General features: G+C 31.2%; 11 protein-coding genes, 1 long non-coding RNA gene, 1 other non-coding gene and 1 pseudogene across 19 annotated transcripts; 8 read left to right on the top strand and 6 right to left on the bottom strand.

The window, feature by feature from the left end:
• Positions 1–1645: 1645 nt before the first annotated feature.
• LOC148201814 (uncharacterized) lies at positions 1646–5366 on the bottom strand. Its single transcript, XM_088108640.1, has 7 exons — positions 5241–5366; positions 4096–4209; positions 3880–3934; positions 3643–3797; positions 2761–2838; positions 2216–2341; positions 1646–1901 (listed from the first exon to the last, which is right to left on the bottom strand). Exons 1-7 carry the CDS (start codon positions 5334–5336, stop codon positions 1821–1823), a joined length of 705 nt encoding a protein of 234 aa, XP_087964766.1. The 5' UTR covers positions 5337–5366; the 3' UTR covers positions 1646–1820.
• Positions 5367–5472: 106 nt separating this feature from the next.
• On the bottom strand, positions 5473–6153 carry LOC148201813 (uncharacterized). The gene is made up of 3 exons (XR_015784760.1): positions 6044–6153; positions 5848–5931; positions 5473–5527 (listed from the first exon to the last, which is right to left on the bottom strand). It is a non-coding gene; the product is annotated as an uncharacterized LOC148201813 (long non-coding RNA).
• A 7625-nt stretch (positions 6154–13778) lies between these two features.
• On the top strand, positions 13779–15544 carry LOC124819660 (putative NAD(P)H dehydrogenase (quinone) FQR1-like 2). The gene is made up of 2 exons (XM_047291216.2): positions 13779–14649; positions 15040–15544. Exons 1-2 carry the CDS (start codon positions 14093–14095, stop codon positions 15263–15265), a joined length of 783 nt encoding a protein of 260 aa, XP_047147172.1. The 5' UTR covers positions 13779–14092; the 3' UTR covers positions 15266–15544.
• Positions 15545–18089: 2545 nt separating this feature from the next.
• On the top strand, positions 18090–22537 carry DGL1 (dolichyl-diphosphooligosaccharide-protein glycosyltransferase 48kDa subunit family protein). Its single transcript, XM_047322299.2, has 13 exons — positions 18090–18402; positions 18579–18715; positions 19302–19427; positions 19645–19698; positions 19799–19912; positions 20275–20330; positions 20425–20466; positions 20700–20775; positions 20898–20969; positions 21070–21195; positions 21284–21388; positions 21798–21881; positions 22265–22537. Exons 1-13 carry the CDS (start codon positions 18141–18143, stop codon positions 22310–22312), a joined length of 1302 nt encoding a protein of 433 aa, XP_047178255.1. The 5' UTR covers positions 18090–18140; the 3' UTR covers positions 22313–22537.
• A 1808-nt stretch (positions 22538–24345) lies between these two features.
• Positions 24346–24482, bottom strand: LOC148201812 (small nucleolar RNA snoR83). The gene has a single exon (XR_015785385.1). It is a non-coding gene; the product is annotated as a small nucleolar RNA snoR83 (small nucleolar RNA).
• Positions 24483–26314: 1832 nt separating this feature from the next.
• LOC148201811 (putative lipid-transfer protein DIR1 pseudogene) lies at positions 26315–26826 on the bottom strand (annotated as a pseudogene).
• A 6970-nt stretch (positions 26827–33796) lies between these two features.
• LOC124820317 (UPF0496 protein At4g34320-like) lies at positions 33797–35858 on the top strand. The gene is made up of 2 exons (XM_047291983.2): positions 33797–34282; positions 34499–35858. The coding sequence occupies exon 2, from the start codon at positions 34519–34521 to the stop codon at positions 35638–35640; it is 1122 nt and encodes a 373-aa protein (XP_047147939.1). The 5' UTR covers positions 33797–34282; positions 34499–34518; the 3' UTR covers positions 35641–35858.
• Positions 35859–37378: 1520 nt separating this feature from the next.
• Positions 37379–40969, bottom strand: LPAT5 (lysophosphatidyl acyltransferase 5). Of its 3 annotated transcripts, none has more exons than XM_088110006.1 (5): positions 40721–40969; positions 40182–40279; positions 38762–39591; positions 38326–38456; positions 37379–37952 (listed from the first exon to the last, which is right to left on the bottom strand). In XM_088110006.1, exons 3-5 carry the CDS (start codon positions 39331–39333, stop codon positions 37510–37512), a joined length of 1146 nt encoding a protein of 381 aa, XP_087966132.1. In that variant the 5' UTR covers positions 39334–39591; positions 40182–40279; positions 40721–40969; the 3' UTR covers positions 37379–37509. The 3 variants fall into 3 exon arrangements, with proteins under 3 accessions (XP_087966132.1, XP_087966133.1, XP_047147943.2); XM_088110007.1 differs by having other exon boundaries at positions 40182–40260; XM_047291987.2 differs by lacking the exon at positions 40182–40279.
• A 3626-nt stretch (positions 40970–44595) lies between these two features.
• LOC124820319 (transducin family protein / WD-40 repeat family protein) lies at positions 44596–56070 on the top strand. 2 transcript variants are annotated; one of them, XM_088109290.1, is made up of 23 exons: positions 44596–44754; positions 44868–45193; positions 45346–45449; positions 45662–45730; positions 46152–46212; positions 46316–46455; positions 47015–47204; positions 47497–47558; positions 47999–48087; positions 48218–48287; positions 48374–48433; positions 49528–49674; positions 49780–49818; positions 49936–49973; positions 50777–50863; positions 51288–51453; positions 51634–51711; positions 52272–52408; positions 52800–52876; positions 53519–53588; positions 54209–54274; positions 55018–55184; positions 55729–56070. In XM_088109290.1, the coding sequence occupies exons 1-22, from the start codon at positions 44695–44697 to the stop codon at positions 55150–55152; spliced, it is 2271 nt and encodes a 756-aa protein (XP_087965416.1). In that variant the 5' UTR covers positions 44596–44694; the 3' UTR covers positions 55153–55184; positions 55729–56070. The 2 variants fall into 2 exon arrangements, with proteins under 2 accessions (XP_087965416.1, XP_087965415.1); XM_088109289.1 differs by lacking the exon at positions 55729–56070 and having other exon boundaries at positions 55018–55464.
• A 1098-nt stretch (positions 56071–57168) lies between these two features.
• Positions 57169–62737, top strand: LOC124821791 (cytochrome c biogenesis protein family). The gene is made up of 8 exons (XM_047293732.2): positions 57169–57716; positions 59737–59956; positions 60037–60148; positions 60760–61032; positions 61112–61377; positions 61467–61623; positions 61693–61776; positions 62027–62737. Exons 1-8 carry the CDS (start codon positions 57197–57199, stop codon positions 62180–62182), a joined length of 1788 nt encoding a protein of 595 aa, XP_047149688.2. The 5' UTR covers positions 57169–57196; the 3' UTR covers positions 62183–62737.
• A 283-nt stretch (positions 62738–63020) lies between these two features.
• Positions 63021–66028, bottom strand: HDR (4-hydroxy-3-methylbut-2-enyl diphosphate reductase). The gene is made up of 10 exons (XM_088108971.1): positions 65691–66028; positions 65160–65356; positions 64803–64982; positions 64559–64690; positions 64392–64466; positions 64197–64302; positions 64007–64101; positions 63676–63861; positions 63499–63585; positions 63021–63230 (listed from the first exon to the last, which is right to left on the bottom strand). The coding sequence occupies exons 1-10, from the start codon at positions 65953–65955 to the stop codon at positions 63165–63167; spliced, it is 1389 nt and encodes a 462-aa protein (XP_087965097.1). The 5' UTR covers positions 65956–66028; the 3' UTR covers positions 63021–63164.
• Positions 66029–94909: 28881 nt separating this feature from the next.
• TIC62 (NAD(P)-binding Rossmann-fold superfamily protein) lies at positions 94910–99726 on the top strand. Of its 2 annotated transcripts, none has more exons than XM_088109213.1 (14): positions 94910–95218; positions 95439–95556; positions 95644–95716; positions 95805–95856; positions 95949–96125; positions 96405–96486; positions 96624–96696; positions 96776–96886; positions 97691–97843; positions 97937–98070; positions 98222–98410; positions 98526–98720; positions 99187–99269; positions 99493–99726. In XM_088109213.1, the coding sequence occupies exons 1-13, from the start codon at positions 95059–95061 to the stop codon at positions 99239–99241; spliced, it is 1572 nt and encodes a 523-aa protein (XP_087965339.1). In that variant the 5' UTR covers positions 94910–95058; the 3' UTR covers positions 99242–99269; positions 99493–99726. The 2 variants fall into 2 exon arrangements, with proteins under 2 accessions (XP_087965339.1, XP_047174386.2); XM_047318430.2 differs by having other exon boundaries at positions 94911–95218; positions 99517–99726.
• A 2508-nt stretch (positions 99727–102234) lies between these two features.
• Positions 102235–104786, top strand: LOC124842031 (S-adenosyl-L-methionine-dependent methyltransferases superfamily protein). The gene is made up of 7 exons (XM_047318447.2): positions 102235–102393; positions 102481–102577; positions 102645–102783; positions 103087–103169; positions 103296–103430; positions 103514–103618; positions 104445–104786. The coding sequence occupies exons 1-7, from the start codon at positions 102338–102340 to the stop codon at positions 104574–104576; spliced, it is 747 nt and encodes a 248-aa protein (XP_047174403.1). The 5' UTR covers positions 102235–102337; the 3' UTR covers positions 104577–104786.
• A 4726-nt stretch (positions 104787–109512) lies between these two features.
• LOC124829007 (putative E3 ubiquitin-protein ligase ARI2) lies at positions 109513–113284 on the top strand. 3 transcript variants are annotated; one of them, XM_088110279.1, is made up of 7 exons: positions 109513–109858; positions 110343–110375; positions 110470–110746; positions 110850–111330; positions 111511–112056; positions 112142–112272; positions 112698–112846. In XM_088110279.1, exons 1-7 carry the CDS (start codon positions 109730–109732, stop codon positions 112700–112702), a joined length of 1602 nt encoding a protein of 533 aa, XP_087966405.1. In that variant the 5' UTR covers positions 109513–109729; the 3' UTR covers positions 112703–112846. The 3 variants fall into 3 exon arrangements, with proteins under 3 accessions (XP_087966405.1, XP_047158382.2, XP_087966406.1); XM_047302426.2 differs by having other exon boundaries at positions 109515–109858; positions 112769–113284; XM_088110280.1 differs by lacking the exon at positions 109513–109858 and adding an exon at positions 110192–110214 and having other exon boundaries at positions 112769–113284.
• Positions 113285–119091: the final 5807 nt, after the last annotated feature.

The raw sequence follows: 119091 nt of genomic DNA, 5'->3' as shown, positions 1-119091 counted from the left end.
TTCTGTTTTCAAGGGAATTGCCAGATTACCAAATATGTCATTTTTGGTTCTCCGCATCCTCGGGTTACTACTAACTATAGTTAATTGTGTTTCTGTCACATTAAATAATTTTTTGCTTAGCTTAATTATGTTTAAACTCTTTCATAAATTTGAAAAATTTTATTTACATTTCTAATAAATTTTTATGGTCTAATGAATATTTAATAAATTTAAATTTTTCAATTGAATCTCCACTCTTAAACTTAGTGATGCCACTTTTCTGGTTACGATCTTGTCATATATTTTGTTGAGTTGTTGTAATATGTAATTTTATTATTTTAAAATTTTATAAATTATTATTTTATAATTTTATAATCTTATAATTTTAAAAAACAATGCCAGTTATCATAAAAATCATAAAAACCAAAATACTCAAGGCCAGAATCTTACTCGTGAGTAATTAGGCTTCCACTTTTTATTGTGGTTCATGTTCTTGTTGTCTTTATAGGTTGTCATGAGTATTATGTCTTTCATTATAAATAGATTAAAATAGTCACTTTTAGTGAAATTTTATATTTTTCAATCTTTTTGTTTTTGCATAAATTAATTTCACAATACAACTTTATTTATGAATATATAAAAATACGGTAAAAAAAAAACTTCTTATAAAATTGCAAGAGATCCTAATCACCAGTATCTCCTTCCAACATTTGTTACTAATGCATAGTCACATATTTTTTTAAGTTATAAAAGAGATTGGTACCACTTAATAGTCACATCACTAATTTAATAGACAAGTTGACATTCAGAATTCAATTAAAAAATAAAAATTTATTAAATACTCAATAGACCATAAAAATCTATTAAAAACATAATTGAAAGTTTTTAAATTTATTAAAAATTTAAAACAAAATTAAGCCATATTTTTTTATGATGTTAATTACTTAGCTTGATAGATTTTATTTATCATAAATACATCTTCAGAATATTTGCATTAAAATAAATCATTTGGCAGAAGAAGTTTCGCAAATACTGGTTAACATTAAACAAGGTATTTTGCTCATGTCGATTAAAAAACTGAAACGCTAGAAACACAGTCTCTCGTATGTTTTCTAAAAATATTTTTATTTAAAAAAAACGTGTTTACCAATATAAAACTACATCTTTTCTTCCTACAAATCCACCTATAATTTTTTGCATTTTGTTAATAAACTTTAGCTACATAAAAAATATGTCAAGATAAATATATCAACAAATGCTATAAAAATACCCCTTTCAAAAATAGTCAAATGCTACTTATATATAATAATGTGAATGGGCACAGTTAAGAGAAAAAGGTAGACAACTTAAGATCGTATCTTCAATACTGTTATTTAATTATAACTAAAGTATCATCTGATACTTTTTTTTTTTGTAATATTTTAATATAAATATTTATTACACAGTAACATTTACAGTTTTAAGTATTGAATTTAAGTTTTATCCTATTATCTATTACTGGTAAAAAAAAAAGCCGTGGATAAGAAAAACATAGAAAGGGGAGAAAAGCACAATCACAAAACTTCATAACAAAATCTCATATCTAAAAAAATAATCTAATGTCTACCAAAAAAATTGGATAGCACTATGAAATTAAGGAAAATGCTAGCCATTGAAGAAAGGACCATAAATTATCATGCAGATGTTTTGAAAGCTGACCGATAAAAGCATTATAGTACGTCTGTCATCTGTTTAGACTTTAGTTATTTCTATAAGGAAAGCCAATTATGGCTTGTAATGTGAAAATGATAGAATTTAGATAAGTTGAAATTTGAATCTCATCTGTCATTATAGAGTTTTGATCAGCATTGGCCCGAGTCAGCATACTGCATACTCAAAACTTCCATTACTTTTTCTTTACCATACATCTCATTGAGTTCATCCTGTCCCCATAACACACCAGATCAGATGCTAAAGTTTGAGGCAAAAAATAAAACACAACAAAGCAACCGAAGAATGTAACATGAGACCATTCATTTTTATCAAGTTTCCTAGTTTAGATAAATCATGTTTATGTTTCATTTTGTTTCTATATAAATAGCTAAATCTCTTAAAATTTCAAATTGCTTCAAAGCAAGAATGTAACATGAGACCATTAATGTTTTTCTTTTATAGGAATACAAGTACTTAGTCATTCAACTTAAAAATCTACAGAAACAGTTATATAGCTTGACAAGTAAGGATTCAAATGGCATACCAGTATGGAATTGTTATTTTCTATGAGCTTATCACACTCGTGAAGAAGGTCATGAAGCTTTTCTCTGAGCGCAGCATTTTCGACACCTAGATTTTCAATGGAAGCATTTAACCTTTCACGTTCCATCTGCCAAGGTGAAACGCACAAGTTATGGAAAAGATTATGACTTTAAGGAAATGAAAGAGCTGTCAAGAAGGATTGTGAATGGTATGATAATTGCGCACTGCATTTATCATTTATACTTTAAATTGACCTAATTTCTAATGGACGTGAGATTTCCAACAAGTTCGACACACCTACTTAATGTTGTTTATGACAAGGTGCATACACAGAACATGTGCAGAGCACTTCTGTTATTCAACCTTTATTAGAAAGGTGCATGCTGTATTTGTATTTATATGTACAGCAGCAGGTTACACAAACAAGGAAAAAACAGAAACAGAATTTTAATAGACAGAAACTGTCAAACTCACTTTGACTTTAAAACACCTAACACTTAAGTGCCAGTATATATACATATGATATACGATAAATATGTTGTGTACCTTCATCTTCATCCTTGATCTCTTGGATGATTTCTTCTTTGATTGCCTTCTTCTTTGTTCTTTTTCTTCCTCACTTTCCTGTCAAAGTAAATGCAGTGGGCATCAGTAACAATTAAAAGCAAAACTATAACTATGACAGGTATTTACCAAAGAAATTCATTTTCACTGTAGTACACATCTACATAGGCTGTATATATAACAATAACTACAATTGTGGTAGCTTTTCATCCAAAATGGCCTTAAGTGACTAGCAATGAGGTGCAAGAAGAACAAAACCAATGCAAAAATTGAACAAAAACATGTCCAAAATCACTTACAATGCAAGCAGGAAATCGTAAAAAGAGTATTAATACTGCAGAAGCCCCTCCAACAAGCCACACAGGGTGGTATGCTGATATGATGATACTTATACTTAAATAAACTAGATTATATAGATGGTGTAGCTATTAGGGTATTTAACAAATTTAAACATGAAAGAAATCAATGAGGTGAATCCAAGCAATGTATCTTTGGGCCATTACAACACCAATAGTAAACCAGTAACAGTTGAATATCATAATTAGATTCTCCTTTTTTATACAGTTAAACTGGTACATATAAATTTCCTTCCAAGGTAATACTATAAACTTCCTATGCAAAAGATTTCTCTTGTTGGGAGCATAAAATAATACTTTTTTAGATTTTAAGGAATTTATAAGCATGATTAGCATGAAAAGATCAACGTTAGATATTCGTATATGTTCAGTATATTAATCCAATAAAAGTTTTAAAGTTCAGTTAGCTTATGTATTAATTTCACTTTCCCTTTATCAAGTTCCCTTTTCTAATATAGAAAGGTAACCAGAAAGATAATATGTGATATAACACTCAAAAATTCAGTACCTCCTTTGTAAGTTGAGGATTAGTGGCAGAGAGTTTTGTACTCAAGTTCCTGTTCCTCTCAGTTGGATTTGCTCCAAAATGATTCGACCCAATATTTGTTTTGTCTTGAATAGAATTAGAATTTTCAATACTAGTCACATTGTTTGCACCTCCCCCTGATCAATTCTCATAGATCATAAGACAGTGATTTTTCTTCTTTTATACAATAAATCACAAATTGATGAACTCAGAACATACCATTTCTGACTGTCATGCTGGATTGTTCATGCTTAGCTGAAAAGATATCCACCAGCTGAAAGGAACCATGATTATAAGCATTATGAACTATGAAGGTGAAAACATTGGCTAATAAGATGGTTGAATTTTTATTTATAATCAATTCAGAAGTTCGAGACACATGCTTAACGGGCCAGTGTATATCTACTGTACAATAAATATGCATGTATAGTATACCTTCATGATCTTCTTTGGTCTCTTAAATGATTTATTCATCGCCTTCCTTTTTCTTTGTTCTTTTGTATCATCGCTTGCCTGTTGAAGTAAAAGGAGCGCAGCAGTAGGCCATCCCTAAGAATTAAAATGAAAAACCATTGGCAAGTATTTATCTAAGAAATTCGTGTTCACTGTAGTGCACATTTCCATACTCTACAGAATGAAATAACGATAATGGTGGCATATCTTCATCAGAATGGCCTTAAGTGACAAGGAATGATATGTTGAAAAAGCAAAGCCAGTGCAAAACTGAACGCTAATTTAGAAAGTATAAACATTCAATAAGAAAATCATAATATTCCCATGCAACAAGCCACACTGGATGGCATGTAGATTTGATGATACTTGAATAAACCAGATCATATAAATGGTGTAGCTTTAAAGGAATTTAACAAATCTAAATATGGAATAAATCATAGCATGCAATTGTAAAATAATGGTAAGATTCTCCTTTCTGATTCAGTACAGTTGAATTGGTAAGTACAGATTTCCTGTAATATTATAAACGTTGTGTGTGAAAGTTTTTTCTTTTTGGGAGAATATTAGAAAGAACTTTATAGATTTTAACGAATTTATGATATATATATATATATATATATATATATATATATATATATATATATATATATATGATTGCAAAGCTCTAAGGATCATGTTACTAAAAAGTGGTTTTTTAAGCCTAACTCAACCTTACAAACCAGCTTGTGAGGTTTGCACCTCACTTATATATTATAAATTAACCTTATCTTTAGTCGATGTGAGATTTCCAACACACCCCCTTCACGCCGAGGTATAAACATCTCATGCGTGATAGTAAAAATTGGGTGGTCTGGCCCGACAACGGGTGAAATAGAAATGCCCAAAAAACAAGAAATATCACTAGCATAGGTTTTAATCTGACTCTAATACTATCGCTAGGACAGACTCTAACCATGGCTTAAATCCACTTCTTAATACATATTGCAAAGGTCTAACGAATTTATGATATATTAAATTTATTTTCCCTTTATCTTAGGCATTCATTCAGAACATTGATTCCCTTTCCTAATATAGAAAGGCTAACCTTAAAGCTCACATGTGACATATAACGCAGAAAATTTTAGTACCTCTTCAAGTACAGGATTAGCGGAAGATGCATTGAGGTCTATATGCAAATTCTGATTCGGATCACTTGGATTTGCTTCAAAGTTTTCTGTTTCCATATTTGTATTTTCATCATCAGCATTGATATTTTCAGTATGAGTCACACTCTTGGCACCTCCCACTGATCAAATCTCAGTTCATCAAACTTGAATTTTCTTCATTATTAAATGACAAATTGTTTAACTTCAAACATACCAGTTCCAGACATCATCCTGGATTGTTGTTGCTTAGTTGAACGAATATCCTGCCGCTGAAAGGACCAAATATCATAAGCATCTTGAACCATTCGGCTGAAGGTTACATGTTTGTAATGTCTCATTAAATTACTGGTGTTTATGAGTTCTAAATATAAACGGTGACAAAATGGATATTGCATTAAAAAAACAAGGTTATCTCGAGTCTAGAATTAAATCATGAGTCTCCTAATGTTGAATCATATTTTATATCTGATTGTAATATTCAAACACAGTGAAAATAATTTTAAAATATATCATGCAGAAAATATACGGTAGTGTTCAATGTAAAAAATTTAAACCAGAAACAGATGAAACAACTTAATCATATTGTCACCTCATATATGCTTTTTATACTTAAGATCTTGGATGATGTCTGCTCTGCCTTTCTTTTTCTTTGTTCTTTTGTATTGTTACTTGCCTGTCAAGGTAAATGCAGTTCAGCAGGAAATAGCAGACATCACTAAGAATTCAATGGAGCAACCGTAAGAAAAGTATTATCAAAGAAATTCATCTTCTCTAATTCTTCTTACATTGCAAAGACGTATATGCACCTTTGTTGATCCACCGTCATTCTTTTTATCATTGACTACAGCAGTTCTTTGCTTGCTTTCACTGGTCACACTGTCCACAAACTTTGAAAACGGTTGGAAAAATGTAATGGAGATATTCACCAGCAGAACAAACGTACCTCCTTGTTGATCCTTTCAAGTTGGTTCCTTGGATTGGAGGCCTTCTTTCATTTTCTTTAGCTTTGGGAGTTACGTTACTTGTAGGTTGTGAGATCTTGTAAGAATGGTTCTTGAAACCCATGTTGTTTTCAGCAGAAGTCCTTTGTAGTGTATTCGCAGAAGCTAATAGAGAACTCTGACCAACCTGCAAAATGTTGAATATACAAACACATTCATCGTGGAAGGGAAGAACCATGCATTGAATACATTAACAATTGCTAACTGTACCCCAATCTCATCCTCCATAAAAGAACATGTACATTCCATAAAATCTGAAGCAACTGGCCAATTCAATTTAACAGAAATCATGTAGCTAAATAAACTTATCAAATGACTGAGGAATTGTAGGTACCCTTGCTGCCATCATAGGATATTTGGAGAACGAACTACTTTGGTATAGAGAACCATATTGAGTTGGCCTATTCCACATCTTGATCAAACAAGATATAAGAAGAAAACAAGACAGTGAGTAGTCCCTTCATCATAATCAAAGCACAGAATCAGCTATAATATGCATGAATACATATATCACTACCTGACTTCCGAACCATGGGGAATAAAAGTGAGGACTAGCTGGAGTTAAACTGGCAGTTGGACTGGACCCATAATTATGAAAAACGGAAGCCTAATTAAAAATTATGAGTGTGTCAACTGTTTGTTTCCAATAAGTATAAAATGTCTCAAAAACATAAAACACTGATACCTGAGAAGTAGACCAAGGAGTTCGGCTTTTGGGAAGGTTTGGTGTTTCCTGTTAGCAAAAGAAAATTGGTTTAAAACAAGAGAATATCAGAAGATTGCAGAAACAAGAATTCAGTAGAGATGGTAAATATCATGTCTGCTTACATTCATACGGGCAGAACTTTTGTGATCACGCTTGGCAACTGTCTTGTTTTTCTCTAGATAAGTCTTCATAGATCCTATCACTGAAATAAGGAGGGAGACTAAGTAGAAGTCGTTAAGAAGTGGAATTTAAGTTTTCATGCTGGATTCATTTATATACTTTAAATTGGTCGGATAAAATAATATGTTCAACAAACGACAAACCCCACACTGAGATACATACATTTGTCTATGGGACTAGACATAGTCTCAAAACAACTCGACAGGAGTGGAATAATATGTCCAACAAATAATAAATATTGCTAAGATAAACTCTAATATCATGTTAAGAAGTGGACTTTAAATCTAACTTAACTTTATATATACATGTCATGTATGAGACTAGACATTAATGGATGGTTTAACAGTGACCCAATAGGAGTGAAATAATATGTTCAATAACATAAATATTGCAAGGATAGACTCTAATAATGTCTCTAATAACATGTTCATAACTGAATTTTGTTTAACTCAATCCCATAAAACCGACTTGTAAAGTGAGACTTACGTTTATATATTCTAAATTGGTTTTATCTCTAGTTGATAGGAGACTTCTAATCGAAGAGATAAAAAGTTCAAAGTGAACGATCCAAACTTATGTGTCTGAGTTTAATTTGTTCGGAAGACTTGAGAACCGTAAACCATGTAAGCACAAACAATGCTCCTCAAAAGCAACTATAAATTCACTGATACATCATTGATTCCAAAACCATTTGATGTAGAGGAAAATACTGGATTAACAAGGCACAAACACGTTTAAGAAGAAAAGAAAAAGATCTTTCAACATCCTAAGTCAATCCCCGTCAAGAGTAAGACCAAAAAGAATGAATCTTGCACAAACACACTTTTCACCAAAAACAAAAACCGAGTTTACACAGTTTAAGAATAAAAGGAAAAGATCTTTCAACGTCATAAGCCAGCCAAATTAGAAGTATGATAAATTTGACCAGAAACAGAAATTCAGTTTACACAATTTGCTTTGAGTGCTTTTGTTTTTATCTTGGTCCATCTGCTATGAGGACGTGAAAACACAAATGATAAACCAAAAACTAACATCCAGAAAACATAACTGAAAGAAGAACGTTGAAAACAGATTTCATGTTTAAACCAAAATGAATAAACATGTCCTGTGTCATCAAAATCAGAGAGAAAAAGAAGATGGCAAACCTGTGTATGTGGCGCCAAAGCAAGTGCTTAGGAAACTTTATGAACTTGTTGTCTATTGAATATGCATGCTTCTTCTTATATTCATCCAAAATACGTTACATTAATATATATATAAATAAACCATCACATTTAATGCACAACATTGCTGTATTTTATCAAAAACTCTTTTTTCTGTTTGCAAAAATTGATAGGCATGTCCTATTTTGGTTTCCACCAAAGTGTATGAACATTCATATTTAAGGAATGAAATAATTTACTTCCTTTATGAAACTTTTGAACTGTATGAATATAAACAAATTTTAAAACCTTGTTGAATTCGTATTTTAATATTTACTTTTTATATTTGCTCTGATATATATATATATATATATATATACACCTCCCTGTCCATAAAGATATATGTGAAAATAATAGAATAACTGAGAATGAATGTGTTTTCTAAACCTGTCAAACAAGAAGAAATTTATGCTTGTTAAAATTCGATTTCATTCTTAAACTACAAAAAAAAACGTCACAATAAATATTTTTTCCAATAACATTAAATACAATAAATATAAAGTATTTAATAAGCATTAAATAATTTATCTTCTTTCTTATAATTTCTTTTATTTCTTTAATTGCATAATACAATGACTATTTAATGAAAAACAGAACAACGTATAATATATTTATGATTTAAGTTATTTTAAACTAGGAAAAACACATTAGGAATGTGCGTTCACTTTTTTCTATAATAACAATAAAATATTAAAATTATTATTATTATTATTGTAATTACGAAATTAAAATATTTTTTGTAATTTTATAATAAAACATTTTTATTTATTTTGTAGGCAGTTTTATAATTAAAAAATTAATTAAATTTAAAAAATGTCAAATAAATATAAATAAACACTTGAAAAATAAAATTGATAAAATAATTTTTTTATTTTAAAAATCATTTATTTAAAGGATAAATTTTGAAAATAAATGTGGATACTAAAAAGGATGAATCTCTTTATATATAAGTATAAATACAGTTATACATGATAAAAGTTAATTTATTTAGAATATTGTATTTTATTTTCAATAATTATTAATAAAATATTCATTAATCAACTTAAAATTGTATATATCCTAGTTATTTTCCTTTTTAATTACACAAAAAATGATTATTTATTGAAAAAAATATATTAAGCAATAAAGTAGGCTTAAAACTTTAAACAAAAATGTTTAAAGGATAATTTTTTTAAGATAATAATAACTATAATTCTACCCTTTGCAAAGCAGGAAATAAATGTTTACTTGCATAACTAAATCTATTTAAGATTTATAATTATAAAAAGGATTTTAACTTCATAAAAATTTCAAAGAACAACTGTGAGAAGTATTGAAATTGATTTTACCATCCTTATACTCACTTGATTATATATATGTTCATCCACATGAAAGTTTAAGAATCCTTCTAAATCAATTGTCTGAATTTAGAAAATCTAAGAATTTAATCATAACTGATTTTGTAAATCATTATAATAAAATCTCCATGTTAAGCTTAAAACTTAATCCAATTAATACGCTCAAATCCATTCCTAGTATTTAAACATTTTGGATGATTTGATTTAATATCAACCACAGTTTTAGTGAATTTTTTCACTTAACAAAGTGTGATCACGTCTATTATTGTTTGACACTAATTTTAATTAAATTTAATCTTTATACTCTATTTTATTTTAAGTTTGAAATTAAAGTAAATTTAAACTGTTTTTTTCTCTCTTAAACCACTTCAAAGGAGTAACTATAAAGAGTTCTTCATAAAATCTTTAACAACATTCTTATATGTATACACCAATTTAAATTGCATAATCTTAGTCATAATAAACAAAATATAAACGATAAAATAAATTTAGTATTAAATCATTAAAATAAAGTATTCTTTATATGTAAAAAGTTAAAAGCCTGTGAATAGATAAATTATTAAGTAATCTTATACCACTTATTTATGGTTCAGTCAATCTTTATCTAAGCTATAATTAAATATTTAATATAAATTTTTAAATAAATTACTTAATGAACTTAATATTCTATGTCAAAACAAGTTAATGGAAGCTTTCTTCATCTCATTCATGTGGCCACATCAGTGGTAATGTAAAATGGGCACATGTAGATCTTATTGGGTTTTGCATCTGCAACCCCAAGATTTCTAACTGCACCACCAACTCATTATTTATATTATTTGTTTTTTTTTCTCTTATTTCCACCCACTCCACTTAAAAAGGAGTGTTGCTCCCTCCACCATCACCAAATACTTTCGGCACCACTCAATGCCTAATTTGTCCCTCCAGTAAGGATGTCAACATTTGTTTCACTTTTAACGGATGTTGATATCCGTGAACAGATTTTCACATCCGTAAAAGATTACGTCTTTTAATTTTTTTCTTATTTTAATTTATTGTTTTTATTTTATATTTTATATTAATAATGCTTTTTATTTGTATATATAAAAAAACAAAAAAATTTAAATACTCTATAAATTAATTTAAAATATAATAAATTAATAAACTAAAAACTAAAAAAACAAACTTGAACGGATGTCGCCACATCTGTCGGATGTAGCATATCCGTTTAACTAATCAAATAAACAATATTTAAATAATTAATTAAATAATAATATGTAATTAAAGTAAAAAAATTAATTTAATTAAATTAATTATTATTATTTTATTAAATAAAATAAAATTAATTTACATATAATTATGTAATATATTATAAAAAACAAAAAAAATAAAAATTCTATAAATTAATTTAAAATATAATACTTTATAAACTAAAAACAAAAAAATATACTTGAACGGACGTAGCCACATCCGTGTGGCATATCCATTTAGCATAATTAATTAAAAAATAATACAATTTAATTAAATTAATTATAATTATTTCATTGAATAAAATAAAATTAATTTATATAGAATTACGTAAAAAAATTTAAATTTTTTAAATAATATCTATATATTAATTTAAAATAAAATAAATTAATAAACTAAAAACTAAAAAAAACATAAACCTTGAACGGATGTGCATATCCGTTGAAGATTTTTTTCTTCAACAAATGTCGACATCCATTGAAAAAAAGAAGTGGAAGTGTAGGATTTTTTAGAATGTAAATGATAATTTTGAAAGTTTATAAAAATGTGATGGTGCAGGGAGTAACGTGAGGTGGTGTAGGGAGTAACCCTTATAAGTGTAGACATTGATAGTTTTTCCTTTTCTCTAATTTACACAAAAAATATATATATTATATAAGAAATATAAATTATTTTCGATACTGATTAATGAAAGCATGATATTGATAAAATATGTTTGTACGAATATCAAAATAAAGTGTGTTTAAATATTTTTTTTTACAAAAGAAATCACCAAATCAAATGAAGTACAATTATTTTCATATGGGCATGTAGGAATTGAAAAGTAAAATGATATTCAATACAAGAAAAATAATAAAAAAGATAAAATATAACAATCAAATTTAACTTTATTATAACTAGAGCTATCTAGTTAAAGCTATAAAATTAAATGTATTCATAAACATTCGCACGTAATTACTTCTAATTCATGTCATTCCCTTTGTTTGACCTTATGAGAACCTCTCATTTCTCAGTTTTTTCTATTATACTTTATAAACAAAACCAGGTACACGCACTTGATAACAATTAATTTGTGTTATAATTAATTTATTTGTTAATTTTAATGATTAAATAACAAGCACATGATAACAATTAATAAAAATATTATATTAAATTTAATATTTACATTAATGATCATTAAGAGATAAATTAATTGGTCAAATTTTTATAAACTTTATAAATAAGAGTTTAATTTCGAGGTAAACTAACTTTTACTCACTATTAAATTACTAAAAAGGTCTACAGAAGAAAAATTCTCACTTGTGTATTCAGATCATCTCCTACACATGTCGGTTACCAAATTAAGGAGTAAAGTGACTTTTGGCATTCAAAACTTTCATACAGACAGGATTATTCTCACCCTATTTCAGCAGGAACATTAACAAAATAGATAAAGTAACAAAACAAATAAATTTAACTCATTTAAGTTTAGTAAAAAATTTGCTAAAAGCAATTGAGCTAGATTCGTTTATTTATTAATGGATTGACTTTTATAAAATGTAGTTTGTCAAGATGTTGGATGACAGGTAATCGATTTTTTTTTTTCAATCACCGAAAATGTAATTTCTCATAACAAATAGATGGACTCACACATGTTTATGCCATGTTGTCGAACTGTCGGACAAACTGTCAAAGCGAGCTATATTTGAATTTCCTAAGAACACTTGTAAAGTGATAGTGATATTAATAATTTTACCCATTAAATAATGAGTGATGCCGGATTGGCATGCCAGGATGGATTGGAACGAGCTCACAGGTTAAAAACGTCGTCCTAGCCATTTTTTTTTACCAAATTAGCATACTTACTGATCCGTGGGGCTTGACTATTTTGCCATCCCAATATTACATTAATGTCACACGGTGATCATAAATCATTGAAGATTCTTTTTGCTTCTAAATTTCATCTCTTAAAAGGAGCTAAAACCGGTTATGAACATAATCTAGTTATGGAATCTGAATGATTAATCATTGTGTTTTGGAGATCATTATTCGTGTAACATCATAGGCAAACTGCAACAAAAGTCATACTTGTCACTTAGTTGTGAAGGTATGCAGCCTTTTTTTGTGGAAACATTTGTCACAATCTTACAGAGAATTTAACACCGAAATGGATTGATCCATTTGAATGAATATGTAGGTATAAATTGCATCAATATCCAGCGTTAAACACATAAAAAGAACAGTGTAAAATTACTAAACTGATTGAAGTATATGCGTGAAAGTTTGGATAAGTTATTATGAATTATGTTTGAAAATGATGATGATGTTTGAAAAAAGAAGTCTTTGTTGACTTAAAATTTGAAAGCTTGTGCACTTGCATTTGTGCAAGGAATAATCCCAACTCCGAGTTAGGTAGAACTTACTAACAATTGCTTAAAAATAATGGCTTGTTACACATCATTGAGGAAACTAATATATTATTTTCATAGAAATTAATTGCTATCTGTCAAGGAAAAGAATAATCAGAGTTTCAGTTTCTACCTCCCGACCACTAAAAAAGAAATATTATCCTTTAAGAAATAGCACTTTGAAACTGTCAATGAAAAGGAAGTTTTCATTTACTAATATGTTCTTAGAGACTCCAACTAACTTCTTGTGAGTCCACACTTATCATTTGATTCTTTTCCATTTTGTCTAATTAGGCTGCTATAGTTTTATTAAGATTCCACACTGCACTCTTTCACCAACAAATAAATCAGAAAAAACAATGTGTTTAAGCTATTTTTATGAAATGTTGTAATTATTTGGTAAATTAAATATACCCTTTTACAATTACTTGAAGAGTGATTATTGACTTAATAATTCAAGAAGTAGCATGCCAGCCAATAGCCAATTTATAATTCATCTTATTTTAATAATTAAAGCAGTTCGTAGGTAAAGTCAAATCCAATCTTCTTCACGTTACACGTTTTCTCTCTTCCTTTTTCTGCTCTTTTCTTTTTGTTTTGTTATTGCAGTTTAGGCAGACTTATGATGCAAAGTTAACCAACATTTTATTCCATTCTATCTGTTTCCTTCTTCTTCTTCTTCTTCCAATATCTGTCTCTGTATCTTGTTTGGCAAGTAAGACAAGAGTAGCCTTATACTTTAGAATCTTCATCAACGAATATATCTGACAGTATTCTCACAGACTTGAATTTCAATGGGGAAAGGAGGTGGTTGCTTTCCAAGCAAGACAAAGGCACCGGTTTCTGTATCAGAAAGAGATCCAGTTAGTGTTGAAAGTCCAATCCCAGCAAATGATCTAATTTCCACAAACCAAGAGGGGGCAGCAACAGCAACAGCACCTGCAACAGCACCAGCAACAGCAACAGTGAAAAAGCTGAAAGTTTTCATTGTGTTCTACTCTACTTATGGTCATGTGGAGTCATTGGCAAGGTCCTTGAAGAAAGGGGTTGATTCAATTGAAGGAGTTGAAGGGGTGTTGTACCGTGTGGTGGAGACGCTTCCTGAGGAGGTCTTGCAACTCATGAAGGCACCTGAGAAGGATGACTCGGTGCCACTCATATCTGCTGAAAACTTGGTGGAGGCTGATGGCTTGCTGTTTGGATTTCCAACAAGGTATGGAAGCATGGCAGCACAGATGAAGGCGTTTTTCGATTCAACAGGTCAGTTGTGGAGAGAGCAGAAGCTGGCAGGGGTCCCTGCTGGCTTCTTTGTCAGCACTGGCACACAGGGTGGAGGTCAAGAAACCACCGCGTAAGAAAAAAAAAACCTTTATTTCAGCCTTGATTGATGCATGTTACAAATAGTCAATATCAACTAGAAAATATAAATTACATTATATGGTATAAATCTCAGTTTAGAAGCTAGTTTTGTGAGATTTAATTAAATTTAAAATACCTGGCATAAAAGCTGGTTTTGAACTACTTTGAATTTAGAAAACCTTGTTTGAAAATGTTCAATATCCTGTTAGAGACAATTGAGCGAATAAGTTGTGTGCAATACCATATGCACTGTTGTGTAGTGTGAACCAATGAAACATAGCAATTATAGTTATGTAGTACTGTTGGTATTTTAATGGTAAACATCATGATTGGGAGACAGACGAACAATGATTAAGATTGCTTTTCATGACTATTATTATAGATGGACAGCAATCACACAGTTAGTCCACCATGGAATGCTCTATGTTCCTATTGGTTATACCTTTGGTGCTGGAATGTTCGAAATGGACTCAATCAGAGGTGGGTCACCATATGGAGCTGGAGTTTTTGCTGGCGATGGCTCAAGGCAAGCTAGTCAAACAGAACATGCCCTTGCCGAGTATCAAGGAAAACACATGGCCACAGTGGTCAAGAAGTTAAGCCACTGAACTTGGCTTTTCAAATTCTCATTCAGTCTTCAGGGATTTTCAATTGTTGTGTTTATTATTTCTACAAGATTAATCATCACAAGACAAAAGTTAAGAACAACATAGTTTCTGTTGTTTTTAACACATTGTCTGATATTCATGAATTGTACACATTGTAAACTTCATGTTCGTCATTCTGTTATGTTTCATACATTTATAATTGAGGTATTCTTGGTGGGGATTCAGAAATTGTCAATGTTTTTTTTTTTCAGAAATAGATGTTTTAACGAATCGCAGAAAGTGCTCCCATTATTTCTTGAAGAATGGAGGAATAGGATGTGACATTCAAAATCTATGTCAGAGTCCAAATTTCTAAGTTAGATAAAAGTAGAAATTAAAATATTATATAAAAATGAAAGATTATTGTCTTGAAGTTTTAGGCAAGAAATAATATTAATTTCTTATATGGTTAAACCTGTATGTCTTCTTGATAAATCTTCTTCTCGATAAATTAAAAAAAAAAGTTTCTGATCAGTTTTCTTGAAAAAATTAAGGTTTTTTGATAATTTTTATTGATTTTAATGTTTCAAAGTATTGTTAATATATTAAATTCAGTATAATTTAAAGTCTCAGTATAATTTAAAGTCCCACTCAATAAGCAAGAGATCAATCTTATAAAGATTGCTAAATATTAGAGAGAGTATATATTTTTTTTTCTAAAAAAAACAAAAATGTATGTTTTTTTATCATTTGGAAGCAGAAATCCATTTTTGTTTAATCCGCAAAATTTTAAAAATAATTTTTTTTTACCACTTCTACTTATTCTGAAATGAAAATTATATAATTAGGAAAAATAATTCTAAAATAAATGAGAAGTGGATCCAAATTTACAAGGGAATCCTTCTTATTCTAGTAATTTTTAGAACTACTTTTTTTTTCATAATGATAGCTTTCTCATTTTTCAACTGGAAAGATGACATACCAGGTAAATTATATTATTACCCGTCTAAACTGTCGACACCTGTCTAAAAAGAGGGGCTTTTTAGTCTTTTAGTTCCTATCTAAATATTTGACACACGTTCGATTTGACACTGTGCTTCTTTTTTTTTGGCGCCAAAAGTGTAGATGGCTGTTTCCCTCGACCACGTGTATATGGAATGCTTATAAACAGATACATATATTATAGGGTTAAATATGTTTTTAGTCCCTAAACTATTGGTCGTTTCTGGTTTTCGTCCCTCTTTCAAAATAAGGTATAATTTGATCTCATTCTTTTCGAAACTTTGGTTTTAGTCCTCGAAAACTAACACAGTTAAAAATGTGCTGACGTGGCTAACGGTAGACTGACACAATTTTTTTTTTGTCAGAGTTTATCAACTTTTCTTCCTCTCTCTCTCTCCCTCGTCTCTTCCTTTCCTTAATTACACAGTATCCGCCCACATTTTCCAGTGGTGGCATAGGCGGAAGTGGTGGCAAAAGCTTCTTGTTGTCATCATTCTCCTCTGGCTTTTCAGCAATTGAATTTGAATCACCTGAAAACAGTTGCTTCGGTTAGAATAGTTGCAGATCCCTGAAGAAATAATAAAATTCACGTTTAGCACCAAAGAGTACAGAGATAGTAGGCAATGAAAGCTTAACAGTTATGGTGGTAATAACATCTTTGAGCTCAACTTCACAACATATCCACAACCTCCTAACCTTAAATACTCCAAGAATCATATAAAAAAATGTAGCTTACAGTGACAAAGGTAAAATGTTTTGATAATTTTTTTTATAACTTTTAATTAATTTTTTTCTTGCAGTAAATAAATATAAGTATTTTTATTCAATAATATACGTTAGGCATACTTTATTCATATATATATATATATATATATAGATTACTACTTAAATTAAAATATATATTGGCCAAAGCCATTTGTTTATGTTAGTTTAAAATTAAAAAAAATTACAATATTTGATTTAACAATATTTTTAAGATTTTATTAAACTAAACAAATATATATTCTTTTATTATGAAATATATATTTTTATTATACTAATGTCATTTTCTGAAATATGTTTTGGTATTTTAAAAACTGAAGTCCAAAGAAAACCAATCTGAAACCATACAATATTCTGGGTGGAAGATGGATCCAAGAGAGAGAAGGGGAGAAAAGGTGAGAAACACTTGAAAAAAAAGTCGTGTGTCAGTCTACCGTTAGCCATGTCAGCACATTTTTAACGGTGTTAGTTTTCGAGGACTAAAACCAAAGTTTCGAAAAGAATGAGGACCAAATTGTACCTTATTTTGAAAGAGGGACGAAAACCAGAAACGACCAATAGTTTAGGGACTAAAAACATATTTAACCCTATATTATATTTAAGTAAATAACTATAAGTTCCTACTAAGAAACATTTATAATTATTTACTTAAATATAATAATTATTCCATTATTTTTTGTTAAAAAAAATAAAGAAATTAAAAAACAACTACAAACTTTACTCAACAAAAAGATAACTACATCTTAAAATTATAATGATTTGATGTAACAATATTTCGTATATATACAATAATACAATACAATGGAAAAACTTAATCTAACACAGTACATTCTGGGTAGTTTCTTCCTATAATCTATATAAATAAATTTAAATTGTACAATTATTTTTTGCACAATAAAAAAGGACAAAATTAAAAGTTTTCTTTATATGGGAGTGCAGGAAAAAACTTATGGGGGTGGAGGCAGAATTGGGCTGTAGCGGCCCGAGTCCATTAACTATGGGGAAAATTATAATTTTGATTAATTGAGGGGCTGAAAAGGTAATTTGTGAAAGATGACGGTAGAAGAAGAGGACTGTGAGAAAGTCTGATTGACTCGCAGTGGAGAGAGGTGTGGCAGTGTTGTTGGTAGCAATGTCGAAGCTCATCTTCATCTTCTTCGCTTTCATTCCTCTTCTTTGCACTTCCTTCACCCCAGAGCGGCCCTCAGATCGGCGCGTCCTCGTTTTGCTCGATGACTTCGCCGTCAAATCCTCACACTCTCTCTTCTTCAACTCCCTCAAATCTCGAGGCTTCGATCTCCATTTCCATCTTGCTGATGACCCCAAAATTGCGCTTCAGAGATACGGCCAGTATCTCTACGATGCCCTAATTCTCTTTTCCCCCACCGTTGAACGTGAGTTTTCCATTCCCCACCCCTCGTTGCCTGATTTTTCCTTTTTTTCTGAACGTTTTTGAGATCTTGATTTGTGTTGCCATTTTGCTAGTGGGTCTCGAGGATGTGCGGGTTTTTTCTTGTCTGTGTTTCGAAGTCTTTATGTTTAGCTAGCTGAAACGAAGGTGTTTTAATAGGTTTTGGAGGATCCATTGATGCTGCAGCAATTTTGGATTTTGTTGATTCGGGTCATGATTTGATTGTTGCTGCTGATAGCAATGCTTCTGATTTAATCAGGGAAATCGCCACCGAGTGTGGAGTGGACTTCGATGAGGTGCTTGCGATCTTATTAGCTGAATTGATTTTGTGTAGATGGTTTTTCTTCCTGTAAGGGTGTCGTGTTCCAGTACTACGGTCCTGTAATTTGCTTAGTTGTTGTTATTTTTGTGTTTTCAACTCAAACGATAAGGAAGGGAATCCAAAATGAAATTAAGTAGAAATTTTCTGAGTTTGAAGCCTGGAGGAACCTATAGAAATGCGTAGGAGAATAATAGGTTTTCTAAAGATTTTTTGCCTGCAACCTTCTTACAATCCATTAACATATATGCCAAACTACACCCACACAAACATAACGGTTTCTGACAGAATAACAAAATTACAAACATAATGAAATAGGAGAAAAGAGAAAAATTACAATGCATTAATTGATGGGCAAACCATCGCAACCATGAGGGCGCATAATCGTTATCTTAGGCCTCTGATCCTCAGTAAGATCAGTAGCCCCACTCCCCGCCCATGTACCTTGACCAATTGAGCGTGATTTGCTACTAGTGGTGCTGTAATTTCCTTAGGTGTTATTTGTATGTTATGTTAGCGCATTCAACTTTCAAGCCCTACAGTTTGCTAGTATTTTTTTCTAGGATCTGGCTGCCATGGTTGTGGATCATTCAGGATATGCCGTATCTGCTACTGAAGGGGATCATACGTTGATTGCTAGTGATGATTTTATCAAGTCTGACGTGATATTGGGAAGCAAAAAGATTGAGGCAAGTGATTTGTTAAATTTGTTAAGAACTGTGTTTTGCGCACTGAGTGTTTGAAGCACGTATACTTGCACTATTGTTTGAGGTCATAAAGTTTATGTTTTTTATTCCTTTGCCGTTTTTGCCCTTTTTCTAAATGGGGTGAGGTTTGTATGTTAGCGGCAAATGCTTCTTGCACATTGCAGTGTTCTTTTCTGAATTTTCTCACTACGTATGACAGGCTCCAGTACTTTTCCAAGGGATTGGGCATTCACTAAATCCTACCAATAGGCTGGTAATATTTATTTATCACAGTTCACATGTTGGCATTAGCCATATTGCATTTATAAGTTTACATTTTGTTTGGTTACACTTTTTCTTGTGTTTCAATCCAGGTGTTGAAAGCTCTCTCTGCATCTCCTTCAGCCTTTTCTGCTAACCCAAAATCTAAACTGACAAGTCCTCCATCACTCACTGGATCTTCGATCTCTTTAGTTTCAGTTATACAGGTATATTATTTCATCCTCCACTTTTATTGCTTGTGTGTGTTATTTACTTCCCTCATTTGTTCATTTTTGGTTGTCTTTTAACATACCCTACCTCTTATGGATTTGAAATACACAAGCAAGGCCTGATTCTTGATGTTATTTTCATTCTTTTAATTGCTATTACCCTTTTGGTAGTACAATTTACAGTAGTTATAAATAAAAAGGTAGTTTCAAAATATCCGTTGTTAAGTTTACAGAATACAATAACCGATTTCATTTAATGTGCTAAAAACATTTTGCTGTTCATTGCATGTTTTTGTGGACTTTGATTGGGAACCTTTGCAGTAATTCCTCACGTACTCTCCTCTTTTTCTTTTTGGTAGGCAAGAAATAATGCCCGGATATTGGTATCTGGCTCATTGAGCATGTTCAGCAACCGGTAGGGAAGCTGACTAGTCTATCAGGGTTGTTTTGTACTTACTAATATGTAAGATCCGAAGCTCATTTTACTGTAAACTGGAATTTTTCTGCAGATTTTTCAGGTCAGGTGTGCAGAAGGCTGGGAGTCCAACCAAGTGAGTAAAGAATTAAGCCTTTTCTTACTCTCTGTTTTCTGTCAATTTTTCACTGCTTTATTAGCTGCCTTCTCTCTTAATATTATCAATATATGATTTCTATCAGCGATATTGCACAATTCTTGCCCTATGCCCAACATACTGTGGACTGTCTTTCCCACCTAAAATTTGATTTTAGTGAAATATTTTCTGCAAAGAAATACTTGCTAACTCTTTTTTTTTTTGAATAACAGACATGAAAAGTCAGGTAATGAGCAGTTCTTTACTGAACTTAGCAAATGGGTTTTCCATGAAAGAGGTCACCTCAAGGTAAGAAAAAAGATCTGGAAGACAATTTTATTGTCATTGTTCATTTATTGGATATTTGACATCTCATTTAGCATCATTACTACTAATTAATATGTTTACGCTTCATGTTTTGATATATATAGGCATTGCAGTTGCAACATCACAAAGTTGGGGAAGCTAGTGAACCAGCCATCTATAGGATCAATGATGATTTGGTGATCAAAATGTTCCAAATTTGATATATTGTTCGTCACGTTTTCTCTAATCATTACATTTATTTCTGTTGTCACTCATTTGTCCAATCTTGTTGTAAAGGAATTCTCTGTTGAAATTTTCGAGTGGTCTGGGACATCTTGGGAGCCTTACGTAGCTGATGATGTTCAAGTGCAATTTTACATGATGAGCCCCTATGTCTTGAAGACTTTATCAACTAATGGGAAGGTGCTTTTAAATTTCCTAATGGCCATACTCATATTTTTCTCTAATAAACCCTTATGTAAAGTTCACTGGATTGTCTGATCTCTTTCAGGGCCGTTATTTCACATCATTTAAGGTTCCAGATGTCTATGGTGTTTTCCAATTTAAAGTTGAGTACGAAAAACTAGGATATACAAGCTTATCTCTATCAAAGCAGGTAATTGCTGGTGCTCTAAATTATTTTTTTGTATTTCTAAGTGCCATTTTACCAAAACCCCCCTTTTCTTCATCATATAGATTCACTTGTGTTTTACATCTTTGCATGCATCCGTATATAAAAACTTTACAAACACAGTAACACCTGCACCGTTGTGTTTAAGAATATCTCTTTCTGATGACTATCTCTATCTCTTTAAAGTTGACTTTATGGTACGTAGTTTTTCCAAGCGTATACAGTTCAAGCAGTTGTATTTCAGAATTAATTGCCAAATTAGAGTTCCTTCCAACTAATTAGCTTGAATGCTAATCTTTGGCATCAGTTGTGAAACTTCTTCGTGGGAGTAAATACATTGTAATAAAGAGTCTTGTAAACAGTATTTATAAAGAATGTTGAATTTTCCATGTAGATTCCTGTTCGCCCCTTCAGACACAATGAATATGAAAGATTTATACCAGCAGCTTATCCCTATTACGGAGCAGCATTTTCGATGGTAAGGATCTCTCTCCCATTATTTCATTCTCGTTGGATTAAGTTAATCTACAAATTGGGACATGATCTCTGTACACGATTTGGAAAAATAGTTCAACCAAGCAGCTAACTTGAAGCTTGTGTGGTAACTGAGGTGGTTCGGAGTTCTAAACCGCCTAATATTTCCCTTCAAAATAGAAATGGGAGAGTTCACCTTTTTCTTCTAATGACTGAACTGCTTTAAACAGTTTTGACGAAATATTGTTGGCCCTTCTGTTAATGTCCCTGTTTTCCTTGCATGGAGGTTCTGTAATTTTCAGTTGTGAAGTTGGTATTGTGTCTATGTATGTTCTGTTCTATCTCTAAATGGCTTTTGGGTAATGTAACCTTTTGATTGTGATGCAGATGGCAGGTTTCTTCATCTTCACTGCCGTTCATCTATACAACAAGTAGATGTGAACCTTTGCTTGAAGATACACTTTAGTCTGTAGTACGGACCTATTTTGAGTTCGAAAATTTTGATTAGGCATATAAACATATGGTTTCTAATTTATGATAGATGCGTTACTTTCTTAAATCCTCTTAGTTGGCCTTGCATTCTAACATCATAATACTATTTTTATTTTACAGTAAGCATCATTTGTGATATTTAACTGTAAAGATCTGCCCATTCGTCTAGCCGTCTTTTTTATGAGATCTAAGAATTAGCTTTAAAATAATCATTTACACTGTTTGAAAGGATGATATAACCAAGTTAAATTTATGGATTTTGACATTGGTTTATGTTTGGAGTAATCAACACCACTGGCTAGTGAAGGAGGCAATATGAGTTATCATGGTTATCAAACTAGCGAGTCAAGTTGAACCGTCTTACTTTACGTTCTCACACTCATCTCTCAAATTAATTTGGGAGTAAACTTGTTTGTTTTTTAGGAGACTTGTTAAATTTGTCATGAATTTAATGAACTCGACTAAATTTGTGATGTAATAAACTAGTTGTTGAGTCATATGACTTTTCTTCAAATCTAAAAAAAAAAGATTATAATTTCCTTATGTGAAATTAGCTTGACGTTCTTTTCCATTGTCACTGCGATTAGGGTTCCAAGTTTTCTGCAATTGTCACTCTTACGACTGTTGCAATGTTGCGATCTTCCTGTGTTGGTGTTGTGTTATTGTCATGCTCATGTTGTTCTGCTATGGATAAGAGTAAAGTTTGGTGAGAGATGAAACTTAGGGTTTCCTTTAGTCTGTTGAGTTTATGGGCCTTGATTCAACATAGTTTTGTTGTTTTATATAATAAAGTGTGATAGTAGCACTAAGAAAACAATATGAATTTAAAAGTTAAATTTGATCTTTTCTGTGACTAATATTTCTTTGGTCACTTTTCTTCATGTTTTAAAGATTTGAGAGATGTTATTAATAACTAATTAAAAGTATGTTAAAAGGTGTTGCCAACATTCTTCTCTTGTAATTGAAAGAATTGTAGGTTAAAATATCTTTCCAAATTTAAAAGAAGAAATTTGTATTTTCTGTTCATGTCCGTTTGTGGTTTATTTTTTTAGGATGTTTTGAAGGAACAAAGAAATATTTTTTGTTCTAATAAATAGTTATGTTATTATTTCTTATTTATTATGTAATAAATGAATGAGTAAAATATCTCAAAAATATTACACATAAGGGTATGTAATAAGAAAAAAATTATTATATATGTATTTCAAAATTTAAAAAAAAAGAATATAAAGAAATATTTTTTTCCCAGTGAAGAAAACTAAAACAGCACGAACTAATAAAATTCAAATTCAAATTACAGTATAAAATTCAAATTCTGTCACACAGTTGTATTTATTTATATACTAAAGTAACTATTACTATCTTTTACCCTGATAGAATTTATTTATTATAATTGATTAAAACAAGATAAATTTTAAAGATAAATTGGAAACAACTTTCCATAAACTCACTATTCATATACATTTTTTTTTCAATTATAAAAGAAACTTTTATAAGATGCCTATTTTATTACTATCCTTTTTTTCTCTTAATCACATTATAAATGTTATATTGTTATTAATAAATTTACAAATTATTAATAAGAAATGCTTATTTAATTTTTCAAAACATTATTATGTATTTCTTGAATAAATGATTAAGAAATAAAGTTCACAAGTCCATCAGCTCCAACTCAAACTATATCTTATCGAAAAAGAAGAATTTTATAGCTAAACAAAAAGTGTACTGAAAATAGTATAGTGTTGGTAAACAAAAACTTTATGCAGAAACTAAAAACAAAAAAGAATCTGTCATTTGATCCTATGCACATATTCAAATAAAATCATCGCCAATTTCTGAAACAGACAGAGCAACGAGCAAAAATGCAATTTGGTAAACCAGTTCAAAAACTCTGAAATGGTGTATGAAAAAGTTGAAGAAAAATTTGGAATTGAAATGATGAATAATGGTATTTGAATGTGAATGATTTCAGTGGAAAGTGTATGGTAAAGTTACTAGTAAACGCCTTGATGTAAGAATCAGAAATAGGCATTTATCAGCGAAACTTCCAGGATTTGATTTCGGCCTCCCATGAATCAGAATAAGCACTTCACACTGAAAGCTTATCTGGGATTATGAAGGCCTATGCCAGATATAAAACCAAATCAGAATCTCAAACAACAATGTAAAGGAAAACGAAACGCTGCTACAGAGTTTTAGGAGCGAAAAAGAAAGATACATTAGGGTTTGTCTGCAACTTAGGCTTCTATCATAGACATATATAGAGTTGCCAAGCTGAGCTCATTATCGTTGGGCCCAAGAAAGCAAAAGCACAGAGGAAACCCGGCCCAAAGTATTTGTTTTATTAAGAGAAAAGAAAAGAAAAATAACATTATAGTTATTTTTTCATGTTTTAAAAAATAAAGAAAACGAAAGGATTTTTTTTAAATGATTCTTTTATTTATTTAATTATGTATTTAATTCCAAATAATTACTAAATATTACTTTTTTTTCTAAAACTTTTCAAATAATTTTTAGTTTCAAAAGCGCTATTTAAATTATTTTATTTAAATGCTAAAATAAAAAATAAATAAATTAAAAGAATCATCAAAGGATTTTTTTAAAATAATTATTGAATTGAACATAAAATTTGATAATTTGTTAGATCTAAAAAAATATATTCAAATCCTAATTTAAATTATATTTTTTTCTCTTTTCTTTCCTTTTATATTTATTTAAATGGCTATTATTGTATTTCAGTATTTGGAACCTTCTAGTATTCCCACGTTTTCACCCAACTTGTGATATTTTTTAAGTGAAACTCTAAGCCCAATTGTTAGACAAATTACTATGTATCTTCCAAATTACTAGGTATATGTGTCACATTATATAATAAATTATTTTAAAACATGTATAGGATTTGGGTACAAATGTACTTTATCATAATTAGTTTTAAAAGCAGTGTTCAACTAAATGTTAAAATAAATAATTAAAAAATCAATAAATATAACTATTTATAATGGTCGTTCATAAAATAAATGTATATCACGTGACATATACAATAAATATAAACATGTATTTACTTTTCCATTATTTTTTATTTTCTTTCCATTTTTCATTGTTTTTTTTATATCAATTATTTATGCCAAGTTATTTGAACATCTTATTATACTGAAAAATGATTCTCCCAATTATGTTTGCAACATAAATTATTTTTCGTGTAATCTTTTGTAAACCAATATAATAAGTTATAACTTACTATTTCAATTATTTATAATCGGCCCAAAAAGTTTGCATAAATAGTAAGCAGAACTTATTTTATGAATTATTTAGTAATCAACCAAAAAAGTTAAGTGAATTTAGTGATAGAACCGATAAGAAAAACCTTATTTAACAAGTATAGAGATTTTATTCGATTGAGAGATCTGAGAGTTGAGACACTAATTTTATGTTTTTTGTTTAATTATTTTATGCAACTGACTTGTCCAATAAGGTACTTTTATGGTCACTTGTTGATTGTTGTACACGGTCGGGAATGTTTTCAACTGAATCCTTTTCATTCCTTTATTTAACAGTGTCATAATATTGTCTAGCATGTATTTTTCAACAACTTTAACTAATAATTTTGTTTTGTTTATTTTGGTTATAGGTCGAGTATTTTCAAACGGTTGGTTTATTGAAGAAGAGGTTCATCGGAGATATAAATATTGACATGTATCTTTATCCAAAAACATAAAACAATAAATTAATGGGTCTTTCAGATCAACTTTTTTATTTTTATCTAAGATTATAACTATAATGTATTTCCAACCATCCTTAACGAGTCCGTATAATAAATTTTTGTATACTATTTTTATGGTCTGTTTTTGTTGTATTGTTAATATAAGTATGTGGTTGAAGTTATTTGGCATAAAAAAACGAAAAGCTCTTGGAAAGAAAACGACAAAGTACATTAACAAGAACAAACCAAAATAAGATAAGATGTACACAGAAAGTAGGAACTAGTAGTGAAAGAAGCAAATGGCATCATTACAACAACATGAACAGCAAACAAACATAAGATTAGAAAGCATAAAAAAGATAATTAAAGAGCAGATAAGAAATGGTCTAGCAGTGGAAGGACTCGACAACCTTGCACTTAACAGGGAGTTGCATGCATTTGTTGGGATCAACGCCATAGAGAGAGAGCAATCCCGAATCCTTGTAGCGACAGAAGCACTGAAGATTTGCCTTTGCAATGGCTGAGCAACAATCAGAGTTTGGATCGACAGGGTTGTCCCCACTCACACTCGCCATGCATGCCTTCAACCCATCTTTCGGCATGTGGCAAAACGATTGCGCATTCACTTCGATCATCACCATGCCCAACACCATCGTCACCACAATCAAAACCTTCTTCTTCCATGCCTCCATCACTCTCGATATGCTATTTAACTTCTCTGCTCAATCTCATTCACATTCACTCTCATTGCAAGTCTCAGAGTTATTATATAGAGAGAGTATACAAGTCCGTGACAAAGTGCGTGCTGGCTGATTCGCAATACCATGGGAGTATATGGGGCCACCTATCACGGGCATGCAAGTGTTTGTTTCTTGCTTTCATGGAATAACTCCATGTTCGCAGTATTCTAGGTGGTTTTTGCTTTTTTAATGTACAGTTTCAATATGATATTTTAACAATTTTTTTTAACAATATTTTAACAATAAATGATATGTCACTATTTTATTGACCATTTGAAACAGACTAATTACACACTACCACATAAATAATTGTTAAAAAATTGTCAAAAAAAATTATTAAAAAGACATTTTCCTAATATTAATAAGTAACATAGTCACATGTCAAGTTCCATGGGAGAAGAAGCTTCACAATGGACAGTAAAGGACAAAGCGTATTCCTAAATATTATCTCCAACGTTAGTGAAAGTTTTGCATCCACAGATAAATAAAATATAAACTCTGTCTAACACAATAGATCTATAAAATTAAATTAAATTTAAAATTTATTTCTTAATATTATATCAAAATTATATTTCGATTATTATTCCATATATATATATATATATATATATACATATACATTCGTGTTAGAAATAATATAAAAATAGTCAAACTTTATTCGTAGTGGAACATAAATATATAAATATAATTTAATTTAATTTCCATAATGGACTCTACCTTTTATATTACGTTATCCCTTTCCTTGTAAGGATTATAGTGAGTTTTCCTCCAAACAAAAACATAAATGAAGAAAAGATAATTTATCCGTAAATAATCAAGAGATCAACAATATCAAGTAATAAGATAATTTCAAAACTACATTAATAATAAATAAATAAATAAAGATAATAGATGGAATGTAATTTAAATTGACCAACCAACCTTATAATTAACCTTATAATTAACTCAACGAAATGATCCACGTGTTTGGAATGTGAGTGCCTAACTTACATTATTTTTTGAGGTAGTATGGTTTTGATAATTAGAGTGATTATTGCTTTGCTTTCCATAAATAATAATGATGAATGGATCAGTTCATTCCGTTACACTACCAAAGCGAAACGTCACGAGTTTAGATTGACGTGACCACTTATATAACACATGCAATTATGACAACTATCAACATCCATAATCATATCAGTTAATTTAAAATATTCCAACATGTAATATTTAATTATCTCCAAATTTATCAGATAATCTTAATGGATTACGGACCCTCGTACTATGACCCATTCTTCAAATCCTTACTTATACTTCCCCGTTCTTCCGTAATTGAAATTAGTTAGCTCTAATTATGCAAGTGCAATCACAACGATTTAAATGCGTAACATGCAAAAAATGTCCAAAACAAATAATCATGTATAGCTTTTATTCCGTGTTATTTTATAATGATTTTCTATTGTAAAAAAATTGCACAGGTAGATATGCGAATGAGTGTAGTATTTGTATTCAAATATCTTATAGCAAATCAGATAATAGATTTACGAGATTATCCTCTCACATTGAGATGAGGAGATTTGTAGGTGAGAAATAATAATTTTTTATAATATTATTCTTAATTTTTTTTCATTTGTAGTGAAAGAGACTTTAATTAAAATCGGTTTTAGAATTGATTTTGAAAATTGAAAAATTAATTATGCGGATCAATTTCATTAATATATATATATGTATAATTATTATTATTAATATATTTTATTTTATTCTATCATACATCAATTTTTTCACAAATTTCATCATTTCATTTTTAAATTTTTTAAAAAAAAATACAAAAACTTTATTTTTAAATTCATCCATTCATTTTTTTTTCAAATCTATGTTCACAAGAAATCACACTTTTAATATTGGTAGATATTAGATTAATTATGTGGCAAAAATGAAGACTAAGAATTAGTTAAAACAAAAGGGAAAGTCCGAAACGAAAAGAAGAAGAGCATTGGATTAGATAAATTGGGTGAATTAATGGATGACCATCTCCATCGACTTCATGTGCATTGTTTAATATATTATGTTTCTTGGTCATTGGGATTTATTATTTGATGAAAATAAGGTTGGAAAATGTAAGAAGGTGGCAAGTGAGGGGAGATGATAGAAAAGAATATAAAGTTATGAAGAAAATGCGTTGCTTCAAAGCATTTAGATTAAGATGTATAGTTTTAGATCCCTTACACATATTTTTCTATGTTTTAAGGCCACATACAAAGCATCTAGTGCATATTTCAAAACATAGGGTCATAGTCAGCAAATAGAATTAGTAAAGTCAGCAACATACCATCCAGTTCAATCAGTTTCAACTCGTGGAAAGTGAAAACCAATGAATTGGCAACACGTTTCACAAGAACGACGAGGTCTCAGATTTCATGTTTACGTTAAAAAACACCCAGTTGGTCGGAGCACGCGGATATGCCTTGCCACACGACGATGTTATCCATGATCATCTTGTCATTATAGCTTGGTTGGAAGTTGTTGATTAGAAATAAAATTAATTTAAAATATATATATATATATATATATATATATATATATATATATATATATATATATATATATCATATAAAATTTATGTTATAAGTCAATTTTATAATATTGAATTAAGTTTAAAGTTTATTTTTTAATATAATATTAAAGTTAAGTTAAAAATGAGATTTATATTTATTGGACATATATAATATTATTTAATTCGTTATAGAGTCATTATCAAAGTTAATTCTACATTGATTAAAGGAAAGACAAATTTAAATTATATAAATATAAATTTTATTTTATAAATTGATTTTGTGTTATTAGATTAAACTTATTCAATTTCTAAGCTTTATTGTTAACTCACAAACAAAATTATATAGTTCAATGGATACATCGGATTATTCTTCAATTCACCAACCTTGATCAAGAAAGAAATTATATTTGATAAGTTCAGTGATAGCGGTAGATTGTGAATATCTTATAATTATCTTACAAAAATTAATTAAGTTTGGATCAGTTTGATTTTGGAACCAAAATATGTATTCGATTTGTGTTTTGTAAACTGTTAAATTAATACATACAATAATAATGATGATGAAGAAAATAATATTTTAGTGATGATAATCAAGGTGATTAGTTGAAGCAAATTATTTTAAATTATCAAATCACTTTTCTATTAGGATAAAGATTACGTATGAATTTTATTTTATTGAATGAATATCTAATACTTAACACTTTCTGACAGAGAAAGTGAAAGGAACGTGGTGGATATATAATAACAATGGTATGTGTTTGTATTCGAATTGGTTTTCTGTTTTAGGTGAAAACAATAATTTCTCCCATCATGTTTTTGCTTGGAAAAGTACATAATTGAAAATATGATGTCGTAAATAAGAATAGAAAAATAGAAAAAAAAATACTATTATCTGTTCAATGTTTTGTGTATTATCACAACTAATTATTGCGTTTATTATCAGTAAATTCGTGTGGAGAAAAAAAAACATTATTGGAATTTTATTATGTAAAGACGAATGCAGAAATGGTGTTATGTTTTTGCGGGCGCTACGTAAAGTGGTAACGTTTTTGGAGGAACTCATAGGTTGGTTTATATATGTGTATACTCTTCTACAACTACAACTTTAAAGCTATGTTCATAATTATAGTATTTTTGTTTTCTAGTTAATGCAAAATTATTCAAATTTCTTCCACAAGCCCTAGGAAATCATGTTTACAAGACTTACAAGTATAATCAATTAATTCTGCCAAATATCAAACTAAATGAACTTTTTTTTAATCTCATACACACTTATTAGCCACCTTATATAATTAAATGCTTATAAAATATTTGTAGTTCGGAACTCCATTAAAACTTTTACAAAACTGGTTAGAAATAACTCACTTTAGTTGAAAAAAAAAGTAACCGGAATATTTAAAAAAAAAATTATAACAAGATAGAAGTTAATATTTTTTTAAAAATAAATAAATAAAAACTACTTCAAATAGCGTTAAAAGTTATCATGAAAAATTGTTAAACAGTTCTAGTCAGATTAAACAAGCTTCTTAAATAATAAAAATAAGTTAAAAACTAACCAAATAACCTGATAATAATATTATATCTAAATTTATTTCCCATTTTTTTCATATTTCAACGTAAATGGAAGTAACGCTGTTTTAACTAAACTTATCCTATAATCTTAAAAAAAAAGTAAACAATAATAAGTACGAAATAATACGAAATAAAAATAATAGAAATATTGTGAAAATTATTTGATGAAAATGTCGTCATTCTGGATAATTAAATTTGATGAACGCTTTCATTCTAATTATCTCTTAAACAGGCAGAGAGTAATATATTCTATTATTTTAAATTATCAATGTCTACCATTTTTCACTATATTTTCTCATCGTATTATATATGTTGCGTATCATATTTATTTGGATGTTTCTTTAAATAATATATATCTAGATGTGATATTTAGAAACTTATAAATTATAAGACTTAAGTAAAAAGAGGATTTTTTTTGTTTATCTTTTCTCCTTTTTATTTTTCTGGCGATGTAGAGATGTCCAATAATAATTTCCCCTACATTTTTTTCCTTTTAAACATTTATACACAATTTTATTTTCTTGGATAGTGTTTGGATTGGAAAATGAATGTAAGGGAGAGTGAATGGATGTGTTTTAGGAGATGAAGAGGGGATTGTGGTATTGTTTTGATTAAGAGATTTGAAGGATTGATGGAGAGATTTGAAGGAAAAATTGTAAGAGTTTGTGAATGATATGATGAGTGTGATAAATTTAAAAAATAATAATTGATAAAAATAAATTTAAAAATTTACCCTTGTTTAAAAATTTGATATAAATTTAAATTTAAGTAGCGAGAATTATATTAAAATGAAATTGAAATCATATTGATAAAAAATTAAAATTGCAAAAATAAAATTAAAATTTTTAAAAGGAATTTATAGAAATAAATTTTAAATATATTTTCTTACATAATTTATATATTATTATTTAAATTATTGTTACCTAAAAATATATTAAATTTGACATAGTAAATAAAAACTGTTTACATAACTGTAAATTGAGATAAGTTTTAAACACAAAATATAATTCATTAATAAAAATCCAAGAAATTAAACTTAACAAATGTAAAAAGTTATTTAATACAAGATATCAATTCAATCTTCCAAAATTTGCAATATTGGATAGGTGTTGTTGAATTATTGTTCATAACCAATGACAAATTGGAAAGGCTATTATGTATGTCATCAATTTTGTCCATAATTTGCATAAACTTGTCATCTTCATTATAGATTTCATCTCGTTGTATTACTTGTTATTGAATTTGGACTTGTGGTCCAATGTCAACAACATCTTCTGCAATATTTGGAACGTCATTATCATCATCATCACCTGTCCTTCCATGTTGCTAAATGTCATCGACATTAACAACGTCCAATTTGGACAATGTTTTTGTACCAAAGTAGTGATTTCGATCCAATCCAATGTGACTTTCATAACTCAGTATAGAAAAGACATGATGTTCTTTCATTTTACATGTGTTGCATTTCATAACTCAATTTGTGTAAAATACTTCAACGAGTCTAGCATAGTAAATGAGACTATGAAACTGCACAAAAAAATGTTAAACCTTGAAACAATAGAGGTTGTATGAAATCCAACATCGATTTGTCAATGAACCATGACACTATGATTTTAGGTGACAATACATTTTGTACAAAGAAGTGGACATTATATTTTTTCATCTGGGTTGAGAATGTGAACCACTTTTTCTACTGTAGTCGATCTACGTATTGTTGTTGTTTAGGTAAGTCATCAACAAAAATTGCATGTAACTTTTTCTTACATATTTTACCACTTTTTATCTTTTACTTGAAAAAGACGAAGTCATATCTCATAATAAATTATTTGTGTTATAGTAGATATAAGAAATGGTATCAAGTCATTAAACGTGTAATTCATTCATAAAATCATTACAACATCCTAATCATTACATAAAAGTAAAATAATACATACTAAAGGCCAATAAAACATTTCAATTTAGTTACCCACAAAATATGAGTTATAACGTATCATATCAAAGATAAGTCAAATCTCAAACCATAACCATAGAATATTACATATAACTAATTGTTAGAAAAACTAATTTAAAGAATCACCACCCAAACTACCACTATCTTCTGTCATTATCTTATACAACTTATTTCAACATACGAGGGGGACATTCCCATAAGTCATTTAACACATAAATGAGTTTGAAAAACGATCACATTGATGGCGTTTTATTTCAACCATTTACCCCTCATTTTTTGTTAAAGGTTGTGATGTACAAAAGAATCTCCTTGTTCAGCAGGAAATCTTACTATTCATACCACGAGAGTCATCTCTTCACGTACGTTAGACAATATAGTTTCAAATAAAATACAAAGTTATTTTTATCTTTGAATGCATCCTTCGTAATACATCTTACCAGAAAATCTCTTCCAATACGTACGGATGGATAAAAGTCATCTCCTACAACTCTTCTAAATCACACTCCAAACAAAAGTATTACTTAATCATAGAACACGTACATAAATAGTAAATCTACAACAAACAAAGTGGTTTATTCCTATCAATAAAAAACACATGAAAAAATAAAATAAAATATTAATAAAGGGTGTGTATGTTTTTGTGTGACTTTTCCTTTCTAAATGAAATATGGAGAAAAAAGGTTGGAGTCCAACTATATTTAACGCCCAATAAATTTTTACACATATTTTATATCTATTATTATTTTTGTATATACCAAAGATAACTTTTGTAATAATTAAAATACTCTGTAAGTGGTGCTTGTAAAGTGGTGCTGTAAGAAACTTTTTCCTTAAACTAATTTGAGCAGAGAAATTTGGGCGCCCCCACCGCGTTTTGAGACAGCCATTGGGACTTGTTGAGCAAACAACCTTAGTCGGTTGTTCAGTAAATGTGTGGTGTTAAGGTGAAGCTAGCTCTTCTGGTTCTCGAGCTTCGTTAAGTTGCTTCTGACGCCTTCTCTCGTCGCCAACTTGGTTGCTTTGCGCGTTAAAATTGTGCACTCTGTGGTGTAAACGGGAAGAAGGGGGACACAGAACAATAAGGGTCCAGTTTCAAGAGAGAGAAGAAGGGCCATTTCGTTGCTTGCAGCGTTTTCCATCTTTTAACACCTCATTTTCCTCATGCGTGCAAGCCATTCTATAATTTCAACCCACCCACATTTCTTGGTTCTTAATCGCTTTAATTGCCTTTAAGATTCTGCATACCCTCCTCCATCTCAACTTCATTGCTTCATCCTCTTCCTTTCCTCTCTCCCCACACACAACACAAAAATCAAAAACCAACCTTTTGCTCCTTCGCCTTTCATTGTCCTTGTCCCGGATTCCTTTTCTTCAATCGTTTTCAAAGGCCTCAACTTTTTTCTATATCTCCATTTGGGTCTGTTTCAATTTTCTTATTCACTTTTTATAGTCTTTTTGGAGTGACTGGAATGATATTTATGTTTCTGATGGCAGTTCTTTTAAATCATATTTCTTTTCTGTGAAATCTGGACCGAAAATAGTAAATTTGGTTATCATTCTCTTGATTGCTTGGGTAAGGAATTAATCGCACATGATTCTGACTTCTGAGTTCTGGCTTATTTTTGGTTATTAGATCATTTGAATTATAGCGGAATGGGGAGTCACATGAGCAAGAAGATGCCTGAAACTTCTACTGTTGGCCTCGGCACCGAATTGTTGCACTACAAAACTGAGCTGAGTTCTTATGAGGCTGCTTGCAAGCTTGATTCTGATTTGCAGTTCTTTGACATCACACTTCAAGCTAGAACAAATGAGGTTATCAATACTCTTGCTGCTGGTGTTGAAGTTCGTTCCCTTTCATTTGAGTCTCTAAAACAAGTCACAGAGTGCCTTCTGGAGATGAACCAGGAAATTGTGAAGGTAATCTTGGACTGCAAGAAAGACATATGGAAAAGTCAAGAACTGTTTGAACTGGTTGAGGAATACTTTGAGAACAGTCTGCAAACTTTGGACTTCTGCACTGCATTGGAAAAGTGTCTCAAACGTTCTCGTGACAGTCAGCTGCTAATCCTTGTGGCTCTTCAACAGTTTGAGGAGGAAACAGGATTGGGTGACAACCGGTACGTGAGGACATTGCAAGAATTTAAGAATTTCAAGGCAGCTGGTGACCCTTTCACTGAAGAATTCTTCCAGATATTTCAATCTGTTTACAAGCACCACATACTCATGTTTGAGAAGTTGCAACTCAGGAAGAACAAGCTTGATAAGAAGCTCAAATACATCAAGTCTTGGAGGAAGGTTTCCAGTATGATCTTTGTGGCTACTTTTGCTGCAGTCTTGATCTGCTCCGTTGTTGCAGCAGCTATAGCAGCACCACCTGTTGCAGCTGCAATAGCTGCAGCTACATCGATCCCGATAGGATCAATGGGAAAGTGGATGGACTCCCTCTGGAAGAACTATGAAAATGCATTGAAGGGGCAGAAGGAAGTGATTGGCTCAATGCAGGCTGGAACCTATGTTGCTATAAAGGACTTGGACAGCATTAGGGTTCTCATTGACAGGCTAGAAATTGAGATTGAATCTCTATTGCGTAATGTGAATTTTGCCATTGAAGAAGGAGCTGTGAAAGTTGCAATAGAAGAAATCAAAAAAAAGCTTGGAGTGTTCATGAAGAATGTTGAAGACTTGGGAGTTCAAGCTGATATGTGCAGCCGTGACATTAGGAGGGCAAGGACAGTGGTCCTGCAGAGGATCATAAAGCATCCCCACAACTAAAGACAGTCTCGTGTCATGTCTAATCTGCCAGTAGAAACTCTTAGAGGAGAATACACCTTCTCCTATAATAAATTTTCTAGATTCATAGGTTCATATTAAAGGAATAATTACCTGGCATATTTGATATGCCTCATTCTTGCATCTATTCTTTAATTCATGTCATAATAGTGCACTAATGTACATATTTATTCTTTGCTCATTTTATGACTTGATTTGGATCTTTGCTGAAATGTGAAACTAAATTGCCAGTCTTTATATATATATATATATATATATATATATATATATATATATATATATATATATATATATATATATATATATCTCGAAATACATTCTCAAATCAATTCAACAACCGAGTTGATAATGCAATCAACGTTGAGCTGCAAACAAACAAATACTTGCATGCTAAGTTTGACGTGAGATTGACCGAACCTGTGATAATTTTCTTTCAGAGAGCTTGTTCTTGGAATAATCTCCCAAACGGTATCTTTTCATTATCACTGTGATATACTTGTTTTCTTTTTGTCCTTTACTTAAGGTAATCTTGCTAGAGTATGGTAAGAACGCCATGTTTACAGTTTTTAAGAACAATAAACTCTCTTCCCAAATATTTAGCACAATTATATATATCTTAGAATTGCGAGTTAAATCGAAACTTGTGTTAGTCTATTCATGCATTACGTGATGCATGGATTCTTGTTACATGCAATATATAATTAAGTTGATGTAAAAACGTCTTTATGTATTTATTTTTTTCAAATGCACTTTCACTCTGAAAAAAAAATATAACTGGTTGTTTACCATTGTAAAATTTATTCTTTGACCTTTTTTTATTAACATTTATTGTCTTACCTTTTTTTCTGTGAATGATGAATTCCCTCAGGGATAAGTCCTAAAATATTTAGCAAATAATATACAATTATACATATCTTCTTAAATGGGAAAAAAAGTTATTATATATTTTTCAAGATAATGGGACCCCCCTAATTTATAACAATATGTCTTATAAAGATCGGTTGAGTTTCTCCTTAAAGGGAATAATTATTGCCAAATGCGAGTAAACTTTGCCCCGAAGGAACTCTTGGAACGTGATTTTGGGGCGGTATCTTATAAGTTATAACTTCCTTTAATTCTCCTTCGTAAAAATAATATACTAAGTTGGAACTAACACGGAAGTGCTGATTGATAAATGTTAAAGGTGATAGAGCATAAGGATTACAGAAACTGAAAATGGCTACCAAATTTGGTTTGCATCGTTTTTTATTTTTTAATTTGTTGCGTTTCACTTTGTTACTTTAATATAAGAAAATGGTGGTTTCCACTAACTTTATCCGAAATTCCCTTAAATAGTTCTTAACGTTAGGCCAATGACGTTGCAAATGTTCAACGTCGTCAGCTTTGGAGATGGAGCTTTCGTATGTACAACTCAAGTTGAAATCAACGTAAGATGTGAAAAACAATTAATGTTTACCTGTGTTTTTGAAGCACATGCACCTTTTTATGGGCACCCAAAGAAGGAGAAGGCACAAGCACTCATTTTGATGTCATAACATTTATCAAAACTGTACCTTTGCTTGCTTAGTATAGTTACTACTTTTACTTCTCATACTTGTAACTGCACAACCACTTATTTTATTGCTTTGACACGCGAAGATCTTGTTCAGATAAAACCACTGGCACCGAAATATTAATTGTGACAAGAACTTGTTACATATGAAACAGGAAATGGGTGGTATAAAAAACGTAAGACCTGTGAAGTTGCAAATTATGCTTGAGCAACAATAAGCCAAAACGTGGTAATATCAAGTTTCATACTTGTATACTATAACAGCAGTCATACAACAAAAGACAGTACCTTCCACCTATTCATGTATTTGAAAGGTGGTAATTTGATCTCATCTTCAAAAGGGTATGAATGGGCTGTGGCCGAATATTGAAATAGGTGGCTGGAACCAAATAAGCACATACTAGAGACACGTAAAGTTTAAACCAGACAGAGGAAAAACTGTAGTACATGCATGTGCCTGTCACGGCAACAATTGTCATACAATTTAAAATACTCTTCACACCAGAGAGGTCCCTTTGTGTTGCTGGATCAGGAAACTGACCTTGGATTTGAAAATTGGAAAGCAACTGATCCTTCAACTGGAATCTATTTATCAACCAAGTAGACATTTCACTTTCAGATACTGGGATAGTATCGATGGGGATGCAACGAATATGCATATGAACTTCAGAAGGATCCACCCCAAAGACATTGTCCAAGAAAGATGGGCAGCGGTTTTTGTAGCCAATGGTAACATCATAAACTGAATGAAAAGTTACAAGAATTTTAGTGGCAGGATGATATGATTTACAACTGTTACACTTTCAACTTTCTATTGATTGATATCATTGCAAATAACATTATATATGTCATTTTATACAAAAGGAAAAAAAAAGGCTTATTTAATATCTCCTACATTTATCAGGTGGCTTCTACACAAGTTTATTTTCTTGCAAATGCCAAAAGATATAGACAAATGACAATGCTGCAGATTTTGCATTATAGTATCAAAAGGGAAGAGCAAAGTAGCCCATGAACAATTCTTGAAAGAGTACACGGGCTAACTATGAATAAAACTAGTGTTAAACACTTTACCAATAATTATATAGACAGGAAATAAGGACAAACAAGATAACCTGCAGTGAGAGATTCCCTCAGTTCTTGCAAACAGGCGCAGAAGCCCTTTGTCTTTGGAAGTAGAACATTTTTCAGAACTGGTAACCCATGTTCAGCAGCATACTTTTGACTCCGAAGGCACTTTTGGTCACTGCAAGAAAAAAAATTTAACAGAACACACATACAGAGTTACATATGCTACATCAACTCAAACTGGGAGAGAAGATTGTTTAGTTTGAAAGTAACCATTTGAAGAGTGGTGACAGCATATTTTTTTCCTAACTTGTTTTATGGATGTTTCAAGAGAAAAATAGCAAGATTATCAACTTAAATAAACCTGACTTTTTATGCCAGAATAGCAATGATCATGATCAAAGATATTTAACAGTGTATCAACAAAGATTTAGCTGATGATTGCCATTAGGTAAAAAGAAAAGGCATTGGCAAGTTTCTTACGTAAAATCAGTGCCTTCTGGGAAAAGAGCAAGCCAGAGAGGATCTTGTGGATCATTGAATGTTGAAAGCATACGGCGCATGATTGACTCATCTGCCTCCCACTTTCTTTCCACTGGGATGAACTCTAGTATGTGAAATGACCAACCAAAAACTGGAAGTCTCATCAAGCTGCTCTTAAGTATATATTTTATATATCCAAGGCATCCCTTCCTCAAGGCAAGGTCCCATAAATACATCCAATCAACCTCAGTTCTATGATTTGCGATCAGTAAGATCCGTTCTCTCGAAGGAACATCATCTCCAGAAAACACAACTTTAGTCTTGTTGATCTTTTCAAACAGAAAGGGCCACAAGGCAAGCCAGGCACCAAAGAAAAAGGAAGTTGCTCTCCTGCTGTAACGGACACTAAAAAGTCGAACTATAACAGCACTTATAAAGCCAAAGAACACTAACATTATAAATGCTGTTGAAAGCAGAACCAGTAGACACACCAGACCCCTTAAAATTCTCAATGGTGCTAGAGCCTGATACTTTGCTCCAAAACATGAACTTGCAGGTGTATGAACAGCCATATCCTATATCAAAAGCAATCACAGAATACAAGAGGAAAATACTGCACTGCCTCTTCCAGAATTGCCTCCTCAATCAATAGACCAAATATAAGATATCAATGATCCTGGATTGGCAAAACAGAAAGAATTGCTCTGGCAACTGGGTTTCTGGTAGTGACGCTGACCAAAACAGCTGGACTCTGCCAGCTGTTTTGACCTTGTAGTTGATGACTCAATAAGAGAATGATCTTTGACAATTTTGGTACAAAATGAATGCACCTGAAAGAAAGTCCAGCATATCTTTACCATGAAGGACATCGAGTATCATGAAGCATGAAAGTGGAGAACAAAAGAAATCAAAAAAAGAAAGCCTACACATTACTAATAGAGAACAATTTCAGCATATGCAAAATAAAAAATGGTAAGGTATTACTACTTGTAATAACTTGACTAAAAGAAGATCAAGGAGTAAATAAACAGTGATCTTAAGAAAAATCAACCTTTCCATAAAGCCCATGTATGAGGGAAACATATGCAACGAATAGAAAGGATGCCAGAGTAACATTCTTTTCCAGCTGGGCCAAAATAATTCAATTGTTTGACAACACTATATACTATACTATAGGAAAGACAATCAAAGCATCCAGCATGTGTGATGTGTTAGAGTAGCAACGAGATAAGTAGCTTATGATGCAAAAGGGGTTTGCTGTGGGGAAAATCAACCAACTTTGTTATCACAATAATAACACCACTGTTTGGATAAGTTATAAGAGGAGAGTGTGGGAGCATGAGAGAAACATTTGTTCTATATCATAAAGACATGATGCACTAAAATCGGGATTTTACCACCAACTAAGACACAAACTCACATCCAAATGTATGACTAGACGGCATCTTTCCTTGTCCTTTATTTCTGGTGATCCTTGCAACAAGGCGCCATGGAAACCCCTATGTAGGTCAAGTCAAACTTCACCCAAATAAAGACACAATCTCCCTCAATCTCAACATACGGTAACATCAGATAGGGAACAAAAACATAAACATGATTAAAACAGATAAAAATGGCATGCATCCAGCATCCTAGAAATACATAACATTATGATACCAAGAATGATCACAGCTAAAAAAAACACGACCACTTGGGACACTGTTGACGACCTTGTGTATAAAACAAAACCACATTATGCAGAAAGGATATTTTCTTCTTTTTTGCCATTTTAGAAAATAAGGGACAAGATGGATGAAGCCCCATTTCCAAAAACCTTACATTTGCACACACTGTTATACAAGCTCGGATCTTTTTTAATTAAAAGCTTATAATTTTGGAAAAGAACACTGATCTCTTGCAAAGTTGGAAAACAGCAAAACCTCTGAGGTGTAATGATGCAATGAGGCTGAACATCCTCACCTTTGATCAATGTTGTGGCACTTTTTCGGCCCCAGAAAGACACTGAGTGATATCAACAAAACACAAGGTGAAAAGTGAGGTTGCAGCTGGTTTGGTTGAACGGTGAGATTGGATAGAAGTTAGAAGCAAGGTGTAGAATGTGGGTAGGGGAGTGTTCTTCCTGCAATAATAGTACCCTCATCTCCACTATTGATGTTTCGAGTTTAACAAAATACACAGTACTGGTGAAAGAAAAGCCTCCAAAATCTAGGAAACTACAAAGCGTGCCACCTGCTTTCACGGTACGTTTTAATGTTCTAAAGAAGTTTCATTTTTTTCAATACACTGCTAACTAAAATCTGTACGTTGTTATTATTTGAAATAAGCTTTTTATTAAATAATCTTTTCACCACTAATCTCATATATTCAATTAGAATAAAATAATATTATTATGAAATATGTATTGCTTCTTTTAACGTTTTAAATATCTTAAATACGTTTTGTAAAAAATGTTTTTTCCTCTAAAATTTAAACACATTTTTCTAGATTTATTATGCGGATGATTTTGACAATTTTTTTTCTTGTTTGTAATTGATGTCGAATGTGTTTATGATTGTCTTAACAATAGAAAATGATAGTTAGGAGTTGAAGGATTAACAGAGACTTGGTAACAGATATGATGATGTTCGTTTGCAGTGGTAAAAGCGATTTTGGGAAATGTTAAAAGCTTTTTTCTTTGTTAACATGTTAACTCATTGTTTTGAAGAGTCTAGTTGGTTCTGGATAATGAAGTGAGACAAGTAAGTTTTACATTTTTCTGAATTTTAAAGAGTAGAAAAAGAAAGAAAAAGACTCCTAATATATGTGTTTTATATTTAGTTATGAAATAATTTATTTGATTCTCGTAATATCAATTTTTTTTAATCTTTTTATTAATATGAGATACATATAAAAATAACACATCTTTTTATATTTATATATTTGTTATATTTATTGTACATACTCGCCTTAATTTATAAATTTAAAAATAATAATATAGTTGTCTTAAAATATTGAAAATAATGATAAATATATTTTCATTACTATTTATAATATATGTCAACATAATTTATTAATATTTTATTTATAAGTTGAATAAATAGTTAATTTCATAATATATATATATATATATATATATAAATTATTTTTATTTGATATTATTTATTATTGTCATATTATCCACCTATTTTTATTAACTTAAACATTATAAAGTTTTTATATGTGAATTTTTCTTCCACTTCTATTATCAAACTTGAATTAACGTCGATCTAAACTAGAAATCAGACTATTAAAATCTTTCATTTTACCTTTAAGACTATTCAACGAATTGATATATGAACATTTAGCATTTACTTTCTTAAAATTACTACTACAAAAATCACGTAGAACAATCAACGTCGAATTTTCTCAATATAACGACGTTAAACAAGTTCAATCAAATATCAACAAACAAGTTCAACCAAACAACAACAAACAAGTTCAACAAAAACAAAAAAAAAAATAAGCACGTAAGTTCTTCAAAACGAAAACTAACATTCAAAAGGTGAGTTCATCGGAATAAAGTTTCGTCACCAGTGAGAGAGAAAGCAGAATGCGCCTATGAAGGACAAGAGCACAAAAATAATCAATTAAAACAAACAAAAATCATTCACAAAGTAGTTAATTGACATGCATTTGTATCAAATGAAAGAAAGATTACATGTGATGCTCGGTAAACTTCGTACGAGAAAAGTTTGAGAAGAGAAGAGGGCATCGCGCGCTAAGATAAAGTGAATGAATTTTCAATCTCCTGCTCAATTTTTTATTGAATTCACTAACATTTTGATGTCGAATTTAAAGGGCATTCGACATTTTATATCCTTTTACGTTAAATTACAATTCTAAACGATGTTTAGTAATTGCATTTATTTACAAAAATGCTACTGCTCATTTTTAACGCTGGCTATTATGTTGACACTGAACGCGTGACGTTATACATTGTTTTTGTACAAGTGAATCAAGTAAAATTTTTCCCACCATATTATGTATAATGGATAGTCATAAACTATTTATAATGTATGGTATCCAACCAAACATGCTTTTGAAATTGTAATACTCACTTAGCATCATGCTCAGATTGCTTTCCTAACCTTAAAGGAATTACTTCACTCTCTTAATTGGTCCACAATTGTGTGCATCACATCATTCATCAATGCTTTTTCCACATCTATCATATCCAAATACTCATCCTTTAATGACAATGACAAAACTTTATTAGTCGTCTCCTCAAATCCTTTGATTAACTAATTCATTATCTTTGACCTAAACCTTTTAGCTAATTTTTTAACATTTGTATCATCATAGGAACTTCTGCTAAACCTAATTCTAGTGAGTCATGACAAAGTTACTCCTTCCTCTTGGTTTTGGCTATGATCATGACTATGGTAAACTAATGTCTTTTTTTGTTATTGCAATATTGTGAAGTGAAATGTGTAGTTGTGATGTCATTCATAAATTGCACGAGGTGAATCATGTTGTCATCATTGAAGATGATGTCCAATGATGAGATAATAGAGAAAATTCATATTATCGTGCTTATACATATTATTGAGTTTACCAATAGCTTCATCTATACAAATAACATATCTTAAACTAATATCACATATAAAACAAGGTGTTGGATTTAATCAACACACATCAACAAGACAACTTTAAACGAGTAAATGAACCTCGATAACATTTGAAACACGACTCCAAACAAGAGACAAAGTCCTAATACAAACTCAAGTTGAAAGATAACTAAATGTCAAAATGTTTAAAAATACTAAGATTTAAAAAATATATGAGGATTAAACTATGTTCGAATTGAAAAATATATCTCAATACAAAGACGTCTAAAAGCGCCTAAAAGCACTCAAGTTGAGATACATCTTAATATAAAAGTCTCATGTCGAAACACATCAAAATTTAAAAGCGTCTCAGGTCGAAAGACGTTAAAATTCAAAATGTGTAACAATACTACAATTTAATATAACAGCATAACTGGTTAAATTTGGCTTTATTTCATTGTTTTTAAGAAACACAATTTATTGCATACAAGTCAAAAGAAATACTTTTACATTTTCATTATATAATTATAAGTTATTAATACCAATCTAATGCTAGATTATTAATTCGTCGATTGTAAACTTGTTACATATCATAAAACATATTATAAAGTTTGTTCACCTATAAACACATTCAGTTTTCACCTTATTTTTATTTTTCGAGTTTTGAGAGCTCATGTACATATAAAGCATATTATAATTAAATTTCATTCATAACTATTGTAAAGGAATTTTTCCTTTTTGATGCACATGTTTTTCTTTTTTTTTTCTTTCACTCTTTAAATTAATTTTCTTTAAATTAAAATAATTATTTTATCTATTTTACTATTTTGTATTATTTTTATAAAATTTAATCATTATTTTATTTGAATATTTTTTAAACTAAAATAACTACTTTTAATACTTTTATGTAAATAATAATAAAAACAGTTATTATTATTTTTATCATAAAAGCGAACACCCATGATTTTACTAATATTTTTTAATTACAGTAAATTATCATTTAAGATTACTTTTAACTATTAACTATTGAAAACATATTTCTACAAATATTAAAAGTGAACTTATTTACAATGATAAAAATATACATTGATAATGACTGTTAAAATAATTATCGATTAACAAAAAAAATAAATATAAACCAATGCATTTTAAAAAATAATTCTATTTGATCTCAAAATAACCTCCTAAAATAAAACTTTTTATTTTATCTCTCCGTGGACTCAAAGAAGTGAACTCTGTAGCCCAAAACACGAAAAAGAAAAAGAAAAACTGAAATAAAAAGGAAGTAAAACAAGAGAAGCAAGGAAGCATTTTTCTGTGTTATGTGTAGCGATCCTCAAACCTTCTCTCTTCTTTCATAACATTCAAATGGACATTGATTTCAAAGACTACCAATTGCGCTGCGAGCTTCGGGGCCACGAAGACGATGTAAGATTTATCTTTCAAATCTTCACGTAAAATCCTCAAACATCCAAAACTCAAACACCGTCGTTTTCTCTTTTCCCTTTTCATTTCAATTTGCATTGATTGGTTGAATTCAGGTTCGCGGAATATGCGTTTGCGGCAGCGAGGCCATTGCGACCTCGTCGAGGGACCGGTCGGTTAGGTTGTGGTCTCTGGACAGCAACCGCAAGTTCGTAAGTTCCAAGATTCTTTTGGGGCACACGAGCTTTGTGGGACCCTTGGCATGGATTCCCTCGAATTCGGAGTTTCCGCTTGGTGGGATTGTGTCTGGCGGCATGGACACTCTGGTCTTTGTCTGGGACTTGAACACTGGTGAGAAGGTTCATACTCTCAAAGGCCATCAGTTGCAGGTCACTGGCATTGTGTTTGATGAAGGGGATGTTGTGTCCTCTTCTGTTGATTGGTAGGGTTTTCGTTTTTTTTTAACAATATCAATTCTTTTTATTCTAGTTCGTTTTCAGTTTGCTTGGATTCCTTGTTTCAAAGTCTTCTAAAAGTTGAAACTGATTTTGCTTCAATTTTGATCCATTTTTTGCACTCTTCACTGCTGCGTAGTACCTTAAGGCGGTGGAGAAATGGGCAAACTGTAGAGACGTGGGAAGCTCACAAGGCACCAGTCCAAGCAGTTATAAAGTTGCCATCAGGAGAGTTTGTTACTGGTAGGCATAGTATAGTATAGCTACTCGTTAATTCATTTGGCAGGAATTTTTTTTATTACCCTTTGTCAGTTTATAGTAATGTTCGAAAGCGAGAATTTATACTTGGGTTTTTGCCTACGTGTAGTGAGATCTTGTTACCTATAAGGCTTTTATTTTATGGGAATGATATGGAGTGAATTAAGTTTGTTAAACTTATGGTCTCACAATTTTAGGTTCAAGTGACAGTACTTTAAAGCTTTGGAGAGGAAAAACTTGCGTACATACCTTTGAAGGACATTCAGGTTTGTTTTCCTGTGTTTCGACATGCATGTTGTATTTTAATCTTTTATCTTTTTTAAGAAATTTAATTTGTTTCTTTATGCATGTTCGTTGTAATTTTTAGATCTTCCTTATACATTTCTTTGGGCGGTGAGGAATTTATAATTTGATGTTGAAGTTTAATATATTGCTTGTCATATTTGTGAGTGGATTTTATCTTGTAAACGTATTATCTTATCAAATTGGTCGTTTTCTGCCAATTTGGCTTGTGTTTTCGAAATAAATGAACGTCCGAGAGGTTGTAAGCTTGTAGCAATCATGCTACCTTGGTAACATGTTTTAGCAGTCATACTATATTCTTTTATGTCTTTAGGGACTACATTCCCTTCCACCTGTTGTTGTTAATGTATCTGCTAATGCTGATGACCTTTGAGGAGTGTACAGATACAGTTCGTGGCTTGTCTGTGATGTCTGGTCTTGGAATCCTATCTGCATCCCATGACGGGTAGGTTCATGTCTACACAAACTCCTCTTGATCTAATTAGTGAATCCCTGGTTGTGCTTCAGAAAATATACGTGCCTTGCCTTTCTTGTTTTTGTTGTTACAGTTCTCTTAGATTATGGGCAGTAAGTGGTGAAGTGTTAATGGAGATGGTTGGTCATACTGCTATTGTTTATTCAGTTGATTCACATGCATCGGGACTTATTGTCAGTGGTAGCGAAGATCGTTTTGCCAAAGTTTGGAAAGGTAATACCTTTTTATCGCTTCTCATGAATCGTGACAGAGATCATATGGAATATTATCAGCATACATTACTTCAGTGACAATAATAAAAACTTACGAGTTTAATGGCCCTGGTTCAGTTTTGGGAGTTCTAAGTGAGCTACAAAATTAATGTCGGTGTTTGGTCTTCAGGAAGTTTAAGGGAAGGCATTTTTGGAGGGGGCGTGTGTCTTCTATTGTTTCTTATGTTTAGAAAACTATAATCAGTTATATTATATTTCATTTGCCATAAATTTTACAATTCACAGGTTTGGGTTTAGGTCAATATCCACAATTTCGCAACTGTTTTTTCAAATATAAATTATTTTTTACAAGAGTACAAGTTTTATTTTGTACTGTCATATGAAGAGACCTTTCTCTTTCATTTTCACCATTCAACTTGCCATGTACATGAATCTTCCAAGGTTGTAAGAAGCTCAAAGGCATCAATTTTACTTCACCGGGCTATTATTTCGGTTTTTTGCCTTAAGTTATGTATCTCTGGTTTGAAATTACAGACTTTTTTCTCTTGAAACTTTTCCAGATGGAGTTTGTGTTCAGAGCATAGAACATCCTGGTTGTGTTTGGGATGCAAAGTTTATGGAAAATGGGGATATTGTGACAGCATGTTCAGATGGAGTCGTACGCATTTGGACTGTAGATCAGAATAATGTTGCTGAACAGCATGAGCTTGATTTATACACTTCACAACTTTCTCTATACAAATCTAGTAGGTATGTTTATTTTATTTGGTCGTCAGAATGTGCTGGCTACTCCTTTGTAACATCAGTTTTTCCTTTTCTTGTCTATCCATATTGATAATTTCTTAACCAAGATTTTCACTTGACCATGGTAATATATGGTTCATTTCTCCTTGGTGAATAAATGACTTCCGTTTCATGTGAACATTTTACAACTTGAAAATCCATTTTTTTTAATTTTAATCTATATATATTATGTTATGCTTGGATTAGCTATGTCTTGCTATTATTGATGAACTCAGCTTGATCTGTTTAATTTTGCTAGGAAGAGGGTTGGAGGATTGAAATTAGAAGAGTTACCAGGCTTGGAGGCACTAAAGATCCCGGGTATACTTTTAACTGTTTTTCTCTTTAAATTCCATTTAGCATGAGCATTACCCCTTACCCCCACCATTTGTTTCTTCTTTTGGAGTGTTGGAATCGGGGTTGGGGAGACAGATATAATTTGCAAGAAATGGCATCACATTGGTTGAAGATTGCTCATCTTTGTAAATCAGATGCTATTTTCAGCTTTGAATGTCTTTTCAGATAGGAGAGCCAAGCTTGATTGAATGAAATTGTAGCATTAAATGAGTCATAACTTATAGGTTTTCCACAGTTCTGTTATACCTGTTGGCTAATGACATTCTGTAATTTATACATTTGCATGATACGTGGTTAGAGAATGAACATCCCCTCCTCTTTTTAACTGTGTTATAACTTTCTTGCATTTCGAGCACTCGTCTTTGACATGGTTTCTGTTTTAAGCATCTTCTGGTTCTTAACAGGAACAACTGATGGCCAGACAAAAATAGTGAGAGAGGGGGATAATGGGGTGGCATATGGATGGAACAAGAGAGAACAGAAGTGGGATAAAGTAATTCCCTCTGTTCTATATTTTGTATTTCACTTAAACTATCTCTGTTGCCTAATTGAAATCCAAGTTACAGTGGCAAATATAGATGATATTATAAGATTTTTTATTAACAACTCTCGTTTACTTAAAGATCGGTGAAGTTGTTGATGGACCTGAGGAATCAAATCGCCAACTGTTTGATGGTATTCAGTATGATTATGGTCAGTTTTCTTTGCTTCCCTGAACACTTAATTAGCTTTGCCTTCTGCAGATTCATTTCTTATAAACTTTGCCTGTGTTTATTCAGTGTTTGATGTGGATATTGGTGATGGTATGCCTATCCGTAAGCTTCCATACAATCGATCAGGTACATGTTTTTACCTACAGGCAGCATGTTTAATCCTGATTTAATAATGAACAGACTCACTTTCTTGTGCCACATCAGGAGAAGTTATCTTGTTGTTCTATGAATGTTTTGGAATAGTGACTTTAACTGACTTAATAGGGTCAGTAGAAACGTATTAATTATTATTTCATTAATTTCTTATATGTGTATAATTCAACTATGAAAACTTGGAGAAGTAGATGGATTTATTCATATTCCACTAGAAAATCTGGATTGTGTAGCATGAACTACTCTGGTCCAAGTTATCAAAACTGTTACGGTAGATTGCATCAGTTTCTAGAATGTATGCGCGTGTGTGCATACTTGGTCAATGTACTAATGAAAATAAAGCAGTTGTTTTGCCCTGTCCTGTATAGAAAAAAATGAGGTGTGGTAGTAAAATAGCACTCAAATATTTTTGTTTTCCTTGCATTTGATTTTCGCTTATGCTCTGAAGTATGGAGTCACAGTACTTAAGATAGTAGAGAGATATTTATGAAGAAGAGAATGTGTCAATCTTTTCAAAATATTTGTCCCTTTGTCTGATGTGAATATACCATCCTCTTTTATGAGTGGTTTAATTATTAGGACCTTGAAAGATTAATGTGGTTTCTACAACATCATTTTGATGTACTTATCCATTAAGCTTTATAGGACACTTTCTTGCCCATTTTATGCTTTAAGCCTTCTTGTCACTTGCAATTGTTTGTTTTATTTGACCCATGCAAGATGGTAAGAATTTTATGCTTGTGAATGAAAATTGCCGACTAATAAATAAAACTTTATTATTGTCAATCTTTTCAAAATATTTGTCCCTTTGTCTGATGTGAATATACCATCCTCTTTTATGAGTGGTTTAATTATTAGGACCTTGAAAGATTAATGTGGTTTCTACAACATCATTTTGATGTACTTATCCATTAAGCTTTATAGGACACTTTCTTGCCCATTTTATGCTTTAAGCCTTCTTGTCACTTGCAATTGTTTGTCTTATTTGACCCATGCAAGATGGTAAGAATTTTATGCCTGTGAATGAAAATTGCTGACTAATAAATAAAACTTTAATATGTCTCCAGATAATCCATATGATGTTGCTGATAAATGGCTACTCAAGGAGAATCTTCCACTTTCTTTTCGTGAACAAGTTGTACAGTTCATTCTTCAAAATACCGGACAAAACAATGTTACTTTTGATGCCTCATTTCGTGATCCCTATACTGGCTGTAAGAATAGTGTTTGTTAAATAACAGAATTGATGGTGGTTAATGACGTCCATTATCCTTGTAGTCCTCCTTTTTTACTTAATTGCTTTTTACTTTCTGTTTCAGCCCATGCTTACGTACCAGGACAACCTTCTCATTTGTCTGGTAATGAAAATTCAGCTTTATGTTGCCATTCATGAGTTTCATCATGTTCATCTTGTAGTTATCTCATCCTTGTATGACTCATCCAATTTTTTATTTTTTTTTAATATTTAATGACAGATATTTCTGCAAAACCCACTTTCAAGCATATTCCTAAGGTGTGCTTTCATACCCTTTGTATTGGAGGTGGTTGACATATTTTGTCTTGGGGAAATACATTTCAACCTGGGAGTTCTTAAGTCTGGAAAATGCAAATGATCTGTTTTATCTTTTACTTAGTAGTACTTTTTTTTTTCCTTTTTATTAAAATAAAAAAATGCATTTTTAATTTTTAGCTTGGGTTACATGTTCTGTGGGCAGTTAAAGTCCAGCTATGTAGCAAAGTCCTTGATCCCAGCATGTTATATTTTGTGTGCCCTAACCTAAGTGTAAATTTATGTATAATATTAGCATCTGATCTGGTATGTTGTGGCATAAGCAATTTGTAAATTTTTTACTTTGATGTAATTGTGGTCTATGTATCCTACTGTTTCTTTGTATTAAAGATAGGGATCCCTTGAATTGGTACATGGAGAATATTGCTCTAAATGGAGCTCAATAGGAAGAAATGACTATTAATGTTTCTTGATGATGCCCTTGTTTATTAGTTCCAAATGGGGCTTCACTTTAGAAAATTGGTGTCAAGTAACTCCAAAGTTTTGATTTCATCGTTATTTGGCCTTTATGGTCTTGCTATTATTAGCTCATTTTTACTGCTACTATTACAAGAAGGCCAGCATATCATCTTTATAGAATGTTGCTCAATGGACGAGTAATTTGATTCCATTTGGAAGTGGATGGTACTAAAAGTAGTGTAATAGTTCTTTTAACACAATTTCTGTGAGGAACTTTGTACTTTTTCCCTCTTTGACTTATTATGTAATTTTTTAGCTCATACCCTGTTATTAAATTCTGTTGTCAGAAAGGGATGCTTGTTTTTGATGCTGCTCAGTTTGACGGGATTCTTAAAAAGATTATTGAGTTCAATAATGCATTACAATCTGACCAGGTAGATATGGTAGATGTTTTATTCTTCTTTGGTTATTAATTTGTTATAGATACGGTTAAAATCATATACTTTTGGCCAAAGGAACTTCAAAGTTGCCATGTTCAGGATTGGGGAATGTTTTAATCTTCCATGTCTGCTTTACCCATGATCATTTCGAACTCCAATGTGCTTGTTGATGATGATAACTTAAACTGCCTTTTGATTAAAGACTTGAAATCTGAAGTTTATGATGTCCTTTAATACAACGGACTTAAACATGATTTCCAACTACCTATGAGAAACTCTGCATATGAACTATGTATAAGAATTAATAACAATAAAGCTGCACATTTTAGCAAGTGGGCTTCAACTTTTACGGAGCATACATGAATTCAAAAATAAAGTGTGCTGTGTAAATTGGTTATATTTTTTGAATCTCATGCAGGAAAAGCAGAACTTGTCTTTGACTGAGCTCAATGTTTCCAGACTGGGTGCCATTGTTAAAATTCTGAAAGATACTTCACATTATCATTCTAGTAAATTTGCAGACTCTGATATAGACTTGTTACTGAATCTGCTTCGATCATGGCCTATTGCAATGATATTTCCTGGTTAGTTATTGTCTCTTGTGTTGCTCCTTTTTGTTGTACTTCAAGAAGCTTTTGTTGCTAATTTGAGAAAATCATTGGAATTTCTTTTTTTTTTTCAATTTTTTGTCCTCATTTATATCAGTGAACTTCTCCAGTCTTTAGGAAAATGGTCTCCTTACTTATTGTGCTTTTTCTATGCAGTCATTGATATCATAAGGATGATAGTTCTTCATCCAGATGGGGCTATTTTACTTAACAAGCATTTTGAAGCAGAAAACGGTATCAATGTTAACCATAATTTTGTTTTCTGACATTAAATTATGATAGCAATCAATAGAATCCCATTTTTTTTTATGTGAAATTGGTCTGAAAATTGAGAGAAGTGAGAACCACTCTAGACTCCCATGCTTGTAGTGTGAGACTCCCGTCCCATACCTTGTAATTGAATCCTAGCATAGTAGCATCTCATCATGCTTCCCCTGCACCAGTGATCACGTGGGCTGTCTGTACACTAACTCTTTGACTAGTCACACGTAAGCATTGTTATGTAAGTGGTACCACCCCACACTGGTTGTTTGCAGTTGACGGAGAAAAGATTTATACCAGTTACTATATATGCTTTCAGAAGTTACCTTAGTAGTTAGTTATCTTTTCTCTCCCTTAGTTTTGTTCCTCCACATTGTGCCCCTTTTGACCCCTTGATTATACACTTTGGTTATCCTTGTCTTTCTACCAGAAATATGACAAGTTCTGATACTCCTTGATCTTGTAGAATATTTTTTTCTCTACCTTCTGCTGGTGTGTAATCTTTCATTGATTTTCTCGTGTGTTATATCCAGACATTATAGTGGAAGTGATTAAGAAAGTCACTGTAAGTCCGACAATTCCTGCGAATCTGTTGACCAGCATTCGTGCTGTGACTAATCTCTTCAGGAATTCATGCTACTACAATTGGTTGCAGAAACATCGTAGTGAGGTTAGCACCTCTTAATTGTAATTTTCTTGGAATTTTGAAGAATTTGAAGTGCTTGGTAGACTATCATTATTATAGAATTTTTTTCTTACGCAACATTGCTGTAAAAAAAAAATTCAATTACAGTTAAGTTAAGAAAAAAAGTTCATAAATGCGTACCTTCTGTGATGAGTTTAGAGTTTTTTATTTTTCCTGTGTTCATGTGTTTTTAGTGATATTCATTAATTTGAAGATATACTTCTCAATGTCTTTTGATAATTTTTCACAATTCATCTCTACTGACAGGTGTCAATTCATTAATTCAATGACCAGGGCTATCTTATATTGTTATTTTTGCTTTACAAAATTCATTTCTGAAGGACTACAATTCTTTGTTCATCTTTTACTTGGGCAGATACTTGACGCTTTCTCAAGTTGTAGTTCATCTCCAAACAAAAATTTGCAGTTGTCATACTCTACCTTGTTACTAAAGTAAGTCCTTTGTTTGGGACAAATGATCTAGTCTTATCTTGACTATAAGTTAGTGAACATTGTTTTGGAAAAAAAATTTATATGATCAATTATTATTATTTGGCTGACATAATTCCACTATTATTTTTTCATCTAGATTTAATTTCTTTTGTAATTTTAGTTTACCTTTTGGAAGTTCACTCTCTTTCTCTCTCTCTCTCTCTCTCTCTCTCTCTCTCTCTCTCTCTCTCTCTCTCTCTGTGTGTGTGTGTGTGTGTCTGTCTTTTGGTTGTGTTAATTCCAAATAGAAGATACTGTCTCTATGTTCAGGTGCTGAAGTGCTTTAGTGCTTTCTGGTTCTTTTCTTACCTCTTCCCACTCCAAGAAAATAAAAGAAAGATCAAATGAATTCTATTATCTTTGTGGGTGAAAAAAATGGAAGCGAGGGTAATTGGCATATGATTTCTTTTTTGCTTGGTTTGTCACTCTACTTCACCATCCTGCTGCATGAACAAAAGTATAGATACGAAAAGTGGTGGTGGCTTTTATGTATTTAGATCTCAGTTCACATTTTATCATTGCAGCTATTTTCCCTTTAGAAATGCAATATTAATAGTCCAAAATTTAAGTATGCAGTAACTTTTTCTTATGTGGTCCTCGCAGTTATGCTGTGCTGTTGATTGAATCAAATGATCAAGAAGGTCAATCTCAAGTTCTATCAGCAGCTCTTGAGGTATTGCTTATACTGTTTTTACCTAGCTATGACAATTGCCACTACATCCCCAAACCTTCTACTAGGTTAATTTGACTTTATCAATTCCATTAGTCTCTGTCAAAAAACAAGATTTCAATAAAATCATTTAGGACAAGGTCTTTTAAATTATTCCTCCTTTTTCTTCAGTATTCCTTCTAGGCTTCTACTCTTGTTAATTAGATTATCTTGGACTCTCTCCCTCCTCTTACTGTTGGCTCTATTGTTCCTTTCACATGATCAAACCGCTTGTAGGACAATCTTTGGGTCTATTATACTTGTCTTGTAGAATTTCAAAATCAAGGCTTGAGGGACGTCGCAACTACAATGACATCTAAAAAATTTGTTAATGTCATCTAATTAGTGCAAATTTCTAGCCCTAAACAATGTTAATTTTTGTTATAATAAACCTGCATTTCTCATGCACTGCCATATTCCCCATAAATGGAAAACCTCCAAATTGAAAGCTTCTTTCTCCACACTTGATTAAAAAGGACCTAGTCAGTGTTGATTTACATTTTGTACGCGTCTGGATTATTCAAAATCAAATATCCTACCTTCAGATGTTATTATTTCTAAACTACGCATTTTGTTTTTTGTAGCTTGCCGAGGATGAAAATGTGGAAGTTGATTCCAAATTTCGTGCTTTGGTTGCTGTTGGATCTCTGGTAATTTTTAGTTTTCATCTGATGTCTTGTGTTTGATAACATTCTTTTGTATCTATATAAGGCAAACTGTTCTAAATGTTACATTTCAGTGTCATTTGAATACGCGGTTTTGCATGTTTGTTAATATCTGCTTTTGTGATTACAGATTTTCCAAATCTATATGTCCGTTGTTACTGTTACATATCTTGTATTTGTGCATAAATTCAATTTCTTTTATTGAGGATGGAAGCCAAGCCAGTCTGCATTTGTGTCCCAACTCTGTGACTGTATGATTTTTGCCTATTTGTTACAATTTACTCTTTTTTTTTTAAACCCAATAATCCAATCCTTTTATCACACTATTCTACTCTCGCTGCTACTCAACCTTTTTGCAAATTATTTTGGCTGCAGGTGTGTTTCATATCCTATTCAGTGGATCACCTTTGTCTTAAAGACACGATTTACTTGAATAAGATATGACATTATGTTAATATATACTATACTACGGGTCTAGAATAAAAACTAACACTTTGTTTATTACGAAATCCTGAGCTAACAATTTCAAAAACATCCTTCTTTGTGTGTCTAAATATTTATATATGCAGACAATCCATGAATCTGGGAAACTAATAAGGAAGGTTATTATTCAACAAAATTTCACGCTAGACAATATTTTTTTTATGATAAACTCATGTGCTTTGAAGCATATCTACCTCTAAATATCTTCACTCAATTTTTTTATTTGTCTAATCTTCTTCAAACAGATGCTTAAGGGTCTCGTCAGAAAAATAGCTCTGGATTTTGATGTTTTAAACATTGCAAAAGCAGCTAAGGGTTCTAAGGATGCCAAGATTGCTGAAGTCGGATCTGACATTGAGCTGTTAACAAAGCAGACCTGAAATGGTGTTCCGCTCCTCCAAATAAAATGAAGGTAAAAAGAAGAACGATTTACGCCCATGTTAGTGCCCCGTACCAGGCACATGCACACAAGGTTCCTTTTTTTTTATTGTTCTTGGCGTTGTCTTTGGGGGTGAGGGTCAAAGCATCTGGTCTAGACTTCTTTGGAAACGGAAATTATTCAGTGTACAGCATTTCTAAATCATTTTCCAAATTCTGTCGCATATATATTGAATTTTCAGCTTCATTCAAAATTCAATTTGGTACATATTGTATTATTTTCATTATCTACATGTTCACCCTCCATTCTTTTACTACTAGACTCCATCATGATCATCATGGAAAATAGAATGGAAGTCTGGCTTGGGATAAAATCTTGTCATCATACATACCAAGTATGGGAGAGAACCGTCAATTGAGCTTTAAGTTTGTGTAATATTTCGTTCTGAGTAACCAAGTTTCATATAAAATAAAATTCATAACGATAATCAAATTATCAAACTTCGTTAGTTCCTGCCAGGTGGGGGCACTTTTGAACACGCAATCATACTGTTAATTTGCATTTTCTGTATTTGCAGGATTACTTTTTGTACTAAAAGGATGTCAGCAACCAATATCACTGTTTAGAGTGTAAAACTGTCATCTTTTTGTATTTAAAAACAAGGAGCTCTTTCATTTTAGAAGATTCATCGAAAGTGGCTCAGCAGCAGTAACCTACAATTACAGATTTCCACTCCCTACTGAGATAATTATAGTTGAAAAACCATGAGACGTTTATCAGATAGATTGTGTAAGCCAATTGAGCAATCGAGAACATTATAGTCTTTTTTTATAATTTGCTTTAATTTTAGGTTATTAGTTATTTAACATTTGGGGATGTGAATGAAGTGTGTGTGCTACCAGCGTGTTTGTTTTTTCTATTTAAGAGTGCACGTTTTGGTCTTATCCATCAAACAGATTCTATTTAAGAGTGCACGTTTTGGTCTTATCCATCAAACAGACGGACCATGCCCGAACTAAAAAATTTCTTTTTAATGTCTGTTGTGTTCAATAATTTAAACTATCAAATGTTTTAACATGGTTTATATATGAATATGTAATTAATGATTCCTATACTTTATTTATAATCACACATCCCAAAAAGTGGAAGTTATCCAATTATAGATTAATCTTGATTGGTTAATACTTTTCGATTATCTTGTATTTTTTTTAATATTTACGAAGTATTTTGTATATCTTTTTGAATATTTACGAACTATGAGTACATTTAACGTGTGTGAAATATGAAAAACTCAATATATTTAAGGAAATTTAATGATAATTTATAAGTGTACTCGTTAAAAAAAATGAATCGTTAATTTCTAGAACTGTACTGTTGATAATTTTAATAGGTATTTTTTGAAACTATCATTTACCGACTTAACAAATTGTCTTTCTATTGTGAGTACTTTTGTCACTTAAAACTTTATGTATGGCCTTATAGTTTACTTATTAAAATGATTCTTGATCTTTAGAGAAGTCTTTCCTTTCAACCGCACTTTAAATAATAATTTTAAAAAGTTGGTAATTAAAGTGATTATACTTTAATATTTTATTTTTCCTCTTCTTTTTGGTTTTAAATAATTTTTTAAATTTAATTTATATGCAATGTGATATTAAATATAATTTATTCTTGTTATCACTTTCTTTTCTTTAATATATTGCCACAGTAAAAAGTAAAGGGAAGGAATTAACTTCCTCTACCACCTGTAACTTTTATCATATAAAAATTTACTAATCTAATAATTGAACCTATGATATTATCTTAATAATGATGAAGTATGTAAACTTTTATATAATTTGAATTTTATATCTATATAATCTTATAATCAAAACTTGCTTATATTTGAAAAACTCATTTTTTTTTGTTACAGAAAAATCTAGATTAAGAAAAAGGTGCCTTATAAAATGAAAAAAAAGAGTACCAACAAGAATAACAATAATATTTGTTTTCCCAAGAAAAACTATTATGTGCAGTAAGTTCATGTTTATTATTTTATATATTATATGGAAATATCTAGCATATGGATAAAGAAACTGCTGTGGTCGTTATGGGTCACACGCAGAGAGCTAATCACGAATCCTCAACACAGAGTGTTCCTAAAGTTTGGATCCATGAAGGCTTTCAGTGCCATAAATTCCACAAATCCATGTCTTCCCAATACCCATTTCCTCAAAGTCCCTATCTTTCATCCCTTCTTCAAATTCAATCCATTCGGTCATGCTGCAAACAGAACTCACAAGCTTCCATTCACCATCAGCTGCAAGCTGAAAAGCTCCCAAGATGTCGAAAACAAAGGGAAGAGCGTGTCCCAGAAGATTGTCTTATCAGAAGCTTCCTCTCCACCACTCACTGAGGATGATGGCACCAATGGTGACACTGGGGATGTTCCACAGAGCTCAAAGAAAAAAAAGGGAGGCCCTTTTGGGTTGCTCAACATGCTCAGAAGAAAGACTTTGCAGATTCTCTCTAGTTTGCCATTGGCTATTGCGGACATGTTTGCTGCTGCTGCTTTGATGGCTTTGGGTATGCATATATGCTTCACTTTTCCTCTTTTCTTTCTATTACCATCAATTAACCATATGTTACCTTTGCTTCAATGATAAGTCATTAGTATGTATCAAGTATCCAAACCTATCCGATATTTTTCTTCATTAAACATTCCATTTTGTAAGATATACAAACATTCTCAATTGGTTAAGAGAATTTTAGGGAAAATATAATTAATGCATCATTCAACTAAAACTATCTTACAGCAAATTTCTGAGGAAAAATGTTATGATGTAGGGAGTAATTTTGTATTTTGGGTAATGTAAAAACTGTGTTTTTATATATTTAAAGTGTCATTCTTTAAAGTTTTTATATTTTATTTAGCTATAATTTTTGAAGTTTAAGACGACATTAATTATTATTAAGTTATTAGACCTTCATACCTTATCTAATCTATAATTAATTTAAATATAGACATAGAAAGAATAAACAATTTTAATATTTTCATGAAAGTTTGTTGTTGATTTATATGTAAAAAGAAGGTTTAATCCTATACTACATCCCTATTTATGTACGAATGTCTCAATTGGGTCCTCGTTTTTTAAAGTGTATCAAAATGGTCCTTAATTTTGAAAATTGATATCAATTGAGTCCTTTCCGTTAAGTTGGCTGGACGGCGTTAAAAAAAATTGATGAGTGGATGCTGAGATGACGAACAAACGCTCGTCCACCAGCGAACGAACGCTCGTCCACCAGCGAACGAACGCTCGTCCACCAGCGAACGAACGCTCATCCATCAGCGAACGAACGCTCGTCCATCAGCGAACGAACGCTCGTCGACCACCGAACGAACGGTATTCCAGTGTGGAACGAACGGTCGTCCAGCAGGTCGACGAGCGTTCGTTCTATGGTGGACGAGCGTTCGTTCGCTGATGGACGAGCGTTCGTTCGCTGGTGGACGAGCGTTCGTTCGTCATCTCAGCATCCACTCATCAATTTTTTTAACGCCGTCCAGCCAACTTAACGGAAAGGACTCAATTGATATCAATTTTCAAAATTAAGGACCATTTTGATACACTTTAAAAAAACGAGGACCCAATTGAGACATTCGTACATAAATAGGGATGTAGTATAGGATTAAACCTAAAAAGAACGAAATGAGTACCATTTTGTAACTGTTAGTAGAAGAGGAGATGAAAACATGAAATGTCTACTGGAAACCAACAAATGGTGGTCTTTGTGGATTCCATCTATGCTTATTATGATGAAACCAATTCCTAGAAGATAATTGATTATTACTTTTCTTGATTCTATTTCAGTTCCTTTTTCTCAAATTCAATGGACTCTTTTTAGATTCTTGAATTAAGAGTATTCCTTAATTGAGATTCTTACTTTTTCCCTCTCTTTTGTAACTGCAATAACAAGAAGATTAAAGTATACAAGTATAGAACTTTGAGTGAACAATCCTAACTTTTCTTTCCTAAGTGTATTCTAGAAGATTAACATCACAATCCTTTTAGAGACAATGGGCATGCGAAGAAAAAACTCATTCATCAAACTTAGTAGAGAAAAAATATTAATTTTTCTATAAGCTAAATTAGCTTATGTCTCAGTTAAAACAATAATTTTATTGTAACTAATACAAAAATAGCTTCTACAAATTATAAGTTATTTTTAGTTTATAGAATAATTGATTTCACTTTCATTCTAGTTTTTCTATTCATGTATATGATAAGTTTGTTCAAATGAACCAAACATCTTTTACTTCTTTTGCTACATATAAAATCATGATCATATAGCTCATGCCCAATTATTTTATTGGTGGTGTGCGCTGGAAGTCACAATGTTCTCTGTATAAATATTTGCACGTTTATCCTTGTTTCTATTTAGAGGATTGATGATGAAGCAGAAGCAGAAGCTCCTGAAATTTTTGGGAGATCTTATGATGGCTTAAGGGGTGCCATTGTAACTTTACACACTATCACTTGAATTTTCTGTGACTGCAAAATGTGCTTTAATATGATCACAATGACTTAAACTTATGCTTCTATGCCAGGAACAATTATTGAACAAGGTGAAGCTCCTGACTTTTATATCCAGAAATACCCTGAAGATGATCCTGTCTTTGGATTTTTTACTTGGAGATGGATTCTCGCCCTTGGTTTTGATCACATGTTTTCGTCCCCTGTATTTCTTGGAGTGTTGGCTCTCCTGGGGGCATCCCTCATGGCCTGCACATACACAACTCAACTCCCCCTCATCACGGTTTCAAGAAGGTTTGTTTCTCACTTTTATCTATCCATAATGCCTGAGTTGAGAAGTTTCTTTTCCACTGAAGGCCTAAATTGTTCCATAGATGGTCATTTTTGCATTCAGCTGAGGCTATACGCAAGCAAGAATTTTCAGAATCATTGCCAAGAGCATCAATCCAAGATGTTGGTACTCTTTTGATGGGAGCTGGATACGAGGTTGTAGTTCCCCTACTCATGTTCAACTATTTGCTTTTCCTTATATCCTATAGAATCAAACATTCCATTAGACATATTTAGGAAATGATCTTTTATTAACCAACAACAGTAACAACAAAACATTATATCAGTTAGTGAGACTGACTACATGCTTTACATAACTTTACTGGAGTCAGTTAAAGGCCAAATTATCAATAATATACTTACTCATCATAAGATCTCTGTTAACAATTCCCTTCAATGTCTTTATGGGTTTCCCTCTTCACAGACTCAAAAACCATGCAATACTCTTTTTACCAGTGTGTCTAGTGATCTCCTTTGCACATGTTAAGACCACTTTAACTGATTTTTTTGCAATCTTTCATCAATCGGTGCCACACCATGCCTCATCATACGCAATCATTTTATGTTTTGTCTTTTATATATATATATAACTGTTCACAAATCTATCTATCTTACATTCTCATCCTTGCTCTTCCAACCTTTTTCCTGTTGTGATGTTATCCCTTTAAAATCTAATATTCACTACCATAAAATATTCATTCTCATTGTTACTGGCCAACAATGAACTTGAATATATTTGGGCTGATAAAGTGCAATTTGGATGATAGGTATTCTTGAAAGGACCATCTTTATATGCCTTTAAAGGACTTGCAGGTAGGTTGGCCCCTGTTGGAGTTCATATAGCACTGTTACTTGTAATGGCTGGAGGAACTGTTAGTGCTGCTGGGAGCTTCAGAGGTTCGGTCACTGTGCCCCAGGGGCTGAATTTTGTTGTTGGTGATGTTCTGGTTCCTTCTGGCTTTCTCTCCTCTCCAACTGAGGCTTTTAATACAGAGATTCATGTCAACAGATTCTCAATGGATTATTATGAGAGTGGAGAGGTAAAAGAGATTTTTGTTTTCTATGAAATTGTCATAATGATACTTGAAAAGGTCAGTAAAATGTTGATTTATTTTACAGGTTTCACAGTTCTACACTGATCTTTCCCTTCGTAACATGGATGGGAAAGAAGTAATGAGGAAGACAATCAGTGTAAATGATCCTTTAAGATACGGTGGTATCACCATATATCAAACAGATTGGAGTATTTCGGCTCTGCAAATTCTTAAGGATAATGAAGGACCCTATAACTTGGCTATGGCACCTTTACAGATCAATGGAGATAAGAAACTTTTTGGTACTTTTCTACCGGTTGGAGATATTAACTCTACTGACGTTAAGGGAATGTAAGTTTTTGGAAATTAGGTGTGATACCAAAACATCATCTTCATCTCTTCTCATCCCTTTTACTTTCTTGTGTTGTGTTGAATTTTAGATCTATGCTTGCTCGTGATCTACAATCAATCGTCCTTTATGATAAAGAAGGAAAATTTGTGGGAGTTAGACGCCCTAATTCAAAGCTCCCAATCAATATTGATGGATCAGAAATTGTCATTGTTGATGCAATAGGAAGTAGTGGCTTGGACTTGAAGGTGCCACCTTAAACTAAAAACATTCAGCAGGTGTTTCGACTCTGTCATTAACTCGTTTTATTTATACAGACTGATCCAGGTGTGCCAGTTGTATATGCTGGATTTGGTGCTCTAATGATCACTACTTGCATCAGCTATTTATCTCATTCACAGGTGAATTTTCTTCCAATTGTTTGACATTGTCCATTCTCTCTCCATGTGATAATGGCGTTTTTTTCTGACGAAGAAACAAGTGATGGTGACTTTTGGCTAAATAATATTGCTATATCATCTGAAATTTTCCTTTCAAGAAAATGTCAATGTCAATGTAGCACATACATTTTTTAACAAATAGCATGATTCATTTGACCAGGACTGAAAAATTGCATATTATTGACCGTCAATTTTTTATTGGTCAACTCAGATATGGGCTTTACAAGATGGAACAACAGTCTTCATTGGAGGAAAGACAAACAGAGCAAAGATGGAGTTTCCGGAGGAGATGAACCTCTTACTTGATAAAGTCCCCGAAATTGTTGAATCAACTCTGTCTAAGCAAGCTGATAGCATTAGTGGTTAGCTTGAGACATCAAGATGGGTAAAGTTGCTCTTCAGTTGGATGACTGCAACTTATAATGGATTATTATGATCAATTTGGATAAATTCGTTCATTAACACTTACAGAAAAGAAAACAAAAAGTAAATGAATCAAACTTATGAATTAAAATCAACTTATGCATCTCAAACTTTTTGCAAGCTTTTCATTACTTTTTTCAAAAGTTGGGGATGTTTTGGTTGATTTTATCATCTCGAATAAGTTTAGTTCATTTCACTTCTTTATTTCTTGTTCATAAGTAGTTATTGCAAATTTTATCCAATTAGACCTATATAGAAGTGATAGAGTACTTTGGCATACAAATACATGAACTCCATCAATGAAGTGCCCTGTTTACTTGATCAGCCAAGGATTTTACAAATGCTCGAAGGATGCCTTCCAGAAGCAACTCAAGAAAACTTTTACAGTTATATTGCATGACCTTATTTAGATACATACTCAGTTCAACATACATGTATATTTCCTGTAATTTTTTTTGCTATAGAGCCAGTTTAATCAATATTCATATGTCTTGTGTTATTTTAGCTCCTCATTGAACAGAGAATCAAGTAGAATTAGAAATTTTTTTCATAAACATGATCCACAAAATATTCCGAAACCCACAAGCAAAATATATATCTATATGCTCGCGGAGAGTGACTTCTGCTAATCAAGCTTTTTCTAAATTTGATTAGTCTATAATGTACAGGGTACTATTCTAACTGCATTAAGATGAACCTCTTGTCTTTTCCTTTTATTTTATTAAGATGTTCCCATTTCCGTTGTAGTGACAAAGGCATAATCACAGATCTTGTAACCAAAATAGAGGTAACATGGCAACATTTATAAGAACTCTTGAACTTTTGTTATTGATAATAAATCCAACAATACATAGGGCTATAAAACTCCTATAAAATAAATCCCTCGTTTCATGTATACATTGACAATGTATGTATGCAGACCTACTCTACACAAGTTGCATAGCTTCTTTACGTTTCAACTCAAAAATCTTGATGAGTGCATCTTCAACAGCCTGTTTGAAAACCAATTATGCAAAATAGTATTAAACGAAATTGAATAGAATACTAACAAAAAGTGAAAGCACACCGCTTCATTAGAAATTTAAATAAATATGACAAAGGTCACTTGTATCAGATATTTCATGGGTAAGTAACCATCTGAGTTGGATATAGCACGATAGTTTAAAATAGGAGATGAAAATACATTTGCTACAAGTTTAAAAAATGCAGAACTATGCTGGAGAAATCCACAAAAAAGAAGAATGAAAGGCTACAAGTTACCTTGTCTGGAGTGGATGCACCAGATGTTACACCAATTGTTATTGGACCTTCTGGCAACCAGTTTTCTGTCTCCACTAGCTCTCCATGCTGATAGTCCAGAAAAAACATTCTATTAATAATATGGCTAAAATGAGTTAATAACTTTAACAAGCTACAAATCTCTGTATGCACGCTTACGTTCAACTTGTGTGCTATTTTGTTTCCGGGACCAATTCTTTGATCACTGTCAATCCAATAAGAAGGGATTCCATATTCCTCAGCTATCTCTTGCAGGTGTGATGTATTGCTAGAGTTCCATCCACCAACTACTAATATAAGATCCACATGTTCCTCCACCAGTTTGTACATAGCATCTTGTCGTTCCTGATAGAAAATTCAACTTAGCCGTTGAATAGACAGAAAGCGTACAGAACAGAACTGACCCGCAATTAAGTCATAGATATATAATATATGCTACTGACTGAACAAGCATGTCAAATCACAATAGACAAGGGGAGTGAAACCACACCTGTGTAGCATCACAAATTGTGTTGAAGCTCATGAAGTGCTCGTTGACGTTCTCCACACCATATTTGCGCATCATAGTCCTCTCCAATAGTTTCCCTGCATAATCAGTAAAATACATACCATAAGGACTTATAATAAAGATATGTGAGTTACACACCACCCACAACAAAACCTCCAAAAATAATACAAACCAATCTCTTCTGTCTCTCCCTTGAGCATCGTTGTCTGATTTGCGATGCCAAGCTTTAGCAGGTCCTTGTCTGGATCAAACCCCTTGGAAACAGCAAATTTAAATTTCTGCACATAAATAAATAAATAAACAATCATGATAGTGAAAACTACAGGGTTTAGAAAACAAGATTAATCACATGATAACAAAACCGTACCTCTAACAATGCTTCTTTGGTTGAACTGGACCCATTAAGTTCACCACCAAGAACATAGTCACAAACATATTCAGCCTGTATAAAGTAACAGTCATACAAAAATTACAACAAATTCTTGAAGGCATTCACCACACACATATTGAGTAAAGCAGCAGCCTAGGACAGACCTCTGACATATTCTTCACAATTATATATTTTCCAGCAAAAGAAGCAGTTGCCACAGTTTCCTCATGGGCGTATTTACCATGAATTACAGAGGTATAATCTCCTTGCTTGTGCTTTTCAACGGAATTCCAAACCTTAAAGACAATTTATTGAAGAAGTAATCTCAGTATTTGGTGATACATGACAATATGAATTGAAGTTGTGAAGATCAGCACAATATCAAACCATATATACAAAAAAGAGTACCTTTGCAACCCATGGACAAGTTGTATCAACAATCCGAACATTTTTCTCACTCAAAGTCAACATCTCTTCCACTGCTGCTCCAAAAGCTGGCAATATGACTACATCACCATTGTCGATAACATCAAATTGTTTAGAACCTTCTTCCAGAGGAAGATTCTGCACTTTCATATCCTCTAGCCTCTGCATGAACAACTCATGAACATTAGAAAACAGTGTGTACAAGAAAAAGGGCGGCAATCGACCATCAAATTCAGGACACGAATAAATTTTTTTACCAACTTCCTGAACAATGGCATAACTTCAAACTACCTACTAAAAAAATCGACATTATTTATGGTTAAGGAAATCCAAAGAGACCTTAGAAACGGTAGGATTGTGAATGATTTCATTGGTGAGCCATATTGTCTCGGTAGGAAACTGTTTTCTGGCCTCGTAAGCAATTTGAACAGCCCTCTCAACTCCCCAACAGAATCCAAATGCTTCAGCCAGCTTCACTGTCACATTACCCCATGTATACTCGAACCCATTTTCCTTCAAAGTCTTAATGATGTCACCTACAATTACACAAAATAGTACAAATGAAAAAAATCACTACAACAACGAACAAAACATGACATGCAATTACAGAGGAGCATATCTTAGGTAAACCCCCAATTATAAAAACATTTAAAAACTAACAAAGAGTTCAATTTCCATGAAACGTAAGAAACCCGTCCCAACACAAGAATACAACCAACGACAAGTTATCCAATCTCTCTCTCCTCCAACTCGGGACCCAAATAAACGCATGCCCAGAAAGAAAGTACCAAGCTTTTTCATGCAAATCAATTCAAAATCACATAAAAAGAAGTCAGACACTAATTTGGAACTCAATTTAAGGAGACATACTGGTGTATTCGCTATTCATGAGTTGGAGGGTCTCTTCCTTGTACCCAAAGCCTTTGCGGTTATAATTCTTACTCCTAGTAAGATTCTTCCGAAACACCTTCGGGTTGAACTCGGAATCCACAGACGCAGAAGGGGAATCTCCGGAGCATCGGATGGAGAAAGGTTTCCGGCAGCGGATTCTGGTGAGAGATTCTGGTAAAGCGATGTCGGCACGTGAGGCAGGGAGACGGCAAAGATGCGCAGAGAAAGCCATGACAGATAGCATTACAGAACTTCAACCCAACACAACAATGTCTCAATGTGCGTCAGTTTTTTATGGCTGCAAACTCGTCTTTCCTGCTTTATTTTTCAACTTTTCTTTATTTATTTTATTTATGTTCAAAGCAGCTTTTTTATATTATTATTATTATTATACATTCTAATATGATGAAATGTAATATGAAATCTCACAATTCATTTTGAAATTTGTTTTTTTATAATGTTTCCCTTTTTTCTGGTTAGGTTCCCGTTGTTTTTTTAGCTGACTAGGATGCTGACCATATTAAACAGTTCCCAATGCCCCCGTGACAAGCCATGTCTGGGATTAAAAATTATTTTTTCTTTTATTTGTTTCCTGAATCTATAAACATTAAAAATATATCCCCCTTTAATAATCTTAATTTTCATTTGTGAAAAAAAATCCCCCTTTTTTTGTTTAGGGTTACCAAGTGATGCATTGATACAAATTTTACAAATTCAATTTATCCTTTCAATGTGGAAATTAACCTAACATGTCATATAGTACAGCTTTTTATATTTTATAATATATATTTAAAATAAATAATATTATTATGAATATGATATTATGTTATACTGAATGTCACTTATTAAAAATTTATTGTTAATAAATAATATGTATTTGGAAAACCATTTAAATCACTTTCAAGGGTTTTTTTTGGCATTTCAATTAGGGTAGATTCTAAAGTTGCATTGAATGCAACTGATGACCAAACACACCTTAAGGTGGTGGATAAATAGGAAATACATCCAAGTATATTACTAAAATAATTGTTATATATATATATATATATATGTAAAGTAATTAATAAAAAATAAGAACATAAAAATATTACCACATATTTTTTTCTTTAAAAATATAAAACATAAACATGAGATTCAAGTATTGATGTGTCCTTTTAGAGAAAACTAGACATCTCTACAGCAGTTTTCATAATAAAAAAATAGTTTTTACTTATTTTTTACTTTAAAGAGTGGTGAATAGGCTGCCACCCAATTTCTTACAGTACTCTAAATAATTTATTTTTCTCTAAAATAATTTGACAGAGAAAGAAAAAGAATTAAAAAATACATTAAAAATTAATTAAGAATTCAAAAATTGTATTTCACGTGTCTCTTCCTACACCTTAAAAAGTGTGTAAAAGAACTCTTTTTTACTGACACATCTGAGGAACTACTGTAACTACTGTTTAATTGGATAAGCAAACGGTTGAAAATTATTAAGTTTGCTGGGAGACAGCTATTATACAACTACTATTTTTTTTTATGTAAAGGGAAATTTTGGGTAAAGCATATTATTTCTATCATATTTAATAATTTTATATTATTTAAAATTATATCAGATGTCATTTAAATATTTTTTCATTTTATCTTATGAGACGTTTTATAAAATAAAACTATGATAAATAAAATTTCAAAATAAATAATACGTTATACAATAATTAACTCTAACAATAATTAATTATTTTTTTAGATCTTCGCTGAGAAATTTATGTTTTCACCACAAACCATACATCGTAACTATTAAAAATATAAGACATTAAAGCAATTAAAATACAATTCATGTGCCTGAAAGACCGGGCCTGGTTTCTTAAAAACCGAGTCTAATTTAATGGGACAAAAACTAGGTAGGTACTGCATGTCTAACAACTGGCGATAATTGAACAGCTTTATCAGAACTCTGATATTTTTCTTTTCTAGAATTTCATCCATAAAATTTCTCATTAATAGTCAAATTAATTTAATTAAAATATATATCGCAAACAAAGTCCAAGCTATATAATTTTTTTTTAATTTTGCTGACTGGCTGCGTAAAACTATGTTTAAATTTTCATTAGGGTTTTCAAGATCGGGTAGCTTTGACTTGATTTGTTGTGGCGTTTTTGACTATATAACAGATCAGACTTTCAGAATAATCGTCTAATTAATATGTTAATATTCTCTTGATAGTATTTATTTGTTCTGTTTTTAATGTAATTTTAAATAAATTATCTATAAATTTCCTTATTTTATTTTCTATCAGGATTTTTTTAAAATAACATATAGAAAAATAAACTTTCCTCTAAAAATAAATAAATAAATAAATATTATTTTTTATTTTAATTTATTTAGTCAATTTGTATGAAGACTTTATTGGTTTGAAAGCACAGAGCATAAATTGTGAAGAAAGAAATATGAGGACTTGGTCATTATTGACTGAAGAAGCACCCCAAATTAAATAATTATTTTCTCTTTACCAGGTCAAAGTTATATTAATATTTTTTAGAAATAAAAAATGTTTGAGAATATATATATATATATGTAGTAGGTATTTGAATTGAACCTCGTATGGTACCGTATCAACTGTTTGCACGCAGATATGTCAGGTTTGGCGTGGATACAATGTTTTTAATTTGGATATTTTGAAGCAAACTCTTTAATTCAGGTTCACACGATTCCTATATACATATCAGGTTTATTTGTAAAACAGACAAATTACATATAAAATTGTATCTTTAAATTTTAAATTAAAATTATTTTATTTAAATTTCTTATTTCTTTTATTATTTATGAAATAAATTGTGTGAACAATTTTCAAATTTTAAATTGAAATATTTAGTTTATTTTAGTTTGTTGTTTATTATTTGCGATTTTTTATTGTAAACAAAGTAGATAGTTATTTAAAGTAGGGTTAAATATGTTTTTGGTCCCTTAACTTTCACCGAAAATTGGAATTAGTTCCTCTTCAAAACTTTGGCCTAATTTAGTCCCAAACTTTCGAAATGTGTGAATTTAGTCCTTTTAACTAAATTTTGTTAGGTTTATTTGATGTTTCAAGTGCGTTTCATGATAGCATTTGAGTTGTTTACACTGTTTGACACATTTTTGCTTCAATGTTCATTAAGAAATGCGTTTGAAACATTAAATAAAGTTAACAAAATTTGGTTAAAATGACTAAATTCACACATTTTTAAAGTTTGGGGACTAAATTAGTTCAAAGTTTTGAAGAGGGACTATTTCCAATTTTCGTTGAAAGTTAAGGGTCCAAAACCATATTTAACCCTTTAAAAGTATAAAAAGTTGAAACATCTAGTAATTTGTGAATTAAATTGAATATTATTAATGCGTATGAGACATGTAAGTTGGTTGAATATTTTATTATGCTAATATACGCTAAGTTTGTTTCACATAATTTGTAGTTAAAGTAAATTAACGGTGGGACAGGAAAAACTAATCTACATAATTGCATGATTTTAATTTGGAACTCCAACAAAATTATTTTATTTTGTTATTTTTTTCATTGTATTTTTGAATTTCGTAATCAATTGTGTTATTTGTATTTAACATTGATTAATTGTTGTGTTTTATTTTTTTAACATAGACAATAATTTATTTTAATGCTATTTTGTTTATAAAATGCTAATTTTAATATATTTATTTAATGTGAATTTTGATCTTATATTTTACTTAGTTTAGTTTATTTTATTATCAGCATTCATTGAATATGTAATAACATTTTATATTTGTTTATGTATGATTTTCTTAAATTGTCATATTGTTTAATATCACAGATGTATGATTTTTATAAAAAAAAAAAGGATAAAACACTGTAATAACTTTATATATTTTTCTGTATATGTCTTTCTTAAATTATCAAATTACTTAATATCATAAATGTATGGATCTTATAGATAAAATCATTATATTTTAGAGATGTTACATAGTACAACAAAAATGTTACACATTAAAACAAAATTATTGTTATTTGATCGTTATTTATAAAATAAATTATGTGAAAAATCTTCAACATTTAAATTGAAATATTTTGTTTATTTTCGTATGTTGTTTATTATTTATGATTTCTTGTATTGTAAACAAAGTAGATACATATTTAAAGTATAAAAAGTTGAAAAACCAATTATACTACGAAATAAATTGAATAATGTTATTAATGAACATATTCGTGTTGTTTATACAATTTATCACAAAATTTGTAGGGATAATAATTATGAATATTTAGTCTCTTGATTTTTGTAGGCACATTTTCATAATTCACAACCTGTTTAAGCCAATGGTGAGTTGGGATAGATTGAGTCACATAACTTGCAAAAATTCTTTTACCATATTTTAATATGTAATTTAGATAAAAAAAATTATTTTATTTTGTTATTTTTTTAATATATATTTGAATCCCTAAATTAATTGCTTTTTATTATGTTTTTATTAAGCTAAGATGTACCTAGAAGCATACGGATCCATTTTACTTTTCATTCTTTGAATCGATGTATCATCTATCATTAATGTCGATATATTATCTATTGGTAAAGATTGAATTACCTCAACCAATAAGTCTGTAAAATTATGATAAATAATAATGTTATAATAAATCATTTTAAAATACCTCATGAACAATGGCTATATACAATATTTATACGTGTTTCATTTGTTGAGCATAAGATTCATAGGCTTGTCTAGTTTTAAGGTTTCCTAATTGTTAATGTGATCTATCTTGCTTCCTATTTGATCTTTTAGTATTTCTTTCTATGTGTTACGACAGTGGACGAGGTGTCCCATTCCTTGTCCTAATAATATAATTTGCATTTGATACTAATTAACTATTATGGTTTGTTCAATAATTTATTTTTATGTGTCTTTGTTCAGGAAAAATTTAACTTTAATACATTTATTTGACATGTATCTTGATCTTATATTTACTTAGTTTATTTGAATTTTATTATTCATAAATTACTTATGAGGTGCAATAAAAATATAAAACATTAAAATAAAATCTTTGTTACAATATTTGTATAATTTTTTAAGATTTTATCTATGCATGTTGGCCGACAAGCCTCTGTGGACAATTACTGTGTCAAATAGCTATCAAAGCCAACTTTCAATTCTTATGCAGAGAAACTAGTTTGACCTGTTTTTAAGAATCAAATACACGATAAACCAAAATGAGATAAATCAGGATTATCATTTCTAATTTCTTTTGGATTGAAATTTTTTTCCTTGATTATAAAATTTCAAGTTATTGTTATCTATTTGACCTTAATACGTTAATATGTCAGAAACTTGCATCTGTGTCATTCTAAAGAGAGATTTTTAAACTTAAATTTTATTAAAATTATTTCAATGTTTAAGAATATAATTTAATAGATTGATTAGTTTTTGTTTTAAAATTTTGAATTATGGAATAATTCATAAAATATGTCTTTAAAATCATAAGATATGTGAAGTGGTTTCTAAGATAATTTTGATTAAATTACTCAATGTTTTAAAATTAATTTTAACACTTCCGGTGATAAATAAAAATATTTATTTACTGATGGCATATTGATTACTTATAATAATAAGATGTTTAATATTAGAATTTACATTAAAGATATAAAGTCAGTATTTAAGAACTATTATTGAATTTTTTAATAACAAATTACTATATGAAGTAATATTCAAACCTTATAACTATTAAAAGACACATATTATTTATTTAAAAATTATAATTAATAAAAATCAATTAAAAATTTCATGTGAATATAATATTTTTATTTATCTTTTTTTAAAAAATTATGAAACTTTAGTAGTATTTTGTAGCATTTGTGTCCATTCTGGAAAGAAGAATTGTTGCATTTTGGAATATATTGAAGAAGGCAAAGTTATAGAGATAAAATGAGCAAAAGTAACAGTATCCTCTGAGAAGTAAAACAAATGTTCAAGTACTACTTTTGACCTAGTCTCAAACCCCGTGGGAACGCACGGGTGATTTTCTTATTCTATCTTTTTATATTCATTTATTAAATTCAAAAATATTTGAGTTATATTTATTATACTATTAATGAAACACTTTTACATTTTATTTTAATTTCAAATACCATGTGAAAAACGAACTCGCGTGAAACACGAGGAATGACCACGGGCATTTTCATATTAACTTATTAAATTGAAAATATTTGAGTTATATTTATTATATTATTAATGTGAATTATTTTTATAATTTAGTAAAGATGATATTTTATGAATGGTAGTTGTAAGAACCTAAAAAATAGAGTATTATGTGTTTTAAAATAATGAGACCGAATATTTTAATTTTAAAATAATTCAATAATATAAATATAATTTTTTAAATTCGTCTCATTATCTAAAACACTAATCATAAAACTCTTTCTTCAAGTTTCTTTTCACTTTTCTCTAAAAATTCTAACTCTTCGATCATCTGTTTGATAATTAAGAAGTGTCTAGAAGATTACACTAGTGTAATCTCCATTATTTATCGATTAATTTCTAGGTTAGAGTAAGTAAGTTTCAACTTCTTTTTTCTTTCGCTCTTAAGTTGAGATCATGCTTGGTGTTTCCTTCTTGCATGTGGCATTTGGTTTCTTTTTCTAGTTTCTGATTGATCAGAGGTTTTAAGGACTATCTTTGATAACAATTTTGTGTTATGTAGTTGTTTCTAGGATTCCTTGAGCTCAAAGCAAGGTTGATGAGTTGTGGTAGTTCCTTTTAAGGTAAGGGAAGTTAAGTGACCTTGTTTGATGTTATTTTAAATTAATGATCTTAGTTAAGTTGTGTGAAGTTTGGTTAAAATTAGAATTGTATATGCTTTTGTATGAATTGTGATTTGAATGATTTAAAATAGTTGACTTTTACTTAGTGTTGTGATGAATGTTCTAGAATGTAATGAATCTGTTTGGAATTGATCTTGATGTTGAACTTTTTGTGGTCGTGAAGTTAGTGATGTTATTTGATTGAATTTTTTGGAAAGGAATGGTTAGGTTTGGTTGTAGGTCAGTTTTAGCTTTAAAAAAGGGTTTTCGTTTTGAAGTTTTGGGTTAAAGGTTAAAAAGAGGAAACTAAATTTTAGATTCTGTTTTGAGGTAGTTTGAGATTTGTTTGAGTTGTGAACTAGTTGTAATCTAATATAGAAATATGTAGTAGTCCATTGGTGGTGTTTTGGATGGTTTTTAGGTGCAAATTGGAGGTCTTGAGTAGTGAAATTTTAATTTGAATGTCTTGAGGCAATTTGGAGTGGTTGGGGTCTGTCTTTGTCTTTGAATCATTTGTGACTTGTTCAGGTCCTTAAGTTGTTCAAATATAAGCTAGAACTTGTGGAATTTAATTTTGATCCCTAAAGTGACATTTTGGTTATTTTTGGATTAGAATCTTATGGTAAAACAGATCAAAACAAGTTTAGGTTGGTTTATATACTTTTAGTTAGGTCAATTTTAGTTTAGAATTCAATCTAAGAATGTTACAAGTTGGTGAAAGTGCATAGGGTAGGTCATGAGGGGTTGAAGGGTGTAAATTCTACAGTCTTGTCGAGTGAGTGTAGCCGCTGAGCGAGCAAAACTCATTGTTTCTGTATTCACAGAGCGAGCTAGGGGGCTGAGCGAATTAGTTTGGGGGAGAAGTTGGTTGTAACAGTGGATGGGCAAAAGTGTCCGCTGAATAATAAAGTTTTCTTTTCGCTAAGTGAGTGCGGGCACTAAGCGAGTAGATCATATTTAGTTGAGCGAGTATGAACACCGAGTGACAAGTTTATAACATGTTTTGAGTTTTTCTTTCTTTTACTTTTTGGTAACTTTGAACTATATCAGGGTTTTGAAGATTGTTTAAAAGTATCTATTGAATTACATAATGATTTATTCTTGAGGATGCATGTATTTGAAATATGGTTGAAAAAGGTTTTTAAAGTAAAATTTTTGATTGGTTGTTTCAAAGAGTTGTTGATTGAAAAAAGTTTAAAAATATCTGTATAATTTAATAATAATAAATTAATTTATATTAAAATACGTATTACTGTTTAAGTACTATTTTGAATAAATAAATTTGAAGATTTAAAATATAGTCAATATTGTTCGGAAAAATATTTAATTTATTAAGTTGCAACTTGTTATATTTTACATTTTGATTCGTAAGTGATAAATTTATTACTTGTTTCAATTCAAAAGATGAAATGTTGAGTCATTTATATAAATAAAGTATGGTCTTCTCTTGAATTTGTGATGCATAATGACATTTATGTTTCTATACAGTATGTGGATTCTACATTGTTTGGGACTTAGATGATTCTAAATCTTTTAATCTAAGTTTATTTTGTTTCACCAACTTCAAATGTGCTAATTTCCTTGTACTATAGTCTGTGGTTCTATAAAAGATAAATATAGTATGTCTATGTTAACTATTTTCAATATTCTTCTGGACTTTTATGGTTCTAAAATTTTTAATATAGGTTTATTTTATTTATACATTATTAACGTATTTACCATGTTGTTGCCTTTACTTAGATTGGTGGTATTTTAATTAATCTATTTTTTAAAATTTAATATTAGAGCAAATACATCAATACCGTATATGAGTAAGAGAAAGTGACATTTGAATATGAAAAATGTTTTCTTGACAATTTTTTAATAATTGTGATAATTTATGATTGGTTCATTTCAAGACCAATAAAATAATGATAAATAATTTATTGTCAAAAAATTGTTAAAAAAAATCGTTAATATCATAGCCCTTTGAATATTTATTGGTGATCCATGACGATGATATCATATTTGTGCAAACATGAAAACTTTCTCTTCATCTTTACATTTCTAAAGATAACATTATTTCTATGATTCCTAATTATATATCGTCACACTTTATAACATTTGCTACTATACCTGAGTAGTTCATACTGTTTAATTCTAGAATTGCATCGTTCTTAATTTTTTAGTATAGCTTTATTTTATTTTAATAGTCTCAATAGTGCATCTACATTATTATTATTTTTACCATGACCTCTTTTTTAATAAGATTCTAACAAAAGATGAGAGCTAAATTAAAAACTAACTATCTTGGAATATAAATTATGTTTCTTTCATCCTTTTGAAATGGTTCATAATTTTTTAATGTAATTTTTTTTCAACAATATATCAATAATATATTTGTATTGTTGCTTTGGAATTTTTTTGGTGATGTTTATATTAACATGCTTTTGTGACATTAAGGAAAAAAAATGAAAGAGTTTATGGTTTTCGTAATATTTATATTGCATAAAGGTATGCAACATTTTATTTTTTTATATGGGTTAGAATCACAAACAATAATCAAAGAGGATAATTATTGTATTAATTCTTACATTTTTGCTTCATTTTTATAAAGATTATAAATCTAACACATTCTTTAGTTCTACGCCCACAAAATAGTTTAATATAATAAATATCGAAAGTTTTGAATTAAAGGTGAGAAATGACAAAGTAGAACACTATATAAAGATGAAAGATCCATTAATCCGTTTTGGGTAAAGAGTTGTGTCAATCCATTATATGATTGGACCAAAATCTTATTGGTGTTTGTGTCTTTCCGGTGAACTCCCTCTTCGATAGACCCAACAATAACAATATAAAATACATTATTAATATATTTTTAAAACAAAATAAAAATTATTTAATATGCTTAATTTAATTATGTGTACACTATTGTTGTATTTGTTATTAATTATGTGTTGATGATTATATTAATATGTTGTTGCGACTTCCTATCATCAACAATTAAGGATCAAACATTAACACATAAGGGAAATTGAAGAAGGAATAACTTTTTCACTTAATCTTTTCACTATGTAGGATTGAGATATGTAGAGAAATAGTTTGTCATGCTATAAATTTTGACTACAAATTTAAATACATGTTATGATACTAAGCTTTCATAAACTGGTGAAGGAACACAACATGATAAGTAATCTCTAAATCAAATTCATCCAACAAGTGTAAAATTTTAATGTTGTTTGTTTTGAAATTCATTTCTTACTGTCTTGTACGATTGACTCTTTTTTTTTTAGTAATGTCCATATATTCATAGAAAGGATAAAGTAGTTTTAAAATTTTAGATCATATGAAATGTATATTTCACAATTAAGTAGTTTAGGAGTTTTTCAAATATAACATAATTCTCTTTATTATCTCTTTTTGTGATTGTTTTTGCTTTGGGTATGAGGTCGAGCCACTAATAACGCCTACACAATTTCTCCTGGAATGTCGTCTGGTACCTGTTTCTTCTAGTCTCTCTTTGTTCCACCATTCGAAGGTGTACTTGCCAAGGTTTTTCGATGCTAAGTCAGTTGACTGTCCGTACGGGAGTTCAATGTAACAGTAATAAATGTGCAACAAATGCGAACACCTACCTTTTACCTTTGACCTATATTTATAGTTTTTGGCGTGAGCTTGAGATTAGCGAAATCATAATCACGGTCCAATCTTAGCTCAATACCTTTAATTATCATTTACCTTAATCTTTGAAGGAAAATCTAATTATGGGCTATGGTCGGTCGTCAATACTTGGCATCGTCCGGTCTTGTCAACTGTTTCTACCATGCTTAATCACTTTTCTTGATTTTCTACAAACCTAGGCCACCCGACTTACCCTATATGGGAAAAGTGTATGGTCGTCCGGTCCATAGAGTACAATTCTCATTAATAAATGCGTGTATATTTTGCAATAGAGTGTTATGTTATATAAATTCCATTAATTATGTTTCAAACAATATTATTTCAACAAATATAAAATTTACATGATGTTTGGTTTGTAATTTATTATCTTTGTTTTCATCGTTGACTTCCTTCTTCCGTCATGTTGTCAAGTCATATACAACATTTAATTCCTTTTTATGTACAAATTATTTTTATTCATGAATGCAGGCATCTTCTGCAATACATATTATGTCAAATTCTATCAACTCTTTTTTTGTTAGTTGGTTGATATTTTAGAATACTAATGATCTTTTATAGTCAATTCAAAAATATGTGTGAAACTGTAAAGCCAAACATTAATGTATTAATAGAATTGTTTAGCTAATTGATTTAATGTATTAATCTTGTAATTGCATATAGAAGATTCTCAAAGTCAAAATACTACGTATCACCTCTAATTTGAATTCTAGAGATTTTATCTTAAGATATGTATTTACTTTATTTATTTTTTTATATTTTACCTTTTCATAGATATGAAATCAAATGTGGTTTTTTTATTTATTTTGTTATTAATTATACCATTTTATTCCTCTTTTACAAGGTTATATATATTTGTTTGTTGTTTATGATTTGTTTATTTTTTATAACTTTTTAGTGTGAACAAAATACATAAATGAAATGAAAATAATGAATATGATTTAGGTGACTCAAAATTGTCATATGACAAATTTATGTGCAGGCACTCAAAATCATATTATAAGTTTCTAAACATAAGTTTTGATTTGTTTTCCTTTATTACATACTGGACATTTACCAATTAATATATATTTACAATTTTGCAGCGAAAATTTTTTAAATAGCAAATCACAACCTAAATCTTATATTTCTAACAGTGACAAAAGGTTATGCTTAGATATCAAGAATGATGACTAACTTTAGTATGATCTAGTAGTCGCACAATTATCAATCATTAAGAACATTGTTGAAAAAAAGGAAAACCTAAAATTTTTGTAATGTGGATTTTAGGTTTCATTTGTACTTTTTGCATTCAATAGTTATTTAAAATAATTAAATAATTCCATAAATACTTGTCTAGACTAAGCAAACTAAAATTAAATAATTATTTAAAATAATTTATTACATCAGTTATTAAAACTGGTATCATAAATTTAAAATTATTATTATATTTTTATTTTTATGTTCTGTTTACTCTCTTCGTTTTTTATAATTGAAACAAAAAGTTTCAATTTTTGACTTCAGTTATTAATTGAGACTAAAACTTTCTTCTTTTTTATCTCATCTTAATATATTTCAATTATAAAATCGTTATCATAACACGAAAATAACTATTCTTTCTTTTACAAATGAATGATGTTATATATGAAAAAAATATAAATAAATAAATGGAAATAAAACATTAAACTATTTATATTGTTCTTTATAATCAAAACTAAATTAATTAACTTATCATCACAATGATTTGTTTCACGAAAAAATATAACAAACTTTGAAGACAACTTTAAAGACAACAATGTTCGCGCGACAAAATAGAGCCAACAAAGATGGAGACCACACCAGACACTTAGCGCGAGAGAAATGAAAACCATGAACCAACAACTTCCCTTGAGAAAAGAAGAAGGAAACAACAACGAAGAAGAAGGAAACCACGAGAAAGAATAAGGAAACGACAAGGAAGAAGAATGAACATTAAATTAAAAAATTTTAGTTTTTAAGAAGTTAAATATCGAAAGAGATATTGCCTCAGTTCTTTTTTTAACCGAGACAATAGACCACTTACCATCTCGGTTATTAATACAACCGGTGTCTAAAACCCTTTTCAAATCATAACTATCAGGTACTGGACAGGACATACTACCTAAGTTCTGTGTAGAATTGAGGCAGTGGGTCCTTTTCAAAAAGGTGTCAAGCGAAAAGTCTATTTTGCAGAAGGACAAATAAAATTTTTTAGGGTTTTAGGCCTAAGTTGCTAATTTAACCGAGATAATATAGATTTTTTATCTTAGTTCCTTTGAACCGAAATGTATAAGTTAATCGAAATTACAAAAATACCACCACAGTTTGAAGGAGCCTATTATGTGAGTTAAAATACAATTTTTGTAACAGTGATATGTTGTTATGTCATATTGCCTAATGACATTAGTATTTAGACAAGTCTTGTTTACACAATTGAATTATTTGTGAGTCTAATTTTTAAGGATAAATGAATGCAATAACATTATGTACCCTCGTGATACATTAAAATTATACTATAAGGATATAACAGTACAATAAATAAGTAACTTGATATTAAACTCATTATCTTTCTACCTTAGTCCATAAGACTCCATTACTAAAGTAAGAGGAACTTAACCTCTTAAAATATAATAAATGAACTCCTATACTACAAAATATCAACACATTAAATATTTTAACATTAAGTCTTTCAAGACTCTGACTTAAACACGTATCTACTAACAAATTGTTTCTTTACACTTTTAAAACTAAACTTATAATAAGTTTAATATATCAAACCTCACAAGAATATAAATTCCTTTAAATTAATAACTGCAATAAAAAAAGAAGAAAAAATAATCATAATAGAGAATTAACCACTTATACTCTAATAAAAAATATTCACTTATCGTATTCTTCACCTTGTACCTTTTCAAATTATATTCTACTTATTCTATCATTAAAATATGTCCTGATTATAGTTTAATCTTAAAAGAAATTTAAAAAGAAAATCTAATTTGAAAGAGATAATATAATATTTTTACTAAAATAAAAATAATTCTTTATAGTTTAAATTTTCTAGTATTTACCTGTTTAAATACATTTGCTAAGATTTCAATTCTTCCAATACTTAATATTTATATTTTTTTTCTACAAAGAGGCCAAATGCAGCTTCTTTCAAGCCTAAGCCAACAATACTAAAATAGAAAATATTTTTTTTTGTGATTTTTTTTCCTTATAAAGTTATTATTAGGAGAAATTTACATAAAAAATTACATTTAATCATTCGGCAGGTCCTATTTGGGATGAAAATCTCGTTTCAATTGGGTCCTTATTTTTGTGAAAATTACAGCAATTAGACCTCTGTCGTTAAATTTGGCCCAACAGTGTTAATGGAAGGTTGATGTGACATGATGATGTATGTTTTTAATTGACGTGGACTGTATTACTGGGTCTATGTGGATATTTAATTTTATTTAAAAAAATGGAAAGAATGAATGAAATATTGGGAATGAATTGGAGATTCCATTTGTTCAAATTAGGGATTGGAAAAACTTCGCTTTTAGATTGTTGGGTTGATGGAAATTGAGAATCAATTGCACAGATTGGGGTTTGAATTTGGGGATTTACTGTTTTGGATGTGCGAGAGTTTCGTAAGTTAAATCGCGATGGCGACACGATTTGGGATTCTAGGGGTTTTGCTTGTCTGCGATTTAGTTTTCTGCATGTTGAATCGCAAATAGGAGACGAGGATGAACCTAGCTTCGCGAATTGAGAGATTTTTTGCAATTAGAAATTAGGGATTCAATTTGGAAAATTAGGGTTAATTCGCTAATATTGACAAAGTCGCAAGGTTCAACTCTTGAGGCTACTTCAGTTTTTGTAGGACTAGGAGAAAATGGCTCTGAAGGTGCCACAAAATAAGGCTTAGATGGTCTATGAATAGGTGCACTTGTGTCTGAGTGGGAAGGAGATTTAGGTGTATCTCTTACACAATGAGCAAATGATTGAGAAGATATTGATAGTCATGAGATCCTAAAACGAAATGACTTACTCCTTTGTGCCATGGATGATTGATAATATCTTATTCAACAGAAGGAAAATGGGTGATGTTATTGAGGTGTTCTACCTTAATTAATGTTCTATTTTGTCACCCTTTCAAATAAGAAATATTGTCATCGCAAATGAAAGAAATTTCTCTTATCTTCATAGCACTATCATTGTGAGAAACCAATCGTGTGTGGTAGGAACTTCTTTAGATAAAAACTATAATTTAAAATGGTTATAATTTATGTTAATCCTATTGTGATTTTAATTTTAATATTTAACATATCATGTTAATAAAAATGGTTTTTTAATTAAAATATTCTCTCTTTTTTTCGGGCAAAGTTTTAATACTAAAACAAGACCAGAAAATGCCTTGCTTCTATAAAGCAAGTAGGATAACATGCTTTGCATTTTACTTTCCAGCACAATTTAATTGCATTTTGATTTACAATTCCAGTTGTTACCATTGTTTTAAATGCACTTTATTCTGCATAATATTATGATTTTGTTTTCAAATCCAAGTAATTAAAATATGGGTCTTACTTAACCAGAGATCATTTTTAAGCACTTTATTCTGCATAATATTATGAATTTGTTTTCAAATCCAAGTAATTAAAATATGGGTCTTACTTAACCAGAGATCATTTTTAAGCAGAGTGAGATTAGATTAACAATTATAGCCAATTTTTTTCAATTTTGGAACCTCAAAAACTTTCACCACCTTCTCCACAGCACCACTTCAACCCTCACCTCACGCAGAATCACCATCTAAGTCCCACATTACTTTCTCATCCCCTAAAACTAGTTTGACCTCAGTCTTGAAGGTGCCAAAGCCTGTTGCTGAAGCATCCACTCCTCTTGCATCATCTTCCTCTGAAGAAGAAAAGAAAAAAATGATCTTGCCTGAACCAACATCACAGAGCCTAAGGTAGAAGCACCATTGAGAACAATCTCAAAGTCAAAAGAAACATTTTTTTTAAGCTGCATGCATACCTCACGATTCTATCAATGTTAGCTACGAATGAACCCTAATTTTTCAAATTGAATCTATAATTTGTGCAATTGGTTTCCAATTTGCATGAACCCCTACAATTTCATAACAAAATTTTCCAATTCTAATCCCTAATTAAAACAATTTGAATCCCCAATATTTTATTCATTCTTTTCAATTTCTTTTAAAAAGAAATAAAATATCCACATCAGAATTACATATACAATGTAATACTAAAACTAGACCAGAAATTGCCTTGCTTCTGTAAAGCAAGTTGGATAATTCATGCTCTGCATTTTACTTTCTAGCACAATTTAATTACTTTTTAATTTACAATTCCAGTTGTTACCATTGCTTTAAATACAATTTATTATGCATAATATTATGATTTTGTTTTCAAATCCAAGTAACCTAAAATATGGGTCTTACTTAACCAGAGATCTTTTTGAGCAGAGTGAGATTAGATTAATAATTATAGCCAATTTTTTTCAATTCTGGAACCTTAAAAACTTTCACCACCTTATCCACATCCACCACTTCAACGTTCACCTCACGTAGAATCACCATCTAAGCCCTACATTACTTTCTCATAGATTTGTCAAAACGTGTAACCGACTCAACCCGACCCGACCCACCACGGGTTGGTCACTTAGTGAGCCAACCCAATCCGGCTCACTTATTAGTGAGCTAAAAAAATTCAAACTCGGCTCGATCCACTACGGGTTGGTGGGTTAAACGGGCTGTCTCACTGTCTCATTTAATTATAAGTTTTTTTAAATAAAAAAAAATTATAATTTTTTTAAATTCAAATCTAAATAAACATCATATTAAAATGATGTTAAACTCCAAAAATAATTCAAAATAAAAAATAAGTATCATACAATACAAGCGTGAAAAACATGTACAAAAGACGAACAAATAAGTTTTTAATATTGATAATTTTTGTATCACTTGTCCATTTATAATATTAGAGTCTTGAATAGATAAATTTATAATATTTTTCTCTTTAAAACATCTTCTTCTTTATCATCATCTACAATATAATAAAAAAATGCTAATTAATAATATTAAAACACAAAAATAATAAATAATTAAATTAAATTAGTTGGGTTGGTGAACCAACCTGGCTCACCACTGGTTCAACCCGATGAGCCGGGTTCTAAGTGAGCCGGTTGAAAACTAGCTCGCATAAAAAAATTACATTTTTCAAACCCAACCCGGCTCAAACCCGTGGTGAGTCGGGTTGGCTCGTGGGTTACAACCCATTTTAACAACACTACTTTCTCATCCCCTAAAACTAGTTTGACCTCAGTCTTGAAGGTGCCAAAGCATGTTGCTGAAGAATCCACTCCTCTTGCATCATCTTCCTCTGAAGAAGAAAAGAAAAAAATGATCTTGCTTGAACCAACATCACAAGAAGTGGAGCCGAAGGTAGAAGTACCATTGAAAACAATCTCCAAGTCACAAGAAACATGTTTTTAACTTGCATGCATACCTCGCGATCTTATCAATGTTAGCTATGAATGAACCCTAATTTTTCAAATTGAATCTACAATTTGTGCAATTGATTCCCAATTTCCATGAACCCCTACAATTTCATAACGAAGTTTTCCCAATCTCAATCCCTAATTCAAACAATTTGAATCCCCAACATTTCATTCATTCTTTCCAATTTCTTTAAAAATAAAATAAAATATTCACATCAAAATCACATACACCAAGTAATATAGTCCACGCCAATTAAAAACATACATCACCATGCCACATCAACCTTCCATTAATGTCGTTGAGTCTAATTTAACAACAAGGGTCTAATTATTACAATTTTCACAAAATAAAAATCAATTGAAACACAAAAAAAAAATCAATTTAAAATTCTCAACTCAAATACGAACTTATCGAATTATTAAACCATACTCTTAGTCTAAACCTCCGATATAAGAAATATATTAGCATTTTTTATATAGTATTTAATTTAGTCATTTCTAATTAATGTAAAACTTTGCCATTATTTCCAACAATTTGGCATGTTCAGGAGAAAGATGAACCACATATATAAGAAGACTTAAAAGAAGGTATGAATGAAGAAAATTTGGGTAAAATCTTATTGGAATCTGGAAATAGTTTAATGTCTTGTTGCATGGGTTGTGTAGGTAGATTCATAGGATAGATAAGGTGAGTGTGAAGGAGAAGATGTTGACTTATTAGAGTGTGGAAAAATGTGCAAAGAGGAATTAGTGAAACAAATTAAAATTTGCTGCTCGGACACGACAAGCCATAGTTAGAGACGTACGAGGTTGGAACATATGCAAAGGGCCACAGTGTTCAAGTGTTTGACTGTGACACACTCATCCTCTGGTCGCTTCATTTATGATAAGGAAAGCAAATCAAATCCCCTATTATTTCAATACACACAACACAACACTTAGCTACTTCTACCACACACACAAAGATAATATTATTTCCTTTATCCTTACTATTATTGTTATAAATTTAATAAACTCATCGTTTTTTAATTATCTCTATTATTATTTTTATTAATATTTCTTTTTTCCTTTCACTTTTCTTAACTAAGATTTGAATTTTGCATTGTTTTACTTCAGTTGACATATAACTAAACCTCGAATAAAATCAATTATCTCAAATTCCCTTTTAAACTTCAGTACTGTATATTTGTATCGTCAAATTTTAATCGAAATATAAAATAGGAGTCAAATTAAATAAATAACAACAACCATAATAATTAAATAATGTAAAAACATATGAAAAGAATGACAAGTTGACAAGTCATGTGATGTAATGAAAACCAAATAAAATAAGAGACGTTTTGAGATTGAGAACTTAAATTTATACTCTTTGTTTTAAAGAAAAAAAAATACTTAAATTAAAAAAGAAAGTTGCACATAGAACGTAAATTGACTAATACAATTTGATGCTTTTCATACATAAAATTAATTTGTATCCACATTTAATACCTTGAAAAGAAGAAAAAAGAAACACGTAATAAACCTATCAAAATTTTCGATTATTTTAATCAATCACTCTTCTACGGCTCTATAGATTAGAATTCTCACAAGTTATAGATGCCATAACTTGTAAAAAGGATATTTTTTACATGTGAAAAGGACAAACTAATTCATAAGCACCACAATGTTGAAATCACAAAGATAAAAGCTAAACCATTCCATGATGAAGAATTTAGAATCTTACAACCAGGAAGAACAACGAGGTAATTAACGGTATTAATTAATGCCGACAAAAGAAAGAGGTAATGTATTGATACCACTTGAGTGTGAGATTAAGACCTTTCACCACCCTCTTTAACTTAATCGAATAAACCATAAGGTGGTGTGCCAACAATTCCTTTCATTGTCATCGTTTTGAAAAAAAACAATTTTCTAAACTATTTAAAACGCAATTACCGTATAAACACATAAACAATCTTTCAAAAGAAATTATTATATTTTTATTGTACGGAAACTATACATAGCAAAAATAGTTATTAAAAATGTATCATATTAGTATATATTTTTATGCATTTTTATCTGTTAATTTAGTTATTAATATTTGTTAAAATGAAGGAGTTGAATCCAAAATCTTTTCTATCATCGTTTCTAAATTCATCAAACAAACTTTATATTTACATATTATTAATGGGCAATTTAGTTATTATTTGTTAATTGAATCCACAATGTTTTCTATCATTACTTCTAAATTCATCAAACAAACTTTATATTTACGTTACTAGTGGAAAAAGTTAAACTTATAATCTTTCTCCTCCTTTTAATTTTATCACTAAGTTATTTTTGTATATTCTTTACATATTTTAATAATTTCAATAATATTCATGTTAATTACTTAAGTAAAATTTTATTTTAGCGTGAAAAAAATGTATTAATAAAATTAAATTAAGTTTAAAATCTAATTTTTAACCATTCTTAAACGAGTAAAATTGTACTACCAAAAGTAATATGTGAATAACTCGTATGATATAAGCAGCTTCTGTATTCAATCGTAATCAAAACTTGAGACTTTTCAACTCTAATACATGTCAATGAAAGACACTACTGAAACAAAGATGATATGTTAAACAAAAAAATGGACATGTTGGAACGTTGATTTATCTGTGGATTATACGTGGCCAGTAGTCATATTTCACTAGAAGATTCTCCTACATTTGTCGGAGGGGATCCTAAGAAGAAGATGTTTGGTGTGTATTATTTCCAAAACTTTGATGACTGAAACGTAAACTTCAACCTGTTTATAAGAGTTTCAACATTATAGACAAGTTATAAAACTAATCCTTAATCCAAAGTTTAATGTTGTTAGAGTTTATAACTCCTTTTAATCATATCTTATGTAACAACCAAACTCAAAGGCAAGTTCGGTTTGTATTTGCTAATTACTTGCACCAATCAATTTCAACTAGTTTTATAACCCCATTTATAACTTTCTTTTATTACCTACAAGTTCAAATTATTTATTATCAACATAATTTTAATAGATAGAAAATAAGTTTCACATTCACTTGTTATAGAATTAATATTAAGTTTAACTTAATTTTATACTATTAGTTTATAAAATAATTTTCATTTAAATAACTAAATAACTAAAATCATGTTCTTTCTTCTTCGTACATAAGACAATCCTTTCGAAATCCAAATGTGATAACATGGAATTTGATGCTAACATGTTTTTTCGTCTTCATCAGAAATATCATTAATTGACATTAAACAAGGAAAGAAATTTTTTTGGTGCTAAATAACCATACACTGTGTTCACTTAAGTAATAGGACCAGTGAAAGCGAATGATATATATTATTTGACAGACAAGTTTTATGACATCTTAATCGCAATCTTGGTATTATTTCTTTTTTATTAGATAAATAATTATTTTGACATCTAATAAAGCGAACGGTTGATGAAGTTGGTTTTATTAAAATTTTTATGTGATAAATATGATTAATTTTGTGATAAATAATTTTCTATTAAAAATTTTATTGTAAATGTAAAGCTTGTAAAAGTTTATATTTACATTTTATACTTCAAAAGCTTGCCATCAACATTTTTCAACTAAAATATTTCTATCATTTCCTCTCTTGTTTTGTGAAGATCTCCGAACGTGAGTTGATATTGTTTAAATGACAAATAAGTTAAACAAGCTTATTATATTATGCTTTGATTGTACTTCGTGATATCACTTATGCTTTTGAGACTTTCAAGAAACTATATTTGAACCAAGAAAAACACATTAACTTGAAGTTGACTTCTGATCATCCATGTCTCCCAATTAGATTTTGTAAAGTTGGTGAAATTGAGACAAAAATGAAGGTCAAAGAAGCAGACTATGATCTTTGATTCCAGTAAGATAGTTGAGTTTCGCTTTACAACTTTTCAATGATGGTCTTGAGGTTGATGCATATATTGGCAAACTTTATCAATGGAGAAGACAAGTTTAGGTCTAGTGACAGTTAGATATTATAATTCTCCTTCAATGGACCTATAAAAAGTAAAGTTTGCAATAAATTGAACAATTAGGCCTCCTTCAATTAAGCGAGGAACATATCACTTTGAAAAAAAAAATGTTCTTTCGAGTGATAAAACTATAATTAGTAAGTCATGTATGTGTTATTATCAATTCCTCACTCAAGAGAAAATAAACTAAAAATAAGTACAAAATTTTAAAACAAGTTCCATAATAATATTTTCAATAAGAAAACAAATTTTGATCCATAGTAAAAATTGGTTACTCAAAGTTAAAGTTCAAAATAAAATCAATTATATTAATTCACTCATAATTTTATCAATCTTCTAATAATTTTACCAACCTTCTAACTCAATCATATACTTTAAACATTCAAACCTTTTAGACAATTCAAAAACTCATATTTCACTATACTAGTACAACAAAGACTTTTTATATTAGTGACTTTCCATGTTGATTTTGGAATCGACATAGATACAATTGACATACAAGGTCTTCACTTTTGATGTTAGTTTTGGAACAATCAATATAAAAACTTTCTATGTCTTTCTTTCATTTCAACATCTCATTAGATTTATATTTATTATCATTTTATTCTCAAATTCTCCATGAAACCCTAATTTCACTATTTCACCAAGTAACCTAGTGATCTTTCTTTAATTTTTATTTGACATGTATGATTGGTGGTTGCTAGTATGTTATGTTGATTTAGTGGTAATTGAAATAATTGTTTTAGTGTTAATTGTGATTTTGATGAGTTTAATTAGCTATTTGATGTTTGATACCTTGGATGATTTTGTTTTAGACTTGATTAGTCTTGTGAGTTCTACTCTTGTGAAGATCAATGGTATACAATTGGTGTATTATTGAGAAGTGGGGATTAGACTGAATTATAGGTAGTTTTTAATCTAAAAATGAGGTTTTGATAGGTGAGATTTTGAAGAAATTGTCAAAAGGATAAACTGAGTTTTAGGATATGTTTTGGTGATCATTTTCAACTTAGTTGAGCTTTGATTTGGTAGAAATCTAATATAGAACCAGTTGGTAGTTAATAAATTGTGTTTGGTACGATTTTTAATTTATTTTAGTGAGTTTTGGCTAGTGAGATTCTAAGATAGAAGGTCTGAGCTAAAGTAGAGGGTTTGGGGTCTATTGTTCAGTTATTTTTTACTTGTTTAGACCCTCAAGTGGTCAAGTTTTGTCTTAGAAAAGGTGTTATATTTATTGATATTATTTGATATTACCTGTGTTTATGTGTTTATGACATAATTCCTAACATCTGTAAATCATATAAATAGTATTTCACCAAAAATACACACTTTTTATTATATTGATAAATCCTAAAATTGTTTCTTTAAAGCTTTTTATTGAAACTAGGAATGACAACGGGTCGGGTCAGACATGAATAGTGTTAACCCACTACCTAACCCGCAAAAAAAAATTCACCCGCTACCCGCACAAATATCTGTTTAAAGATATCCATGGGTATTTTAAAACTCACAACTACTCGCAAATACTTAAAAAAATTATTTTTATAAATTTTTAAGATAACATTTTAAAAAAATTATAAGAAAAAAAGTTAAAAATTTAATATAAATTAAAATTTGATTTTAATTAAATTTTGTCAGAACCACTCAAATCCACGCACGTGCCGTTTTAGTGGATTTCATGTGTCAAGCGAAGGGCTCGACACTGAGCTGGTGGAGGACAGGTGTTGGCAGATGAGCGGATGTCCGTTTTTGACGTGGGAAGCAAAACTTTGATTTTCAGAAAATCCACTCCACTGACTGCATGCACCATTCTTCCCCAGATTCTGAAAAATCCCATTCTCTCCTCCTTCTCTCTACATCTCCTTCATCTTCTCTCTAAGAAAACACTCACTTTCTCTTCTCCGATCACCATTCAGGCACCGCAGAAGCACTTCCGGCGTCAAGAGCTTCCAGTTAAACTGTTCGGTTTGTGAAGCTGAGCTGGTAAGTTCTTCCCTTCTTTCAGTCGTGCGTTTTTCTGGAACATGCAAACCAAGTTCTGGTTGCATGAGTTCAAAATCGCGTTCTGAGCCATTTCTGGTCTTTTGGTTTGGTTTAGTTTCATAAAGAGTGGACCGTAAGATTCTAATATTTCTGGTGGGTAGCTATTCTACACGAGCTGAGCGTTCGGTCACATTAGAGGTAAGAGAAGCTTATATAATTTAATTTGTATGTTGTTTGAATTGCATGTACGTTCGTTGAGTTGATGAATTAATATGAAGTATGATTGCTGATATGTTTTGACTATACGAAGTATGATTGTTGATATGTTTTGACTATATGAAGTATGATTATTTACTATGGTATGGGTGTTTGATTTTATGAAAATAGATGTTGAGAAATGAATTGAGATAAATGATTTCTAAGTATGAAATTTCCCTAAGATAATGTGTGTTCGTTATTGAATGGTCTTTGATCGTTCGTTTTTTTTATAGGGGACTCGTTTAGAACTGGATTCTTTCATTTGGAAAGAATTTATGTTGAGGACGAGCGTCTTCGTCTAGTACAATTTGTGTACAGGCGTTCCACCAAGGATATCCTTTCCTTGGTATTTTTAAAATAAAATTAAGTATATATGGGTAGTAGTATGTCCGTTCGTTCTTGAACATTAGTCAAATGATATCCTATATTCACCAAACACTCGTACTATTCTGTGCTAGGTCTTTCACCAAGCGCTCGTATTATTTAATGCTAGGTCTTTCACCAAGCGCTCGTATCATTTAATGCTAGGTCTTTCACTAAGCGCTCGTACGATTTAGAGCTAGGTCTTTCACCAAGCGTTCGTACTATTTAGTGTTGGGTCTTATACCAAACGCTCGTTCTCTTTTCTATAAACTACCTTGATGAAAATAACGTTCGTCTAAATTCAATATTATACTCTCTCTACCGTGTTCGGTCTTTGACTGACATTCGGTTTCCTGATGTTAAATTCAAAATAAGCTAAGTATTTATATGCGTTCGGTTTCTTCATGTGATTATTCGATGTATTAGTCTTTGAACGTCTTGAAGTGTCTGTCCCCATTGGGTTCGACCTAGAGTCTTAGTACCTGGTCTGGGTTTTTCGGTGTTCGGTTTGAGCTCTCAGGAGTCAATTCATTTAATTGGCTCACTTTGTAAATAACATTCGTTCTATTCGTCCTTGTAATATATGATTGTACTCTGGTTCTTTCTTAGCTCGATAATAAACCCTCTCGATCTTAATCTTTTCTGGAACTGGAGACCTCTCGGTCTCGCTCCAAGGGTTCGGTCTCATTCTGAGTTCAGGGTGAGCGTTCGGTATTTTTGTGTCTTAAGTGCTCTTAGTTAAAATTGAAGTTTGAAAATGGAAGAGGATGGAATATGATGTATATGAAATGTATTTGGTTTTGATTGTGTGAAATATATGTTTGTACATGAATTAAATTACATAAGCTTACCTTATGTCTTTCTGTCTTGTCTGTTTTGTACGTTCGGTTGTCTTTCTATTGCAATGATCATCCATGTGGATGTGAGCAGAAGTAGACGAGCTGCTGGAAGAGGCGCTGAAAGAAGAAAACTTAGTAGAGGTAGAAGTTAAGACCAAACAGTAGAACCGTTCGGTCAATAGTTTAGGTTGATAGTAAGGTGATCGTTCGATCACCTTTCCCTTTTGATTTTGTATAATCGTCCGGTGAGGATTTTGTAAACCGTTCGATCAGAATTACTTACCTTGTACAGTTTTAGTTTTCTTGTTCTTTTTATAAGGTCGTTCGGCCATAAACATATTTCTCTTTTAATGTAAGACTGATCTGTAATATTATTTAATGTAATTATTCTATTATATAGTTTTAAACTTATATTTAGAATGTTACAAATTTAATCTGATAAAATATAAAATAATTTAATTAAATTAAATTTAATAAAATATATTTTTTTTTTTACAAAAGTATAATACACGTCCGTTTATAAGTTTGTATTAAAATATTATTATCACAACTCTAAAATAATAAATATAGTCATGTATCACTGTTGATCACGAATTATATATATATACACGGTTAGTTGGTTGAACATCTTATGATGCATTTAATTAAGTGTTTTAATATGAAATTACAATAAAATCTTCCCATACACATTTAATAACATGAAAAGAAAAAACCAAACAGGTAAGTTGATCAAATTTTTTCAAACAATATACAGAAATATGGTTGTATAAATGTGAATTTAGGATAATGTTGCATATGAAAACTGTCTGTTTCTTTTATGGTGAAAAAGGCAGAATCTAATTCATAGTCTAGATAAGGTTGCCACGGCGCAAACAAGGCTGAAACTAATGTCAAAGGAACGGAATGAACTAGAACTTCAACATAGCTTTCATCATTGCTTTTATCCAACTGTTTGTTCTTTTTAATATTTACCAGAAGTATAATTTCAATTGGCATAATCCAAAGAAAAAAATAGTTTGTACAGTACCAAAAAACGAAAGGTTTTTTCCTTTTTTGTCTTATAAGACCACCGAAAGCGAGTGAGTGAAATCGAAAGGGGTGCTGTTTGAGTATGGACACGTTCTTATCCGTAAATAAAATTGAACATGCAAATAATAAAGCAAAAATACTATAGAAAAGTGTACGTTTAAAGCGTTTTACACCTTCTCCTTCTTAAAATTGCAATAAATATACGGAAGTACCAGTGGTTGAGTGTTGCCAAAAAAGTGTCATAAAGATATATATGACACAGCTCAAGATTTTTTACTTGCAAGAAATGATTCTATGGTATTTGAGCGACCAACCTGATCCAGGAACAGCTGTATCGAAATTAGGTGTTCTGTCACTTCTGCAGTGAAAAGGAAAAAGCTTAAACCACAGTAACAAATAATAAAGGCTCTTTCCGTGGAATCAGTGGGTGGTCCATCACGTGATATTGTGTATATCTGTGGTGCCCAATACAATTGGTGCTTCAGGATTTGGTGAAATGGGAGGCATTAACTTAGGATATCTGCACTGTAGGCATAAACATGTCTTCAAGAGACTACCGTATCAAGAAATACATCAATCTACAATCAATCAGACCAAGTTAATTTTTCACTTGCCAAGAACATACAACATGGTAGGAAACTAGTTATTGCATCATCCTTAATTTCATGTCAATGCTTTGTTAACTTCTGTGAAAACAGATTGGCAATGCTCGTATCAGTAAATTCTATGATCGCAAACTAGAAGAGTGCCAAAATCAGAGTAGAATTAGGATCATTATGAGTTTTATTGAGAGCATCATCAGTAGGTAGCTGCAAACCTTCATGTTCCATTGGGTGAAATTAGTATGGGAGATTCATAATTACTCGTATGGAAAACCACTGGGGCCAGTAGTGCTTCTTCTGCCTTCCTTTTCCATAAAAGAGCTACCAAAACAAACCTCAAGCATAGCAGAATTAAGCAATCAGATGAACTACTTTATGGTCTTTTACCGAATACGATTGAATCAAAACATCAAACAACACTCATTTTTACTCATCTAAACTATTCAAGATAAAAACAAATTACTAAACACATACAAATTCAATTTCTACTCAAATCAACCATCCTAACAAGTTCAAAATTAATATTTTAACTTGATAAAGCACGCTCTGTTCTCTTTTGTTGTTATACCAAATTTTGACACTTATAGATGTTCAAAGTAAATATACTTATACAAATCAATCCATCTAAATCAAGTATGTTACTTTCAATTTCAACATTTATAATATCACACACAAAATTAACAATCTAAATTATACGATTTGAAATGATTTTGCTTACCTGTAAATTATTTGTACTCCAAATAATAGCTAAAGAGGATTGAAAAAACATCAATATTCTAGAAACATAAAACAACATAACCAAATAAAATCAAATTTTAGTCAACAATTAAACTACTTGAAATGATTACTTTTAGCAACCTACCAAACCAATAATAAGTTCAAATAAGATAAAAAAAAAGAAATAAAGTAAAAAGCACTTAGTTTAAAATTAAATATGGTTAATTTTAAATATTTCAAAACACCTGAATTACATGTCTGATTTTTAAAAAATGAGATGATATAAGAAATTTAGAACAACAGGATAGGAGTTAGAGAAATAAAGAAGAAAGAAATGAAATCAGAAAATAAGTGGGCCTTTGGCCCGTGTGATACAAGGATACGGCTATTTCTTTCTACCCCCATATCTTCAACTTGCAATTCCATAGGAGTCTGTGAAATCCCAAAATGCCCCATATCATGCCCTAACATTATTGTTCTAGATCCCAACACTTCTTTCTACTCACAGGTGCATTGACATTTGGGTTACAAAAAATCCATATCTCCGGGGTGTTGCTCCCTCCATCACCACACCTTTCTTCCTCCACCTCCTCTTTCCTATTATTTTTAGGATTATTATTTTTTAATTTTACCTATTCACAACCTATTTCACTAATAACCTATTCTAGTCCTGTCGTGTGTCGTGCTTTCTTGTATTCGAATAAACCTTGAAATAAAACCCTAAAATAAATAAAAAACGTAACCTTTAAACGGAGGTGACCTTCAACGGATATCAACATCCTTCAACGGATGTCAACATCCGTTTAAGGAAAAAACGGATGTCGACATCCGTTTTACCTTAAACGGATGTTGACATCCGTTGAAGATGTCACCTCCGTTTAAAGGTTACGTTTTTTATTTTAGAGTTTGTTTTATAAGGGGACATCCATTGAAGGATGTCACCTCCGTTGATGTATATTTCCTCACGCTGGTTGATGCTCTGGACGCTCCTCGATGTTCCTCCACACCACGACGGCGACGCTCCTTCACATCACGGCGGCAATGAAAGCTTTCAAACCAAAAAAAAACTGGGAAGAAAAAGGAATGGAAGTGCGGGAAGTGGAGAGATGAAACAAAAATGGGGAAAGGGGAAGAGTTTCTTAGGTAGGTATTGGGAAAGTAAAATTAGGGTTTCAAATTATTTAAAATAGAATAAAAGTAAAAATCTTATTAACTTAAGGATATAATTACATTTAAAAACAATGTAGAGAGGTGAATGAAGTATAGGGTGGTTGTGGAGGAAGCAACACCCCTCCGTTTTCTTTTGATAAAAAGGCTTAATATTTTATTTCAAATTATAATGTAATATCAGAATATATATTTTATTTATTTTCATTGTGTACTGTGTAGAGGCATACACTAATTGGATGTTTGTTCTCAGTTACGATGATTTGGTGCAAAGATCAGTATAAGTAGCATTTCACGAGTACTCTGATACAACACCTCCATAAGAAAGAATGAAAGATGACAAATAATTTACTAGCAAGATGGATAATAAATATTTTAATATTTACTTATAAATATGTTAGATACAAATATTATATTATTTAATTTGCGGATACTAATTATTAAAGCTATTAAAACGGATAATTTGGTAGGTTCATCACGGGTTTATCATTTAATGAGTCAACCCAATTCGAATCCTTTATTAACAAGCTAAAAAAATTCGAACCTAACCTAACACACAATAAGTTAAATGGGTTGATTTAGTGTCTTGTTTAATTATAAATTTTGTTTAAAATAAAAAATTATATTTTCTTTAATTCAAATCTAAATAAACATGATATTAAAATGATGTTAAACCCGTAATAATTCAAAATAAAAAAATGTATCACATAACCCTGACGTAATCCAAAAATTTTCATATCCGTGGAGAAGCCTCTTGCTTCAAATGTACACATGTTGAACCATTATAGAAAGTACATGCAAAGTAGCAGGGGTATCATCGAATGACACATGATTCTGTACAATTGTGACTTTTATTTTGGTTCCATTCCAAAGTTCAAGTGGATGAAACAATACATCGGTAATGAATTGGCTTAAGGTAGGACCCTGCAAGTGATGCAAATATCAAATGCATCAAACAAGGCTTTGAATCAATGTAATTTATTTTTCTTCAACAACACTGTTGTTGCTTTTTGCAGTTTAATTTGCGTTGCAATGTAAATAAAACAAGGAAAAAGTTTATTCTTCTTGAATTTTATCTCAACATTATTATTAAAGAAATGGTTATAGAAAAGTCAGTAGCTGTGAGTTTCGTGTGCGGTAAAATTTTATATTTAAAAATGAATTTACATATCAAGAATCTCTTTCATCATATATTGATTATAGATGAATTTAAAATTTATGCAGTAGATTCTTTTAAACCTCATAAATTGAGAGAGGAAAAAAGGGTATATGGTGTTGTGGAATCAATGTAATGGATACCAAAGGAGTCACACATGTGGGGCAGAGGCATCATATCCACAGAGAGTAGAGGATGGCATTGGTGGCAGTGAGAGAAGATAGCAATGGATAACATCATCAAAACTAAGCTTCACAATTCTCCTTCTCATTCTCAATCCTCCATATCCTTCTACCTCTGTGTCTATGGAGGCTTTCTCCGTACAGTCCCTCACTCTAACCACCATCCCCTCCTCTCTGTCACAGAGAGGGGCCACTGAGAAACCTTGTGCCCATTTCACAAGGTACCCTTCTTCCAGAAGATCAACAAAACACAGAATTCGTTGCACCAGAACTCAAGCTTCAGGTGATAAATGTTGCTCCTTCTCTCTGACAGAACATGTTTCTTAATTTGGAATGCCATTTGTTCTAAAATTTGGAATATACATTTTTTATATGATAAAGTTACTTGAATTTGTTTCAGTTCAATCAATTCATCAACCTGAGTAAAATATGTAAACATTAATCTGAAAAAAAAAGGTTTTTTTTTCTTTGTGAATCTAAACAAGCACCTCGTTGTGTACAAGGTTCAACTAAATCTAGTGTGGGTACTGCTGAGGGGATATCTGAGAAAACAGACTCCAAAGATGACAACTTGGTATTTGTTGCGGGTGCTACTGGTAAAGTTGGTTCACGGACAGTGAGGTACGTTTATTAGCTGTTGTCTGCATTTTCTTTTCAAAATGTTAACCTTTTTCAAAATGCTAAGTGATCGTAGTCTGTCTCATCCAGGGAGCTGATAAAGCTTGGATTTAGAGTCAGAGCTGGAGTGCGGAGTGCTCAGAGGGCGGGTGCATTAACTAAGGTGGCGTAATAAGTAATTATTTGAAAAATGTTATATGACTAATATCTTTTTTAAAATGGATATGCATTAAAGATACATGTATGTGCAGAGTGTTCAGGAATTGAAGCTTGGTGGTTCAAGTGCAACTGGTGGGGGACAAGGTAAGGCAAGAAAGTTTTGAAATCAAAATGTCTTGGTTCCTACAACAAAATGCTGGTGTATTGAATAACATTGTTTTTGGGTTTTAGCCCAGCTGTAGAGAAGCTTGAAATTGTAGAATGTGATTTGGAGAAACCGGATACGATTGGATTGGCTTTAGGCAATGCATCAACAGTGATATGTACCATTGGTGCCAGTGAGAAAGAAGTTTTTGACATCACTGGACCCTTTCGGATAGATTATCAGGCCACCAAAAATCTAATCGATGCTGGTAACAGAGAACTTTCACTATCTTACGTTTAAGTGCCATTTGCATTCTGTGTGTTTTGGTCTTGATTTGTCTTAACATTGTTTGCTGCTCCAATTCTTTTAAGCCTTAAACTTGATTGAAACACTAAAACAAACCCAGTTACTGAAATCAGCCTGGCCTAATCAGTCAGTGATTATTATTTGTTATTTTTTATGTATTTTTGGCTTGAGCAGTAATTAATTCATATTGTACTAAAAGTTGAAAACACAACTGCAAATGTTTGTTTTCTGTACCTTGCAGCAACTGTTGCAAAAGTAAATCACTTCACATTGGTTACTTCACTGGGAACGAACAAAATTGGCTTCCCTGCAGCTATCCTCAAGTGAGTATGAAAGCTTTCTCATGTACTTGCTGTGTCCAAAAAATTCCATATTTGCAGTTTGTAGTCAAGCAGTACTTATTGTTCACATATTGAGATCATAACGAAGTTCATCTGATTGCCTAATTCTGCTTCTGAAGTTTGTTTTGGGGAGTCCTTGTTTGGAAAAGGAAGGCAGAAGAAGCACTGGTGGCCAGTGGACTTCCATACACAGTGAGTTATTAGGAATCTCTCGTACTAATTTCACCCAAGTGCATGGTTCTATTTGAAAAATTATTTTGTCACTCTTCAGATAGTGAGACCTGGAGGTATGGAGCGGCCTACAGATGCTTTCAAGGAAACTCATAATATAACCCTGTCAACAGAAGATACTTTATTTGGGGGTCTGGTGTCAAACCTTCAGGTACTTATCATGTGAAATGTTTTCTTGTATATAGCTTTAAATTATGATGTGATATATGGAACATGTTAACTCTGATGTTCAAACTTAAAAGTATTCAAGTACTTCATTTTTTTAAGCATCGTAATTTAAGAAAAATGCTTTTGTGTGTGATGGAATGTGAGTAAAAGCAGCTCTCAGTTCTTTTACCTGAAAATTGATACAAAAAACAGTACACTGCTAAATGTTATTCTTGTTTGTTCTTTCCTTTTGGCACTCTTTTAGTTTGTGATTATATATTTTCTTGGTAGGATCATTTCCAATCTAATTTTGTAAGAGTTTATACTGGAAATTGAGGATCATGCTAATGAGTGTCCTGAATGGGAGTGCATTAGTAGAATCCAATACTACAATTGCACACAAAACCTTTTGTGCTTTTGATTCCTTAACCATTGAATATGGATTATCATTCTTCTTCCCATAATCCCCATCCTGAATCTTGTAGGTAATGTATATGTATGACTTTAGATGTGATTGCTACAGTTGCTACCTGCTGTGCTGCCATAGGAGTATATCTGATTATGAATACGTATCTACTGAGATCAATACAAATAATTTTTTATTAGTCCATGCTTGTTTGATTCTTGTCTGCACATACAGAACAATATGTATTATATTTGCTACCCCATGTAGCTTGTATATTCGGAAAGTAAAGTAAATATGTTGGTAGTCTTTGTTGCCTCTTATGAATATTAGTACGTGCTGTTGATTAAATTGGTAAGTAAGTTCTAGCCAAGTGCAAAATTAACTTGCTCTGATTCATTGCAGATTGCTGAACTCTTGGCAGTCATAGCCAAGAATCGTGATCTATCATATTGTAAAATAGTGGAGGCAATTGCAGAGACAACTGCACCGCTGACTCCCATGGAGGAACTTCTTGCAAAGATACCTTCTCAACGTCCTTACATTTCTTCTCCCAAGGTACTTCCTCCATTGAGGGTGCTATTTTTTATAAGCCACACCTTGCTATTGCTAACAAGTGATATTCGTTAATTGATTATTCGGATGGTTCAGAAACCAGACATTCCAGCACCCAGTATTCCAGATCCCCCTGCCAATGTTGTGACAGTGGAACCTAGTATTGCCACCGAGCAAGAAGCTTCACAACCTAAACCAGTGGCAACACAGCCACTTTCTCCCTATACTGCGTAAGCCAAATTGCAAATATTGCCTAAACAACATTAAAATGTTAGCAGTGAAATATGTTACTCTTCCTGATTAGGTAATAAGGATTAGGACACTACCAACTTTTCATTGTGGTCTGTACATGCATAAACTAATTTGATGCTTATTTATTAGTTATGATGATTTAAAGCCACCAACATCTCCTACTCCATCTCAGCCCGGTGGTGAGAAACAAGCTAAGATCAGTGAGACAGTGCCAAAACCAAGTGTTTCGGATACTCCAAGTAGTGTGCCAGGAGTAGATGGCATCACTCAGGCAACATCTTCACCCAAAGTGGAGAAGCCTCTTTCTCCTTATGTAGCGTAAGTTGCCTTCTAACCTTATATAGTTTGGTTTTCAACTTATATCAATCATGTCACTGCCCTCAATGTGATTTTCTTGTTATGTTTGTTCCCTGATGCCGTGTTATGCCTGCAGATATCCTGACTTAAAACCTCCCACTTCACCATCTCCTAATGCACCAGTTGTATCAGTTTCCACATCTGCTGCAGACGGTGTGCCACAGATAGACACAATATCAAGTAATGGAACACCACAACTTTCAACACCAGATGAACCGAAGGAGGAACATCTCCCCGAACCCAAGTCAAGACCACTGTCACCTTATACGATGTGAGCTTCTTCCGAGTTGCCTTCAAATATAATTGTTTCTTCTCCAATGACTCTTCATTCCTTATGTAAGGCATGCTGCATAGTTACACTTGAGAAAAATAATATATGGTGTGAGGACATGGTTTCCAACTAATGACTAACTCATTGGGTTGTATAATTCTGAATTTTATTTACTGGTTGGAACTAGGACATTCAGGTTATGGAGAAATCATGCATTGATAATGAATGGACTTAGGTAAGAACGTGTAAGTGAGAATATGCATAGATCAAATACATCAAGGCTTTTGGTAAAAATGTGTCAAGTTCACTATTACATCTTAGAATTCTTCAATGCAGGAACTCAATTTGATTATCTCTGATCATGCTTAGGTGGCTGTCCTTAATTTTTAACATATTGTTAGTTTAATGCATATTTGTCTTATGTTTCTTGGAGGTAGTGTTAACATTCATTGAAATGAACATCCAGGTATGACGACTTGAAGCCTCCTGCATCACCATCACCTTCCTTCAGAAATTCCTAGGAATTGCCTTTCTGTTCAATCAGACAAGGTTAGAAATGCAGATTATTTATACTATACTATGGTTTATGCTTTATTTTTATCAGTTCAGATTCTTTGCTGAGTTTTTGGTGTTGTTCCTCTGTTGAACTTTCACAATATATTAAAAACTTTTCAATACACCAAAAATTAATATATTTTGAAGATTTAATAAAGAAACAACACCAAAACTCAGCAGAGAATACAAAATACAAATTCTATTTTTACTCTTGAAGTTACTATATACATAATTTTGATAGAACTGTTGAAAGAGACCATGCGGCAACAACTGATGGATGGTGACTCAAATATGAAGAGAATCATTTCTGCTAATTGAAATTTTCAGCAGTGTCATCTATTTCTTTATGACCTTTTTGGCGAAACTCAACAAACACTATTGCTCCTTTTTGTAATTTATTTTCCCTGTGGTTGAATCTAAACAAGGAAAAAGTATCACTTTTCATGTTCAATTTTTTACAATTTATTTTTATTATTTTCCTGTTCAGTTTTATTTACGGTTAATTAATAGCTTTCCGTGATCTTGTAATTTGGATTTGGAAAGGATTGTCTTATTAATGAAGGGGACAAATAATATATGCTTTTAGTCATTTAGTACCTAGGAAAAAAAAATCGTGTTTTATGCTAATATAAATGAGATTTATTATAAAGATTTCTGCTTTATGTGAACATTTAATTTAATTTCATCAATTTCATAAATTTTATAAGAAAAAACATAAATGGAGAAAATATGGAGAACACAGGTGAAGAAAGAAAGAAAAAAGCTAATATTTTTAATTCCTTAATTGTCTTATCTTATTTTCGTAGTTTCTTAATTTTAATTTAATGCTATAATAATATGATTAAATATTATCAAATTAAAATATGTTTTACCAATAATATAAATCTTTTAGCAACGTAAGATCTAATAGGATGTTGATGATCGGGAATGTGATCGTCAAACAAAAAAAAGTTAAAAAGAAAAAATTATAACCTTTTTCAACTTTCAACTATTCAAAATTCTTTTTTAGGTTTAATTGCTTCCTTTGTCCCCAGTTTGGTTGAATTGTGTCAAATTCATCCTCATTTTTTAAAAAGTTTCATTGTCGTCCTCACGTGGTGTAAAAGTGTCAATTGAATCCAAACATAGAAAAAATTTGTGTCAAAGTAGTCATCTCCGTTAAATACACACTAACGGTGTTAAGTGGCTGATTATTTGGCATTAGAAAATTAAAACGTGGCAAATGAGTCAGAGTAGTGGTAATGACGTGTCAATGACGTGGCATACGGCAATGAAACTTTCAAATCTTCCTCATTCTTCGAGTTCAGAAAGACATGAGACTCTCTATTCTTTCAGCTAGGAACTCCGACGAAGGATCGTCTCCCTGCGCGCATACGGCTGCCCCCACCAAACCGACCACCGCGAAGAGGCCCTCCGCCTGGTCCATGACGTCACCGGCGACCCCAAGCGCCACCAGGATCGCGGCTGGCCGCGGTGTCAGGTCCTCTCTCCTGCCCCCTTTCCGCGCGATAGAGGAGAAACTCTTTCAGTCCGACACCGGCCTCCGCTTGGGCACGTCCAGTCACCGGAGGCAGCGTTCAGGCCCTTCTCACCCTCCGATTTGGCGCGAGTTCTCTTCCTTCTCCATCGAACACCGCCAGTGCCACGAAACGCGGCCAAGGTCGCCGCCAGTTACCGAACCCCGAACACCACCTCTGAGGCAACGAGCGAAACCCTACCGTCGACGAAGCTAGTCACCATCGTTCTCGCCGGAGTTCGTTTCGTCATCGACGCCACCGATGGCGCCTCTCCCTCTCTTTTCTATCCTTTTTATTTACTGGTTGGTTTGGGATTTGGTTCTTGGAATGGTTGATGGATGATCCAGTGAGAAAAATGGGGATGAATTTGACGAATTCTAGAACGGAAAGGGTGGAAATCCGAGAGGGGCTGATCACGGGTGTTGGAGATGAAGGCCCCTGTTGGAGATGAAGGCCCATGAGGTAAGGAAGAAGATGAGGGTGATGAGCAGAGGGGTCAGTGCCACGAAGGGGTGAAGATTGATGATGGTCGTTGGCCGTATGCCACGTCATTGACACGTCATTACCACTACTGTGACTCATTTGCCACGTTTTAATTTTCTAATGCCAAATAATCAGCCACTTAACACCGTTAGTGTGTATTTAACGGAGATGACTACTTTGACACAAATTTTTTCTATGTTTGGATTCAATTGACACTTTTACACCACGTGAGGACGACAATGAAACTTTTTTAAAAATGAAGATGAATTTGACACAATTCAACCAAACTGGGGACAAAGGAAGCAATTAAACCTTCTTTTTTATATTCAAGCCAATTTTTTTTTCTTTATAGTTTAGAAACTAAAATATGTCAAACATCTATTTAAAGATTGAAATGAAATTATTTAAAATTTGTGGTACTAGATATATATTTTATTACCAATTGTAATGAAACAACACTGTTTTAACAATTTATGCAAAATATTTTTTGTTTACATTACAATGATAAAATATATAAAAATTAAATAATATGATGATAAAACGTGTGGGAAAAATACTCAAATAATGAAATGTGGAAAACAAATTAAAAAATGAATACTAAAATGAATGAACAATTTATGTTTTAAAATTAACATATTTTTGAAGTCATGTTGAATTATGCTCTGTACACGTGTCAATCTCTCTTAACAAAATTAGACAAAAATTAAAATTGTTTAAAGACTAAAAATATATTTATTTTTTTATATAATTTAGTAACTCAATTATAAAAAAAAGAAGAAGTTCAAATCCATTAATTTACAGAAAGGTGTCAATGCAGTTTTTTATCAGAGTTTCCAATTAAGTCAAATAGTTTACATATTTTGCTAATCATCATTTTTTACATACGAAATTAGGAAGATTAAAATTAATTACTTAATTAATTAAGTGTATTCGATTTAATCTCAAGTATTTTCTTTTCCTCTGTCAAGTGTCAACGGATACTAATAAAATTCAATTTACTGTGTTCCGAAGGAATAGAGGAGTTTGGTGTTAGGGTTTTGGATTGAAGTTTGAAGAGGAACAATGGAAGATACGCCAACACCTTCAACTGCATTGGCCTACCTTAATCCTTCCTACTGGTAGACCCTATTCGTTGATCAAATCTTCTCAACAATTTAGGTGAATTTCTCAAAAAGTTATTTTAATGTTTGTTTGGTTGGTGTCAGGGATGAGAGATTCTCGAAGGAGGAAGAATACGAGTGGTTCAAGGATTACTCCCATTTTTGCCACTTGATTCAACCCCATCTCACGCCCCATTCCGCTGTATGCTTCGTTCACGCATTAGGTTACGATTTCTGGTGGAACGGGTCTAACGCGAACGTATTTGCAGGTCCTGGAGCTTGGATGTGGAAACTCACAAATGTGTGAACAATTGCATAAGGATGGCACGACCAACATAACTTGCATTGATCTTTCACATGTTGCGGTTCAAAACATGCAAAAGAGGTTACTCTCCCGGGGATTCAAAGGTCAGCTTCTGCATTTGAATTAAGGTCCTGTTAGGATAAATTCCATAGGAAAAAAAATACAATAATTAAAAAAAAAACTGATTTTAATTTGTGCATTCATAAGGGAATTTGAAATTGGGCGAGAAAGTAATTTTATTTTTTGACGAGAAAATCTTGTCTTTGGAGCTTAATTATTTGCTACACACACATGTGGGCGATTGAGTATGAATATTAGCTTTATTACGTGATTCTGTGTTTCTGGTTGTTATGTGATTTACATGTTTTTGTAGTTATTATTTTACGTGTTTTTATTTTTGTGGATAGACATAAAAGTGCTGCAAGCTGATATGCTAGAGCTACCTTTTGGGGATGAGTGTTTTGATTTGGTTATTGAGAAAGGAACTATGGTAAATTGAATGATTTTGCTTTCGTTTATGATGGGATTTTGGCTTGATGTCTTAAACTAATGATTGTGGTTCCCGTACGATGATTGTTTGAAGTTTATGGGATACATGTGATTCTTGGTTTTGAAGGATGTATTGTTCGTGGACAGTGGTGACCCATGGAATCCAAAGCCTGAAACTTTATCCAAGGTCATGGCCACTTTGAAAGGTGTTCACAGGGTTTTGAAAGCTGGTGGCACATTTATTTCAGTAACTTTTGGCCAGGTTTCAAAAAGGAACTGTTTGGTGTGTCTCCTTTAATTGGTGTTGCTGTTATTGATTCTAATATATTTAAATTTTCTTGGCAGCCACATTTCAGGCGCCCTATATTTAACGCACCAGATTTCACCTGGTCTATTGATTGGACTACTTTTGGTGAAACCTTTCATTATTTTGTCTACATTCTTAAGAAGGTTGGTCCTATAACCTTACTTGTTTTTCTTATGCTGATAAAAACAAATGTTTGTTCCTTATTATTTTAAGGTATTGCTACCAAGACTTGAACATACGAGTTTTCTACCATAATTCCCCATTCCATTGACTACCTTTTATAGTGAATACTCATTCTGGTCCTTCAAATTTAAACTTGACTTAACGTTACCAGATTGGTTCTTCACTGATGATGAAAATCATTTGTATTTGTACTCCAATAACCAATTTGATGGCTAAAAATGCCACATCAAAGGACTAATTTAATGTCATGCATATCTTTCAAGGACAAAGTTGTTGAATTTATAAATACAGGACTAATGTGATGTTGCATATTCCATTGAAAAATCTAACATACTCCTACTTTTTTTACAATTAAAAACTGCTACATTGTGCAATATAGATAATTAGTCTATTCACATGAGGAAGTATAGATTTCATCACGAGTAGTGTCAGTGCATCTTTTCTCAGGTGAGGGAGGGTTTTTATATAGTGTGCTATATGTGCGGGGGATTAGTTTTGGATCTCCATCCTTGATGGAGCACTAGGTGACACCTGGCAGCTTGTTCGGATAGCAGACAAGAATAAATTCCACCACACAAAATCATGGTGATGCCTTGAAAAGGAAGAAGTGACTATTTGTTGTTTTGTCCTCTCCGTGAAAGAAAAATAATTAATTCAAATGAACAATGAGTTGTTTCTTGAATGTAGTTCTGGTTATATATGATGTATAGTAGGATTGTTCATAAGAGGTTGATGACGATTATGACTGCGTTTTTGTTTTAATTGTTTTGATGAAACATTTTTCAGGGACAGAGATCGTCATATGATGATGTGCCACCTACAAAGGGGTTTGAAGCGCCGTCTATTAATCTACTTCATGAAGAATTAGAAAGTGAAGATTTTGCTTTCCGAATCAATGTTGAAGAGTTGAACTATTAGTTTGTATTGCATTAGGTTTTTGTCACCCATTTCAATTTATTTTTCTTAGCGCAAATTTAATTTCCTTGCTTCAAAGGATGAGTGCAATTATCATAACAGTGGATTAAACAATGTAATGAGGCTCCAAAATTGTAATTCTAGTTTGTTGTAAAGTCAATGAAAGCAACTCAAGTTGCCAAGGCTGGCATGCTTTAGGCTAATTACCTTAAATTGTGTTTTGGATAAGAAATTTTGAAATTTTAAGGAATTTGAAATGTTATTATAAGTCTAAATAGCTTTGATTGAAGTTTAGGGTTTAGGTTTTTATTTAAGTTGTTTATACCTTTAAATCTCTGTTTGGGACAAAATTAATTCAAACTTCTTACATATTTATTTTTTAATTTGTATAGATAATTTAATTTATATATTGTTAAATATAAATACGTATTTAGAAAATAAAAAATTAATATCGAGCTTTAGTTAAATTAAAATATTTAATGAGAGAAGGTAGCCAAACATGAGAAAGGAAGGAGGATCAATAATTCTAAATATGCTTGCTTAATTTAATTTGCTTTTGTTTAATGATTAATTTTATATTTAATTAGTATTTTGATCCTAATATTTATAAGGTTTATTTGATAAAATTTTGATTTTAATACGATCTTCATTTTGAATTCAATGTACTTTTTTTTGTCATGGTAATTTTTCTGTTTTTTTTCTTTAACCTGTACCTTCTTTCTACCACCCTTTTTTTTTTCCTTTCTTGCTATTTTTTATCATCACTCATTTTCTTTCGGGTATTTTTACTCTTCACACTTTGACGTTGCCTAACTGTTTTTATTTGTATTCCTTCACTCTTTTTTTTTTCAAACTCCCTTCTATTTTTCTCCTATATTTTTTTTTTATTATTCTCACTTTTCAATGAAAAAAAATAAAGCTTACATTTTGTACTCAACTCAGAACAAGTGAAATTCCTTCAAAATTAAAACTTTGTAATATCCCAATTTCATAATATTTAATTATTATTAGATTTGTCACACTTTCAATAATATATATAAACAACTATTATAGTTATCCATATATAACTTATAATACAAATATATATATATAAAAGTCCTACCGCTAGTATCAGTAACTAAATTTGTTCGCTCAACAAGAATATCAAAAACTTAATTTATCTCAAAAGTCACTCAATGAGTATATTCTCACCCAACAACCGTCAAGTTAGTAAACTTTTTAATTTTGGTCTCATTCAGCAAGATTCTGTTTGCCCAACAACCACCACATCAATAGCTTCTTGACTTTAGCTTCGTCCAACGAGTATATGCTACTCGAGTCTACATAATTTTGCAAAATTATGTCATTCCAACCTTACAAAACAATTTAACACTAATTCTATATGTCCAAAACAACCAACCATCATATTAAATACGAATTAATGACTCAATCCACCTTAGATGCAATCTTAATCATAATATACCAACATTTCAACATTCAATCACCAAAGCGATTCAAAGCCCTAATACAACCCAACATGTCACATTTCATATGCACAAACACCAATATCAGCATTTTAGCCAATTTCAAGCAACTTATACATGCAACTTAGATTCTCAACACACTAGAAACTTAAAAACAAGGTACTTTAGCTTCTCTTACTTCATAAACGACTGAAAGACTCCAGAGAATCTAAAATAGCTCTCTCAGCTCAAAGGACTCTATCTGCACCTACAAACAACATATTCATTATTAGGATACGTCGTTAGAACCACTGCTCAATAGAGAACCTGTTAGAAGACTCAAATGACACATTAGTAAAACATTGTTCACATATATTGAAAAATATGAAACTAGATAGAAGAGTATAAACTAACTTACTCTTTTATAAGAACAAATTAGACAAACTTAAAGACATTGGCATATTGATTACTTTGACAATCTCAGATGACCCAGAAGATAAAATATTTATAGAAGAGTAAGAATTTTAAAGGAATCCATCTATAGAAAAATGATATGATTTTAAATAATAAAATTGGTTTTATAAAATTTCTATGATGTGATTCGAGTCTCTGCGTTACAAATTTTAAAAGATAAGTTTTCTTAACTTTTATAACTTTTGTCTATGTTACTAGTACAAAATAATGAAAAAAAAATATTGAATACAACTTTAAACTAATAAAAAAAAAGGATGAGACGGTAGTTATATTAGAATATATATTAATACAAATTTAATTGAATTCTTTTAATTAAAATAAAATTAAATTCATAAGGGAAAAAGAGAGGGAAGAACATATCATATAAACTCACAGATATTAAAAAAAAAATACTAAACAGTTCTTTCAATTATCTCAACTCACTCATTCTTTTCCTTTCGTAGATGTATATTTAAGTTTTATTGTACAACTTTACCTTATTTTAATTGTATATTAAAAACTCAACAAATCACATTAATTAAGATGTGAAGATACTTTAAAATATAATATTATAATATAAAAAAGTGATATATTTGAGAAATTTGAGTTATATGTCATCTATTCCAATTTTAAAATATTTAAATTCAAAATATACATGCATTATAGGCTTTCACACGAGTAAAAACAATAGAATTGACAAATAGTAAATATAATTAGCAGCAAAAATATATATTTTATAGTCCTTAAATATTATACAAGCAACTTATTTGTAGTTTTGAAGTAAATTTTGTCCATAAGTTATTTTTTTTAAAAGAATAAATAAAACTCAGATTGCTTCTAATTTTTTAAAATAAACTTATAAAACTGTGTTTTTGTTGTTAATATTTTTATTAATATATAGACATTTACAACTAGTTTCCTGCTACATTTTATTTGATATGATTCATTTAGACCCCAACAAATATTATCTTCAAGCAAATATTTTAAATCATTTAGCTCTATATTTATATAATTTATTTAACCGAGTCTTATATTTATATAATTTATTCAATTCTATCACTAAAAGCTTCGATTAAATTTTGTAATTTTAAAATTACCACCAGTCTTTTCTTTTCAGTTTTATAATGATGTTTTGATAATTAACAGAAAAATACCAAACTGATATTAATAAAAAATATTAAAAAAATAATTGAATATTTTAATAATATAAATACCAACTTAAAAAATAAAAGTGAAAATATTGAGACCAAACACATAATTTACCTTTTATTTTCTAACTAAGATAGAGTGCCAAAATTATTCATTAAAGTACTCTATTAATATAAATATTAAAAGTAAAGACTTAGATAATTGATATTTTAGAGTATTTCCATTTATATTTTTAGTTTTTAATTAATTAAAAATGTTTTGACTTTCTATTTAAAAATTAATTAATTAATTATATTTCTTATTTCAATTATATATTTAAATATATATATATATATATATATATATATTTTTTTTTTTTTTTTACATCTATTATTCATTAGAAAATCTCCTAAAATTTTCAAATCAAATTTAAAATAAACTCAAAATATTCTAATTTCAAATACACCGAACACATTAAAACCTATAATTTGTACTTAGATAAAGAGGATTATTTTTCTTAACAGTTACATTTTAGTATCGAATTTATCCTCGTTACAAATTATTTTATTAATTAAGTAATATATATATATATATATATATATATATATATATATATTATAACCTTATAATTATATATAAAGAGAGTTACCATTTCTCGGTGTACACATTATACTTAATTTTATCCTTATTGATATAAATTTTTATTAATCATTATCTTTTACATTATATACATTTTTTAAAACTATAATTTATATATTTAATAATATTTTAATTTCAATAATAGTTAAAATAATTACTTATTAATAACCATAAAAGGAAATCATGTGTTAATTAATATAATTATAGAAAATAATGTAATATGAAAAAACACTATATAAATATCTTCCAAACCTATACCTATACATACATAGAAGATTACTGATTTTATCCTTATCTTTATTAATATAAATGATTTATTCAATAAATTTTGTATTCATTCTTTTGTAATTATTTTTAAAGAATATATTTTTTATAAATATTTATTTTTGTAACATAAAATAAAAGTAAACATACATTTTTATATTTTTATATGCACGTATTTTTATTAATGTTAATTAATATAATTATAATAAAACAGTGTAATATAAAAAACTATATAAATATCTAAATAATAAAATATCACATCTCATTTAACTACTCATGTATTACCCGTTTTCAAAATAATCATAGCAATTTACTACTTACTCAAGAGTAAATTAATTTAAAATTTAAAAGTACTTGTATTAATGATATTTAAAAAAAGAATACTCATATGAAAATATAACCAAGCATGTGAGTCTTAAAATTTCCAAGATTACGTCAACAAATAAAATAAGATACTCAGGAAATATAACTATATGTTAACACCAAAGCAACAGATAATAATAAAAAACCAATTTATTTCACAATTCTTTTTCAGGAAATATAGGAAAAGTAAATATAATCTATAAGTGAAAATAATTAGAAAAGAAAGTAGAAAAATACATTTTTTCATTTATTAAAAATTAAAGCAAAAATCTGGATGACCAATGAGGTTGGACTTGAAAAAAGTGGAGACAGTGAACTATTGTTTTATTATTGAAATAATTATCATCATTTCACAGTCCTATTGAGTTATACTTGAAATACAATTAAATAATTATTAATATGATGTATGAAGTTTGGAGAAATTTCACATTTTAAATAAATAAAATAAAATGCATAATTAATTAAAAAATAAAATGAATAAAATAAATAAAATGGAAATTAAATGTGGGGTAGTTTTAAGAGTATAAAATTTTCAGAAATTGAAAAATAATAATAATATCTATAGTAAGAATGAAGATTAAATCAATCTACCATATTTATATAGCAAAAGAATAATTGAAATAATTTTGTAATTTATATAAAGGAAAGGGAGTGCGAAAAACTGCAAAAGGAAGAAGGAAAGGTTGTTTCTCTCTCTCTGTGTGTCTTGGTGAGTGGCTGCGCTTTGTCTTGCCGGCCATCTCGTCGGAATTTCAGTTATTGAATTTCCGATCACCGGATTCGATCGAATATCGAATCCCTAATTGTGCGATATTTGTCTGTTTCATCAATTGAAATTGAATAGGCATTCAATCTTGGGTGGAGGTGATGGAGATGGAAGATTACGCCAGCAGTGATGAGGATTACCATTACGACTCCGATCAAGATGACTCCGTCGAGGCCTACGAAAACGAGGAGGATTACGCGTTACTCTCTTCCAAGGGTCCCACAACCAAGGTATTCCCTTCCTATAGGATATATCGTTTTTGTGATAATCCCAATTTTTTTCTAGTCTCAAAAACCCTCAATTATTGTGATTTCCTTTCGTCACGATATATGTCCGCGTTTGTTTGTTTGTGTGTGGGGTATTTATGTATGTATTTTTTTTCTTCCCTTTTTTGTATTGGTTTGTGATGATTGTTATCACGTTAAGGTGCATTATCTTGGGTTTTGTATTGAGATGGTTTTGTTGAAGGTTGGGGCTTTTAGGACTGCTTTGAATTTTGTTACCTGGTTGGACTGTGTGACATTAGACTTTCTTGAATTCGTTTGGGGTTGGAATTTGAAGGGTTTCTTTATGACTGACATCTCAGGTTACTGTGGGTTGGTTGGGTTCTGTGATTCTATCATTATTTTTTTTTTGGGTATGGTGTGAAGCTGGATTATGTGTTTTTTTTTCTTAAGTTTATTGTAGTCTGATGAACTCCTTTGGCATTTGCAGGTGATTACTAAGGAATCACTTTTGGTTGCACAGGTAACATGAGGGGGGCAAATGATGTCTTTGTGTGTTTTGTTTGGATAAATTATATTTTTACCTTTTACTGAGATCGGTATGCATATTTTTGCAGAGGGAGGATTTGCGCAGAGTAATGGAGATGCTATCGGTAAGAGAGCAACACGCTCGTACACTGCTAATTTATCATCGTTGGGATGTGGAGAAGTTGTTTGCAGTATATGTAGACAAGGGGAAAGCATTTCTCTTTGGTGAGGCTGGTGTTACTGTGGATGAACATCCCGACTCTGACTCATCCGTTCCTTCTACAGTAATGTGCTACATCTGCATGGAGGATGTTGCTAGGGTCGAAACAACAAGAATGGATTGTGGTCATTGCTTTTGCAACTCCTGTGGGTATTTGTTTTATTATTCATAACCTGTGGTTTGGAACAATGATGAAAATTATGCAAACTTCATTTATGAGCGTGTTTTGTATTTGTTTACATTTTACAGGTTGGATTGAGCATTTTATTGTTAAAATAAATGAGGGTCAAAGTAAACGTATTAGATGCATGCAACACAAGTGCAATTCCATATGTGATGAAGCTGTGGTTAGAACTCTACTCAGTAGAAAGCACCCTGATATGGCAGAGAAATATGAACGCTTTCTTCTTGAATCTTACATTGAAGACAATAAAAGAGTTAAATGGTGTCCCAGTACACCTCATTGTGGGAATGCAATACGGGTTGAGGATGATGAATTGTGTGAGGTAGAATGTTCATGTGGTTTACAGTTTTGTTTTAGGTGCTTGTCAGAAGCACACTCACCTTGTTCATGCCTGATGTGGGAGCTTTGGGCTAAGAAGTGTCGAGATGAGTCAGAAACTGTTAATTGGATAACCGTTCATACAAAACCATGCCCAAAGTGTCACAAACCAGTGGAGAAGAATGGTGGTTGTAACTTGGTTAGCTGTATCTGTGGTCAAGCATTTTGGTGAGTTTTCCTCCTCTTTCCTGCCTTAGCATATTCTGTTTAACAATTAATCTTTCTGTCTGCAAAATATCAGTTAATTAAATACAGCAGTACGGATCAGAAGTTGAAAGCCACCTCTGACACCGACACTGTGTTGACATTTACTTATATTTCAGTAATAATTCAACCCTTTTGGTGCAGTTGGTTGTGCGGTGGAGCTACTGGCCGAGAGCATACTTGGTCAAGTATAGCTGGTCATAGCTGTGGTCGCTACAAAGAGCAAGAAAAAACGGCAGAACGTGCAAAGAGGGATCTATATCGGTATATGCATTATCATAACCGGTATAAAGCTCACACAGACTCCTTTAAGATTGAAAGCAAACTGAAAGAAACTATACAAGGGAAGATTGCCATTTCAGAAGAAAAAGATTCTACACTCAGAGATTATAGCTGGGTAAATAATGGTCTCTCCAGACTTTTCAGATCTAGGAGAGTCCTATCCTATTCATATGCTTTTGCATTTTATATGTTTGGAGATGAGCTTTTTAAGGAAGAAATGACAGAAGCTCAAAGGGAAATAAAACAGAATTTATTTGAAGATCAACAGCAGCAGCTCGAGGCAAATGTTGAAAAGCTCTCTAAAATTTTGGAGGAGCCTTTTGAAACCTTTTCAGATGATAAGGTTGTGGAGATAAGAATGCAGATTCTCAACCTCTCAACAATTATTGATAAGCTTTGTCAAAAAATGTGAGTGTCCGCTTTAATAAATAAGGTTGTGGTGCATTTCTTAGTTTTTGACATTGATAATTGCAAATTTTGATATTTGCTGCAGGTATGAGTGCATCGAGAATGATTTATTGGGTTCTCTCCATCTTGGCATTCATAGTATCGCTCCATACAAGTCAAAGGGCATCGAGAGGGCTTCAGAACTTTCAGTTTGCTGGAACAATAAAGTAAATACTGGTAAGTGCCTGTGTCGGTTCTGTTTGAATGATTAACCAGACCCTTTTGACGTTATCATTGCCACTTTGTGTTACCGCCTCTCATTATGTACTAAAGAGAAATTTTGAGTGAGCCACTTTTGTTATTTTGGCGCCTTTTTAATTTCTCTACTGTGCATTAAATTATAGTAGTCATTGGTGTGAATTTGATGCATGCTATCTGTGGTCATGGTTTTGATAGACTTTGTATTAATCTTTGTCAAAAAGTGTTAAATTTGTAGACGAGCGATACATAAATAATCATATTCAAGGGTGCTTATTGCAGATCTTGTTTCGTTTGTTTGTTGTTATTTACCAACATGGAAATGAAGTGGCCATTTTTAAATTTAATTTTGGAGCTTTCTTATTCAATTATGTTATGAAAGTTCTTATGTATGTTTTCTTCAGTTTGACTTTGTGGATGCCATCAGAAATGTTACTGAGTGAAAAGGATTATTGTATATATGCTGCAAGCGTAGGTGTAACAGCAGAACTTGATCGGCCTTCGGGATCAGGGAGTTCAGATGATAATGGATGCTCTTCTCGTAAACGTGCTAGAAAAGATGGTGTTGGAGGTGGTTTTTTTGATCTAAACTTGCCAGCAGAGTTTGTAGACAGAAATTGACTTTGAAGAGAAGGACACCTTATATACGTACAGGCGTACAGGTCTAACATAAATTGCTTTGCTGCTTTTGGAAGGAATTAATCTTTTTTGGATTTCTCACCCCATTCGCTTTCACCCATGTCTCTCTACTCTACTCTATTCTACTGAGATATATGTTTCTAAAGTTTATTGGCATCTCTGTCTTTCTGTCTGAAATCCTAGCGCTGTATATAGATAGCCTTGGTGCATTTATTTGCTAGTAGTTTTATGTAAATGGCTGGCTACCTGGGTTTCTAGCAACACCTTTCAGGACAACTTCTAGGTTCCTTTTATTCCTATCTTTATCTTATCAAGTCATAGGTGGAGGTAACTTCACTCATTTTTATTGTTAGTTTCACCTTTCAAACACTATACTTCTTCTATTAATGTCGATGCTCTACTTTTAAATTTGTTCCAAAACCCTCATGGTTTTATAAATTGGAACAAATATACTTTTGTTTGAGATTAAGGACATGTTTAAATTGAACTGCCTCATACACATTTTTAGGAGAGGAAGAAATAAAAGAACAAATGAAATATAACTTATTTTTAATCTATAACAATGTTAATTTTTTTTCTCAAGATATCTCTTCTTATAAGATTTCTCCAGATATAAATGTATATATTTTTACCTTTCTAAAAAGGGAAATGAAGCCCATGGGTAAAAGAAAAGTCAATGAAAAAAATATGTTGGCAGACAAAGAAGTCTATGAAGGACCAGAAAGTCAACGATTCTAATTTATGTCATTAAAGTGATCTTATCAAATCGCAATTAATAAAAAAGGTAAATGAATAATTTAGTTTTAAAAAGTGTATTTTTGTGTTGGATTAGACTTAAATCTATGAACAAATTGAACTAATTTTTAGAAATTTGTAGAGCTTTATTTAAATCTTTAAAATTATTCAATTATTCTTCTATTTTGACGTCTAAACATAGTTTATCATTACTATTTAAATGAAAGAATTGATTAATTTTGTGAAATTAAAACGAAATCTTATAAACTTATTTAAATTTTTCTTAAGTTTAATAATTAATGGGAAAAACCATTTTGTTGTCTATAATAACATGGCATGGAATGGATAGGGCACTAGCAAGAACTGACATAAGTGTCACGCCCCATTTAATGCCTCTGTGCCTCATTAATACACCCACGCCCCTCCACGTGCTGTGCCATTAATGTGCACTTTCATTCTCTGAATCTCTCTGACATGTGTCACATCGGAAGGTTCTGCACTCAATTCTGGAAGCCAGGTGACAGCACAGGAAGGAACGTCCGTTTGACTATGGGAAGGGAATTAATTTTTCTGAAACACTCTTCACATTCCTCTGCACGCTTCATCTTCTTCCTCAAGCTTTTGATTTCCAGATTCTCTGCCTTCTCTCTAGAACCTCCACCTTCTCTCTACCATAACTCACTTTCTTCTCCTCCGATTACGTTTCAGAGACCACAGAAACGTTCCCTGCACCAAGAGCTTCAGACTGAACCGAACAACTTACAGTTCTGGTAAGTTTATTTGGACGTTCGTTTCTAGAAGTTCCTGCAAACCCTATTCCGTTGCATGCAAAGGCGTGGACTAAGTCCTTTCTTTTTCTTTGGTTAGTTTAGTTGGAAAGCGTAAGTGAAACGCTGAGGGAGTCTCGGTTAGACGAATCAAGATCCACTCAGTTTAGGACATTCACTACAATCCGGGTAAGGGAAGCTTTAGTAATTTAATTTAATACTTGTTTGATGTGTATGAAAGCAATGAAGTGTACTGGATGTCTGAAATGCATGAAATATTTGATGTTTAAGTATGCATGAACGAGCATGGTTGCACTGGATGTATATGATGAATATTGTTTGAACTATATGCTGAGAATGAAACGTATGATTTGGAATATGATTAAATTTCTGTATGGTTTGGGATGATAATATGAATTTTGTAATGTATGAGATTTATGGTGGAGAGAAATTATAAGTTATGAATCGTATGAAAACTGTAAAGTTATTGTAAAATGAAAAATCTGGAAATTATCATATTCTCTGCTTGATAATGTACGCTCGTCATCGAACGGTCTTATACCGTTCGGTTTCCTTTGAAATGACTTAGAATAAGAATTCTTTCATTTGGAAAGGATTCTGATTAAGAACGAGCGTCCTTTGAGTGAAGGGTTAGGGTTGAGCGTTCGGCTCAGCCTAGCGTGTCCAACGATTGAAATAAATTGAAGTATTTTAGTAACGCTCGGTTTTATATTCCAGCGTTCGTCATAGGTAGCGCTTAGTCTTATACTGAGCGTTCGTCCAAATGAGCTCTCGGTCTTAGATTGAGCGTTCGTCCTAGTTAGCGTTCGGTCTAATACCGAACGTTCGTTCTAAATGAGTGTTCGTTCTATTTAGTGCTCGGTCATTTACCTAGCGTTTGTCCAAAGCAGAGTTCGGTTTTATAACTGAACGCTCGTCCAAATGAGTATGTGGTAAAAGAACGCTCTGTACTATACCGAACGTTCGTTCCTTCATAAATTGTCAACGAGCGGTAATAGCGTTCGTCCCAAATTTGAAATAGCGTGCGTCCAATAATTCTAGTAACGTTCGTCCAAGACTTCAGTGACGTTCGTCCAAAAGTTTCATTTTAACGCTCGGTCATTGACTGGCGGTTGACTCTTGGAGTAAATCGTGTTTCGGATTCTTTATCTAAACAATTGTGATGTATCTATCCATTTGATTCGTCCCAGAATTATTAAATTTAAATTATTCTAAGTGTTATTCGGGTCGTACTAAAGTCAGTTCATTTAACTGATTCAAAGGAGTCTTTCTCGGTCTCGCTCTCGACGTTCGTCCTCGTTATGAAGGGGAGTGAACGTTCGTCTTTTTATGCAAGTGGAACATAGAATGAAAATGTATTTAAGAGGAAGAATTAAGATGTGTGAACACTATAAGAGTTGAAGTTATGATTATGGTTTTTGAACGAGCGTTCCAGGGAGGAACGACTCTTGGTTGGAAATTGAGATTTGTAAGTATGAACGTGGTAAGCTTAGATGGTGGTTCATCCTGATATTCCGTGAGTGCTCGTTCTCAAGTAGAGAGGAGTATGTCATACGTGGGAATGGCAGGAGGTCTAGTCCATAACTGTAACTTGGACAGAACAGACTAACCTCAGGTGGCTACTGATGAGCATTCCAGTTACCCCACCTGAGTGCACGGACGCCTTAGCTACACAGGATTCATACAGTCCGGACGGTCGGTCTAGTATCAGGGTTTGGATGGAATTATTGTATGAATTGAATGTACATGTTTGTGAATTTACTTGCTGTATTTGATAAGTATGAAATATATGTTTGACTTGAATTAAATTCAATAAGCTTACCCTTGCACTTTCCTTGCGTTGTCTGTATATGTGTATCCGTCTTGTCCTTGCTATGATCATCCGTGTGGATGTGAGCAGAAGGTGATACTTCCCTGGAGCAAACACTTGAAGAAGAAATCCTAGCTGAGGGGAATCTCGTTGAAGTGGAAGTGAAGGCCGAGCAGTAAAGACGTTCGGTTTTTGGTTAGAGAAATTAGAATAGCGGGTCACTTAAGCGAGCGCCCTTTTGTTGGTTGTTTATAGTTGGACGTTCGGTCATTATTTTGTAAACCGTTCGTCCTAATTCTTTTTGTGAACGCTCGTTATTTTTGTGTGTATATGTAAGGCCGTTCGGCCATTTTTGCACACTGCTCTCTTTAATTGTAAAACTGCTATATAATATTAATACATGTTAATATTCTATTATATAGTTGGTGACTGTATAATTTTGGGATGTTACAATAAGTATTCAAAGGAAGTTTCCTCCTCATAAGTTTCTTCTTGCACTCCAAAAAAAATAAATCAGTCTTTCTTTGAGCAGTGTAATCTAGAAATAAAAATAACTTCTACATCATACAATTCAGAAACTTTTTGATTTGTAAAACACTCAAATTTATAAAATATGTTTCTTAATCTTAAATAAACTCAATCAACAATATTAGTTGGTGTAAAATCAGATAACTCTACTTGTATTTGAATTTACTTGTTAAATGACAATAAAAATAATAATAGGTGAAGCAAAATAAAATAAAGTTAATACGACTACATTTAATAACACTATTAATATCATATGATAATAATAATTAAGATGAAGTTATCAATAAAATAATGACAAGTATATCTAAAGTGATAATGGCTGTTATAAATATATTTCTTTTCAGTTGTTTTTCATGGTCTACTTTAACAAAATTTTGTTCTTTTATATTTTTGTCATTTAAAATTTTTTAAAATAACTTATTTTTAGTTTAATTAGTATTGGGAGAGAAAAATAATCATGCTTCCCCACAGGAAATACAATAACACATAAACATACATTAAAATAAGAAAAAATAGTTTTCTTTGACTGAAAGAAAAAAAGTATTATAGAAAAGAGAGTATAAGATAGTAGTAATAGAGAGAACAAAATTGATGCCAAACATATTACTGTCTCATCAATCTCAACGCTAAGATTCTGTTTTCTTTGTTTTGTTGAAATAAGAAACTTCGTTAGGTTCTGACAACACTATTAAATGTTAGCAACCCCAATATGCATGCATTGGTTGCTTTTACTACCATCAATGCTGCATCACTTCTCACTCCTTACTTCATGCATTTAAATACAAACCCTAATAAATGATTCATCTATCAATTTTCATATTGATCTACGTGCCAATACTCATCTTAAATTTTACATTTTCCTATGTTTCTCACCTTCCACTAAATTTTTTAATCTCTTGACAAAATTATTTTTTATTTTTTATTTTTTTTCTTGTTAATTGTCCATTTTAGTAGGTTGTTCACAGAGTATCTTAAAATTATTCTTAACCTTTTGATATATCGTTTTCTTTATCATTAGTAGTAAGTGTATCAAAATATTTGAGAATTACAAAAGAATATAAGTAAAACACCACATTATTTAAAAGTATTAAATGAACAAGTGATGTTATGAATATAATTTTTGTTGGACAAATATAAGATGAAGGAATAATATTTAATTTATTTATGTAAATAGACTGAATGTCTGATCAATGTTTATCTAGATGATTATTGGGTGTGTTGTAGTTGATTGTCGTTAAAATACTTTCTAGTCTTATTACTTCAACAACCGGCTGGTCATTCAAATCCTTAAGCTTCACTAATAATTGAGTTTACATGTGAAAATATGTTTATCGATTATTGGATTGTAATTAGGCCTATGCTAATGTAAGTTTATCCCGAAATTTATAAATACAAATTTGAGGTAAAGAAGTAGATGATTGAATTTATTGTGAATTTAAAACTTTATTGTATTAATCGAACTTCATATTACTGACTTGAGCGGAGTGTCTTTGACATGTACATGTCCGCACGGCTTGAATAAATAGTAAGGAAGATGAAGAAAAACACAACTTAAGCTTGGGAGACACTTTTAGAATTGAGATTGACGTGAAGTGTTTGACTATGATCTAAGACCATACCCTGATCCGAAAGAGTAAAATAAAAATTTTTTTCAACAAATCATATTATCCTATAGTTAATTGGTGTCTTTAAAATATTTTTTACCAAGGAAAATTTTATAATTTTTTTAATGAAAATTTAAACTCAGTTTTCATTTGAAATTCAACAATACGTAAAAGTTTATGTTCTAAATTTTGTGTACTAACAAGTTGCCTGTGTCTTATCTGATGACACATTAATAGGTAAAGTTTTCACTAATTCTGAGGTCTTGAAATTAGTAGAATTTTGGTTCGTTCTGGATCATTGAAAAAAACTGTTGAACTGATACGGTTTCTTGGAGTAATATATATTATAGAAGTCACAAGTATGTCTGTCAGTCTCCATTGAAAAATTGACAGTGTAATGTTTTGCTCCATAAGACAGATTAATTTTTCTAATTAATTAAGTAATTAACTAATCTTGTTGCTTTGATTGTTGTCAGAAACTCATATTGGAGACTGCCAACACAGAGAAAAGAATAGAAGGGCTTTGGTTCTGCAGGTTTAACCAAGCCACAAGTCAAACTACAAAGTACTTAAAAACTTAGTGAAATATCAAAAAGTGAGTCAGAGATTGGAAAGTTGCAAGACCCGAAACAGAACAAATGAAATTGATAAACAATAACAGATTTTTTTATTTTTACCTTTGCTCGTTGGGGTA

The sequence above is a fragment of the Vigna umbellata genome, chromosome 3 (assembly GCF_029865625.1).
Source record: "Vigna umbellata cultivar VRB3 chromosome 3, Vumbellata_1.0, whole genome shotgun sequence".
In the NCBI taxonomy this organism is placed as follows: domain Eukaryota; kingdom Viridiplantae; phylum Streptophyta; class Magnoliopsida; order Fabales; family Fabaceae; genus Vigna; species Vigna umbellata.
Note: the sequence above shows the minus strand (reverse complement) of the source record. Positions and strands in the feature narration are given on the sequence as shown.

What these genes read in the sequence shown, in the direction of transcription:
- HDR (XM_088108971.1), bottom strand. Translation starts at nt 65,955, where the DNA reads ATGCTATCTGTCATGGCTTTCTCTGCGCATCTTTGCCGTCTCCCTGCC. An exon ending in TTGTGAAGAATATGTCAGAG is followed by an intron (nt 64,467 to 64,558) that starts GTCTGTCCTAGG and finishes TACTTTATACAG; the next exon opens with GCTGAATATGTTTGTGACTA. An exon ending in CCAAAGAAGCATTGTTAGAG is followed by an intron (nt 64,303 to 64,391) that starts GTACGGTTTTGT and finishes ATTTATGTGCAG; the next exon opens with AAATTTAAATTTGCTGTTTC.
- TIC62 (XM_088109213.1), top strand. Translation starts at nt 95,059, where the DNA reads ATGGAGGCTTTCTCCGTACAGTCCCTCACTCTAACCACCATCCCCTCC. An exon ending in CAAAAATCTAATCGATGCTG is followed by an intron (nt 96,126 to 96,404) that starts GTAACAGAGAAC and finishes TGTACCTTGCAG; the next exon opens with CAACTGTTGCAAAAGTAAAT. An exon ending in CTTACATTTCTTCTCCCAAG is followed by an intron (nt 97,844 to 97,936) that starts GTACTTCCTCCA and finishes CGGATGGTTCAG; the next exon opens with AAACCAGACATTCCAGCACC.
- LPAT5 (XM_088110006.1), bottom strand. Translation starts at nt 39,333, where the DNA reads ATGGCTGTTCATACACCTGCAAGTTCATGTTTTGGAGCAAAGTATCAG. An exon ending in CCAGAAGGCACTGATTTTAC is followed by an intron (nt 38,457 to 38,761) that starts GTAAGAAACTTG and finishes TTTTTCTTGCAG; the next exon opens with TGACCAAAAGTGCCTTCGGA. An exon ending in GAGGGAATCTCTCACTGCAG is followed by an intron (nt 37,953 to 38,325) that starts GTTATCTTGTTT and finishes CTTTTCATTCAG; the next exon opens with TTTATGATGTTACCATTGGC.
- LOC124842031 (XM_047318447.2), top strand. Translation starts at nt 102,338, where the DNA reads ATGGAAGATACGCCAACACCTTCAACTGCATTGGCCTACCTTAATCCT. An exon ending in TACCTTAATCCTTCCTACTG is followed by an intron (nt 102,394 to 102,480) that starts GTAGACCCTATT and finishes GGTTGGTGTCAG; the next exon opens with GGATGAGAGATTCTCGAAGG. An exon ending in TTATTGAGAAAGGAACTATG is followed by an intron (nt 103,170 to 103,295) that starts GTAAATTGAATG and finishes TTGGTTTTGAAG; the next exon opens with GATGTATTGTTCGTGGACAG.
- LOC124829007 (XM_047302426.2), top strand. Translation starts at nt 109,730, where the DNA reads ATGGAGATGGAAGATTACGCCAGCAGTGATGAGGATTACCATTACGAC. An exon ending in AATCACTTTTGGTTGCACAG is followed by an intron (nt 110,376 to 110,469) that starts GTAACATGAGGG and finishes ATATTTTTGCAG; the next exon opens with AGGGAGGATTTGCGCAGAGT. An exon ending in GATAAGCTTTGTCAAAAAAT is followed by an intron (nt 112,057 to 112,141) that starts GTGAGTGTCCGC and finishes TATTTGCTGCAG; the next exon opens with GTATGAGTGCATCGAGAATG.
- LOC124821791 (XM_047293732.2), top strand. Translation starts at nt 57,197, where the DNA reads ATGGAAATATCTAGCATATGGATAAAGAAACTGCTGTGGTCGTTATGG. An exon ending in TGATGGGAGCTGGATACGAG is followed by an intron (nt 60,149 to 60,759) that starts GTTGTAGTTCCC and finishes TTTGGATGATAG; the next exon opens with GTATTCTTGAAAGGACCATC. An exon ending in GTAGTGGCTTGGACTTGAAG is followed by an intron (nt 61,624 to 61,692) that starts GTGCCACCTTAA and finishes TTATTTATACAG; the next exon opens with ACTGATCCAGGTGTGCCAGT.
- LOC124820317 (XM_047291983.2), top strand. Translation starts at nt 34,519, where the DNA reads ATGGGGAGTCACATGAGCAAGAAGATGCCTGAAACTTCTACTGTTGGC.
- LOC148201814 (XM_088108640.1), bottom strand. Translation starts at nt 5,336, where the DNA reads ATGGAAACAGAAAACTTTGAAGCAAATCCAAGTGATCCGAATCAGAAT. An exon ending in GACCAAAGAAGATCATGAAG is followed by an intron (nt 3,935 to 4,095) that starts GTATACTATACA and finishes GGTTCCTTTCAG; the next exon opens with CTGGTGGATATCTTTTCAGC. An exon ending in ATCCTCAACTTACAAAGGAG is followed by an intron (nt 2,839 to 3,642) that starts GTACTGAATTTT and finishes TTACTTTGACAG; the next exon opens with GAAAGTGAGGAAGAAAAAGA.
- LOC124819660 (XM_047291216.2), top strand. Translation starts at nt 14,093, where the DNA reads ATGGGGAAAGGAGGTGGTTGCTTTCCAAGCAAGACAAAGGCACCGGTT. An exon ending in GGAGGTCAAGAAACCACCGC is followed by an intron (nt 14,650 to 15,039) that starts GTAAGAAAAAAA and finishes CTATTATTATAG; the next exon opens with ATGGACAGCAATCACACAGT.
- LOC124820319 (XM_088109290.1), top strand. Translation starts at nt 44,695, where the DNA reads ATGGACATTGATTTCAAAGACTACCAATTGCGCTGCGAGCTTCGGGGC. An exon ending in TTCGGGGCCACGAAGACGAT is followed by an intron (nt 44,755 to 44,867) that starts GTAAGATTTATC and finishes GGTTGAATTCAG; the next exon opens with GTTCGCGGAATATGCGTTTG. An exon ending in ACAACCTTCTCATTTGTCTG is followed by an intron (nt 49,819 to 49,935) that starts GTAATGAAAATT and finishes ATTTAATGACAG; the next exon opens with ATATTTCTGCAAAACCCACT.
- DGL1 (XM_047322299.2), top strand. Translation starts at nt 18,141, where the DNA reads ATGTCGAAGCTCATCTTCATCTTCTTCGCTTTCATTCCTCTTCTTTGC. An exon ending in GTGGAGTGGACTTCGATGAG is followed by an intron (nt 18,716 to 19,301) that starts GTGCTTGCGATC and finishes ATTTTTTTCTAG; the next exon opens with GATCTGGCTGCCATGGTTGT. An exon ending in CTTTAGTTTCAGTTATACAG is followed by an intron (nt 19,913 to 20,274) that starts GTATATTATTTC and finishes TCTTTTTGGTAG; the next exon opens with GCAAGAAATAATGCCCGGAT.